General features: G+C 40.8%; 2 protein-coding genes and 3 long non-coding RNA genes across 9 annotated transcripts in view; 2 read left to right on the top strand and 3 right to left on the bottom strand.

Annotated features, from left to right (window-relative positions):
* LOC137851768 (uncharacterized) overlaps positions 1–13,253 on the top strand; it is an 18,765-nt gene extending 5,512 nt beyond the window's left edge. The window contains exons 2-3 of the long non-coding RNA XR_011093448.1: positions 2,419–2,479; positions 10,697–13,253. This is a non-coding gene — a long non-coding RNA (uncharacterized lncRNA). The remainder of the gene's footprint in view (positions 1–2,418; positions 2,480–10,696) is intronic.
* Positions 13,254–41,500: 28,247 nt separating this feature from the next.
* On the bottom strand, positions 41,501–91,044 carry LOC137850767 (uncharacterized). Of its 4 annotated transcripts, XR_011092799.1 has the most exons (5): positions 90,353–91,044; positions 72,398–72,521; positions 49,311–49,547; positions 42,345–42,423; positions 41,501–41,744 (listed from the first exon to the last, which is right to left on the bottom strand). It is a non-coding gene; the product is annotated as an uncharacterized lncRNA (long non-coding RNA). The 4 variants fall into 4 exon arrangements; XR_011092798.1 differs by lacking the exons at positions 41,501–41,744; positions 42,345–42,423 and adding an exon at positions 45,657–46,390 and having other exon boundaries at positions 49,166–49,547; positions 90,353–90,891; XR_011092797.1 differs by lacking the exons at positions 41,501–41,744; positions 42,345–42,423 and adding an exon at positions 45,657–46,390 and having other exon boundaries at positions 90,353–90,889.
* A 1,108-nt stretch (positions 91,045–92,152) lies between these two features.
* On the top strand, positions 92,153–97,067 carry C2H18orf21 (chromosome 2 C18orf21 homolog). 2 transcript variants are annotated; one of them, XM_068671123.1, is made up of 5 exons: positions 92,153–92,371; positions 92,610–92,632; positions 92,874–93,073; positions 96,194–96,402; positions 96,821–97,067. In XM_068671123.1, exons 1-5 carry the CDS (start codon positions 92,175–92,177, stop codon positions 96,972–96,974), a joined length of 783 nt encoding a protein of 260 aa, XP_068527224.1. In that variant the 5' UTR covers positions 92,153–92,174; the 3' UTR covers positions 96,975–97,067. The 2 variants fall into 2 exon arrangements, with proteins under 2 accessions (XP_068527224.1, XP_068527225.1); XM_068671124.1 differs by having other exon boundaries at positions 92,267–92,480.
* LOC137850766 (uncharacterized) lies at positions 96,248–96,914 on the bottom strand. Its single transcript, XR_011092795.1, has 2 exons — positions 96,790–96,914; positions 96,248–96,507 (listed from the first exon to the last, which is right to left on the bottom strand). It is a non-coding gene; the product is annotated as an uncharacterized lncRNA (long non-coding RNA).
* A 3,209-nt stretch (positions 97,068–100,276) lies between the features above and the next one.
* Positions 100,277–141,949, bottom strand: RPRD1A (regulation of nuclear pre-mRNA domain containing 1A). Its single transcript, XM_068671122.1, has 7 exons — positions 141,671–141,949; positions 130,852–130,981; positions 130,037–130,143; positions 129,860–129,954; positions 128,744–128,870; positions 128,470–128,645; positions 100,277–104,942 (listed from the first exon to the last, which is right to left on the bottom strand). The coding sequence occupies exons 1-7, from the start codon at positions 141,819–141,821 to the stop codon at positions 104,793–104,795; spliced, it is 936 nt and encodes a 311-aa protein (XP_068527223.1). The 5' UTR covers positions 141,822–141,949; the 3' UTR covers positions 100,277–104,792.
* Between the last annotated feature and the right edge of the window lie 2,230 nt (positions 141,950–144,179).

Below are 144,179 nucleotides of genomic sequence, written 5' to 3'. Positions count from 1 at the left end.
CAGTACAAGAGGACAGAGTGCCCCAGGACTTGTCTAGCAGGTGGTTGTGTTTTTCATTAAACAGTCCAATATCAGGTTGGAGAATAAAACAATCCTCTAGACCCTACTGGCCTTATAGACTTGGCCGGGGTGCATTTTTGATAGAATAGGTGCAAATGAGGAGGTTTATTTGATCTGCCCAGAAACATGGTGTATCTTACAGAGGGAGGGAGACAGGAGGTGTGGGCTGGGGGAAGCAAACAGGATGCATCAGCTGGAAGACCTGGTCCTCCAGATATAATTGTGGTTCTTCTGGCTTTACGTGTGTGGGTGACGAGGTACAGATGTGGGTGAAATTCCAAGGGAACAAACCATGGTTCCCATAGTAGTTCAGCCTCTCAGCGCTTACTCTGTAGTGTTTTGACATCAGCTCACCTTCAATGATGCGGTATTGGCAGCGATCCTCAGGGGAGCATCTGGTTGCCTTGGTAGGTAAATGAGTAGCAGCTGGGAAAAAATGGAGTTCACATGGGGACAGCAACACTGAAGGGCTTTCTGAGCTATTGATTTTCACATGTGCTCAAGGGAGCACAATAGGGAAGAGATTTGGGGTCAGCTCAGGTTACCCAGAATTTTCAGTAATTTGCCATCCAGCCCAATTGCTAGATTGATTGAACCTGGTTAACACTGCTTAATAACCTGAGCAAACAATCTTTGAAGCCAATTATTACGTCTTTGAAGAAAACAGCTCCAAAGCCTTGGGAAAGGGATTTGTGTTTAGTATGGCTACACAAAGGATTTTGCATGAATTGGACAGCAATTGCCAGCGTGGTGCTGGGATGCTCTCAGGTGTTTTTCCTCCTTGATGCCTATGGGTCAAAGGTCCTCTCAAAACACTCAACATGGAGGCGAGGGGGGGACAAGTTGGTCCTTCATGCACCAGCCTCCAAGAAACATCTGCACCCAAGGCCATTTCAAAACCTGTCTCTTCCTCTCTTTGCATAACTCTCCCTGCTGCTCGCTCAGCTCTGATCATTAGGATTTGATCGCTTCAGGAAAGATGAATGCATTGACGTGCTTGCTTTTTTTTTTCTTTTTTTCTTTTGGCATCCTGTTGTTCATGAATCATTGTTCTGTCACACAATAACTATAATTATTAATTTTCTGGACCTTCAGCTGATTGTCTTGGTAGAAGAGAAAAAAAAAACAACAGCAGAAAAAGGATGGTGGTGGGGTGTCAAAATCAGACTTATCTAGGAAACAGAAATAACCTCATGCTATCAGAATTGGTTCCTTTGGGTCAGAGCCCATATGCAAACTCACAAGCACACTTTGCTTCTTCTATTCTGTGGTGCCCAGAGTAGTGTGTCTGGTTTTCGATTGGCCAAAGTAGATGAAGGACGGCAGGAGGTTATTTTTAATCTGCTAATGTGTTATGGGAGACTGTTGCTGCAATGGAGCATAGAAGGTGCGGGAAGGTAGAGGAAAAATGTAAAATAAGTTTGTTTGAACTAAAAGAACACATTGTGACAATTTCAAAACTCTTGGTACCAGACCGTTGCCACAGTGAAAAAGAATCATGTAAAATTTTTTTCCCCTTTATTTAATTCCCTAAGAAGTCATGTTCCTACATAGATCACTGGAGTCTGGGCTTGACTGAGCCTGTGGTAAGGGGATAAGGAGATCCTCATTACTGGGCCTTTCCAGAGAGCTCTTGGCTAGTTACATAGCCCAGCACAACAAGGAGTGTTACCAGGAGCTCTGGATTTTGCACCATTCCTCAGGTTGGCTGGCCCTGGGAGATGGTGTGACCTGACCAGAGGGGCAATCAGAGGACATCCCCTTTCCTGGACAGCCGTCAGGTCCCTGCTATTTCACTCCTTCCCCTTCAAAGTATCAGTTTCTTCCTGCTTCTCATGCCTACTATGTCTTTTTCTCCTTTTTTTTCGTAACTTTACATAAGAGCATCCTTAGCAATTCCAGACAGGTCCAGCTGTGGTTAATTTGTCATGGAGAAAATAATATCAAACAGCGCAGAGCTGGGGAAACAAACAACCCAGTGCAAAGCCTGCCCCTAATTGATTGATGAAAGGAAAATTAGGGCTGCCTCGAGAAACAATTTCCATAGCAATGGGAATTGGAGGAAGCTGTGTTGCAAAGCATACATGACCCACCACGTCTGTTTGGCCTCCGAATTGCGGGGCACACCAGTGTGGGACACTGTGTGGGCTGGGGCTGGGGTAGAGCCCAGTGCTGCATTGTGGGATGGAGGTAAGCTTCCTCCCCACCCCCAAAAAGCAGGAGGTGATGCTGTGTTTTGTGGTCTTTTCTCTTCCCTTCACATGGCTTTTCTTTTAGGTACGAAACAAGATCACGCGTCAGCCTAAGCAATGATCACTATCACTTCAAACAAGTTGAGCTTCTTTTATTTTTTTCCAGAACAAAATCATCCAGGAGACTTCCAAGGAAGAGTTCCTCCCCTTCAGAAAAACCTCTGCAGGTACTGTGGGTAATAGGGGCATGCTGGCAATTATTAAGACCACGTTCTCCCTTTTTGATGTATAAGGCTCTTAGTTTCAAAAGTGACTAATGATACAGGGTGCATTTAAAATTTTATTTGCTTGATTGGAGATGCCTTAAGGAAGACTTGCTTCTGGCAAAGGAAGCTCACTGCAGCAGTCTCAGGGTGGGAGACCACAGTCTCCCAAGTTGCTAGCTGTTTTTGACAGCCTCATGCATGCATGTGAGTGTATGGCAGATTTGTGTGTGCCTTTCGTTTTCTTCTTAGGCAGGCCATAGAAAAAAAAAAAAAACAAAATCAAGTTTCTGGCAGATAAATCATGAACAAATGTTACTCTTAATTTGGTGCAGTGCAAAATTAGCAGTTTACAGTTTTTAATAACCCTTAGAGAAAAAAAAAAAAAAGCTCAATGAGAAAAAAAACAACAACACATGACCATCAACATCAACAACAAAAAAAGCTCATTCTGGACTTGAAGCTTGAAAAGGCAGAAAGGCATCCATTTTCATAGCTATCAGTTGGGTGCACCTTCCCCATGCTGCACAGTCACCATGGCTTAATTATCTCTCTGTGATGGCTCAGTGCTGACGGGGAATTCGGCACCCAGACAGGAGGCCCTTCTCTCGTAGCACATGGCTCTGTGGCTGCCTTCATTTCTGTGTTTTAAACTGATAGCCCTTTTCAAAGCTAGAACATGCATTACGGCTTTTGGCGGTGTTTTGATCACCAGCAATGAACAAGACTGCCTCAGAAGAAAGGCAAGGCAAGACTGACGTGATTTTCTCCACGCCACTTTTTTTCTGACTTACTTTTTTTAACAGCCGTTCCTGAAATAAGTGGAAAGAGCGGTCCCTAAGCAGCCTGTCTCATAACTAGTGGCCTCTTCATTATTTTCACTGGTTTATTTTACCAGCGGCCTGGAGAACATATAGAAGTTGCCTTAAGGGTAAGAGAAATACAGTCATGCTGTGTAAAACACCGTTTGACCTGGAGATGAATTTGTCTCAAAGCAGCATGACATATTTTTATTTACCTGAACTTTTGGAAATAAATTTTAGAGCGCCACTTTTTGGGGAAGGCAAAAGTTGGGAGGCCCCAAGGAGCATACATATTTCAGGAATTTGGAAAAAGTTAAAGAGCTAACGTATTAGAGATATCGTAAGGGATAAAAATAACCTGGAGGGAAAAGCAAGGTATGGAGAATGGTGCTGAGCATGAAGCTGGCCATTCCACTGCTTTGCCAAGCAGTGGGATTTATTTATTTTTTTCTGTTTTCTTTCCTTTTCTTTTCTTTCTCTTTCTCTCTCTCTCTCTCTCTCTCTCTTTTTTTTCTTTTTTCTTCTTTTTTTTTTTTTTTTTTCTAAATAGGCTTTCAGGGGGAGTTGGGCGCTTTCTATTGAAAAGCTATTGAAGTGTTGCTATGTTTGGAGCATTTTCTGATATTCAGCTTTCTACCATAGAAATTAGAATTTGCCAGGGAGGGAAAACATCCTCTGTTGTTCTTGCTGCTGTTGACAGGTTTTAGTTGGAAATCTCTCCTTCCCTACCTTCACTGGGGAATGAAAAGCTTGCACTTGACACAGAACTAGAGCAAAAGACAAACAAGGAGAATGACAAAATTAGACAGGTCAAAGTATCCTGATTTGTTTATTATCTTCTTGTTGGTGCTTCCTCTTCTTAGCTTCCTGTCACTCTCTTTTTTTTTTTTTTTTTTTTTCCTGTTTGTCAGGACTCTTCTTTCAGACTATCAGCTTTTTGTCCGGGGATTGCTATTGAGTTTTCACACAGGTTAGCATGTTGTGGGCTTGACTGGCAGAGGGTTAAGGGTTACAGCACGTGCCAGTCACTGCAGCCAGCCAGCCAGGAGGCAAGGTCATCCTGGTAACCCCTGTGGTAGGCAGCAGGGGAGCACAAGCAAGAAGGATGAAGTATTTGATGGAAATGACTGAGTGAAGCCCTTGACGGGAATGTCTGGAATACAAACAGCTTCACACTCAGTGCTCCTACTGCCTCAGTGCTGTCAGGGCATTCGTGTAGGCCCTGGCAAGCCTTGTTGCCAAAGGCTGGTAGTTTTGCCGTGTGCCAGCTTACACTTTTATGTGCCACCAACCCCAAGGCAAGACTATGTATCTGCGAGATAAATTTGTGCTGTCCTCCTCAGATTATCCTGAGGACATGCTTTAAGGCCTTGCTTGGTCGGGATCGGCAAGGCCCCGGTGCCCGTGCACACGTGCATACTGTGAAGGCAGCGTGCTCGGATGGATGGGGCGTTGTTTCTGGGGAAAAGTCAGGACAGATCTGGTAATGGTAAAGGTAAGGGCAGATCTGACATGACAGTGTCAGAGAGACAGGGACTGATGCCACCAGGGTGACATTTTAAATATACTCTTAGATGGTTTATTTGCAAAGAATGAGCATAATGGTGCTCCCAGAGATGAAGAACTCCACCTGCTCTAGAGATGTAGCTATAGCAACCTCCACAAGATTACATTGCTAATCCGCAGGTGTTGAAGAGGCATAGATAGATGCTGTTGAGTAATTTGGCTCCAAATAGATACTTTGATCTGCATAACAGCTTGCATTCATGTCCCAAATATGGATCATTTCCAATTCCACAGTTCTTCCTTATAAAAGCAACGCTCCCGATCTTTATGTTTTAAAACTTGCCTATGCTATCTAATAAGCCAGACAGCTCCATTACTTTTGGGTGGCGAAGGAGTGAGGGGGAGAAGGAAACCATTTCGTTGCCCAAAATCCCCCAAATATTTCTTGCTTGTTTTATCTGAGTGAATTCCCCTATGGGAACAAAACCAAACAAAAGAAAATAGGTGTTCTAATTTCCTGTACACATGGTGTACTGATGAATCACTTGCATCTTCACAGTAAAGATGGTCTATTCCACTGCAGACTCTGCTGACAGTCTCTGAACATATACCAAACCAGATCGTGCTTCATTAGCAGCCACAACACTGTTAAAGGCATCAAGCTAACGTCTGTCCCGCTTTACTCTCCACGAGAAGTCATTGAACTTGGTGGGGATGCCTGGGATGGAAGACAAGGCAGAATATGGCTCATCATCAAACAGCTCCAAAGGAACCCAGACCTTTGATAAGCAAAATCTGCAGAGCACTGATTCAATGAAAGGAAGGAATTCAATAGCTCCAAGAGAAAAATGACCCTTCATTGTGTTCCTGCTAATCTGCTGGAGCACTCCTTTAGGAGGGGAGTTTAGTCACGCACTCATCGTTTCATAAAAGCTGGTTAAGGACATTTGATGAAGCCTCTAAAGTCTGTATTGCTTGCCTCTTTCCTTCTCTCTTCTTTATCCTTTATTTCTTTGCCAACTGAACATCCCACAGCCTCGTTGTTTCCCTCATTTCTTGAAGCATCCTATCCTGCTTTTTTTTTTCCTGCTCCTGCTTCATTTATTTCTTTGCAGGCTGCTTCATTATCACTTTATTTATTTACCTGAATTATTCTGCTGTATTAAACACCAACATGTCAAAAATCAGAAGCTTGCCTTTCACATGAACAGCATGCAAGTGACAGTGCAGTTGTACACAGCATGATCACCTGCTGTTTTTCCCATGGGACCCTGCCTTGCCCCTTTGCTCAGGATGCAGCCTTTCCAGCAGCTTTACCTCACTGCCAAAACCAGAAGTTCCTCCTCCTGCCCCTCAGCTTTGAACATATTGCTCCTGGTTGCTCCCTATTGATGATACTCCCCATCTTAGTGACCAGTCTGAAAGAAAAAGTCCCTTATCAATAAGGTTGCTTTAATTATGCCCTTAACTTTTAGTTCTTTATTACTTAGATCTTCTCTCAATTTATCCATTACTTTTCCTGAGTTTGGTATCAAGTAAACTGGACTCTATTTACTTGCATGGTGTCATTTGCCTTGGAATTTTTACACAATGTTGACATTGACCTTTGAGGATTTCCCCACTATTTTATGATTTATTAAAAATTTACATATACAGCCTAAAAGTATGCCACACCAACTCTTCCATAGCTCTTGGGGGACACATCTGTGGACCTTATGATTTCAAAAATGCTTAAATCTGGTACAAGTTGTTCAATATCTTCCTTAATTTTTAATGTGTCCAAAAATATATTATTCCAAACAGAGAACAGAAATAATTGTTGAACCATTTTGCCTCTTTCTTCATTGCTATTAATGACTTGGCTATCTCCAGATAGTAATGAGAGTGTGACACTGATGTTTTTTCTGCTATTACTAATAAGTTTTCAAGAAACCCTTCTTCTAAAACATAGCCTGACCAGCCATGGGTTTTCTTTTGATGTCTTTAGTATCTTTTTATCAATTTTCTACACCTCATAAGCTCTTATTTATATGGATTTTTATTACCTCCTTCTTTTCCCCATATGTTGCATATTGCTTTTTAATTTGTTATTCCTGCCTTCATTCTTCCACTGAAAAAGAATGTGCTTTTCACCAATATAACTCAGCTACTTCACTGTGAAGTAATGGCTTTTTGGCCATTTTATATGTGCTTCTTCCTCATATATTTTCCCTCATTTACATTTCTCTGTTTGCTTCTGCCATTACATTCCTTTCCACTTTGTAACTTTTCTCAGTTTGGGAGACCACTGTTTTTAAGTACCAAGTGTGTGTGGTACTTTGCAATGGCAAGCATCCCCAGGCAGCCTGTGCTTTCTGTATCAGCAGTTTTCCTTGCCAAACAGCCCACAGCCTATGGAGGACACCAGTCTGCACCTGGATGGGGGCAGCAAAGTATCTGAAGGACACCAGTTTGGCTTCCATAGGACAATTACATCAGATTTCTCCCCATCAGTGGTTATTTTCAGGTCCTCCTGCTTGCTACCCAATCTCCTCATATTGGTCTATTGGTCATACTGGTCACACTGGTTCTTTGTGCTGGTGCTCCATGAGGTGGGAGAGGGTTTCTGGCCAAGCGAGCCCCCGGACCACCTACCCTGTAGGACCCGAGGCCTCACAGAGGGGAAGAAGCTGGCTCAGAGGGCAGGACAGGCAGAGCCAAAATAAAAAATCATTCTTCATCTTTTGCCTCAACTGCAAACCCTACCCTTCCTCCCAAATTGCTTTTGAGCTGTATTGTTCCCTGACGTGCAAGAGTGTTGTTAGTGAGCCCAAATAGCCTCTCAGTTATCTAGTTGAGTGGGAAATATCACGTATTGCTGAAGGGAAATCTTAACTCTCTCTCTGTATGTGAACGCTAGCCCATAGCAGAAATAGCTCCAGATAGAAAAAAATACTATTTTGGGAATCAAAATCAGCACTTTTTCATGTTTAGGTACGTTGTTTTTCACCTTGCTTAGCACTTCAAGTGCAAGGTCATGTGGCAAATCATTACACCAGCAATGTGCATCCCTGTTTGAAGAACTCCATCACGAATTGATTTGAAAAAGATCTGGGTAGCGCCTATTTCTTTTTCTTGACAACAGCTCCATTATTCACAATCTATTTATGCAAAATCTTTTGCTGAGAGATATTTTCATTTTAATTGCAGGCAGCAGCCATTTTGAGGAAAAAGTCGATATTCTTAAAGTGGGAATAATCTTTTAAAATGATAATGCAAAACTGTAGCAACCCCACTCCCATGGATTTGTATCAGGGAAATATTATATAGAAGAGACCACCTGAGACCACCTAGGCAAAGCTTCCTTGAAGCTGGATCAGCATCAATACTAGGTCAGGCCAGCCTGTATGCTCACACACACAAACCCCTCATACAAAAATTTCTGTCTATCTTTCCCTGTGTGTATGCACATACACCAAATTACAACTTTTATTAGCCTTCACTATTTTTAGTAGATTTTAAAACCTTACGCAGGTGCTGTATCTTAGAAATACAGCTTTTAACACCAGCTGGTTTCACTCTCCTAAGTGTTTTATCTGGAAGATTAGATTACACACCCTGGGGAAGAAAGCGACTTAAATACATTGTACAGCAGGTAAAGTGCTTTGGGCTCTGCATTGTGTCATTAAGACCCATACGAGAAAGCAGCAAGACTTATCTTAATCTTGCTGATCGCCTCAATTAACACGGTCCCCACAGTGTCCTCTTTGATATCTAATCCCCATGGTTTCTTGTTCTATGTATTCTGCGTTTATAATATTCTTTATCAGATCATTGCTAGGGGTACGAAAATACGTATTAAGTAAGTGAGGATGTGGCAGTTATTGAGAGGAGTCACGTGCCTAATTAACATGGAAATTAGGCAATGGACTATTAAGTCTTTCATGCAAGGAAAAGAAATGTACTAGATAAGGGTGCTAAAAATAAAAAAAAAAAAAAAAAATAGAAATGGAAAGGAAAAAGTGCCCAGGAAAGGAGTCTAATTATAAGCAGAATTCAAAAGCAATGCCATTCAAAACAACCTGTCTACTCCTGGCAAACACTTTCATCATTCGGAAATAACTTTCCGTACACAGCGACATAAGCAAGCAGTGAAAAAGAGGGGGAACGTCCTCCCACAGCTCACGCATGCAAGAAGTAGTGACATTATCTCTGTACTCATAGGACTTTCCTTATTCATGAGGGTAGCCTCAACTCCCAGAGCAGCCCAAGTGTACTCCTCAGTTGCACGAGGACAAATAAGAACAAAGATTGAAATCCAGGGATCCTGATGAAATGATGATCTTTATCTTTCCAGCCAATTCCACAAATACTGCCTAGCATAAAGACTGATGTGGTTAAAAAATAGAATATAATTCCCAGGGAGAGAATATCAGAGATTTTGGGAGGCTGACAGCCTTCAGCTGGCTATGAGCAGTACTAGCAGAAGCAATCCCCCATCCAAAATTGCTTTCTGCTCTCTGATATGCCATCTGATGCTCCGGATGGCCTTTGACAAGTGTCCCAGAGCCAGGCTGCTGCGGCAAGGAAGAGTGAGCATCACAGGCGAGAGCAGCAGCCAGCAGCACTCTTACTCCCCAGCACACACCCTGCCACAAAACGTCATCTTGGGGATCGCATCCCTGCCAGTACAGATTTTCTCTTCTCTTAAGGCTCATGATGAGAGCTGACAACTTGGTGACTGCTTCATTTTAGGGTTTTCCTCCTTCCTTTCATTACTGTTTCTACCACCCCAACCCACCTCCAACACGCAAGGTATGGGGCCTCGTTTTAGAGAAGAACGGCGGAGGGTGAAATGCTCTTTTCAAATGCTGCATGGTTTATCATGAGTCCTTAAATGTTTTGTCTGGATCAGTTTTTTAACTCAGTTGAGTGCTTGCAACTTACTGGGTAACTGCCATGAAGCAGAGCAGCAGAGGCTGTGATAGTGAATGACTGCTGCAAAGAGTTTTTCCTCTCCTCTATCCTCTGCCAAAATCCTAAGTGACGTACACCTGTTTCTGAGCAGGGAAACCCACTCTGTCTTTTATATTGCCTTTCCTGACTGACTCCCTGACTATATATTACAGTAACATGCCAGAGCAACACAAATATATATGTATATATATATATTCCTGGAAGAAGAGCATCTTCTATTAGTGAAGATGCAAACGTATATATGAATATCCCATCCTTACTACTCACAATGCAAACAGCTCCTCATTTGCATTGCCGTGGTTTAAATGTAGATGGTCTAAGATAAGTCATTGTCAGATGTCCGTAAATATTGATGAGCACTCTGGGACCCTGTGTGTAACCATCTGTTTCCTCGCTGTCACCACCTGAGAGCTATGTATTAGCAGAGATGTCGATCGAGTTTCTAGGAGGTAAACACATGCCTTTGCTTAGCAAATGACAGCAAAAGAAAAGAAAGTTAGGGAGGAAAATTTCCAGCTGAATAATGAATCAAGCTAGGCTGGAGGCTGGTGAGCCTTCGTTAGGAGTCTGACACATCGGCAGCTTTCCACCCTCACATTCCCTGTGCCCTATAGTAGCCCCATCTCTGCACAGTGCCTGCCTGTTGGTGCCCAAAACACCACCCATGGAGTCTCTTCTTGGACTGGGGTCAGCAGCAGCCCCCTGGCTTGGGGACAGTGCTGCTGCTCCTCTCCCGCAGACCAAGGGGGAGAAAGTGCCAGCAAACAGGATGAGGGAAGGTGAATCTGGGCCACCCCACTACCTCCAGAGGCCATCAGCAGGTCTAGCGAGCTATATTCATCTTGTCAAGACCTTGTCACTTCTTTTTTTCCTTATTTTTTCCCCCCTAATGGGCGTTTCAACACTCCTGTTTTAGATGCCTCAGTGAAGTGCCTCAAGTCACAAGGAAGGGAGCTAGAACATCAATCTGCATCTGTTGTCTCCTGCAGAGTTGTCATCAGTCATCTTGTCTGAACCAACAGGTAAGGGACAGCATGATCCAAAGGGCAGCCCCAGAACTAGGGGTCAGGTGAGGTTGTCCCAGACAAGGTCACCTCCCTGAGCCTCAGTTCTAACTCTAAAATGAGAAAAACACTTATTGCTCCAATTTATTTTCTGTTTTAGAGGAAAAATACTCTGTAAGTGCTATGGTTTATTATTCTAATGTGACTGTAAAATCATGATGTCTTTATTGCAAAATGATCTTTAAAACATGAAGCATTAGGATGGTGACTGAAATCATTAGTATCAAATTGTTCTGCTTTTGCCCTGTCACATTGATACTTCAAAGCAAAATTGTCTCGTGGGCGTTTATAAGATTTCGTAAGGATAGCTTGTCTTTTCAAACCTTCTTCAGGGGAGGAGGGAAGAAGCCCCCAGACGTTTTCTTAATGAATGAGGACCAGGGGGCTCTGCCTGTTTAATTCTTCTGATTTCTTTTAATATTTAAATTCCAAACCTGCTAACAATCAACGTGATGAAAATGAGCCTCTGCTTGTTTTGGAAATGGTGCGGGCAGACATCCCCGCTCCCCAGCCCCACCTGAGCTGTGAGCTGTGAGCACTGTTGTGCTCACTGAGATGCTGTCTGGTGGAGACCACGGTGCCCCATCCCTCCCTCTGCCCACAGAAGGAAAGTGGAGGTCTCCCTGTAGTCCCAAAGCTCCCTGGGACCACTGAGAAGAAATGCAGGTAAATTTAATGAAGAGGAGCATTCAGGTAGAAGACAGACAGGAACCTATACCAAGCCTTCTTCTGGTGCTGGAGAACCCAGCCAGAAGACACAGCCCCATAACAAACCTCATTCCATCACCTCAGGAAGGAGTTGGTAGTGACTGGACTGGGGAAGATGCTCCAGGTTTGTGCAGATGGCCTGCCACAGGGTCATGCGCTTGTACAACTCTGCTCACAGCTGCTTCAGGTAGTTCTTGGGAAAATGCTATGCCAAGGCCCTTATATCAAATTTATAATAAAACCCAGGTATAGGAGAGCAGAGACAAACATCCCCACCTTTACCTGTCCCTCAGGTTTCCATGAGTTCATTGCTGGCCCTGCAATCAGATCTCAGAAGTCTGCACTGATGATATCAGGTTTTTAAGAACTTTCTGTGTGGTTTGGGGAAAGTTTCTTTTTATTATACTGTGTTACATGGGTCTGAGAGACACAGGAACACTTGTGTGTTTATGTATACAACGTCACAAGTAAAGGCCAACAAAGGAAAAACCAATAGCGTGGCTCTGATGCTGCTATTGAGTATGACTACTATCTAGTTTTATGGCAAACCAGTTCATTAGCATTTAAATCGATTCTTAAATATTTTCGCTGAAATTCAGAGCAATATAAGCCTTAAATCCAGGACTGGTAATGTTGTGATTTTTATGTCTAATTTTAGATTTAATTTTTGCTCTAATAGATTGAGATTATATGGCCACGCAATTTCCGAGAGCTGCTTTAAAATGCACAGATTTGTGTTTTGCCTTTAATGAGTAAAGAAAAAAAATAAAAAGGAAGTAGGCATTACCACATACCCATATGCAAAATTGACAGAAAATCTTCAAATTCCTGAACATAAACTCCTCACACATTCCAGCTTACAAATTAAAAGCCTAGAGAGAAGATGTATCTTTTAAGCTGTGTACAGGACTTAAAATATCAATCAAAAGGACCTTGACAATCCTGTAAATTGAACGCCATAGACTTCAGTCTGTGCATACCTATATTGTTCCAAACTTGGCATAAAATACAAGCGAAATGAGTCAGGTGGCCTCCATCCAGCCTCTGTCCGCATATGATGGGGTTCAGTGGTCACCATGATCTCTTTCTGACAGCACCTGCTCCACCAGTGCCTGTGGGTGGAGGGGAGCAGTGGTGGGGGCTTGCAGGGAACAAATCACACTCTCAGTATGTTGACATTTATAGACTGTAGACATAAAAAATGCCCCTTGCCTATCTCTGCCGTATACTTCAGACCATTATTTTCTCTGCTAAATTTGACCAGCTACCCCTTAAAGCATTAAAAAAAAAAAAAAAAAAAAAAAAAAAAAAGTTCATACTGCTTTCACACTGCTACAAAAAGGCAAAACTCACCACAAGCCAAATTTCTTTGGCTTTTCAGTCTTTTCAGTGACCTTTGTGAGTGGGAGCATATTTTCATTCCATTTATTTGATTCTGTTAGTTAATCTCACCCCATGGATTGTAAAGTCCTTGTGAGTTTTGTGGTTTCAAGAGGGTTTTTTTTGTTGTTGTTGTTGTTTTGTTTGTTTGTTTGTTTGTTTCAGCTGTGGTTTATATAGCTGAGTAATCTGGTGCTGCTTACTTCAGTCACAACTGGAACTGGAAATCCTTCAGAGACTGACAAGTTAACAAATGGACACTAGCAATATTCTGTTGCTCATCTGCCTGATGTTGTATTTTAATTAGATTGAGCAAGACAAAAAGGCTGCTTCTTCAGGTATAAGCTACTACAAGACCCTAGGGGGGAAAAAAAAAAAAAAAGAGAGAGAGAAAAAAAAAAAAAAAGAAAAAAAAAATAAACTGTTTAAGGGAACGGAGTGTTTATGCTATTAGTCACAGAAGGCTGACTTCTCTCCGTCCTGCCCTGTTGACAAATCTTGCTAACATTGTAAAAGAATCACCCCTTCGCTCTGATGTGGGAACTGTTTTAGATGATGAATTGCCACAACGCTGACAATTGCACATCTTCTGCATTGCATTACAAATGAAAAAAAGTTGTTTGAGAACATCCTTGTTGAGTATCAGCCCATGAAGACATTGAACTTTGGTGTGGGAAAGGCTTGTTCAAGGTCTGTGCATTTCTTATCCATTTAACAAGCAGTGCCATAGGGAATCTGGAGGTAGAGAGAAATTACTGTCACTGGATTTTATTTTATTAAACTAAATTTTCGATATGAAGAGTGTGACCGCAATTTCTCTTTAGCAATAAAAGCTTGATTATGAACTGAATGTCACCAGTTCAGCGAAGTGCGTTCAACTAAGTGCTAAATTCACTTCTTTGCAGGAATATATTTCTGCTCATTAAAACATTAGGCCACTTACACGGGGTTTTGTACTGTATCAAAGGGAACAGCGAGTAACCTAGGGATTCACATTTCCTCTTCCACACTTCTTTTACAAGACTCACTATACTTTTAAAAATCACAGTTCAAAAACTCAGAAAGTTGTCTGAAGAGACAAGGTTAAATCAAAAGCTTACAAGTAAATCCTCTTGATGCAATTTGATTTCAAGGTTACATCCAGATGTCCCAGATCATTCCAATCAATCCATTAGTCTGAACCTTTGAAAAAGAGTTGATCCCAATTGCACCATGAACTCTGCATCTTTGACCTTCCTATATTGTTTGTTATTAAATGTCTTCATGACCCTAGCCCAAACCTCAGTACAGCCAACACAGGATCCTCACCATCAACTTCAGAGGACTTTGGACTGAATCCTGTCACGTTGCAACAACAATCCCCTCTTCCTTCAGCCCTCTCTTTCCTCACAAGCTATCAAATGAGTGATGGGTTGTTCTGGCTCCAGAGAGCACAAATTGACTTCTATTTTGTGCTCACAATTCTACCTTTCCTCCCAAAATGTCTTCCCATAATACCATCCTTATTCTCACTATCTGTCCTCTCGGTGACTACAAGACTGGTGAAACTTGTTTGTGCTTCGTGTTTTGTGAATTTATTTATTTATTTATTTATTTAATATGGGTGCCATCTGAATAAAGTAAAAACAAAACCTGCAAATGCAGAACCGTGCATAACTCTAACACCGCACTTCTAGGTGATGCTGACTGGTGCATGGGCCAAGAGGATTTCTCCTTCCTTAGTTTTAACCAGGTTGAATTGGGCCCTTTGCTTTAAATGTCTTTGGCACATGGTTCTCAAATATGAGCAACTGAATTCTTTTTGTGTTAATGTTTCCCTCATCCAGAAATGTCTGACACTACCTGAAAGATGCTTCCTTTGCTCACAGCCCTAGGTAGAGGGCTGGGAAACAACTATATACATGGAAGGAAAACTTGCCAAAGTTCCTTGTACATCCCAAACTAAGACAAAGCAGATCTCTTGTTGAATGTAGCGAGAGGATTAGGCCATAAAAGGACTGTGACTATCTACTTAAATGATCTGGATAATATCTCTTTATCTTAGCGACTACATCCTTTTATATCTTACACAGATGGTGTCCCAAATGCATAAACCTTTTCTCCTGATAGCACATTAGGTATGCTCTTGAGGTACAACATCAGTAATGACTTTCTTTCAATGTAATTATATTTTAATTACACATTTAAGGCCAAATTCTTTTCTGGTCTACCCCAACTTACACTCTTTGAAACCTTATTAATTTTAATTAAGCAGTAGTTGGTGCAAAATTTCTAGCTGTTGAATTTTGCATTAAAATTTTTAAATCCATTTAAACATGGATTTAATTTCCACAAGCACTTCAATTAGCAATGTGCTCTTTCATTTAGTCTTTCAGGGCAATAACATGAAATTTCTGGAACATAAAGTCCTTTCCAACAGATGGTACTAGTTCAGAACCCACCTCTAAATGCTTCCCAGTTTCCATTGGTAAAGGAGAGTTGTTTGCTGCAGACCCTGACAGAACTTCCCTCTTGTTAACATCAGTAGCAGTAGCACTCCATCAAGGATGGCCAAATTTGCTTGTAAGCATTTTTACCTAACTATTTCTGTATGTTCCGTTCCTGAGACAGGATGGCCAAGAGCATGGTCTGCATGGGAAGCCTTCGGAGGTGGCATCAGGAAGCACTTGTTCTGAAGTCTCCACGTGAGCACAGATTTGGCGTAAGGAAGAAGTGTGGTAATGGGTATAAAAGACAGCAAGAAAAAATGGAGGTAAAAGTTTTTTAGACACTTTATGTCTAAACATTGAACTGGCTGAACAAGAAGGACAAGAAGTGACCTGATTATTTTCACAATAATACTTGGAATGACTGAACTGTTGAGAAAGTTATTTGAAGACTTGACCTGGACAGAATAAGACTGTAAAGGGACACTGTAATTGTGCTCAAAACATAAAGAAAAGTAAGGGGTAATAGAGCCTTATGCTTCAGATGTAAGATCTCTGACATGATGCGTATCTTAGGAGACATTACAGAGCCCCTAATTGCAAACAGTGCTGCTTGTGGGTCTCGAGATACAAATCTATTCCTGGATAAATTAGCCAGTGCCATGAAAAAGTTGCTGTCCAGCTCTCACAGGCAGCATCAACATGTGGGGCCCAGCAGCTCCCCAGCATCTGCCTGCAGGGCATTTGCAACCCAGGAGGGAGGGAGGCTGCTGTAAGCTACTGCAGGCAAAATGCACTTCAGGAGGTGCCAGTCCTGCCTCCCAGAGTTTCTCTTAAATAGCCAACCAGCAGTTGCAGCAAAGACCTGCCAACACTTATCCAACACACGCTGAACACGCAAAAGACAGTCTTGCCAGAGCAGAGCCACGGAGCATATCCTTAGGCCAAGCTTGAGTGCCCGTAGTGAACTGTCAGACTGGGAAAGCGGCAAGCTGTTTTCCAAAAAAAAAGCCTGGGCAGGTCTGTTTGTTTGCTTTTAACAACAAGATGGTGCACAGGCACAGCATCTCACTACCCCAGCTCGGCAGAGACAGCTTTCTAGCTTCACAGAGCCACGGGTGCAAAAGGAGCAAAGATGCAGTTTCGGTCTGGGGCAGACCAGTGAGGATGACTGGAGGCTGAATAATGGAATGAAAAGTCTGTCTGACAGACACCCCTGGGAGAGGAGTTAAAGGGAGCTGGGTCTGAGTAAGACAGAAGACAGATTACAGCTGTGTTAGACCCGATGTATTGTGTGAAACACTATGCACAAATGCTTAGCAGACAATAGCTTTAGCAGCTTGACTGCAAGTGAAGGGCTACGTTTGTGAGTGCTAGTTGTGCACAAAGTCTCTTGACTCAAAGGTGAAAAACAGATTATGTGCATGTCTGTCTGATCCTTCTAAAACCTCTCCCATTTCAACCCAAATGCAAAGAGGACACGACGCTCCTGAGCCCTGCAGGAGCAGGGTGGCCTCTCACCAGAACCTGCACCAGCCTCACAGGAACCCTCAGTACCAAAATCGCTGGGATGTTCATTTATTGGGATGCCACTCCCAAGCCCCAGAGGAGAAGGCCACAAAGAGATTCATCTGGGAAGGGCTTGAACAGATGGGAGCCACTTCTCTGTGAAACCTCACAACTAAGATTATATAGCACTTACTTATAACACTGGGTCACCACAGCCTTGAAAAATCTCTGCTCTTCCTCAGGAGGAGGTAGTCAGATGCAGCCCAACTAGGAAAGAACAGCATTTATGCTATGGATGCTGCTAGCACACCAGAAATAAAATTGAAAGATTTACCGGCATGAAACAACTGAGTTGCTGGTGACTCAGGGGAGAACGGGAGGTCAAAACAGCAAAGTAAGTCCCAGAGGCTGTATTTTGTTAGTGCTTGTTTCATGTCAGTGCTTGCTGTTTGGGTATTGGAGATGCAAGGCCAGGTAGCCCCAGGATGCTGCGGTATGAGATGTCTGGAGCTGCTCCTTTGGGACTGCAGAGGACCATATTATGCGTGTATCAACCAACAATGCTTACAGCCAGCCTCTGTGGGCTCTGCGTGGCAGCTGGACAGTGCGGCTACAGGTGCCTGCAGTGACTCTGAAAACAGCTTTTCTAGATATGGAGCTTTTTCTAGATACAGAGCATTTTTTTTACAAGCAGCTGAGTGCCTTTTGGTTATTGCTCAGCATCTGGTACATGACATAGCTGGTGCTACCGACAGTCTGGAGGAGAAAGAGGTGGTAAGGAGCTGTGCTGTGCGCGGAGCTGAGCTCACCTTCTTCTTCTGCCAAGTTTTGGCAGACAGACAAATTTTTAAAGGTGATGCTTGCCTCTAAGTGCAACGTGTAACTCATATTGCTGCAGTCTATCCATCTTGTGTGCTAGGCCTACAGGGACAAGGGATCACCATTTCATGTGTGTGGTGGCTTTACATTGCTGGGCAGCTGAACTCAGCCACAAGTGTTCTCTCACTCCCCCTCCTTAGAAAACGAGGGGAGAAGAAAGTATGCTGGAAAGAAATAAAAAAATAATAACTCACAGGTTGAGATAAGGATAATTTAATTAAAGGGAAAAGGAAGAGGGAAAAAAAAAAAAAAAAAAAAAAGAGAGAGAAAAGAAAAGGCTGCTTGGAAGCACACATAGAGAGAGAAAAGAAATTACTCTCTACTTGCCATCAAGGAGAGATGTTCATCCACATCCTGGGAAGCAGGGCCTCAATGTGCATAGAAGATGTTTGGGAGGACAGACGTCTTCATAAGGAAAGCCCCCTCTCTCCTTCCTCTTTCCCACTTTTACTGATAAGTGTGACATCACATAGTATGGGATATCCCTTAGGTTTGTTTAGGTCAGCTGCCCTGTTGATGTCCCTTTCCCATCACTTGCCCACTCCCAGCCTGCTGGCTCTTGGGGGGTTGTAGGGAGTCCTGGTGCGGTGCCAGTATTGTGCAGCAAGAGACACAGCTCTGGTGTGATACCAGTGCTGCTCTAGCTACAAGTGCAGAGCACAGCACTGTGTGGGCTGCTGCAGGGAAAGGTAACGCCATCCCATCCAGACCCAGTATAATGTGACTGAGAATTAGTGAGGAAATTTGTTTTTGTATTAAGGAAAGTGTGGCTTGAGTTAAAATATTCCAAGCTATTATACAGTTTTGTAGAAGCTTGAAGCTATCTATTCCTCACCTGCTTAAATGATACTTAATGATATATTCCTGCATAATTGAAAATGCACAAACAGAGAGAGAGACAGAGAGAGAGAGTTAATTGGAAGCAGTTTTCCAATATGTGCAAGTCACTTGAGCTTGGCCCCGTTTCGAGCCATTTAGGCACTTCGGAAAATTTGTTCTGGTTATTAAGCATGGGCAGCTGCAAGGCTGGTCAATACGCCGTGCTGCAGCCGGCTTCCCAGGTGGCCTCCAGCCCCCACCTCCTTCCACCACACATACAAGCATGATGAGCTACGAAGGCCTGATGCCATCCCCCAAAAGCTGATGTTGTAAGAAACAGCACGAGACCAGAGAAGCACGATCAGCAGCTCCCTCCTCCTCCTCTGTGCAGCCGTCCGAGGCCTAGACACCCTGTGCCAGGCTCGCCTGCCAACTCTCAGTGGGTTTCCTCTCCCCCTGGCCTCCCCCAGTTTTCCCTGAGAGTGGCACAGGTGATCAATGCTCTCTGATGGTCACGTCACAACGAGGAGGGAGGGAATCGATACAAATTTTGGTTCTGGCTGCTCCAGTCCCTGGCTGCTCCCCGCAGGCCCTGTTGCTAATGACCACAAATGAGGGATGGGGCAGTGATTTGCTGAGCTCAGTACCTGTCAGAAAGGCCCTGTACCACAGAAATTTCTAAATAATGTTTGTTCTTCACCTCTTAAAGACACAGAGTGCAGCTGAGGCTCCTGTCCTGTTATCATGACTTTTTCTGGGCATCCAGTGAATGCAGCAGACACTAAAGTAAATGTTAAGAGAAAAACTCAAAATCAAAGCCCACAAAAGAAACCAGAAGGACAAATAAACATGAAAAGTACATTTCAGATTTTTTTATTATTATTATCATTGTACATGCATACATTAGTTCAGGGATATACAGAAATTGCAATATTACTTAATCCTTCTACAACTCTACCTTAGTGTCTCCTTTTGCAAAATAAAATTGTCAGTAGAGGAAGCATGGTCTGAAAGAACGGAGAATTGTGATATAAAGATGGTCAGTATTATTGGCATTTTTTCTTTTGTATTTTAATTTGACAGAATTAGCTAAACATATTTCCTAAAAGAGTGAACCCAGATTGGATTCAGTTGAGTTACCGAGTGAAAGAATGAATTATTTTCTTAATTTCCCCCAGGAAAGAAAGGTCTCTTCATTACTCGCACATGGCAACAGACTCAAGCGGTGTGAAGAAATCTCAAGTTACTCAGCAGTGAAGCTATTGTGGAGTAAGTGGGAGGCGATCATTAAAAACCCTCACCTGAGCAGTGAGGGAGAAAATTCCTTCCTGATACATGTGGGTGACGTGGTGGTGGGAACACCCTGCCCACAGGTGTGGGTCTTCTTGGCAGATATTCCTCGGGAGAAGTCTGCTCATTGTTTGCCAACATAGCTGTCGACTTACATCTTTATTTTCACAGAAACATGAAAAATTTGTCGATTCATTGATTTTCAAGCTAGAATTAAACATTATAATCAAGTTGTACATCAGACTTGCGACAGACTTTCAAGTTCTTTCCTCAACCTTATATTTTCTAGCTGAATCGAAGTGTTTTCTGAAAAGAAAGATAATCAAGCTTTGATTTAGAGACATAACATGTTAGAAGACTGTCAGATGGAATCTGACTCTTGGTCTGAATCATCTTGTGTTTTTCATCCTGTGGTGCTTTGGTCACACCTCGGCATCTGCAGACTACCTCTAATGCAAGCATGAAATGTGACTGAAGAAACAAAGTTCTTGGTCTCTACATCGCAACTGACCTATGTAAAATGTCCTTGCAGCCACTGAAGGAAGTTGAAAGATGTCAAAAAAAAAATTTTAAGTTACTTACCTAGTATCTAAATGTGCCAGCTCGACCCCTCAATGAAACATGCAAGCAGTTCCATAATCTGTAATTATAAAGTAATATGACAGAAAGAGATATCATTCATATACCAACCTTTTTTAAAGCTTGTTTATGCCCTGAAGTGCAAGTTTATTTCATTTATTCTTTTAAAACAACTTTTATTCCATCTTGTAACTCCAGATGGATTGTTGGCTAACTATCTTGGATGACTGGCCAGTTTTCTATACCACAGCACAGTATTTGACATCCCTTTCTTCAGTATTAATTATCCTTCAATAAACTACTCATTCCAGCTTATAGACCTGCATAATGTGAAAACACTACCTAAGCAGTTTGTACCACGGATATTTGAATGTGATGGCTGTCATGAAAACAAAAACAAAACAAACAAATATACAGAAGAAAGAAAAAAAGCACAGAATGCCAAGCCCAGTAAAGTTGCTATTTGTCAAAAGAAAATAAAAATTGCCCAATACTCATACTGACATCCCAGCCTTATCTGGATAGTCAAGGATGGGACTTGTTGTGGTTAAATCTGTATCCTCAGAAATGGGAAGAAGAAGCTGAGCCACGAGACAGTTTTACACCTGCCTCGGTGGGACTGGTGTCAGCTGTCTGTTGAGATCTCAGCATCTTCCCTACATTGTCTGAAATCTTATCTGTTTTGGTTTTGAGCCTTGTACATTTCACTGGTGGGCACTTGAGACATCCTCTTCCTCATGCCTTTAGTCCTGATGGTATTAATGGGCATGCAGATGAGGGAAGCAGTAAACCTTGGGGAAAAAATAGATTTAGAAAACAAAATAAATAAAATAAAAAGAAGGAAGGAAGGAAAGGAGAAAGAAAAGAAGTGAAATAAATTTTGAAATAAGAAGTATTTTTCCTGTGATGAGGAATAACAACTGTTCCAAAATCAAGAGGCGTTTTTTAGTGATTAGCTGCAGTCAATCTTAACAATGCTTTAGGGTTGGTAATGCATCAAACACAATATCCTCTTCTCCACGGAGGACTAAAATGTGGAGTTTCTGAGTGGAAGAACAAAAGTGTTACAAATGAGATATTTGCAATTGTTTCTCCGCAGCAGCTATCCACACTATACAATATTTCCACCTAAAACTGAATTCTGCCTTTAATAAATGGAAGAAAACTACAATGTGAGAAAGAAATCATATCTACAAACTAGTTGTAAATCAGAAGTTCGTTAGGGGAGCATGCAACGAAGCCTGTGGAAGGTAATTTTACTACAAACTAGTTTTCACAGGAATGAAGTAAAGCTTTCAAAAGCATGATTGCTCTAAGTAAGCCAAATTATCTAGTCTACCTGATACTAAGTCTTCCATTGAGATTACAAAGCACTTAAATTTCTACCCACTTTGTACAGAAATCCCTGAGGAAGTTTCAATCCATTTACAAGTGCTGCTGTGAAAGGGGAAGAAAAGATGCCAGAAGTTTTCAACACTGCCTCCAGCACAGCTAGAGTTAAATGCTTTTTATAGTATTGCTGCTATATCATAAAGCTCTTTGTTCAGAAATTTACCACTGAGTCATGCAAAAAATCCACTCTGGACTGAAACTTGGTCTACAAGAGTTCAGCCAAGAAACAATATTTCCTGGCACTTTGTCCCTTTCCTTTTTCTAGCACTGAAATTGAAAAAGAAGCTAAGAGCTCTACGGTTTCCAAGTGCGAATGTGCTCCTATTACTCAGAAAATGACTTTAATTTTAAAATGAAATGGTGTGGGCTTACAACCTTGAATGTTGATCATGTTTTAAGTGCCAGGCATGCAGCACAGTGCTGGATTTTACAGCAGGCACGGACTGTGCTGAGGTCTCTCAGAGGCATGCAAGCTCCCCTGGGCCATCTCCATTTCTGTAGCAGTCCAAAATCCAGCTCTTGCTCAGGCAAAATTCCCACTGGCACCCACATCAGTATGTTGCAGCAAGGGTCATTAGAGAAAGGCATTGTTCAACAGTGCTGGGGCTGCTTTTTCCATCTTTGTCCCCTAGGAAGTAAGACCCACTTTTTGCAGGTGGAGCCACTTGCTTTGTAGTGGCACAAAACCACTCAGCTTATTCCTCTCACACCCCAGCAGCAGCAGTTAGCAGCATGGCCGTGGTTTTGCCAAAATAACCCACACCAGATTTCACCAGCAACAGGAGATTCCTATAGCAGCACTCCTAGGGGTTGTTGAAAGGGTTATAGCTTGGGGTGGGTGAAAGCTAGCACAGCTTCAGCCAAAACCATGACGTGCCATGAGCTACCCACAAGCCATCCTGAGCAAAACCGGAGGAGCAAGACAACAGAGAAGTTGACAGAAAACATACCATGGTGATACAGTGGGCACAAGTCTGTATTATTGTGTCTGGCTGTGTCATCTAGTTGCATCTTGCCGCCTGCCTTTTATTAGGCATATTGGGACAGGTTGCCCAGGGTGGTGGTGGCATCACTGTCCCTGGGGGTATTCAAGGAAAGGTTGGACATGGTGCTTGGGGACATGGTTTAGTGGGTGACATTGGTGGTAGGGGGATGGTTGGACCAGATAGTCTCGGAGGACTCTTCCAACCTTAATGATTCTGTGATGATTCTATAAATATTCAACAAAAGCAAAATTGGCTATACAAATGATGAACAATGGACCAACAGAAAATGTGACGTAAGTAAGAGTCTCCCTGTGACCTCCCTTTGGAGAAGTTGGGACTGATCTGGGATAGGATTTTGCTGACTGGCTGATGCAAACAAAAGCATGGCCTGAATACAGACCTGGAGCTTCAGGAAAAGGCTGTGCTAATAATGGAGAGCAGCCAGTGTGCTGTAAATCGCGGTGTTAAAAGTAGGGACTCACAGAGCTAAAGGGACAAATACCCACAGATAATGGCATCCACTGCCTCTTGCAGAAGTAGGGTTGCATTCAGAGAGAGATTTCCAGCACTGCCTCCTGCATTTACTCCAGCACACTATATTTTGGTGTGGTTGCTCCTGTAGCAGAGCTACTCTCTAACAACTGTCATCACTTAGAAGAAGCAAGCCTCTTGGGAGTTTAAGGCAGTTTTTATTTAGACCCACGCTTTGTTATGATACCAAGTTTAGCCTCAGCCATACTGCATACTCGAATTCAGCGCCTGCGGCTGCTCACACATTACAAGCCGGGTTTCTTTGGTTTTACTGCATTTCACAGCATTGCTGCCCCTTCAGATTTCCACTCCTGTTAGCCTGAGCTTTAACCATAACTCGGGAGTGCAGAGTGAGAGAGAGTGCTCACAAAGATGGCACACAGTGTGCACAGAGGGGGACAAGAAATATCGTGTAGTTGTCAGTATATAGAAAAGGAACATGGTCTTGGAGCAGTGATGTTTGGGATGGAAAGTGGGAGATCAATTTTACTTCTCTGATGTTCGGTATCTTCTTGGTGAAGTTTTAAAAGTTATTTCTGGCTTCCACAATGATATTCATTACCTTAAGTCCTCTTTCTGAAGTGAAGACTTTATATCAGAATAATCTCCTAAATGGTGTTATGGTTTAAATTACAACACACACATGTACCAACTTATACTGTCCAAAGATTTCTGTATGGTTCGCTATAATTCCAGTTTTCAATCACAGCAACACTTAAATCACGGAAAGGAAAGGAAAGGAAAGGAAAGGAAAGGAAAGGAAAGGAAAGGAAAGGAAAGGAAAGGAAAGGAAAGGAAAGGAAAGGAAAGGAAAGGAAAGGAAAGGAAAGAAGGAAAGGAAAGGAAAGGAAAGGAAAGGAAAGGAAAGGAAAGGAAAGGAAAGGAAAGGAAAGGGAAAAAGGAAGGAAGGAAAAGGAAAGAAGGAAGGCAGGAAGGAAAGAGAGAGAGAGAAAGAAAGAGAGAGAGAGCGAAAGAGAGAAAGAGAGACAAAAAGAGAGAAAGAGAAAAAGAGAGAAAGAAAGAAAGAGAAAGAGAGAGAGAAAGAGAGAGAGAAAGAAAGAGAAAGAAAGAAAGAAAGAAAGAAAGAAAGAAAGAAAGAAAGAAAGAAAGAAAGAAAGAAAGAAAGAAAGAAAGAAAGAAAGAAAGGAAGAAAGAAGAAGAAGAAAGAAAGAAAGAAAGAAAGAAAGAAAGAAGAAAGAAAGAAAGAAAGAAAGAAAGAAAGAAAGAAAGAAAGAAAGAAAGAAAAAGGAAAGAGAAGAGAAGAAAAACTCATCCAACTTTTATGTACAACACCCTGAGTTGTCCTGTTTGTTCATCTTGTATTCAGCTGGAGTTTAGAACACAGACCTTTGAATCTGCCTTCTCAGAAACGCTGACAACTCAGAACACTGTAGGTTCTATGTTATTATTCCAAAATATCAACTTGCATGCTCCAGAATTGTTTAAAAAATACTGATTTGATAGTACTCCCCCACATTTAGCAACTGCCATCTTTTAATGTGAATTTTAATATGCTGAGTGGGACAATGGTTGTGTTTCAGAGCTGCAAAGAACAATCTTTTTCCTCTTAAATTCCAGGAACAGTTTCTTTCTGCTGCTTTAGCTGTTTCACGTAGCAAATAATCTTTGCAACAGGTGTATTTGACTCATCATGCAGATTTGTGTTCTTTGTAAGTAGAAAATAAGAGCAGACAGTTTTCCCTGTGTGTCAGTGCTGTTATTCCAGTCAAGGCTGATACAAATATTTATTTCAGATAAAAGCACAAATCGACCTGCATAAGAAATCCTTCTACTACTGATAAGCACAAGTTTTGGGGTGCCATTCTGGTGTGATGCAGTCACTGTGCAAAGAAGCCTTTGCTCAAGTCCAGTGCAACAAATCCTATGTGGAGGCTTCCCCATGGCACAGACCTTCATAAGGGCAGGTGTCACCCTCTTTTACCTCTGCTGCAGCAAAGGAGGAAGATGATAGCTTGTCTGGAGCAAAGCAGACACATCCTGTTATCACACCTTTTGGCGACAGTCAGTTCAGGTCTGTGAATCTCTTCCAGCAGGTTAGAGCAAGACAGGAACTGGTTCTAAATCAGACCACCAGGACAAATCTGCTGTAACATGTCTGGAAGGCTGCAAAACTGACCTTAAGCCTCTCCTTCACAAGGACAAATGAGTGTGTGTGAATGCACCCAGGCGGACACACACACCACTCACACAAGGACACATCCTTCAGGCCTTGTAGAAGGTGAGCCAGCACTTGGTTTTTGGCTGGTGAGGCTTGGTTGGAGACAAAGGGGTCAAAGATCTTACGACTGAAATGACAACCAGGAATGATATTAAAGCTGGAAAAGCTGTTTGCCTGAGTGCTCCCAGAATGCTAGTTTCTCTAGCATAGCTATGAGCAACACACCAAGCTCCGAACAGCTTCTTTTTTTAAGTTTGGATCTAAGGCAGGGGTGACACTACAACGAGTGGAGAGCTGGCAACAACAAGCTCACATTCATTTAAAGAAGAATGAGCATGCTAAACTTAAAGGTTTGCAGTATAAAGTCTTTGCAATCTCATCCCTTTCCCCCAGGCAGCCCAAGGAACTTGGTAACAATGGGATTCTTTGCTCTGTAGGGACAAAGAAACAGCACAACTGTTAAGATAATATTTTCTGTTATTTTCTAATTTTTCTAATAACATAATAATAAATACAACTCTGTTCTAAAATTTATGAAATAACTGGATTTTTTTTTCTTTTTACTAGTCTGAAGTGTTGCAGTTGCTCCTGCGTAATCATGTAACCAGCTATGGGGTAGCACATGGAGGCCCCATCATGGAGGTCACAGCACCCCTATGCAGTAATGTCTCTATTGCACCTTTAAGAAAAGTCACTTACTGTTCGTATCCCCTGGCACCTTATTGTTTCATATATTCACAGAGATTTAATGTCCCTGGGATCATATTCTGTGGGGATTATTTGGGTGGTTAAGTTCTCTGAAGGCTTCGCGGATCTTCCCAAGTTCCATTGCAGTCTCTGGTGAACACAGTTCAGCATGTCCCAGCTCGTCTCTGGAAATAAAGGAAAGATCTTCTGGTTACATTCAGACATTTAGTTTTCTTATGCACCAGATACTTCCCTGCTGTCTATACAGCTCGGTTCTCCAGCCTACAGCTCTGGGTTTCCCTGCTGTCTTGGTCGTGTGCAGAAAGTACAATCCAATTACTTCTTCCATGTGGAGAAGATGCAGAGAGTCAGCAGTGATAGATAGATCCCTGCAGGGCAGAAAGACCTGGCTTCTGCAAAATAATGAACCCTGTGGCCAAAAAAAAAAAAAAAAAAAAGCTTGAAAAAACACAGCTTCAGAACTGAAGAGCCCACAGCCCTGAGTGAGCTGAAGTTGAAAGTTCACGTAGTTTTGAATCATTGCTTCAGGCTTTCTTCAGATTCAAAGGGATCTCAGTTTACACATTGGCTGTACATTTAATCTTGCTTTAGCAGCTGCAATCAAGTCAAAAGTTTTTACTGTTTGGGAGGTTTTTTGAGTGGAAGCTGATACTTTGTGTGGGGAAAGAGGTCTTTCTTCAGTTCCACAGAACTGAAATAATCAATACCCTGGTGCTCAGATGCACTGCAGGCCAAAACTTCTTTCCTAGTCCTGGACCACTGTTCTAGATATTCTTCACAGATGTGTGAGCACGGACATTTCTGAAGCAAGCAGTGGCATTATCAATCACAGCTGCCCCTGAGTGAGTGATCTGATTTCCAGAGTGATGAAATTCACGCTGCTGGTGTTCTTTCACCTCTGAACATCAGGCAGCGTGCTCACAGCCTCCTCTGGATGAAGGCATTTGGCATTAGCCGCTATGGTGATAATTGTCTCCTCTTCTGTTTTCATGCTATAAGCATGGATGCAAAAACCTGAACACCATTATCCTTTGCAATAAGATGCAGTGAATATCCACTTATCACTGCTACACCATAATCACATTGCTAATAAACACAGATAATTGACTCTCTTTGATGTCATTCCATTCATTATTATGTACTTCTTTGCCTATTGTGGAAATCATCATAATATGGGGATCGTTTTAACAGAAAAACTGCCATCGGTATACGTATGACATTGTAGATCTTGCAAAACAGTCCTCCATGAGCACATCTTTGAAAGATTTTCCCACCTCCCAAAAAACAGCTTTGCCAGTTACTGGTCTGTGGAATGCAAACAATTGGCAAAAGCCATTTTAAACCATGGAGGGGAGCTTTGTGGGCTGCAGAGCATGTGAGTGCAGTTTTGAAAAGCCTCTGCCCTCTTTTGATTGTCTGGTTCCTAACAATGGGTGAGTTTATTAGCTTTTCCACCCAAAAGGCATAAGCATCTGTTTCCATCTGAAATGGAAAAACTGAGCTGTTTCCAAAACTGCTTACCTTTCTGTCAAAAGTCATTGGCAGTAGGTCAGCAGCATCAAACCCTAGTGTTTGTGGAAGGAACACCCTGCCACACGTATCCTTTCCCAGACGAGCAAGATTGCATAAACCTAATTTATTTAGGAATTCAGGCTCAAAAAATATTCATTTTTTGTCCTCTTTATAGTATACATTTCATTCAGTTCTGCTTCAATCACTCTTTACCAGCCTTCCTTGCTCTTGTGAGGCTGGAGCAGTCGTAAATACAGCAGCTCCCTTTGAGTGCTAATGCTGGATGCTGTCCATGACTGCTGAGCTGCAATATGCAAGCCAGTGATACCACAAAGTGAGAGTTTATATTCCTTCCTTATTGCATATATTTGGTGTGTAAATCCACAGACCAGAAAAAATTCAGAGGGGAGTGAGTGGTCATAGGGAAAATAATCCTCATATAAAGTTGTGGCAGACACCTCTTTCAGCCTAGGACTCATCCTGTTGGGTAGTTTCACACCAGGGTGAATGAAACCTTCAGCTGCTGGTATTTTTTTCTTGTGTTTGAGTTAAGGGGAGGGAGGGTCACTGACACTGCTTATGCATTATTCATTTAGCAATGGCTCCAGGGAGCAGCTTAATGTCATGAGATTTTCACTTACATGAATTGCAATAGACTCTTTTCTTCTTCAAGCCTGCCTGCACTGGGGAAATTTTGTAAGTTGTTTCACCACTGGCATAGCTTAAACTGTTTGGGGGCTGCAACAAAGACCTGGTTATAGGCAGCCTGAGGTAAGCAATCTATTTTTACTGACGTGGTTTCAGTCTCTGTATCTAAATACATGTACCAAAAACTGAATTATTAAGACCAGATAATCCAGAAATATTTCGGCTTTGTTGAGATACCAGTCTCCCTTGGACTGAAAATACTTGTATTCCACAAATTGCTCATTCCTTCTTGAAAGTACTGGCTTTCATTGGGGGACTTGAGTTTTTCTTGTTTTGTTTTCCTAGCCTTCTTTAAACTGGGCATTTTAAGTCAATATATCACTAACAAGCCCAGATGAGATTTTTCCATGGAGCTTTTACTGACAGAATCAAAATTACTTGAAGTATTGCATTTTGAGGCAGTGATATGTGTGCAGTCAAAAAGAGGCAGGTTCCGATCTGGCTGGGTGAAATACTTCCATTTAAATCCCATCACTTGCAAGGCTCTGTGCAACAAACTCAAGTACTAATAAAGCTGAGGGGCTGGAAAGGAAAGTTTGGACTTTCTGGGTTTAATAGGAAGGATGTCAATAAAATAGCAGCTGAAAATGTGGAATAGAAAATCTTGATTGATCTCCAAGAGACAGAGATGGTAGATCATTTGCTGAAGAAAGGAGGAGGAGGAGGTGCTACACAGGAGGGAATTATTCATGTCTGCACTCAAGACTTCCCAGTCCAGAGGTGAGCAGTATCAGAGATGAGAAGTGTCTGAATATCATTGGATGTTGTGGATTTGATACAATGGACACAAGAAACATTTTCTGAAGGCTAAGGAGATTTGCTGAATTTCATCTGGAGTTAGGTGCATGTGCTTCACCCCTTTAGACAGTATCTAAAAAGAGTAGAAGGACGGTGGATGTTAAAGCACCAGCCCAAGTTGTTACCATATCCATCCTTGCTGACTTCAGCCCTGTGAGTGCTGTTCTCACTCCTTCCACCAGTGAAGAGCAAGAAACTGTACTCCAATGCTCTCATCAGTAACACAGCTGTCTTCTAGAATGAAATAAAAGTGAAGGCCACAAGCATTTGCAGTTCCCCTGTTGCAGTTCTTGCTCACGTTCACCAGGCTTCACCAGGTTCACCACATTTTTGGAGGAGCTGTTACCGAAAATGATTTTAACCAGGCTGATGCCCCTACACCATGGCACAAACATCAGATCCCTGCTGACCCTATGCTAATTTTTTGTCTCAGTGGGGTGCAGAGGACTCTGTGGAGCAGCCAGGCCTAACTCTTGCCAGCCCCAGGACACGGAAGCCATGCCAAGAGCTGTTGCAGGGCCTCTGCACCTTGAGGGGGCTGACCAAGTGGTGGAGAACCAGCTAACCGTCCCCTTCTGGTGGTCTACCCTAAGGAGTGCTTCTCATTGGGTCTGGGGGGTGTTTAGGATGGGATTTGGGACAGACTGTCCCAGAACTAGGGTACTAGGTAGCAGAGAGTGGCCACAGTCAGTTGGAGGTGGAGCACACTGGACCTTTCCATCTTGCCAGAATTTGTTTTTGTCCAAACAGTTTTGTACTTGCAGAGACCAGAGGGTGTTATGTACCTCCTTTTCTTGCCCCCAGAAAGATAAAAATCTCACATAAAAACTGGGTTAAGATGTTTTTGGCTGTATAATCAGCAAAAAGTGTGCTGAATGATGAGACAACCAAGCCCTTATGCGTACTGAGCAGTGATTGTAATGAGGTCCTTGGTGCTAAACTCTCCAGACTGTCTTCTGTCTAACAAACTCTCATCTTTGCATCTACAAAACATTTAACTAAACTCTGGGCTTTATACATTTGCTTCAGTTTATTCTTATTCTAGGTGACACAGCATGGTGGACAACTACCTTGCTAGCTATCCCGATAGATTTCTGTTGGCTCTCCAGGTTGCCACATCTACCATGGTGCGGTCAAATGGCTTCTTTTCAGAACTGGAAGGTGAAACACACCTCCTGTGTCCCCCTCAGCTGGACTGGGGGCTGGGGGCTGGAAGGAAAGCAGTGACCACAGTGGTAAGTGCAGCAGACACCCATGCTCCTTGTACAACCTTTGCTCAGGTTTGGGAGAGCAAGTTCAGCTCTCCCATGCACTCAAGTCAGCCCATAGGCAGCACAGTATGGGTCGTGAGCTGTGTCATAAAACTTCATTCAAGCTTCCTCAAGCCTAGGCAGGTGTGTAGGGCTTTGATTTTATTAATTATTTTATTATTATTATTTTTATTATTATTTAATCAGAAGCCCACAGCTTGCTGATTTACCAGCACAAAGTTTGCTGACTCCAAGCCTTCAGTGTTGTCTCTTCTTCCAAAGTGACACGGCCTGGTTATGGGGTACCCATATGGCAAGCTAAGGAGAAAACCCTCAAGAGAGGGTGTGCTGGAGCTGGACGATTCTTTTCCAACACCGCAGTGAACAAGGAAGTGTACGTCTTGTGTACCACCCACCTCTAATATGGATTGTGGGTTTCCCCCACCTGCATGCTAAGCATTACATTCTTGCAGCACACAGAAGTACACAAGTGTGAAACCTTTTTGAGGCTGTATTGGAAGGTGTCTTGTCAGTGTCTTCCCCTCCTGGCTGCAGAGAAGCGTCATGTATAATCACAGGTCAACCAGCATCTCAACCAGCATCTGGGCTGAGCTGCGGTGCATCACAGCTACCCCACCCTCCTCTGGCTTGGTGTGTCCTAGATGGTGCTACAACTCAGTGTCACTCATACAGGTACAGCAGCATATCAATGTTGGAAAAAAAAAAAAAAAAAGGAAAAAAAAAAAAAAAAAGCACATACACCACATGCACCACAAACAGGAATACCTAGTTGTACATATAACATCAGCTATGGACCACCGAAGATCAAAGAGCAAGATTCCTTCCCTACAAATGCAAAGTTAATACCTTGTCTCCCATTTATTAGCTATGCTTAATTTGCATTGTTTTTCATTTGGCTGTGAAAACACTGCCATAAGCATGAACACAATCTCCATTGAAATATCTGTATTTGGTTTCGTTCTTCCCCTTCCCCGTCCAATGAGAGTTTCAGTGGCAGATACATTTCTGATGGACATTGACTATGCGTGTGAGATCTGTTATAAATATAATTTAGTTTATAGCTGGATGTTGCCTTAATGGTTTACATGCTAACTGGAGAAAGCTAATGTACAGATTTGGCTTTATTTAGCAAATTTAAACTTGAGTTTTACTGAGCAGTTAGTAGACAAAATGTTGCATTGTGAGTTTGTTTTTTTTCCCTTTCCCTATAATATTTTACTTTGATTAAAGCTCTTCTGAGGTAAAATTGCACATCTCACGCAAAAAGCAATTTACCTCTGCTCTTATTGAAGTTAACCGTACTTATTTGTCCTAGCATAATGTATTTTTCTAGCTGCATTCTAACTGCAGTGCTTTATCATATGAGCCAAGTTAGATTTAATCAAATTTAGTTTGTGTTGTGAATTTTAAGACATTCGTTCAATTAGTCGGAATAAAAGCAGAGCATTTGGAAGAAAGATTAAAGTTGAAAAATGCTGGTGTTGAGCTCAGCATTCGGTGCTCCTTCTGCACCTTTCTCACCCTGAAACATTTCTCAGGCTCGGAAGGCTCCCTTATTTTGTATTTCTTTCTCTCTTTATGTTTCTCCAACTGCTAGTGAAGCTCATGGGATGGGGAAGGCGTCATTTTATCAGGATGCAGCATCCAGGTAGATGGAAGACCTCCTGCAATTTTTTCTGGTCACTGATGGGATCAAATTCAAGCTTGGGCTTTTAAAAAAAACTAAGAGTTCTTTATGAAACCCCAGTGCTTCCCAGTTATCTTCTCAGCACCCTTCGACTGCTTTCCCTGGCTGTTTCCTATTACTCTCCTGCTTGCCACCTGGTGGCAAGGTTGTCACCACTGCCTATCTCACTAACAGGAGCAAAGAGCTCACCTGTATTTGCATTTTGGACCGGGGTGTGCAGCACAGGGAGGCCAATGCAACAGCTGAGGGACACCTTGAAGGTCTGAGGGGCACAGAGAAGGTTGGTCAGCCCCTAACATGTAACCCTGCCTCGCAAGACTCTGCTCCCACCTGGAGAGAGCAGACGAAGGAAGGGATTCAAGCAGAGTGTGTGCTTTTCCTTTGGTCTGCTCGCATAACCAGCCTGTCAGGAGACATCACCGAGGGGCTCAGCAAGATCCAAAGCTCTTTTAAATATTTCCATGAATAATAAAGATATGTTTACCCATATTAACATGATTAGTTATAAAATCCCATATTAGCATGGTTAGTTATAAAATGTATAAAAGGCCAGTTTTAAGTACAACCCCCACCCTGCTGCTTCTGTAGATGTCTTAAGATTGGGAAGAAACATCTCCTGCTGCTATTTACTGCTTCTTCAGCTGTCATCAGGATCGGAAACACCCCTCCAAAGTGGCTTTACACAGAAGATGCTGCCCAAAGAAGAGAGCAGGCTGGGCAGGCTGCTGTCACATCCACTCAGGAGCACAGTAAGACCCTGCAGCTTTGCACCAAAAGGCCTTTAGGCACAAAACTCTCTCTTCTCCCTACACATTTAGCTTCTCTCTTAGCTTTTAAATAAGCATTATTTAAATAATGGGGTCTTGGGGTCTTGCTTCCCCCAAGATAATATTTTCAGAGTTGTCACTAAAGGACATGCGTTTCTTTCCAACAAGTAAGCTATTTTCTTCTGTCACTCTTTCTATTTCTTCCCCTAAAATGGCTTATTTGCACATACGGCAGGTCTTTTTAGCGTGTTGGGCTGTTTCTACTGCCTTTTCCTCTGTGCTGAATGTAATATCCATCAATTGTTATTAGCATATTACCTTTGTTAAGAAAAATTGTGGTGCTCATTGTTACTATGTCTTATGGCTGTAGTTTTCATCATCAGAGAACTCTTGATTAACTTTGCTTAAGTTCAGCAGCCTGAGTGATTTGAAAAGGCCACTGTGAAATAATAGAGAGAAATAAAAATGTCTTCGTGCAGCCATGCTCCACTCCCTCAACTGAAAAAATGTGGTGTTTTTACATTTTGAGACAGTTTCTCAGACAGCCAGACAAGGTGACATTAAACAAATCACACTAATTACAACACAATTTATGTAGAGAGATTTTACTGGCCTGCTAATACTTGGCAGGAGCTGCCAATTACAAATGTTTTAAAAAGGAACATTTCCAGTGTTAACTTTCTTGTTTCTTAGGGAAATGGAAAGCTTGAGCCTGTTGAGCTCCCATATTTGTGCCAAGGGAAGCAGAAGCCAGTACAAATATGGAAGGAGGAGTTAAGAGACCAGAGTTCAGGTCCTGGATTTTGGACAGACTTGCACACACTGCACCCTATGCCCCAAAAAAATCAGCAAGAGCTTGTGTGTTTTCTGGAGGCTTTGCATCTCTGTGGCCTCTGTTATACAAAACCATGCATCCTGCTGTGAGTGATGTTCCAAAAGGTGCATATAAGACCTTGCTATTCTGTTTTGGGGCACCCACTCCTCACTCACGTCACTGCTTAGTGCAGTTTAGATGCTGTGGTTTAGATCTAGCAGTCTATAAGGGGTAAAGCTTCTAGGAGGAATCAAACCTCATGGCCTCACCAGCCCTAGAAACTCCTGGGAACTGAAGACAACCAGCACCTCACCTTGGCATTAAACCTGAGGATCAGCAGGGGCTCTCCTTCAGTGAAGGCACAACGAGCTCATTTCTGCTTTACAGCTGCACCTGATGGCATGCCTGAAGGTTGCTTGCTTGTGCACAGGCACGTTTTCACACCTGACTCGTGGTTAGCCCAGTGCCACCAGCTGATGCTGCCCGCGGTTACGCGGGATTTCAGTAGGAATGGCAACACACGGCAGGGGAGAGAAACGGCCATAAGAGTTATTTCAGGCAGATGCTGTTGAGGGCTGCTGGTAAGAACAGTAAATCATCAAAAGTAAATATATATATCTTCGGAAAAATAAAAAGCATCTGCACCTGAAGAGCGTTTGGTAATTGATCAGCGGTTCCATAGGCAGGAGAAGAGCTTTGTGGACAGACAGTTTTGCATAAAGCAGTTGTTGTTTACACCTGAAGCTGGTGTATGAATAAAGCCATCACTCTTTCCTGCCAATCCTCCTTTGCTCTGAGCCAAGAAAGCCTGTGGAGCTGCATGACGGCATTCCTTGCAATTGTTCCTTGCAGGTGTAGCTTTTATATGCATTTGTCAGCAGTTGTCCAGGTCAACTCACACACTGTGCCACACTTAATCCAACAAAGCAACGTGTTAAGAAAAACAAGGAGGGGATTATTCAGAAAAGGGAACTTTGGCTTAGTCCCTAACCTGCCTTAGGCAGAAAAGAGAGAGCACGGAGTTAATTGTCTGCTTTGAATTGCCCTCTAGAGGAGGTTAGCTTTTCCACCAACTTCAGCCTTGGCGGCCACAAGTAAGCTCTTGCTTTGGGAGACCCACCTGGCTGTGACTGTTGTCTTCATCTGCATTACTTCATCTCTCTCATTAAGCACCACCCAAGGATAAAAGTGTTTTTATTAGACATGTGTTTCCCTGAGCAAAGCCAACTCTTGGCTCCTTAATCAGCAAGATCATAGAATCATAGAATCATAGAATATCCTGAGTTGGAAGGGACCCTTAAGGATCATCAAGTCCAACTCTTGACACCGCACAGGTCTACCCAAAAGTTCAAACCATATGACTAAGTGCACAGTCCAATCTCTTCTTAAATTCAGTCAGGCTCGGTGCAGTGACCACTTCCCTGGGGAGCCTGTTCCAGTGTGCAACCACTCTCTCTGTGAAGAACTTCCTCCTGATGTCAAGCCTAAACTTCCCCTGCTTCAGCTTAACCCCGTTCCCGCGGGTCCTGTCGCTGGTGTTAATGGAGAAAAGGTCTCCTGCCTCTCGACACCCCCTTACAAGGAAGTTGTAGACTGCGATGAGGTCTCCCCTCAGCCTCCTCTTCTCCAGGCTGAACAGGCCCAGTGCCCTCAGCCGTTCCTCGTACGTCTTCCCCTCCAGGCCTTTCACCATCTTCGTAGCCCTCCTCCAGACACTCTCCAACAGTTTCATGTCCTTTTTATACTGTGGTGCCCAGAACTGCACACAGTACTCGAGGTGAGGCCGCACCAGCGCAGAGTAGAGTGGGACAATCACCTCCCTTGACCTACTAGCGATGCCGTCCTTGATGCACCCCAGGACACGGTAGGCCCTCCTGGCTGCCAGGGCACACTGATGGCTCATATTCAGATGGCTGAGAGTTCATCTCCCAAGAAATTTTGGAAGTCACAACCCCCTGGTACCTCTTGCCCCAGTGCCAGACCTGTCCCACCTGGTCTGTGCTTAACTTGAGACAGCAAGGACTGGGTGTTCACGTTGTCCTCTGCAATCCTGAAAGCCACCAGGAGCATGGGGTGAGAAAGTGATGCTCTGGTGGAGGGGACACAAGGAGGGGACTGAGGGACTGAAGCCCTGCAGCTGCTGCTGCTGGCTTGGTGCTGGCAGGGGCTGGAAGGAGCACAGGGAGGTGGTGAGGAGAGAGGAAAGCCTGAGAGAGGGCAGGGAAAGGGGAGCCAGGTCTGGAATAACTCAAGGAGGAAGGAGATGGAGAAGCATTAAATTAAAAAAAAAAAAGAAAAGAAAAAGAAAAGTGATCGTGGTAGGAAGCCCTGAGCATCATTATACTGTGTTGCATAATTGTAATGCGCTGTTGTCATCGCTACGCCTCAAAAAATCACACATTAAATCTCAGAAAAGCTCAAACTTAGCTTAAATATCTAGAGACTGCTTTAAAAACAATAACTTTGACCCTTTTTCTTTTCACTTCTCATTGTGGAAGGAGGACTCCAATCACATCTTCAGGCTTTTTTTTCTAGAAATTAACATTTGAGAAAACTGTTCTCAACAAACTGTGTGACTCAGAGAACTGGGGCTTTGGGGAAAACACCAGACATCACAACCCTTACCACAAAATGGCAAGCACTAGCTAGTGGGGGATTAGGCTTTCTCTGGAGCTGCCTCTTTAGGTTCCCGGTAGCCTGCTGTTTGCAGAGGTAGCTTTGATTTTGCAGCAGAGAACCAAAGCAGGAAACACAGAAGATGTATTACCTCCCAGACACTTGCTTTTTTGAGATTGCTTCTGATGTTGTCATTTAACTTTCTCTAAAAGCAGGACTAGATGTTTTTTCTTTGTGCAACATGCATGGATACGTCCTATGCAGGCATTCACAGCCATCTGTATATTTGACAGAGGTGGTGAGAAACTCTTCCAGTCCCAGCTAAAGTGGCTTCCAGAGACAGTCTCTGAGCTAAGTGCAGGTCTTGCTTCTTCTGCAGATTCACCTGTCCTTCACAGCCTGGACACACACATGGCACCTCAGCCCTCTCTTTGCATTAACTGGGTGGGTTGATACAGCCCAAAACCTCACCACAGAGCCATGAGCCATCTGTGAAGCACCACGAGGTGCAATGTTGTCCCACAGGCGTACCTCATTTGTGTAGCACTCAGAAACTCCTGACAAACAGCCAAAATCTCCAAATTCTGCCAGGACAAAGTTTCCAGATGGAAAAAAAATAGTATAGCTCTAGAGAAACGTGGGCTGTATCCAAAGCCAAAAACGTTCAGCTTCGCAGTCAAACACCAAGGGCTAGCTGGCTCAAGTCCTCAGATTTGTAAAGGCAAACCCCAGGCCTCTGTGCCCCTCCAGGCAGTGTGAAAGCTAATCTGGGCATTTGCAGAAAATCCTGATAAAATCAAGCTCATCTTAATGTTTTCTCCAAAAGGATTTTGATGTGTTTGAAAGTTTATCTCATCTCTTGAAATCACCTGTGGCTTCCTTTTAAAGTCTGCAGCCATCACACCTACAATAGATCTCCCTAAGGAGCTGCAGCTTCTTGAAATTAAATTAGAATAGGAAGTGGCTATATCAAATAAATAAACACACAGAATAAAACAGGCAGGGTGGCTTGGAAATACAACAGCAGTCCCCCTAGAAAAACACCTTTCCTCCAGTGTGGAATACATTAAATAACACTTTTTAATGCTTTTTTTTTTTTTTTCATCCCCAGAGAGAAAAAGCAATTTATCTAGATATCTCACATGCCTAAGATGAACCCCAGTGTTTGTAGTGTCATCTGCGTCACAGCAAATATTTCTACCACAGATAGGGGTGGTAGATAGATAGACAGATAGATTAGTTCTTTCCAAGGACTCTTCCTCCTAATGGAAGTGACCCCCAAAAAGTAAAGAATGGCTTAATTTCATTTCCTTGCTTAAATGTTTTCCTTCCCCTGAAATATATCTTATAATCATGATGAATATGAGCTAGAAGAAATAATCTTTAAATTCCTAAAGATATGTGCAAATCAATTAGTCTTATGCCAGAGCCTTGCCTTTATATATGGCTTTCCTTTAAAGATAAACTTTACATTTCCATTTTTAATAATTGCCTTTCTTTTTCTTTCTTTCTTTCTTTTTTTCTTTCTTTCTTTCTTTCTTTCTTTCTTTCTTTCTTTCTTTCTTTCTTTCTTTCTTTCTTTCTTTCTTTCTTTCTTTCTTTCTTTCTTTTCTCTCTCTCTCTCTCTTTCTCTCTTTCTCTCTTTCTCTCTTTCTCTCTCCAAGAAGTCTTCATACTTCCTTGGAATTCTATTTATTCTTAGGGGGTAAACCAACATTTTTTGTTAACTATGTTCAACTAACGCTTAGACTATTGCTTAATCTAGAGGTTTAAATAGCTAAAACCCCACTGCATGTATAGCAACTCCTCATCACGCCAGGTGCCACTGTCTATAACTTTGCTGACTCTTTTCACCTTTTCACCCCGGGAAGAAAGAGGACAATACTCAGAGGCTCTGCTATATGATAATGAAAAATTTTCCATCAGACAAAGTTAACAGAGACTCAGAGGGATCCCTGTGAGTTGAAATCCTCTGCTCGGGAGTAATCTTGGCCTTGTGCTGGAGGTAGGGCTCCTTGGAGGCATCCTCCATGACCTGGGGCTCCTGGACCCTCTGCCCAGTGCCACCAGGTGACACCCTCATTCTTCTGTCTTCTCCCACCCAGACTGGTGTTCAGCACCTCCTGAGAACTTTCTGCTGACCAGTTTTCCTCTGTATGTCAATGCGGGATTTCTCTCTTCTTCTGCAGAGCTTACTGCCTGTGCCAGCTTTGGTTTCCCACTGCGTGGCAACTTCTACTTGTCCATGGACACGTGGATGGCATGAGGAGCCAGTCAGCAAGTCCTGTCTCTTTTCAGCTGCTTCCCAGAGAAGGAAACATTAGTATGTCAGATTGCCAGACAACACACCATGGACTTCTCCCACATATTGCTCCTTTTCTTCTTTTTTTCACGCCCAGAGGTAAAGAGGTGAGTGACAGATTTCCAGTGGGGGGAAAACTGATGCTGAGCAGTGCTATTGCAGCTTCTCTGCCTTTTACACTTGAGCAGGAAGGGGTCCTGAAGCAAGGCACTGAAGCCAACAGCTTATCCACAAAGCCCCCAGCTAATTAGTCATAAAAAAAAAAAAAAATTGCAAACTGTCAAGAGAAGAAAGTCGGGGTTTAAAAGGATTTATCTTTATAGTTCTAAATGGCTACAGTTCAATCACAAAGCAAAAAAATACAGGATAATTTACAAAGGGTCAATTTGATAAAAGGAGGGAAAAAGATACCTGAGTTTCATTTAACTCACCAGGGAGGAAGTCGTGTTCGGTGTGCTGGCTGCACATGCATGTAGCTGGATAATTGCTAGGTTAGGAACTGAAATAGCGGTATGTGGGCATGATCCGATGGAGCAAGCAGATACATGGGGAAAAAATAAAAAAAAGGCTCGGCCTTGGGCAATGTGTCATTGCATAGAGAGTAGATCAACTATTCATTTCTGAAATTTACACTTTGTAGGGCATAAATATGAAGGGAGGATCAGCTTGCTCCAACAGTAATGAACATACCCTCTGATGGATGCTGCGTGTGGCTCCATCTAACTAATACAGCCCCCAAAATGCTATTGGAGCCCTACAGAAGTTGTGTGCTCTCACATTGCATATTTTTTTAGAAAGTAGCTCAATTAGTCTGAGGGTTAGCTGAAGTAAAGCTCACCTCCTTATCTCCTCGCCTTTCATATCACAGCAGGTACTACAGAGCCAGCCCCTAGGCCTCACAGTGTGCCTCTCAGCCAGGTAAATATTTACTAATCACGTTTTGCAAAGGGCTGGGACAAAGGCAGAACAGTTCAAAGTTTTGAAAGACTGGCTGTGAGGGAGTTGTGGAGAGACACAAAGAGAAATCTGGGACATTGGAAAGAAACTCACAGCAACTGGGCACCTTGAGAGCCAGGTAAAGAAAAAAGATGTAGAAGAAGACGTAGAAGATGCACAGCTGCCAAAACAACTGGCTGGCATCTGCAAAGCCCCAGACGGTGTGCAGTGTGCTCATCCAGGAGCAGGACAGTATGTGTGCATGTTGGAGACTGGGGAAGCTTGTTTTCACATGATGGAGAAGGAAGTTTTCCCTGCTGTCCTACAGTCACACGTACTGCAGCAGAAGAAGCCTGAAGGAACAGGTCAAGCTCACCAAGGGAGACAACAACCGGTCTGAAAAATGTTTTCAAGACAACCTGCCTTGAATCAATGTCCCAGTTGCAGTTTTCCTGCCTGTCTTTGCACTCCCAAGTTATAATTCCCTACCACCAAGTCTTCTTTTCTTATAAAAGAGCAAAATGAATGTAGTGTTTATTGCTCACAAAGCACAATGCCATAATCAGGTTAAGAAAACAATTGACTGAATGTTGACGTGTGTTATTAAATGAAACTCGGTTCTGAAAGGCTTCATTTGCTCATTGGGGACGCTTGTCTTGTTTACAATGTCACTTCTGCTACAAGTGTTTTTAAGGACAGATGCTTCTGAGAATTAGACGAGCCTGATGGTCTTGTGAAATTGCCATGCAAATTTACCAGGCGGGTTCAAAGTCGGCTGCCTCACCTATCAGTACTAATAAAAAGAACATGTATTTGCTTTGTTTGAAGAAGGGGAGGGAGAAGAAAAAAAAAGAGAGAGAGAGAGAGAGAGAGAGAAAATAGAGGATACATATGAAAAGAGGAAGGAGGAAGAGTGAACGCACATAGAATTAGAGCAGCAGTTGGTAGGGGTGAGAAGAACTATACATACATCAGTAGCACGTTGTCCTAAATTAGCTCTCCACCAGTTCTGTACCCACCTTGAAAACAAGCTCCTTCATGCTACTTAATTAATCTGTAGTATGAAGTTTCAAAGAGAAATTCATTTCCCAATAACAATATTTTCATTGTTCTATTCTTGGAATTGTCAAAAATGTGCCACTCTAGCCTCAACCAATCATATTCATCCTTTTTGGTCTAGTCTCGGGGCTTCCTTATCATTTTTTATACATATGTTTATGAATCAAAGTGGTTGCTTTAAAGGCTGATTTTTCTGGTAAGTTGTTATTTTGAAGGTAACATCCTCAGCAGTTGATTGGGGATCTTCTCTAGGTTTCCATTCCCCTACTAGAACAGCATCCAAGTTTTAAGGCCATATTTTGCCTACCATGAAGTTCATATCATTCTCATTTTAAACAAGCAAAAAAAAAAAAATTAATGAAATCTGTTGTAGCTCTGATCTCCCCAAACTCCTCTAGAGGAACAGCTACGCACACTCCAACCAAGGAGATCAGCAATGATACTGCCACGGAACCAAGAGTGTCTCTCGCTGTCTAATCAGGAGTCTTGGGCACACATGGATTTACCACTTTAAGAAGGCTCCCAAATCTTAACCATTTTTGAAGGACCTCATAATTTCAATATCTTTTGGTTTTCTGTGCTCAAATTAAGACGTGTGCAATGGGCAGCCTAGTACAGCTAGCACAGCTCTGCACAGTGTGCTGACTGTTTTTCTGAACCTTGAGAACTTGGCATGTGAAGTCACACAACAGAGGACAATGATGTCCCCTTTAAAAACGGAAGGACACTTTTTATTGGCAAACTACCAGCAGCAAGAGATTAAGCTAACAATGTAAATAATGGAGGCATGATAAATGTACTTTTTTCCCCCCTACTCAATCCCTTTATTGTGTTTTGTGGTATAAAAACAATAAGCTGCTGTTCTCCTCTAAGTTCCTCATATTTAGTAGACTCAAAGTCCCCTTGAGGTTTGAGAGGTTGAATCTGCAGTAAAAAGCCACGTGAGTTTATGCAGAACTCTCCTGGTTTACTGAGATACTCAGGAGGAGCACGCAGGCTGATGTGCCACCAAAGTGGAGTTGAGAAGTAGATGCTGAGACTGTCCTGTAAAGCAAAGGGAAAGAGAGGGGTAGAGTTGGAGACACAATGTTGAAAGAAGTGTAAATAGATTTTTTTTTTTTTGCCAAGCAGTGTCTGGGAACTTAGCTGTGGGACTGGCTAGCCCAGAAATTGTTTGAGACAGTTCACAACTTAGAAAAAGCACTCCAAGTTAAGAGTTACACATACTTTAAAGAGCCCATAGATTAGCCAAAAATCCAGTCTGAGAAGTTTATTCGCAGGACAAGACAGGGAGCAACACTGAGGTTGGAGCTACAGAATACAGCTGGGAAAAAAAAAGCAAGCCACCAAGAGGAAAAATAGACCTTGAGCCCTGTGTTGGTGGAGATACTGGGTGCTGTAAGCAGTCAGTGGGATTGACGCTGGAGCTGCTCAACACCTTTAGAAAAGGCAGCAGATAACGAGAAGCAACATTAAGAACAAATCAAGGGAAGGGAAATTTACTGCTGTCTCTACTTAGAGATTGTGGATTGAAAATGTAGAGAAAGATGGTGAAAACATTAAAAGAGGCCAAGCAAACAATTTCACTAGCACTGGCAGAGTGTTTTTAAATCACATCCTTTTATAATCTACTATATGCATTACCATAACATGGCATTGCATTATTCGGGCACGTAAACAATTGTTGAGTTCCCAACTTCTGCCACTGGAAAAAGACGATGACCTGGGGGAAAGAATTTCTGTAGTAAATACCTCAGCATGAATAATAAGATGAGGTTATTTAAGTGACAGCTTCTTGAAAAATTAGCCTAACTTCCTAATAACTGTACTACACAGCTTAAAGAAATCTAATTTTATCTCTGCCTCCCACACAGTAAATCTCCCTATCGCATTCTTTCCTTGCTTCACTGCTATTTCTTTGCTTAATAATCAGCTACTTAAAAGATTGGGGATAATGTTAATAATGGGCAAATTAGATACACAGAAAAGAAGTGTTTTCTGTGCTTTCAGAGGTACCCAGCATGACAGTCATTAAACTAAAACCTGGGCTTGAAGAGGGAGCAGCAACCTGGGCAGGCTGCAGAGGAACAGGGCAAGGACTCCGGCTAAGTCAGCATCAAGCAGACAATGTTAGTCAGTTTAGCAATGATAAAAAATAAAATAAAAAACAAACAACAGGAACTCCTCTCCCCTTCAGCATTTTTCTCCCATAAACTAATTAAGCTATAATATTATGAGCACTTCCTTTCAGCCTAGGCTTCGCTTTTAGCATGACTGTGGGCAGGCTGGGCAAAGCTGGGTTATTGCTTAGATGTAAAAAATAAAAAAAAATAAAGAAAAAAAAAAAAAGGCACTACATTTTGCCTCAGTCTCCTTTATTATTTTGTTTCCAGCTCTACACAAAGCCACTCACATGCCCAGTGGCTCAATCTCACTTCCAATTAAGTCAATGATAAAACTCACATTGACTTAAACGGGAGCAGGTTTGCATCCCAAAGGCTAACAGTCAAGGCTTTTAACAGTGAGACTAATAATAGGGAAACTAGAAGGAGTTAGAAAATGTCTTCTTCTCTTTTCTTAGGCACAGTAATTCAAAGTGAATAGAGTAGGCATGTTCAGTTTGAAATTATTTTCAGGGAGGAAAAATACGTAGCGAGTCTATTTATAACGCAGTGATTCAGCTCTTCTTATAATTTGTGTGGATGGATCTGCAGCAGAGGAGGCAGCACGTAGCAGGAGTTACTGACTACCCCCTCTAAATAGTTTGCAAGCCCTTTCTTAGCCCTTACTATAGTCAGCCCTTACTATATAAGCTAGCCTGTGCAGCAGCGTACACATGGCTGGGTGCTAAAGTGTTTTGCCTGATTAACTTGCTTGTATTGGAGCCCACCGATGAAGAAAGAGCAGAAAAGCCAGCAAGCGCCTTGCAGTTCTTCAGCGTTGGGTTCCTGCTACGGGTAGGGTCCATGCAAGGCCGAGGAAGGAAGACATTTTTATTTTTTATCTTTTTTGACAAAATCAAGCAAAAAGGAGGGATTAGGAACAGCGATGTCCACATTCATGCTGCACAGCAGAAAATGTCCCGATGGCTGCAGGCACACAGCCACACGGGAACCCTGCCTCCTCCTGCCTGGCGGGCACCCAGGCAGCACAACGGGACTCGTTCTGGGGAGGCTGACACCATGGAAAGTCGGGAGCCTCCTGCCAGCTGGATTTGACGCTCCTTCAGGATGCCTGTGCGAGTCATAGCTGCCACGCTGCACCACGTGTGGGAATAGGGAAGCCTGCCCTGTCACGGCGTTGGGAGCATTTCCCATCTGTTCTGGGTGCTGCTTGTTCGTCATCAGATGGGTGCACACCACCTATATTTGTGCCTTTTCCTTCTCCTTGCTTCTTCCCTGCTAGTAGGGTGGAAGGAAATGCCTTTGCCTTTTCCAGTGTTTATTACCAAGCTCCAGCTGAGAACGCTGAATTGCAGCGCTGCCTGAACAACCTGCTGTGAAACTTCTGCTGTGCCTCAGCAGAAGTTGCTCAGGATGAACACGAGGGCAACAGGCATCTATAGCACCAGCTCCCAGATCCCTCAGGCCACAATCTGGAGGATACACAGGCACACAACCACACTTGCACTGGTTTTCTCTCCTTTTCTGCACCATTCTCCTTTCCATTTTTTATTTATTTATTTTTTTGAATGTTATGGCTTCAGAAGCCAAAACAGCCTCACCCACTTTCTCTAATTACAGCCCAGATCGTGGTTTCTTGTTCCTGAGTCAGATGTTGAGGACCAATGGCATTTGAAACAATTATAAAGTTGATCCCAAAATAGTACCTTGGTACAAGAAGCACAACCCGCAAAGCCTCCCGGAGAAGGAGGTAGTGCAGATGTGAGGGCTGAGGGTCTGCCCCCTGCCCCTCTCAGAGCACTAAGGTCTGTCTTGAACATCTCTGCTCCCTCCCATGCAATGGATGTCCAAGTCCCAGCACGTTCCCTTCCTGCTGAAGCCACGCTGTGTGACCACCAGACCTTCTCTGGCACTGTATGTTCAAGATCTCTTCCCTGGCACTGTGATGGCACGGAAAAGATGCACCTTTGGCATCGCATGGGAGGTCCCACCTCATCTGTGGAGAGCAGAAGCAGGGGAGAAGCACTTGAACAGCTGCAGCAGTGCCTTTAAATACTGTACACACTTTTGGGAAATGCCCTCCTGCAGCCAGCTACCCCTACAGGCCAGCACAAAGAGGAAAGGGCTGCCCTCCACCCTCCCTGATGCCACAGACTCTGGTGTGTCTCGTCCTGCAGCTCCCAGGGCGACTGTGGGCAGATTCTGGGTCGGGGTGACAGAAAAGCTCCCCAAGACCTTGCCTTGCTGCTGTCCTCTGTCTGCAGGGAAGACGCCAGCAGGCTGGATGCCAGCAGGCTGGCCTTGCTTGCCCAAATGTGCCGGGTGACCGGCACCCATGTTCCTGGTTCCTCTCCGACTTGGCTTGCTTTACAAAGGCGCTTTCTTTGTCTGGCTACTGGAAGTTCACCCGGGGCTCTTAATGGATGCTTCCCCTGCGCCGTGACTACTGATAAACATTCTTCATTAAAGTATAAAATTAATCTCTGCTGAATATATGGGATGCAGCCCAAAGCCCAGCTCAATCTCCATTAACTGCATTGTTCTCGCAGCTGAGGGAAATAAGATTTATTTTAGTCAGTAAAGTGAACAAACACCACCTGTGATCCTCTCAGGAAGATGACCTGAGCTAGGAGGTGACATTTTTACTGCTCCTTTCTGACTATAACCAGGCCTAATGGTGCATGGCTTATTATGCTTCCAGCAAAGCCATCTTTTTCAGTCGAAAATGAGCTTTTTGTCAATTAAATTCTCAGTGAAAATAAAGACATGTACAACATGCGTATAATAATTCAATTTAAAAAACACACCGCAAGAAAGGGGCTTTTAAGAATGGTGCTGTAAATGAAAGATAAGAGTTTTAATTTTATTTCTATTTCTATTTTGGCTTGAATAAATTGCCAGTCTTGTTAGCATTTCCTACACAGTGATCACAGGATGAATCAGCCCGCAAACACGACCAGCCCCTTTGCTTTCCAAGCGGCTCACTGGCTGAAGGAACTTATCCACTGCCACTGCTGTATGGATCAACGGGGTAAGTCACTTCTTCATACTGTCAGCTTGGAGCTCTGACAATCAATGCGTTCCCTGTTTGAGGAGGGATGGAGAAACTCTCTCAGTGAACTGTGTGTGACTTTCAAAGCATAAACAGAGCTTAAATGAGGACAAGGATACTTCTTCATTACATTGCTGTTTCAAGGTTAATGCAACTCCTGGGAAGTTCAGAGCCCATAACAATGCAGGCTTTCTCCATACATGTTGTAAATCAGGTTTCTTCCAGCAAAGTTAGACAGTGTGTGCCAAGCAGACATTGCCTACCCAGTTTGTCCTTGAAGATGTGCTGTGCTTGGTTTCCTGCACATGACACAGCAGCGTTAAAAATACATCCAGGAGTGATGTGCTTGCATTCTGCTCTGTGATCTCTTCTGGCACTGTCTTAGGGTCCAGGACTTAATAGAATTCAACAACTTGAGTTTTCAGGCATGCTTGGGACAAACTTTTAGATTCAGCATCCCACATGGACTCTCCTCCTCTGTCACCATCTGGAAGCACTAGGTGGAATCACAGCCCCTACAGGGAGAGATACCAGGATCATGTTGACTGATGCTGATTTGTGCAAGAAGACAGAGCAGGTGGGAATCCCATGCTCTGGTTCAGGATTCACATGACATATACGCATGGCACATGAAAGGGCAGGAGAGAGAAAAGAGGTTTTTAATGGAATGCCATAGATCTGTTCAGGACTAAGTTTCATGTCATTATTTGAGGCAAAACTTATGAAGCAGGTAAATTATAGACAGTAAGACTAATGCTGTGGTGATCATTACTGCCAGAGGCACCTAACTCCTCTACATCCCCTTGAAAATCTGCTGCATGCTGCACTGGTGGAGCGGAGTAAAGGCTCTGACTAGCAGAGGCAGGAAAATCTCCCTCCATTTTCATGCTTCATCTATGGTTTCCATAGCACGTTTGGCAACATCTCAAGCCTTCCTCAGCCCTATACCTATTATCAGTTACGTTACGTTACAGTGCTGCATTTTAATTGCTGTGTTTTCTGAGACAGAGATGAATCTAAATATATCTCAAGCGCCAGCAGTGATATTTAGCACAGCTACTGTAATTAAGTATTCAGCCATCACCAACAAATAAACTTCTCACTTGAGCAAATGGGTTCTCTGAAAAACACCTGAATGTTTGACAAAATTCCATTTTCTATTATTTTAATATCATTTGGAGGCCTAGGCTTTCTTGATTGGTGGGGTGTGCACCTAAACTGCCAAGAAATTGCCCATTTTTGATCACAGCTCTTTTTCCTTTTATGAATGCAGACACTGACAGCTCTAACAAAGATACTCAGCTAGGAGCCTTTTTCTCCTTTAAGGAAAATGAAATACTGCTGGGTTAAAACCACTAATTACAGTTTATAATAACAATACTTCCTGGAAAAAAAAATTAAACTATACTTAACTGTTTTTTTTTTTTTTTCTCTTTTAAACTAAAGATTTGGCTACAGTCTGATGGCTAACAACTTCCAAAAATCTTCTTCACTGGTAGAATTTAGCTGGTAGATAGATTCCAGAGCAAAAAAAAAAAAATACCCCTATCCCATGGTATCAACATATCTTACTGTCAAACTATTTGCTTTGTGTTCCTAGTGCATACATACTTCATGTATGCAACAGGAAGCAAAGAATTTCAATGCATATCACTAATACCTCTCCCCCTTCCCCCAAAGTACATCGTTGAGTGTGAGTAGTTTAGAAACTCTTGGAACTTTTGCTGTATGGGATACTATAAAAAGGGAAAAATCCCTTAGTAAACTGCCCGGACTGAAGTAAGCTGGTGTAGCTCTATGAAGCCAGTGGAACTGTAGGGATTTGTACCCAGACCTCCACATCTCGGTACAAGTACACATATCCCTGCTTTTTCTTGAAGCATTCTCTCCTCCAAGCTCTTCCACTGGGACCGGGATGCCTTTCTCACTCCCCTATTCCTCAGAAAACATTTGAACATTATATGTATTTGAGAATAGGGGAATAGTGGGAGGCTGAGCTTCTCTCACAAGAGTTTTCAAATATCAGCTTTCATGCTCCTGGGATTGCAAGAGATGTGTGGGGTAGGGAAGGTGACAACTGGGTTTTTCAACCCAGTGGGGCAGTGGTGGCACTGGATCATCTGTCTCCCAGGTGTTATTTTGCAAATTCTTTCCACTGACTTGCACAAAAGATCACACTGAATACTGTGAATGGCATTGAAAACTAAGCCAGCAGCACTGAACCAGAAGGACGCTTGCTGAATGAAAGCTCGCTCGCTCTCATTTAAATGATAGCTACACAAACTGTGCAGGAAACACTGAGCCTGATCAGAGAAGTGAAGGTGAGAATATTTATTTACCTTTCTTATAACTGCTTTTTTGTTTGGCCCATGGGAAATAGCAATCTAAAACTGACTACAAAACCACATTATTTATCAGGTAAGGGAATCTTCAAAAACAATCACTCTTGTGATGAAATCCAAGGACCAGCTTCTGCTGTTCTTAATCCCTCGAGAAGAGCTTTGTTTTGTGTGTATTGCCACTGAAATCAATGAATACAGAATGGGGCAGAGTCTGAATGTCCATAGACAGTCTGGAAACATAATCTAAATTTTTCAGACCTTATCCCAAAACTCAACCATGTTTGTTGTCGCATGTTGTTGCAAAGACATGTCAACACGTCTTTGTTGCTTCCTACAAGATGTAGAAAATGGCAGGACTGGAACTAGAGCATTTGTAATCTCCCATGTTATTTTAACAACCCCAAATACAAATTCAAAGTCACCTTCTGGGTATTTCAGCGGCATAAGCATTTTTAAATGCAGCTATTTAAAACGTCATATCCTAGCATATCCAGTCTAATGAAGTATTAAAAAGGAAGATTTCAGTTGAGTAAACATTAATAATTGATTAGATGGAACATACTGGCATGCAATATTTTGAACAAGCAGCAAAGCTAAGCCAAACCACAGAAAACACGTTGCAGCACCTCCTCAAGCTGAGGCTCACACTGAAGGCAGATCTTGAAGAAGGGGAAAAGTTGGCCCAATGAGAAAAAAAAAAAAAAGAAAATCAGTGCTAAGAACAGGCATGTTCTCTGCTCAAAGTATGTGAGGTCACTTAATTCTCTTCTTCCTGAGAGCTCATGTCCGCAACTGCTGAAGTACAGAAACCAAAGCGCTGAGTTTCAAACAGGCAGTTCATGAAAATACTTGCAAACCATCTACAGGTTAATTCAGTAATGCTAGTCAAATTCACAGAAACAAAAAGACCAATGCCAGTGGCATTGTAAGCACAGTAACTTTTACTACCTGATTCAAATCTCTCAATCAGCATGCAAGAACTGGCAGAAATCTGACGTCCCTGGATCTAGGAGCAAGCTCCAAAGGCTAATGCCAAGGATCACATTCCTGAGTCTGCTTCTCTCAGACGTTCAGTGAAGTCCCATGCCCGTACCTGTCTCTCACTCTCTTTTCATCTCTTTCATGTTGGTTTCTTCTACTTGTCTCAGACTCGGTTGAAAAGATGTGCCCCTCTGGCTGCAACACAAGACACGAGGGTTCAGAAAAGCTCCCATGTCCTGTGTTGTAGCCGGAGGTCTCACAATAGTTTAGAGCAAACCCTCTGGAGTGCAGGCTCCTTTCGCAGACAGAGCTCTTTTCCTGCACTTCTGAATTCAACCTATGTGTCAATCTGTGAAAGAGAAGCAGAGAAGAATGGAAATCAGGTGCTTGTGGACAGCGAGCAGATAACACTGTGTGCGGCTGCTAGTGTCAACACTGCAAATGGAAAAAAACACCCAAGTAGCCGCCAACCTGGGGCAGAAGGGTCAAATTCAGACCTGGAGTTAATAGTTGCCATGTAGTTGACCTCCATAAAGCCACATCAGCTCACAGTAGGGTGAATGAGCCTGACTGCCTTCCCAGCGAGATCTCCAAAACTTGGAGGATCAGAGCCTTGGCAACTTTGCCAGCGCCTATGCTTTCAATGACAAATAAAGCTAAGCAAATAATTAGCTCCTAATCATGTCTAAACAAATTCTGCCTTTTGTTTCTTGTTTGCAAATTGCCCTTACAGGGATCACAACATTTCTAAATTTGTTATGCACAGTTGTTTATGAATGCCTTTATAATTAATAATTCCAGGTTTGCAGATCACTTGTACGGAGTTGTGAATATCTGCAAATCACACTGTGTTTCTTAATTATATAAACCATGTAAGACTCATTCCTGATGACGTTAGTTGCCTAATTAGCTAACTGACACTGTGGATATGCAGCTCAAGAAATTACTTCTGGTAAATGTTCAAACTATTACATTCAAAATCAGCATTGGGGAGAATAGTTTCTGCTAATAAAGCTTCATACAATCCCTTGAATTGGTTCAAAAAAAAAAGAAATTTGCCTATGTATCTAAGCGGATACTCACAGGACAGCACGAGGTTTTTTTTTGTTTTGTTTTGTTTTTGTTATGTTTGTTTTGCTTGTTTTTTAACTGCTTGCTCATCTCAAATCATAAATTAATGCTAACGAAAATATTCAGAGCTGTTGTTGAATTTCTTATGAGCACAGTATTTACTTGCTTGTCTTCTTTTCCTTGTGGACTTACAATTCATTCCCAGCTGAAATGCTTTGAGAGGCAGAGCTTGAAAAGATTTTTTTTATAAATGTCAGCCCAGTACAGTACATTGCTGGGTATTACAATAAAGATCAGCAATTTGGAGTCAGGTATACAAGACAAGATTATTGCTATCTCTGTTCAAAATATCTTTGGCAGATTTATTGTTTTTTTGTCCCTGACTCTTTACATATGACTTTTATGTTGTCACTGCTTCCTTTGGTACTTTTGCTTCTCCAAACAAACTCGAAGAAGCAGGAGATGAAATGAAGAGTACTTAGCTGCTATTTTTATGAAGGTGACCCACTGCATGCCTGTTCAGGCACTCTGATGATAAGTACTCACATTAATAGAATTTAGTAAATTACATAAGCTGTTAGCTCTAAAATGTCAAACTTCTGTTCAAAAGATTTTTATTATTTTTTTTAAACTTTCCTATCTACTTCAAATAAAACCCACAGCTATCAGCTTTGTTCATTTACAGACTTATCGCGCATGGAATAAAGTACAGTTCAACCCGTCACGGATCAGATTAGGCAAAGGACAAAGCTATGAATTAAAAGAGCTTTCCACATGAGGGCATCAAAAAGAATGTATGTTTGACAATAACATGGCTCTTAAGGTTGTCCAATGACTAACGCAACAAGTTTTCAGCCATTAGTCTGCAACTTGAAGAACGCCCCCCTCCCTTTTTTGTATGTATGTATGTATGTATTCTGAGAGTTTTGCAATGAATGATACAATTTATCTAGAAATTAGTTATTTCCAGCCACCTGCCATTCTTATCTCAGCTGCATAGTAGAACAAAAAAAAAATATCATTTTTACATTCAGTGTGAAAAAAAAAGAAATTCATGCCAAACTCCATCTGTCTAACCAATTCCCTAAGCTGTACCTATATAGGCACTAAAAGGAAATCAAAACACGGAGTACTAGAAACTTGGGACTCAGAATTAATCTGCTTTTTACAGAAAAATTATGTTCAGATGAAGCTAAAAGATTCACTCCATCCCTATTACAGCAAGGAAATTCAAGGCTAGAGCTGAAATTGCATCCTTAAAGATTTGCTGATGCCCTGTGGAAAAAGCATAAAATTGTTTGGGTTAGAGAAGATTCTGCTTAATTAGTCTATATTTCCTTCTTTTGTGTCTCCTCATTTTTGCTCACTGAAGGTATTTCCAAGACAAGTTACTCTGAGTTCACAAGCCTCTCCGGAACAGGGTGGTTGTCTGCTCTGTGAGGCGTCTCACATAGAGTGCAGGATGCTCTATCCAACACATCCTTTCACTCATTTTATACTATCAACGGGGGCAAGTCAATTTATGGATAAATGGAAAACCTGCTCATTCCTAAGGATTAATTTCCCTGGTTTGACAGGACAATCATCTTTCACTCCATGGCTATAAACTCTGAGTCTTGATGAATACTGATGGGATGAAGAGCAAGAGAGAGGTTTGCAAATCACCTCTTGCATGGCATTTCACTTCCCTCTACCCAGAGGAGTGGGAAGCTGGTGTGGCTAGCTACCGTGAACATTCACTCAAGTTTGGCTTCTCTGCTGAGCTGGTCTGCATAATCCACAATGAGCCATTCAAGAACAATTAGTGGAGATATCATCAGCCAGGCTGTCATTATTTCTGTGGTCTGTGTAAGGAGCAAGAACAGATATAGCTGCTCAAATGGCTACAGAGGTATCTTACTGTCCTTGCCCCGGGGGTGAGGAGCTGGCAGTGCAGATCCCACAAACATGTCAGACCCACCTTTAGATTGGAGGCTTGAAAGGAGCTCTGCCTTCCACCACCAAAGCCACCCTTAACATTTGGTGGTATGGCCGGACTCAAGATGGGAAAGGGTTTATTTTCCAGTTTCAGAAACACATCACAGGGATGCTGAAGCCACCACATGTGAATTTGAACTTCAGCCAGGGTGATTTGTCTTCATCTTCAAGCCATTAAATGTAAACTAGCACTTCCCTTTGGATTTTTGTACTGGCTCCTCTACCCATTACCATTACTAGTTAAGGGAGACGTTTTTTGCCACTCTTGGAATCAATTTTCTGTCCCAGCCCCCATTATTTGTTGCATTTTTTGGACTTGTGACAAATACCCTTTTGTTCTTCTAATTAAATTTCACATCTGTTCCACACCAGTTCATCTTACTCTTGGGAGAGGACAGTCTCACTGGAACACGCTAAAATTTCAATCATTTTGTAGAAAAATAAATGTGAGTACACACAACAATTTACCTAACCACTGTGAATTAATTTGGTGTTTAAGGTGACACTGTACTAATTACATATTAGCACATTAATGGTGCTGCAGGCTCTAATCTTTTCCCTTTGAATGAACAGTGCAAACTGCCAGCAAAGTCCTCAAGAACTGTTTTGAAATGCAAGAAAGCAATAATCAATTCTCTTGTTGCTGCTACTTCAATATAAAGTGAAGAATTGTCTAACTTTATTTTTAAGACCATCAATCTCTGTTTATTATTAGCAAAGCACTTTTGACAAACTCTGCCCTTGCATGAACACAAGCCCTTGTTGTACTCAATAGGTACGTATCACCTCAGGCACAGTTTGGCCCTTGGTGACCCTAAGCTCTCCATGAGACCAATCATTTTCTAATCTGTATTCACTATGGGATTTCCCTCATTCCAGGCTCCAAGGCCTTACAACTGTGCAACATGGGACAAGCCCTCTGCAGAACATGTGGCAGCTCTGCTTTCACATAGTCTTGCACAACCATTTATCAATGGTGACTGCTAAACTTTAACTAGAACAATTTGAGAGAGCAAAAGGCAAGGAATTTACTTTTAAACATGAAAAGCTTTGTAGGGTATTTTCTGAATTAAAGACTGCAATTTAAAACAATTCTGTAAATTGAAAATCTATATCTGATGTGGCTGAAGGGGGGACTTCTAGACCTAACCATCTTAAATATAGATTTTAAATCAATATGAGTAGTTTTGGAGCATTACTGTTCAAGGATTTTGTGCCACTGCTGTTAAAGCATTATTAATTCATGTTCTTATCTTTCTCATTTCATAAAGTGTAAGGGTTTTTTTGGCACAAGTCTGTTAATGTAGGAACTATAATCCATCTTTTTCTATTTCGCCTTGGTATTGTCTCCCAGATCAAAGTTAGATTATAACACAGAGTAAATTTAATAAATTATTTTGAATGATTTTACAGGGGAAAAAAATAAAAAAAAAAAAATACAGGTTAAAGCCAGAGGTACATCACATATCACACAATTTATCAGGAAGCAGTCAAGTCTGTTTGAGATAATCTGCTAAAACTCTACAATAAAAAGTTTGTTTAATTTCTAAAGATGGCAGATGTCATAAAAAAAGAGGCTGATGCAAAAATAAAGCCTCTAGAGTCTGGCAGTTCTGTTCAGATGTCAATAAAAGATAATGTAACCTGTCAAATTTGCAAGCGTGTTTTATCCAACCATCGCATTTTACCTTCACCACTCAAGCATTACCTTTGAGGAAACATCCGCATCTGCCTGATTATCCTAAAGTAATTCTGATGAAGAGAGCAGGTTGCAAATTAAAAGCATCTTTCTCTTCCCAGTTTTCTCTCCCTCCCCCCCACCTTCACTTTTTAATCCTTCATTTTCTACAGTTCAGCTAATTTTTTCTTGAAAGGTTAAGGAGCTAGCAATTATTTCGATGGCTCTCGCAGCTTTAGGGTAAGTGTCTCATCTGGCCTTTATTTTAAGCAGCTTCCCTTCAGGCTTCGTATTCGACGCATCTTGCTCAACACAGAGGTTACTCTAGAGCTGTGGTCCAAGGATAAGATGGGAGATATGTCTTGTTCCTACTGGAGCATACAATCCGTGGCATGGAAATGCCCTGTCACTGCCATGGATGGGTTGCTGTGCTTCACACTCTGTTAAGCTGGTGTTGTACCACCAGACACAATACTAAAGGCTACTGCTGTTTTCTATGCTGATTTAGATGTATTTCCTTCTGGTAAAATATTTTTTTTCTGTATCCATTATGATTTTTCCAAATATTTTATTTTGTGTCTATGAAGTTAGCCTTCACATTTTTTACCATCAATTCATACATCGTGACTTTGCAAATTTGTGCAGGTTGCTTGACTATTTTCTTTGTGTATGTTGAGTTCTGGAAACAGGCCCAAAAAATGCCCACAGTCTCAACAAATCAAGTGTTTATTTTGAGGCTTCTACTGACAGCCATCACCACTGAACTGAGAACGTTTGCATCACATCCCCATGATATCTCTCATTGTTGTTATGCTTGATGGCTTCAATCATTCTGGCCACTGTGTTTCTGGAGAATCTGTCCAAATCCTATGTCAGCCTATAAAGAAAGTCTGAAAGTCAAAAGATCAGTTGCTTGCACTCCATCTGCACAGCAAACGTGCACAAAATGCATGAATCAATCAAGACCATAGCTATTGCAGGAGCCCAGAAGAGTGGAGCGTTGGGTCAAGAGGAAAATTTTTGTGCTAGTGATTCTCCAGCAATAGTAAGTAAAAGATCTGTCCCCATGCAAGAAATCCCTCGTTATGCTGTGAGGGGGCTGCAATTCATTACCATGTGGCTTAGACAGCACAGAGAGAGCTCGTCTCCACAGACAAACCAAAACTGTGCCAGGCATTAACTCCTCAACAAAAAGCACCTCTTTCTGAAGGGAGAAGGAAGGGGGGAAGCTGGCCTGGCACTTTAACTACTCCTCACCACCCAAGAAATCCCACCAAGCCTCCACGTGTGCCTCAGGACCGGCACAGTGTGGGAGCAGAGCCACTGAGACATGCTCTGGCCAGGCCCCTCCCGTGGACACAACTCCTGCTCCTGTGGCCTCAGGATGCACAAGGACGCTGCTGTTGTCATTATGACAGGCTGCAATTTTTTTTTTTTGGCGTCTCTTATTCAGCTGTGATTCGAGCTGTCCTTCTCCTACAGAAATACAGTACCGGCACCCGCTTGCTGCTCGTAGACACTTAACACCTTCCTTCTGATGCCTCGCGGGCACCGGCTTTCAAAGCAGAGTTAGGTAGTTGGTTATTAAAACTGACCTAATTAATGAAATGAAATAATGCTGAGGGAAGGCATGCGGCTGGCTATACCCCTGGACCAACATAAAAATTTCCTCTAGTGATCCTGTTTGCTGATACAGTGACCCTCAGACAGATGTCTCCAAGGGCTGGGGACGTGCTGCTGCACAGTGCTTCCTTGAGAGCTAGGCAGCTATTGCAGGCATCCTATGTCTGCCAGTGCTTATGGCTTATCTTCTGTTATGTACAAAACGTGGGGCAGAATCCGCAATGAAAACAAGATTTTAAAACTGTGTCTGAGTGGGCATCTGCTGATGTCTGCAGGTTTTGAGCTGGTGTCCATGGGGCACCAGGAGGCAGGGCTGGATGAAGGCCGCACCACGACACGAACCAGGCCTCAGAGGTGTTGGCCACGTGCAGCTCCTCCCAGCCCACCTCGGGACCAGGAGCACGAATAAAGCCCGTAAACTCACCTCCCCAGAAACTGATTTCCATATCCACTCTTAAGCTCCTGTCAGTGCTGCCTGTGGTATGTAATTGAAACATGCTGAATAATGGAGCCGATGATGGATTTATAGATGCTCTAAATTTGCTGCTCTGTAGGTGGTTTTGTCCACTACTACTTCGCCCCAGTACAAAGCATTAACTATTGCTTCCAGAATTAAATACTGTATATGAAAAAATTGTTCCCACAGCACAACTGACAGAAATTTGAAATGATATAATAATAATCTACAGTCCATTTGCTGTCTAATGTATGTGTGGGATTCAATAGCTCTTTGAGATACATTCCCTTCTTGCTAAATTACTCCAACTTCAAACTGAATTAAAGCAGTGAGCTGCCACTACACCACTGAACTTTGATAGCTGGATCCATTCCAGAACTTGGGACTGCAGTCTCTTTCCTTGAGGAAATTCACAAAGAAGGGGAAAGGACAAGATTAAATACATATATATATGTTCCACTCTCCAAGCTCTGTTTCATTCACCAGCCTGGAAAGTGTGTTTAGGAGCGTGAAAGGAATATCAGCTGGAAATGTCCTGTCAAGGAGGGAGTCTGCTGTCTATGTGTTCCCAGTCCCTTTTTCCGCTGAAGGAGCATAGCTAAGTCCCAGGCTGTGGCTATGCGTGTTTACCCAGGTACTGACTGATACATTTAGGAACAACACCCCCGCTGATAATTTTTGCTTACACAATGACTTGCCAGCAATGTTATGGCAAACCCCTGTGGGTTCCTGCTACCAAATTTAGCGCAGCAGCAGCTTCTAATGCCACTAGCTCTTATCCCTCTATTTTCCACCAGCGCTAGCAATGCTGAAGTGTGTGGGAACATACCAAATTATGGAACATACAAAAATACTGTCATTTTTTACCCCATGCACGTATTGCATCCAGAATCCTACCTGCAGGACACATTAGTTCTAGCCTAGTTGCTGCTTAGGCATGCTAGGCTGTAACTGTGCCTGTACTAATTCATGCACACAGGTGTAACCATTTACTAGAGCACCTACAGCTGACTATAGTACCTGTATCTGAACAGGTCCCACTGTACCATGTTGGAGAAGGGGCAAAGTTAGTAACAAACTGTTTGCACTGGATGTGTCTATTACCTATTTGTTCAGCACAAGTGTTCTGATTAATTACATTTGCTTGGTAGTGAAGGACAAAGGCAGATACAGCACAGTGAAACTGGCTGACAGAACCATCCTGCTCTCTCCTCCATGTCTTTCAATATTTTTAATTCAGTGAAATTTTGATGCAAATTCCTTCTGACTCCAAAAGAGCACAAGTATATCCTTCCGGTTCTTAAGAACATAAAAGACTGCAACCACTCTGTCCATCCAGACATTCAGCCATCTCAGAGAACAAAAGCATTCACATAAGGAAGGCATAACATACAAGGGTTGGGTTTATGTTTTTTTTTTTTTTTTAATTCCTTTTTTTTAAAAAAAAAAAAAAGTTCAAACTGTTGAAGTGTGGTATTTGAGAACTTCATACACTTCCATAACTATTCTTGCAGCTAACTGCAAAAGAAGAACAGTCATGCAGAAATAATAAATAAGTAGTCCAAGCTGACACAGACCATGGGTACAGCATCTAGTAAGGGCATCCTCAAAGCTTAAATATTCTCAAAACTAAACACGACCACAGTGCAGGGGGTGAGGCTGATAGTACATTCGCTGGAACAGCTGGGAAATGCCCTCCAGAACATGTGTCCTCACAAGACCAGCACATTATGCATGGCTTCCACAGCCTGCTCATGCCCATTGTCCACTGCCTGCCTCTAATGCAGCCACACGGAAGGAGGTAAGAAAGAGGCAAAGGACATCAGTCTTGCATCCACTTTGGAAACAACCCTTTCAGAGTGATGTAGATAGATCAAAGACACTCACCTGTATCTCTTGAATATTGTTTATTGTTTTTCTTATTTTCCTAAGGCTAAAGTTGCTTTTGGGCAGCATCAGGGACATCATGTTTTCAATACAAAGAATGAAATGAACAGATAACAAAACACAAGGTTCCCACAGATAGCTGCGGGAGTGAAGATGGAAAAAAAGACAAAGGAAAACAAAGAAATTGAGACTCTATAGATTCCTTACAGGAATCATTCGGCAGTGTAGTCTTTAGTTGCTACCAGTGTTGTTAGTTCATCTGCAATGTGTCAGTAAAGAACAATAGCAACCACAAAAAATCTTTTGGTTGGATTTTGTATTTAGGTTAATTAAAATGGCTTAGATTAATCAGTGTCATGCATTTGCGCAGACTAGATATGTTATCTGCATAAAGTGTCTCTGAGTAAATCTAGACTACAACATGTGATCCTATAGTAAATCAAGTGAATTGGCTGAAAATTAATTAAAAGACTGTAAATGGTGGTCAGAGCAGTCTAAAAATGCTTGGTTCAGCACAGGCCAAGCCCTAGATCAGAGTCTGTCCAGCAGTGGCACTTACAGTTGGGCTGGATGCCAAAGGACAGCAGGGATGTTTCTGGCGGGGTGTGATACAAACTTGGAGCACTGTCTGTTTTCTGCCTTCAATCAGACAACAGGACAGAGAGGGACAAGGTCTACAGCTCTGCACGTATGAGAGAAAGCATGGGAGAGTAACTGCTGCTTTCCAACGAGACGTTCGTAGTATGCTGGGGCTGTCCTTATGTGAAATGTAGCACACTTCATGGCCAGCATAGCCTGCAGATTGTGGGTGCTTATGATACAGCAGGAAAAAGTGATGCTGGGAGCTGGCCCTTGTCAGGGAGCTGGCAATGAGCCATACACCCCCAGTTTTTGCCAGCACTCTGGTGTAGCAGGGCTAAGAGCCGACAGGCACCAAGGCCCCTTTGGCTTCAACGGGAGAATCTGTGCTTAAATATTCGTTGAGAGTTTGGATATAAAATGGTATTACTGAAGTCATCTGTCCACCCAGGGAAGTCTTCATCTCTGCCCTGGGAAATACTGATTATAGAGCTGGGAGAAGATGGAGGTCTGGGAAATTTGTAAAGCAATGTATTTGTATAAACAAACAAACAAAAATTACAATAAAGGGAATGCTGGTATTAGGTAAATGAGGACTTGTACTTCTCCTTAAGAGACAATAGTCAGGTAAAATTAGTCCCTGCAGCTGTCCTAGTATTCAGACAGATAAATTACCTTTGTAATCCCACATAAAAGAATGCAGATAAAGGCGAAATTACCTATTAAATAAAAACCTTCTCTGGGGTTCAAATGTTCAAAAATTCTTCCTCCTGTAAATACTGGTTTCCTCGCTCAAACCTCAGTGAAAAAGAAAAGCAATCTTCATCCTTCAAAATTATGCTCATTTACAAAACATATACAGAACCATGCTATACAACAAATCTCCTTGTCTTGTTATAAGCAGGGAGGCATCAAAACCCATAATAACAGCATTTATAAGAGAAAGATCAATATAGTACCTGGTATTTCAAAGGCAGAAAATGATTCTATTAAATTTCTACTGGTAGAAAATGCACTGGACAAAATACCTAAAACCCACAGCTGTATCTCTCATACTGTTTCATTGAAGAAATCACAGGGAAAACATCACAAAATTCTTTATAAAAGATGCACTGGGGTCTGCTTCACCCTCTTCTGGTTGAAAAGACTACTGTTCAAGACAACACTGTGTTTCAAGATGTCACTGACCTCTAACTCACACTTATCAGAGCACTTCAGTTGTCAGTGAGATGTGGGGGTAAGGCTCGAGTTACTTTTTTGTCCTGGATGCTGCTGTTTTAATACTCCGTGTGTGTGTAAGTAATTTAGTTGTGCTACAGGGAAAACAATAAAAAGGGTAACAGATAGATAAACACAGTGATTCTGATTCCCATTTTAGATACATAAAAGAACACCATAAGTAGTAGCCACAGTGGGCTAGACCAAAGACCTTTCCACTCCAGTAGAGCAGGGAGGCCTTTGTCTCACTCTGCTTTTACAGAATTGACATTGATAGATCTCTGAACACAGTTTTTGCTCCTAGGACTGTTGACAATCTTTTGTTCTGGTGCCTCAATAATCATAAAAAATAAAACAACGACGACAAAGCACAGCCAAAAGTGGATGCTTTTGGAACAGTAAGAACAAGACAACTGTATGTGAAGCTCCTTGCTTTCTTGCTTCTCTATTTATCTTCATCTATCTGCCTTTAATGATTTCAGCTCAAGATCTTTCTCACCTGAATGTGGGTTTTATGTATGTAGTAATGCTTAGCAGATTATTTTCATGAGCTTCAGTCAGCCCTTCTAAATTCTTTATATCTACCATGCCCTTTGGCAAGGAGTTTCACATGTCATCTACCTATTGTGGGAAGACCAGAATGAGGCAAAGTTAACCCAGTGAGAAGTTACAGCGCCAGCCCACTGGCTATCAGCTTTGTCACACATGCAGCTGGTAACTCATAAATGGAGCTACGGAATAAAATGGTTTTGCAGCACAGTGGTAAGGCAGATGTTGATGGATATTTGCAGAGTGTAGTCCCCCAGCGTGAAGGACATCAGAGGAGAAAACTTCAGAGTGTCTGTTTGCAAACCTTGGAGTCTGCAGAAGAGGGCATGCAGGCTGGACCAACCTATGGGGTTGCCAATGGGGAGATGGTACCCATCTCTGCTCCAAACCTTTCAAGGAATGGCTGATTGTGCAAATACAGCACTAAAGAAGGAGCAGCATGGAGACAGGCTGTATTTCAAATGCAAGAAAATACAGAGAGATACTGCTGGGCCAGGAAAAAGGCTGGGAAGTTGTACATTTGTTCTTTATCCTTCATATAAGCCATTACCCACCCTGTTCCTTCATTTCTGCAAGAGCTGGAATGACTGTGTTTTCAGCGAGGAGGCTAAACCAAAGCAGCAGCTCCATTTTTTCCCCTGGAAGCCTGTGGGAAGGCCCATTTTGCTGCTAAAGCTCTGACCCTTTTAGCAGTCAAACTCAAATCCAGCTATCCATGGCACCTGTAAATAGCCTTGTCTTAGAGTAGAGCTCAGTGCTGGAGCCAATGACATGAAATGGGGCAAGAAACTGGAATTTTACATATACCTCAGATAAAACATAGCAACTGGTATGTAGCCTTAGAAATTTGTACATCGGTAGTAATTAATACCAGTCATTAACCTGGGAGCCCCAAGGTCTTTATGGCATCTGAAGGCCCCCAGTGGATGCTAATAACGCCACACTTTTATACAAGGAACAGAGCAGTTATGGATAAAAGCAGTAGGATAGATGTGACAACCAGCAATTTTAACTTATCACCTTGTAGCTTTATTTCTGAAAGCTTTTACTTCCCACTGATTGCAGGCTTCCAATTTTGTGTTGTCATGAAATAAATTACAAAATTTATCTTCCTTTTTTATTGGTATGGTGCTTCATAGACAAAGTGCCTAAAAAGCTTTTTTTTTTTTTTTTCTTTTTTTTTTTTTAACAGAATGAGTTAAGTATTGCTGCCATGGTGATTATAAGAAGGAATCAGCACCCAACAGCAGTCTAGAAATCCAGACACATTCAAAATTGTGAGTAGCCAGAGTACTTGATTTGAATCCTTTCTAACAGAAGGCTTTTACTATGTGTATGGAGGGCATGGGGGTGGGAGGCCAGAACAGAGAGGTCATTTTGAAAAGCAGATCTTTAACCTTTTCCTGAAAACTAAAGGACTGTCTGACTTAAGATTTGTCTGAAGGAGATCTGCAGGAGATTACTCCTAGCAGGGAGGTGAGCCTCTTCCTCTCCGCATACATGTGAAGGAGAAGACATTGTCGTCCATGAGGTGTGTATAAGGGTTGCACCACCGTGCTGATCATTTAAAAGCTGTCCAATTTGACCAGGACTTTCCCTGTTTAACACTAATGGATCCTTCACTCTTGCATATACCTAGTACTAACAGATTTTATTAACATCCACCACCATTTTTATTGCCCATTTGATTTTTCTTCTAAATAAGTCCACAAGACCAAGAGGTCTGGTTTGCTAACAATGCACATTCTTAATCCTAACCATCATAAAAAGGCAGCAATGGGTGCAAAGACAAAACTTACAAAAGCAATTGTGAAGCTAGTAAAAACGCTTTCAGAATTTTTAGTTGCCTCCCATGTATCACCCCCAACAAGAGTACATAGATGCTGTGGGACTGAAAACTAAAAGCACAAAGCCATTAAAAAATGCCACGCTCAAAACCTGCCACTTATAGAGAGCAGATATAAAACTGGCACTAGCCTGTTAAGCACCTGCCTAAAAGGTGAAGTCTTTACATCATAAAAAGGCTGCGAGATCAAAGATGGACAGTTTCTGCCACAAACACCCTCCCTAGCTGGCTTGAGAAGGCAGCCCAGGGACTGACAGCTGAACTGACTTCTTCCAAGGAGCTGGCACATGGAGATGTAGGTGTTCCGTTCCCTACAATGCAGGGCATTAAAGATCAGTCACATCTTAGTTAGTGACATTAATTTAAACTGTTTCAGATCCATGTGCTATAAGTTATAATATATTATTTATAACACTTAAATCACCTAAAGTTCAGGAACCCCAAAGCACATATTAATTAATGTCTATTTTAATTAGCTGCGGATCAGACAGAGGGAGAAGACAAAACTGTGCAACATTATTAGCGCTACTTCCCAGCTCTGTAATTAAATCCAGAACACACAGTGTAATACACTTAAGGACTTAAAGCAGTGGAAGGTTGGTCATCACCATGGCAGCCTCCCACTCCCATAACTTCCTTTTTCCTTAACATCATTCCTTTTTCCTCCATGTGTCTTCCTGCGAATGGCAGTTTTCATAAGGGGAAAGATCTCTGCTCCTCATGAGCCACACTCAGCTCTGTTCTTGCAGTAACAGTGTTATCTTCAGTAGAGTTATCCTATACTCTATTGTACCTGAAAGAATGTGTTATTATTCTGAGGAGAAATCTTTTTTGCAGGTATCTTCACATATTATTTTTTTTCTCTCTTTCTGGCCACTGTGGATCTGTCTGCAGACATAGAAATGCCTGCTTTGCTGCCTTCAAGCATTGTCTCAGAACCCCTGAAGATACTTAACTTTAAATTTAACAGCTGCTGGATTCTGGAAGGAAAAGAAATGGATTCCTCTTATTTCTGGCTCTTCACAATAGATTAACAACAAGGAAGCTGAGGGGATAAGCCGGTGTGCAAATGTCATGCAGCAAGTAAAAGGAAAAGAGTGCAGCACTCAGCAGTGCCAATTTCTAGTGCCTCTTGTCTGCTGAATGACCACGTCAGGAAACTCCAATCCTTGCCATTCAAGCATCTTCTTCTAATTTTATACATTAAAGGCAAACAAACCCCAATAAACGGAGGTGTTGATCCTAAGGCCCTGGAAGTCATTAGCAGTTTTCTTGTTGATTTCATGGTGTTTAGGACAAGACCTTAGGAGCTTAATAATGATATTAGAAAAAAAAAAAAAAAAAAAGCTTAAGTTTATAGAGGTTCTACCATATAGCATTAGTTTTCAGTATTTTTTTGCTTGTAGCTCCTTAAAATTTACTCACGATAGAGTTGATTTTCTTAGCAAAGTTCTACAGATGCCTTAGGGGCAGCACTCTGACTCTCAGAGAGGTATTGGCTACACACTGGAAAAATCTGCTAAGGGGAAAGAAGGGACATTCCTATTAAGGTGAACAAAAAACAACAATGACGACAAAACAACAAACAATCAAAAAAGCTTATCTGTATCTAAATAAGGGAATGTTCTGTTTATTTTTTCTTTCTTATTCCATGCTAATTAACAAATTCTTTTAACACTAAAATGCAATAAATTTCCCTCAGTTTCACTTTCCCTACACCATTCCATAAAATTTCTCCAAATAAATAATGAAGTTGAATGGTTAAGCTTGCAGAAATTGTTGCTACATCAATGCCTGAGCCAACAAAAGCATTTTTCATGCACCTGCAGAAAAGAGAAGGAATTGAATAGCTTTTAAGAAATGTGCTACATTTTAATATCTCCTGGTGACATGCAGAAGTATATCCACAATACTGAACGGAGTGGAGGTGGGAGAATAGGTGGAGAGGGCTCCACTGATGCCACCATCTCAGCACAGAGCACTCAGTAATACCAAGAAATTTTGTACATTCATGCTTCTTTGTAATGAATTTACTGATGTTAGAACAAACACTGGTGCATCGCTCCTGAAAGAACTGCAGGCTGATACATTTTGCATCAAAACCTAAATCCTCATTTTTAATATCTAAAAAATAAATAAAATGTAAAATGTTAATGTTCAGTGTCTTCTACCCTTAAATGTAATAATTCACTTTATTTTTACTGATTTGCATTTTACATTATCTCGTTTTACTAAATTATACTTCATTTTGTAGTTTTAGCTCATTTTAAAATGTTTTACTAATTAGTCTTAAAACTGATAAATTTTGTTATTACAACAGCACATTTAGTGGATTACAATGTTTCCTTCCACTACTCAGCATCAAGTGACTGTAGAAACATTAATGTATGATTAAATTAGACCAAGGCAGCAAGTGAGTTAAGACTGTTGTAACCTTCCTCAAAGTTTTAGAGGAGCTTATTAACCTTGCTCTGTAAAGGATCTGTAGTCTTATAATGGAGCCATTATGTGGTACTGTTATGACACTTTCTCCCCAAGATCCCAATGCCTTGCAAGTAATTGACTTTTTATGCCCTATTATTCTCACTGGCCATTTTCAGGTTGCCTCTTCACAATTCCGATTTTTGTACTCAAACCTTTAAAGTTTGAGTATCTAAGCTTCCCTTATGTTTTCTGTATTTATTAGAAGGATCAGGAAGAAAATGGGAAAACAAAAGTCAAGAGTATCATTACCCTTATTCACATCTGTGAATGACTCTACTCTGTAACTAACTCGTTGAAATCACAGTGTAAGATACAGGTGTTAGCTTGCCACAATTTAGATTCCTATGAATGTAACCAGTATAATTATGAACCCTTGGAGATTGTGAGGAGATTTGCTGAAAACAACAAAATGAACCAAAATTTTAAGAGAACTGTTTACAAAGAAAAAAAAACACAGGTACGTTATTGCTTCAGTAGCTAAATCCCAGCCTGAGGACTCGGCTTGAGAAAAAAGCTTCTCTCAGAACCCCTTGAATTTGGGCAGATGCAAAACTGGACTGGATCCTGGGGACATCTTTCAGTAGAGCATGACAGTTTCCAGTTTGCTGAGTATAACTGCTACAGCCAAACTTCACTGAAAACCCATGCCATTTTTCACCAGCTTTGCTTTCTCATTAATGCATTTCCATGCTTGAATTCTGAAAGCTAGTGAAGATTTTAAAGAGAAAACAGAAAATGAAGAGGTTCAGTCCCCTCTGCAGATCACTTGCAGAAATTAGTGGGTGCCTAACTAGAATCTTTGAAGTCAAAGAATGATAAGGGAATGGACACAGGGACTGACACTGCAAACTGACTTTCCAGAGAAAGCTGACTGACATTATAGAAATGAAGAAGAAAATACTTTCATTATTTTCCCTCCCTGTCCCTAAATTCTCTCCTCTTTTTAACCTTCAAGGAGCTAACATCTTTTTAGCCATGAACCCAAGTGCCTTGGGGTACCTAAATTTCAATAAAATAAGCATCAGCTGTTCTTAGAGATCCGTCTTTTAAAATGTAATAATTAACTATTAAATATTTAATCATTTAATATACTTCCTATATGTATGCATGCTAAACTGCAAAATGCCAGGCCTACTTCTCTGGATCCATGCATTCAGGTGGCAGAGGCAGAAGTGGAAACCAGATGGTACAAAGCAGATGGGTATTCTGCTGCTGAAATGATGTCCCTGGAGCTGTAAAGGTAGTGCAGTCCAACTTCTGAAAACTGTACCTCAGGCAAGATGACTAACTAGAGTAATCACAAAATCAGCAACAGAAAGGAAAAAAAAATAACTTCCTGCAATAAATTGAGAAAGAGATACAAAGGTAGAGACCAACTAGGGGTTTGATTTCTGTAACACCTTGTGGTAATGAGCAGTGATCAAGATTACAGTAGAGAGGGACTCACTCTGAAAGCTGGCCTGCTTCTTCAAAAATAGCAGATGATCTAATAAAAGATAATCTCTCTCCTAAAACCTTGCCTCTCTTAGATTTTTAATCCATTCTCGAGAGAAAAACTACTGCCACTTCATTTTTCATTCAGAGGTTTTAAATAGCTTTACAGAGAAGTTTACAGATGTCACTGGGATTCTTGATGGAAAAAGTGTGATGGCCTGTATTGTCAGAAAGACACATATTTCTTGATGCTTCGATGCTTCAGCAAAAATCCTGACTTGAATAATGATGTGTTATTAGATAGCACATGGGGACAGTTAGGTGCCTCAGAGTGTGATGTGGAAAACCAGCCTCCTGAGGCTGGCCACGTGGCAGTGCTGGAGATGGAGGTGCACCTTTTCTCCCCCTATTCCCCAGGATAGCTATTAGACTGAGCTGCAGCTGACATTTCTCTTCTCTTGCAATTCATAGTTATTAATGCTTTCCTGAAGTTGGACACTTTAGCCATTCTTTGCTAACAAAATAGATTTAAGATCATCTCCAATATACTTGGAGCTCTCGCTTGGGATCTGGACTCCCAGGTTCAAATTCCTCAAATGTCTGAAGGTATTTGGCACCTTGTCCTCTACTCTTAGGTACAGTTCATTCATTCACCTTTCTTTCTCTCTCTCTCTTCAATCCAATGGAAGTTTAATCACTTCATGGAAATGGGAAGAGCTACAACTGAAGGATGGAAATCCCAAGCTTTATGTCCCATTACCCCTTCTCAAAGCTTACTCCATAGCCTGGTGTTTAAGTTGCTCCCAAGAGAGACAGAAAATGCAAGTTCATACCTACTCAGGCAGAAGTGGTATTTGAAATGGGATCTCCCTGCTGCATGAACGCCATTAGGCCAAACAGAGGGTGTCAACACCACGCTCAAAGAATGTCTATGACATTGTGTCCTGCAGGTAACACATGCATTTCTAAGCATGAAATCATGACACACCTGAAGTGCAGAACCTGATGAACTCTTCAGTGATGTCAAGGCTGGAAACATTCTGGGCTTGTAGAGGACCAAGACTTAAAGTATACATGGAACTCCTTAACATTAGAAACTTAGACTACACCTGGTGTTCATTTAGAGACAAGTTGTTCTGCACATATGTGATTGCAAAGACATATATTTTCTTATCCTGGAAATATATACCTTTGTGCCTACAGCATGTCCAAGCACCATCAGCTTCAGAATCTAGAACATAGAGCAGCAGGCTGTAACAGAAGAGAAATCTAAGCAACATTAATTTGGGCTTTGTAAATTAACAAGTAAGCTGCTCAATAAGATCTTGGATGCTACAGATACATGAAGAACCTGGTGATGGCATGAACATGTGCTAGGAGATAGTAAATGAGGATAAAGCTCTGCATAACTACAGTCATACTTTCCAAGCTGTCTCACCTGAAATTTTATTTTTTCACATGGCAACTTCACATGTATATGTTACCTGTGCAGCTCAGCAGCTGAATTTGTCTGAATTCATTCCCATTCAGCAGCAGGCACGAACCCTGTGGACACCATAATTTTTTCCATGAATTTTGCACAAATCCGTCTCTATAGGTAATTTTTACACTCATACAAAAGGAGTCTTTTAACATCCTATGCTAGCCTGCTACTGAAATCTCGTGGGTGTATGAGATGGACACATTTTATGACCCCTTGACTAATTATTGTGTCATTGCTATCCTTTGTGCTTTCTACATTTGCTGACCCCAGACTATGCTTACATACATCTCTTCACATGATTTTCAGACCAAATATGACTTTCCTCTCATACCCATTTTCATCTAACTCTGATCGGTCCCTGTTTTGAAATTCTGAGCTGGTTTTCATAAAAATCTTATCTACAATCAAAGTTCTGATTCTCTTTAATGCTCTGGGATATGGCCTTATCTCATGCTATTATTAAAAATGGAAAGCTCTTTTATACAGGTATATTTTTGACCTCTGCTCTTCTCTGTTTGGAAGAAAATCTGCAGCAGCATGGCCAAGAATAGAAGTGGCATTGCTCAGCTCCCAATTCTATACTTTAACCACTAGACGATGCTTCCTGTGAGCATATAAAATTTCATTTAAATGCAAAACTCACTATGCTTGCTTCTGCTTATGATGTGTTTAAATATTATTTTTTGCATCCTGCCTGTCCTTGACCGCCCTTGACCGCCCTTGTCCTCCTGGACTTACCAGATTTTCAAGGTCCCTTACAAAAGTAAAGGAAGTTTTATGGTGCTACTTGCCATTTAGCCTGTACGTGAAAGGTTCCCATCAAACATGTTCAGGTCATTTTGATCAAGAATAGCATCTGACTAATAAGCTCCAAATTTTCATAGCCTTTTAGGACATAGATTTTCCTTGAGTTGGTAAAAAGCCACAGTGAGCTAAGAAACAGCTTCATTTAAAGATAGTCAAAACTGACATTTCTGTTCTGCAGAAAATCTTGACCCTTCAGAGTTTGATTATGCTCTAAATCAGAAAGAATGCTATTACTTCAGAATTTCCCATTAAACAAATGTCTTGAAGAAAATAGATTCAGGAATCTAAAACAAAAGCATTTTGATAATGACAAGTCAATTTATTTTTATATGATTGAATGGTTTTAGTTTGATGTAGTAAGAAGCTTTACATCAATTGTATCTCGATGTTATTGAAACCACTTCAGATTACATTTCATGTCAGCATAATAATATAGTTACCATTAATATATAATGTAAAAGTCAGGACGAAATAAAGAACTGGCATTACTAAAACAGAAGATCTTTACAAAACTGAAATAATTATTTCTGACAGTTCTCCATGGATATCTGTATCACATCTGTTATGAAAGCTTGAAATATTAACTACCCTTCATTCATTGGTAAAAACAAAACAAAACAAACAAAACAAAACAAAACAAACAAACAAAACACAACAACCTCTTTCCCCTTCCACAAACTGTTCCACTGAAAAGTGAGTGAAAACTGAAGTGAGTGGGAGTTTTTGCTTTGACATCAATGGAGTCAGGATTATATCCACTGATTTCAGAACAGCTCGTGTGCTTGAACACATGCAAACATAAGACCTGGATTCATCCAGAACCTTAACAACAAAAACTTCAAGGAAAATAACCTCATCTCAGTCTCAGGTGAAAGTATAGAGCAAAACTCTCAAACACACTACATTGACTCTCAAACAAGTAAAAGCAATTTCTAGCCAGATTCTGACACAATTTTCCATGAATTTACATCATTTGGAAGAAGAGCAAAAATAGATTATTTCAAAATAAGTGTGACCAGTCCACCAATTTTAAAGTATCTTCAATCACGGGAAAAAAATAAAAAGTGACACACTATTTTTCCATACACTTAAAAAAAAAATCATTACTGTTATCTGCATACTTATAAATAAAGTATTGATTTCTGACACTAAGAAGAGATTGTTCTCAACAGTTAATATAATAAAACTAAGCCACCTGGTCACGTAAACAAAGGAGAGTCCACCAAATGTGGGCAGATGTGCCTTAGGCACCATCTATTATGCACACATCTGCCCACAGGGCAGAATGCTATCGTCTAGCATTATCAAGACACTCCATGTATTTCTCAGGAAACAAGTACGAACACTGCCAACAAATCGTGGTGCTAAATATGTTTCTCTGTCAGCAAGGCATTGCCTTCTACCTTGGTTATGCCCAGGAGAGAACATTTTTTATTCTGTGAGTTGGAAAAAAAAAAAAAGAAAAAGTATATTTCCTTCTCCCCTTCTGTCCTATCCCTTCAGCATGTGATTTATTGCAGATTGGAAAAGTCCTACAGTGCCTTTTTGTCATGGAACAGGAAGGGCTTCGTTGGCCACATATGGGCTTCTTTGCCCATCTACACTGCCCCCCATTTGTGTGATGGTGCCTTGGAGGCTAAAATTCTCTTGGATGTCCACTAGCTTGGGTATGAGCATGTAGCTAAAGATCTTTATATCATCTAGGGCTAATATAGTCTGAAATGCCATCCACACTGCTGTAAATGATAAAAGACTAACAACCATCACCATCTATCTCCAAAATCAACAACCACACAAAGTAAAAGGCATCTTACTTTTAAACAGTAGAGAAGTGTGTTTAAGAACAAGTAGGAAATAACTTTTCAAGCACAAATCATGCAACAGAAATGACTGCAAAATGGCATTGAAATTTTCACAATGATCACTTAGAAGCTGCTTTGTTTTCTTTAAATGAATGTTTATTTTTGGTACACAGACTTGGCAATTTTGTTATCAGCAGGTGGAATGTACTCTCTAATCTCAACTTTATGTGTGTATTAGCCAGATCTTTGCAACTGCTTTTATCCAAACAGATCACTGTATTTCATGCTGTAGTATAACCTTGCTTAGTCTCTGAAATAAATTTATAAAAGGTGTGGAATACTCTGGGGATTACTAATGCAACAGGGAGTTTTTTGTTTGTTTGTTGTTTTGTTTTTATCTTGATGTCATTACTTGAAAATAACTTGAATTTGTTATTTTAAGTAACCTGGGGTACCAAGTGGAATTAGAGCATTACTTTCTGGGTACAGAAATATAGTAGGAGACAAAGCCTTGTCACAAAGCAGGTTATTGAAACAGACAGGGCATGTGAGAGAAGCTCTGTCAACCCTGTTATGTCTGGCCCAAGAGTGACTCGCTCATGTTCACGGCACAAATATATAACAAAAATGTAAAATGAGCATGTATCTCTGAGTATTGATGGGACCAGTCTCCAAACATCGCTGTGGAAGGATCTGCACTGACTCTACTGGCTTCACTTTTGAACTTTGGCTGTCAGATATGAGACAAAACAGAGATGAGGAACAAGTAGGCATCTGCTGAAATGTTATTTTAAGGACCAACTGTCCATGCTGACAGATGTGTTACTCCGCTGAAGATCTCTAATCCCCATTCAAGTATTGCTGGATATTGTTGGTGAATTTGCTGCACATTTAAATACATAAAGCAAGATTAACCACCTAACTTTATGAATGTTATACAGATTTTAGCGTATGTTTGTTAATTATCTCTATGGGCAGCAAAAGCAAATAAGGCATTTAACACTGGTGAAAGTTAATGGCCTGAAATAATGTGTGAAAATTTCACTGGAAACTCATAGAGAATGATCAGAAGTCATCATTCATTACCATGTATGTAAAACTAGCGTAACTGCAAGGATGATTCCAGGCCAGATAAGGTTCCATAAACATACAACATCTGTCGGCTCTTGTTGGTTTTTATTAAGCCAGAACCAAAGAGTTAAACACATCATTCTGCACCCCATTTTCTTTTCCCTTTATCTTTCTCCTTTTTCTTCTTTTTTTTTTTTTTTTTCTTTTTCCAAATCTCCCTGGAGGTCTCCCAAGGTCTGAACCTCCTGCTGCATTTAATCACTTTTGGTGTCTTTCCTTCTTCTTTGCAGCAATTTTGCCTGAGCACTCCTGGGACTGCTGTTGCTTTACAGATTCATCAATGACTTGCTGCTTACTCTACATTATCGCACAAGTGCTGAGGCAAACAGTTCTTTGCCAGGATCAAATGATGTTCTATATTCGCCTGCAGTTTAAAATCTTGTTAATGTTGACACTTCTGATGAAAACGCCGCAGTGAAGCCAGAATGAGTGAAACCTACAGGCTTTGGTGACTGCCAAATAGATGGGTCCTCAGGACATAAAGTTTTTTCCATGTCCTCTACGTGCCCAGGGGGCATCATCAATGTAGGCAACACCTTTCCTAGAAACAGTGTCAAACAGAACACCTGACACACAGTGGGTGTTGTTGCTGATGGGGTGACTAATTGCTACTGCTAAACTGGTGTGTCTGAGAAAGAACTTTGTTCTAAAGTTAATTAACTTTAATGGAAAGTCTCCAAATTACTTCAGTGAACTTTGGATCAAGCTCAATAAGAGCTAATTAGGTCTCTATTCCAAAACCTAGTGGTTGGAATTATCTATGGATTTTTGTTTGCTTTTGATATTGGATGAGGAGCTCTTTTTTGAGTGATTAAAAGAGACTGACTTGAATTTGAAAGACCAAAGGTGCAAATACAGATGTGAATATTAAAAAAAATATTTTTAGATCATAAGATGAAATTTTACACACCGCAAATGGGGATCCCCACTTCAGAGGAATGAAGAAAATACAAACTACAGTTAGTGACAATCATAATTGAGTTTTGTGCTATTTACTATACTCCACAGCCTTACCAAATCTTTCATATGTTTAACATGCTGATGACTGGGTTTACTGACTTGAGCTTCCAGGTCTGTCAGCAAAATCTAGGACTGGAGATGGACCTTCCAGAATTCACCTCACTCTTTGTAAAACACCTGACACAGAAGGTCACACATCTAAGAAAAACTTACCACAGTGGAGAAGCTGCTTGAAAAAAGGTGATGATACAGGCTCCTTATGTGGGAGTGGTATCACAGCAAATGGCTGAGTCTTGGCACTTCCTAAGATTTATTTATTCTGGCAGCAGATCATCACCTGAAAATCAGATTAAGAAATGCTCAAAATCTTTAAGTCCCAAATTATATCAGGGTGAATTATATGATGTCATTTATCTGATGATTTTCCTCCTATTTTTTCTTCCTTATAAATCGTCCCAAGTAGACCATGATTTTTTTTCCTTGGACTTTCTCCATTACTCAAAACAAATTGCCAAATCATTTCTACATATAATTCTTGGTCAGTAGACTATTTCTTTTTTTAAATGATGGCTTCCTGAAAATTGCAGGAAATTCTTAAAGTTCAAAGTATAATAAATATAATGCACTCAAATCATATAATACACTGGAACCATATATTTCCAACATACAAGACAGGAAATAGATATGTCATTCTTCTCTATGAATTGGTCAGATCATAAAACAGTTTAACTTGGACCACAGCCTTCAAAAAAAAGAAAAAAAAAAAAGACCAAAAGACCTAAAATCTGCCCTTGGGCACTAGGGTCCAATTCTCTCTGACACCAATAAAATACTAAGTCGTATTCTGGCAGAACTTGGCTCTGCACCTTTGCTCCTGAGCTCTGACAAGCTACTTATATGTGGACAGTCTGTCTTGGAGCTATAACAGGAAGGGGATGAGAGGAAAGACATGGCTCACACCATACACTTTGTATGCTCACAGTGCATACAAAGGCAGAGAGAAAAAAGTTCTTGCTGTGGACAAGGACTATTCCTTCTTTTCTCCATGACAAGGACTACTGCTCCTGAAATACAGGGGCAGAAGGGAGGATGGTAACTCCCCTCTCTTTCATCCCTGCTCTCCCCATCCTCACCAAAAGCCTGAGGGGTTCACATGAATGAACTCAGATGATTCCTGGCACTGTGGTTTTCGATGGGCCCATGCCACATACTGTCACACGCAGCAATACGAGGTGGGAAAAGGAAGGAGAGAGGAGGGATGGGCTCTTGTGAAAACATCTGTCCTCCCAAACAACAGCTACGCATATCGAGGCCCTGCTTCAAGGACGTGGTAAACATCACTTGTTGGTGGGAAGTAGAGAGTAATTTCTTTCCTCTGCACAGACTCAACTTGTTTTTTTGTTTGTTTGTTTGTTTTTTCCTTTTCTCTTTTCCCTTTAGTTAAATTATTTATTAATAATTTTCCCTTAGTAATTATTTTTCCCTTAATTAAATTATCCTTATCTCAACCCATGAGTTGTTTTTTTTCCTTTTCTTCTTCCCCCCCTCTTCTGAGGAGGGGGAGTGAGAGAGTGGCTGTGGTGGAGCTCAGCTGCCCAGCAAGGCAAAACCACCACAGCTGGCTTGTAGTTAACAGTCCCTCACAGGGCTATAAGTTAACTGCAGAGCTGTGGTTTCCCCTGAACAAATCTAAATGCAAAGAGCAGTGACACTGCTGAGTTGAGCTAAAGCCAATGAAGACGCAGGTGAACAGCCTTTCCGAAAATCAGGCTCTCGATGTCTTGCAGTTACATGAAAGAAGAGTTGCTCAGATTTCTAATTAATACACAGATCATATAGAAGCTGAGATGCATTAAATACCTGTGCCAGCCCACACTAAAGGCTTGGTTATGATGTATAAGTATCTTTGTCATGTGTGTTAAAAATAACAACAAGAGAACTGGCATTAATTTATGGCCAGTCAGTCAGAATGATTGGAATAATGTGGAAATTTTTAACAAGCTGCCGTCCAACAGTTTTGACATGTTTTAAAACAAGCCATCCTATCAGCCCTGTAGAGGCTTAGGCTTCTAAGCTTAATGACTCTCCAAAGAGGAGGAGGCATAAAGATTTTGCAGTTCAGCAGACGTGTGCACAGACCTCTGCAGCCAGTTAGGAAATGACAAGAAAATTTTTAATGGAGAAGCTTTATTTTTATATTATTTTACGCCAATGAAGTGAAGACAGAGCATTGATTAAGCGATCCAAGCTGAGAATATTCTATCCAAATTGGAGAGCTTTCAGACAGGCAGCTGGTTTCAAGGCTTTGAAATACAACTTCTGCTTGTTGTTTGATGCTTAAAGATACCTATCCTGGAAGCACAGGCAGTAATTGATGTCAGGCTGACACTGTAGTTCACAGATGGATTTCAGTTGTACGGGCCATGCCACACGCACAACTCTGGTGTAAAAAATGCTCTTCGTCTCAAATGCTACCAACTGAAAGGATTAATAGATCCATCAACATATCCATTCTCCATACGAATACGGTATGGGTTAAGCATACCAATAGCCCCAGTTCAGTCTCATCACACCACTGCCCCTCTCTTTCTCTTATCAGATGAAGCCAATTGTATACAACCTTTGGATCAAGCCATTCACATGCATCACTAGGTTTTACACAGCTGAAATTACAAGCTAATTTTACTGAAGTCACCATATTTATTCAAAAGTAAATGAGATCTAGGTGTCTAGAGCTAATTAAAAATATTTGTGATTTTCTTTTTCTTTGCAGAGAAGAATTCAACTTTCCAGGGGAGCTTTAAATACAAGCATTTGGCCCTCACTGATATTAAAGTTTGAGTGACTCATATTCTCATTCCCTTGTGTAGCTACATTATTAGACTGTATTTTCCTCAATTCATCAGAGAAGAGGCTATGTCCATGGGCATAAAGCTGAGATAGTGGCACGTCATGGGAGATTAGGTCCAGGCAGGAAAGCAGGCTCCTGAATAGGACAGGAGCAAGAAGCATCTAAATTGTACTATTCAGAAGGTATTATGGAGCCCTTTTGAAATTAAAAATAGTATGATTTCATGGTTGAATATTTGGTTTTGGAAGGTATTTTTGTTTCTTATTAAAAGAAACCTGCCAAAAGAACATGTTTTTCACTATAAATCCCCTAATGCACCAATAGAAAACTGCTGCAATGAAAAATTTTCACCTTAATCAGGTCACTTTGTTTGGATAGACTGCTGAGTAAATATCCGTGCCACATTATTTGTACTGTAGTTTTTTCTCCACAGTGAAGAAAAATCAACACAGGCATATAAGCCAAGTCAAAAATATTCATTATTTGGAACAAATAAGCATTGAAATAAATTATATGTTTTTTCAACTAGTGATCTGTACATTTTACATTTCTGAAAATTAAACCAGTTATTTTTCGTTCTCTGGATTTTTAATCAATACACATCTCTAACAGGCTGCTAACAGAGGGTGTGTACTTGATGTGGTAGAATTGTTTTGCTGAAAAGCTCAACACAGGAGTACAAGGAAGGAGACGGGAAGTGATTGTACCCTTGTAGGTGGCCCTGCTGAAACCTCACCTCAAGTATTGTGTTCAGTTTTGGGCCTCTCACGACAAGAAGGATATTGAGTTGCTCAAGTGTGTGCAGAAATGAGCAATGAGGCTGGCCACAGGACTAGAAAACAAGAATTATGAGGAGCTACCAAGGGAACTGGGATTGATTAGTCTGGAGAAAAGGAGGCTGAAGGGAGACTCCATCGCTCTCTACAACTATCTGAAAGGAGCTTGCGGCAAGGAGGGTGTCAGTCTCTCTTCTAAGGTAACAAGTGATAGGACTCAGGTTGTGCTAGGGGAGGTTTAGACTGGAATTTAGGAAGAATTTCTTTACACAGAGGGTGGTCAAGCATTGGAATGGTCTGCCCAGGGAAGCGGTGGAGTACCCATGCCTGGAGGTATTTAATGGGCGTGTGGATGTGGCACAAAGGGATGTGGCTTAGTGACAGTCAGTAGGTCGTGTTGGTGGTTGGACTTGGTGATCTTGAATGTGTTTTCCATCATAGATGATTCTTTGATTCTATGATTTCCAGTGGTAAAATTATTTGGATTTTTTTTTTCTGTTGAGGGGAATTACTGAGGACAAGATTTGTTGTGAGTAGCCACAACACCAGTGCCAGTGGGAGCCCCATTGTAACACTTTTTACAACACAGAGCTGGTACCTGACAATTATGTAGGTACTTGTAGCCTAAATACCATCTTGACCAAAATTTCTTAGAAATTCCTTAAATGCTACATTTATGTGAATTACTTCTATCAGATTTGTTACTGTTCTTCTGGTAAACGCAATATGTAAATCTTTTTACAGTGCGACTGGTAGTTTTTCTGCCAGAGAGAGAAGTAACAGCATTGTTTGTACAGGAGATGACACTCTTCAAAACTCTGTTTCCATTTCTTTCCTATGACCCAGGATGCTGTTTTCCTGTGAAGCTGACACACTGTTATGTATTGAATCACATATAGATTCCTCACTAATTTTTCCTGAATCTTACTGATACACACAGAAGTGGCATTGCAGATAAATTTTATTGGTCAAACTTACATTCACCGAGATGCTGATTGATGAAGCAAATGGGTATATTTATATAAGGCAGAGATTTAGAGGTTTGCTCTTTTATTATTATTATTATCCTGACAGCAAAAAATGACACTGTTCCAAGCAGCTGTGCCCATTAGATTTTTTGTATTCTTTTTTCATTAACTCATGACTTTTAAATGTATTTCATAATTTATTTGTAGTGGAAAGAAGGATTTATAAATAGAAACCACAGGAGAGTCATAATTCAGGTCACATTTCTGGAGCTCACCAGCTAATCTGAAAATCTAAATGCACTGAGACTTCTTAATATCTACTCAAAATGGTGTGCAACATTACTTATGAATAGACTCAATCTAATAAAGGGAAGCTTTTTATACAGCAAAAAATATTTTCTGCATTGTCATCTACTTCTTTGTTCACTTTATACCTATTGTTCAAAATTTGTAAATTAACAGCCAAATCAGGTTTTTACCCATCTGCTGCCTTCTCTCGGTAACTGATTAGTAGATAATATATACTCCTCGACTGGATTGGCTAAAAAGTGCAATGTATCATCGGTAAAGAACATACCATGCTTTCTCCTTCTACCAACTACTTTGTCATGCGGTGACAGATTATTAAAGTAAGTGAAACAGCAGGGGAAAAAATGAATATTTGTCTCTTTTCATTCCCGGAATTATGCTGAAATTTCCTACTCCTACTAATGACTGTAGTAGATGAAACTTAGAAAAAACTTTCTGCAATTAAGAGAGAGACGGAGAAGTCAAGGAGACTGGGTGAGCTACTGGTCGTACCCTAGCTAGACTCCAGCTTATTTCTCACGTTTCACAGTGACTGTAAAAATGTTGCTTCCTTTGGCCCTGAATGCATTTTACATATTTTAACTGCAAGGTCTCTGGGGCAGAGATTGAACATGCCTTTCCAGTGTTCATGCAACACTGCTATGACATATCTTGAGACCTGACAAAACTCCAAGTAATTAATAGTTATCAATGTCTTTCCACTGGCACCCAGTGCCAAGACAAGAAGCAATAGGTGCAGCTGGAGCACAAGAGGCTCTGTATGAACACGAGGCAGCACTCCTGTGCTGTGTGGGTGACTGAGCACTGGCACAGGTTGCCCAGGGGGGTTGTGGAGCCTCCCCCCTTGGGGATTTCCAAAAGCCGTATGGATGCGGTCCTGGGCACCCTGCTCTGCGTGTCCCTGCTGGAGCAGGGGGTTGGACCAGACAGCCCTGAGAGGGCCCTGACAACCTCTGCCATTCTGTGAGTCTGTGATCTTCCTCCATATAACAGTTTATTTTCGTTAAAGACCATTTTCCTGAGCACTGAGTACAGTACTTGTACATTTGCAAATCACCAGGGTGACAAAAGAAAATCTAACAATATGGTTAAAAGACGGAAATAAACCCGAGTCAAGTGGCAAAAAGGTTATTAGTGAAATACTAGACACCTAGATGAGTCCCTGCATCCTTCAGTGGAACCATTTCCAAGCAGTCTCACCTTTCAAAATATTCTGCTCTTCTATTAATACTGCATGTGGATCTCTTAAACAGCTTTTACAGTTCAGCTAAAAAAGTCATCACTGTGAGAAAATACTGCACCTGGTGAAAGTACTTCAAGGAACGTACAACATGATCTGTAACACTTTTCTCACACAAATAACCTTCATAGTTTTGATTATGGCATTAGTAGGATTATTTATGTCAGAGAGAAGCAAGGTTGGCATAGGAACTTAGGAATCACACTGACATAGCAAAACATTGTAAGATGGCAATAAAAAGGCCATTTAAGTTCCCTCGTTATGTCTATTCTGTAGTACAGAAAAGGGTCAGTAAATTGAACAAGCAGCTTTTATGAAGGTGCAACCAGCAGGACCTTTTAGAGATTCCAGGCCTAACTTGAACGAATAACCACGTCGAAAAGAAGGTACTGGAAATAAGCAGAGTCCACGAAGAACACCAAAAGTACCGGCCACAAACTAAGAGCACCTGAGAGGTCAGGAAGTACAAAGATAAAGTTTGAACTGTCAAGAACCCAACTGAGTTAGGTCTGGCAAAGGATATGAAACAAATACTGAGAATTGCTCCTCAGCAACACAGATTGGAAAGACAAGGAATATGCTGTGCCACTGTGGAGCAGAAATTAAAGACAAGGTAAGGAAAGGAATTGAATAAGCGTTTTGCCGTAGTTTTCAATAGGAAGGATCAAGTTGTGTTTAAAGACAAAAATAGGGTGAACAAGGAGTATGTGGGTGTGCAAATAGAAACTACCACAGATAACATGAAAACTTAACTCAAAAACTAAAACACATCAAGTTTGAAGTCTGGCTAATTGCTGTCTACAGGTTCTAAAAAATTCTGACACGTAGTACTGATCCACTGGCAAGTGTTTTTAATTGCACCATCAAGTTGGGATTGAAGCTAAAAAAAATGGAAATAAAATGTCTTTACATTAAAGAAGAACTCATGAGAAAAATAAGGCAAGGCGGCAGTTGGGAAATGACAAACTATTTCATTTGACCTCATTAGTATGAAAGGCCTTAAAACACATTTTGAGGGAAACAATACATAAAGACACAGAGATAAATGAAAAAGGGGATAAAATGCAACAGAAACTCACCAAAGGGACACCACAGAAACTAGCCATGTTGTTTTCTTCAATGAAGTAAATGATTTTCTAAATATAGGCAGTGTAATAGATCTCATCCTTCAGAACTTTAGGAATGCATTTGACACAGTGTTATATAGATTATTAAGGAATTTGAGGACTAAGGAAGAGACTGACTTGGTGGTTAAGAAACAGCAAAAGGAGGAGAAAATACAGGTAAGTGATATTAAAAAGGTTTTTATAGAGTCCATTAAGCAAGGGTCTAGCAGTGAGGGTCTTCGGGATTCATTCTGGGGCTTCTCTGATGCCCTTTCACAGCTCTTGATCATCATGATCCAGGTACTCTTGTACCGGGCTACTCTTCTGTTGTCAATGCAGACAAGCAGTGAAACTACACAAACAGAGCTGCTTGAAGATGAGAGCCATACAAAGGGGGTAATCAGCAAGGTCACGTGCAGAAGGTTCAAAGGTAAGTGAGGAGATAACAGGGCAGAGCCAAATGAGGACTGCAGTTGGCAACGAGATTAAATTTGTAACAGTGATGCTTCAGAGAAAAAGGCAAGTGGGCCTCTACGACATGAGCAGGGAGATTTCCACAAGTCCTAGGAGATATCAGTGGTAGTGTCCAAAGCATGGTCATACCACGCCTGGAGTCCACTCTTCTTAGTGGTGTCCAGTGCCAGGATGAGAGGCAATGGGCACAGACTAAAACACGGGAAGTCCCATCTGAACACCAGGCAGCACTTCTGTACTGTGAGGGTGACAGAGCACTCACACAGGTTGCATGGGGAGGTTGTGGAGTCTCCTTCCCTGGAGATCTTCAAAACCCACCTGGACACAATCCTGGGTAAATGTGCTCTAGGGGACCCTGCTCGAGCAGGGAGGTTGGACTTGATGCTCTCCAGAGGTTCTTTCCAACCTCAGCTATTCAGTGTGATTCTGAGCTCCTCCATCCAAGCATGCTAACAGAGCTAAGCCGTTTAGTCTTGCAATACAAGAACTAAGGGTATAATTTCTGCCTAGGCATGCCTTGAGGAGGAGGCCTCTGGGTGGGATAAGTGCTGTTTAATTTAAAGAGCAGCAATAGAATGGGAGAGAAAAAGAAAAAGAAAAAGAAAAAGAAAAAGAAAAAGAAAAAGAAAAAGAAAAAGAAAAAGAAAAAGAAAAAGAAAAAGAAAAAGAAAAAGAAAAAAGAAAAAGAAAAAAGAAAAAGAAAAAAGAAAAAGAGAGAGGGAAAAAACAAACAAACAAACAAACAAAAACAGTATTCACACCACAAATTCATTTAGGCTGTAAAGAAGGGACCTAGCAATAAGGCTGTGACTTTCTCCAGCACCCTCCAAGCTAGAAAAGTCAGGGCAAAATTACAGCCTTCAAGTTGGACCTTGATATACAGTTGGAAGTCTCACATTATATGACACCCTTTACAGCCGTCCAGAGGCATTGCTTATGTGCACAGGTCACAGAACATCCCTCAGCTCTTCCAAGCATAGCGTGGTGGTGATATTTTTTACCGCCTTGAGATGCTGCTGGTGTCATTCTGGGGGACACATCCAACAACATTTACTATTCCATTTTTCACGTACTGGCTTCATTACAAAATCCATGTAAAACTAATTACACAGATAAAGGCTTTTGCGATAATGCAGGCTACTTGTAAGAGCAAATAAATAAACTGAAGAATGTAGGGCCCAAGATTATTTGAACAGCTAGAGCTCACACGAATTTAATCAACAGGAGTTTTAATTAAGAAAAATTAAGCCTTTTGCGAAATAATCCAGGGAAATCTGTGGAATTGTTTTAAAATTGTTACTAGATGCTTGAACAGAGTTTGTCAGATGGTCTTTCTGTGCTCTAAAGCTGAGATATTTAACAGAAATAGTACGTTGCCATATTTTCAGCTCTTGCAGAGAGATGTAACCCTCCTGAAGTCGGTAAAGATTTGGCACTTGGTAACAGCTGAGAGAATCTAGCCCCAAAATTCCTGTTTGCAGATGATGACTTTGCTGTATTATTCACTTTGTCTTGGCACAGTCAATCAACAGAGGAAGTGCAGCGGAAATAACAAAGCCTTTTTTTCTGTTTGCTGATAACATTTTTAGCACATTTAAGGAGAAATCTGAAGAACCACAGTAATTGCAGCACCTCAGAAAATACATTGAGCACACAGAAAAGGACAGAGAAGACATCAGTACTTGCAAAATACAAAACAAAACCCTGGAAAATGTGTCCAAAAGGGGAATGTGAGCACTTAACCCTTAAAATGTTTCTTAACAAAGTATTCAAAAGGACATAGTACCTATTTGAACCTATTTTAACACAAATTACCGGTTTTACATCAGAGATTAATCAGCGTTCTGTATCCAAAATAATAGGTTCATGGGATCAGGCAGGACAACAGCATTTTACCAAATAGAATACCTTTGTATCCATCCTCACATTACCAGAGAGGCAACAACCTCCTAATTAGTGCATCTCCAACTTTAACCTTTAGTCTTGACTGCAGTCTCTTAGATTAGTGGTGATATTCAGCCTCCTCAAAACTTCTTCCTTCAGAAATTGACTATTTCCATGGTAACAGCTGCCACTTCCATTCCACAAGCATCAAGAAAATGTGATTTCCTTCATATCACTGGGCAAGGCTGGGTGTGCAACTTTGGCCTTTGTCAATGCCCTTTTCAGACAAAACTGTTTATTCCAGAAGAGGAAACAGGTGCAAGCACAATTCAGGACGTAGTTGTTGGCTGATCCATGACGCAAGATTGGCAACAGTTTGAAAGGGAGCTGTCGGATGACCCACCTGCAGTGTCAGTATGTTTTGCAGCTGCAAGAGGGAAGGACAAGCACATTCAACAGCAACCACCAGACTTAAATCAATATTTTCTAGTTTGGGCTTATTTTTCTTCCTTTCCTTTTTTCTTGTTTCTTTGGTGGCTCCACAAACAGCACAAGACATCAGCTTAATATCCCCACAAGAATAGTTGAGAAACACTTAAAGTAAATCAAGACTTCTCATTCAAAGAGCACTGAACTTAAGCCAAAAAGAGCATCAGTTCACTGCTGAGAAGCTGACACAGCTTTAATGATCAGTGCCTTCATCTGCAACACTCACACGAGTTTATAACCAAAGCCATAATCTCAGCTGAAGTCAATTCCCAAAGTAGCATCAGCTTCAGTGGGACCAGCAAACATTCACAACAAAGGCACTTTGTCTCCTGCTAGTACTGTGGTTTTTTTTCTGAGAGTCTGTCAAATTGGAGACCTTTTCCAGAAAACCCATCTGTTCCATGTGAACTCACTTGGACACCCGTATATTCTTTGAAACTAAAGGTTTCCAAGTCAACCTGTCAGGATGAGAATGGATCAAGTGAGATTCACATCCACTTCTCCAGCAATCCACAGAAATAATGGACTTTTACCTTAACTAAAATTGGAAAATGATGTCAGAAAAGAGAGTCACCATTTTCCAAAGCTGGTATTACATGTTCTGTTTCTTAAATTGGTTTTTAAAAAATATTTTTAATTTCTTAATTTATTTTTTTTTCACTCTTTTAAAGGGCTGGCAGACAGCAAAGAGACTGGAAAATTGAATACAACTTCAGCAGCTTTTTATTTTGCTTAATTCCTTATTGACCTTTTCAGCACTAGACTTGGTTGTTGCTTTCCTTTCCTCATGTGCATTTAATTTCAGGTGTACAAATGCCTGTTGTTAACTGGGCAACTGGAAAACTTGAACTCAGCTTGAATGTGGGCCTACTGTCTTGAACTGAAACTGCTAAGTGTCTGAGGACAGAAAAGTGAATAATGAATGGCTGAGCTTGTGCAAACTACAAACACTCTTTCTCTGTTCATTCCAGCAGATTTAAGTTTGATTAGAAATAGACTCACATCTGATTGTCATATCTGAATGTTTATTGTGCTTCTACATCTTCAGATTTTGTTGCTGGCAGCTGGTATCCAACCTAATACCAACGGTAAAAGCACAGCTTCTCCCTCTGTAGCTAAAAAGGAAAATGCCACTAGTTAGAGATAAATAACAGGCTGTAAACACACTACAGACACTAGGCCAGCATATTTACATGAGTAACCCAGAACCTGGATGCCATTCAGATTCAACACCTAATTCTGTAGCTGGCTCATAATCCATAAAGGGCCAAATTGAAACCATCAGTTCTGGTCTCACACTGGGAGACTGGAAGATTTGGAGATTGGAAAGACTGGATTTGAGTTTGAGCTCAGCATCCTATGTTCATGTTTATTTTCACTTCAGCTCACGCAAAGAAAAAAAAAAAAAGAAAAAAAAAGTGATTAAACCAGAATTGTTCATCCAGGAAAGATTGCAAAGGCTTGCCAAGTTCCAGACAATAGCCCATGGAAAAAACAAGTGCATAGATCTGCTGGCAGGAGGAGATGCCTCTATCCAGGCTCAACTTGCGTGTGTGTTCCTAGGGTGGTTGTCAAAAATGGAGCTCCCTTGGGAAGGGAAGGATGAGGGAACTGATTGAACCGTACCTGTGAATGTCATTGAATATCCCCAGGTCTAATGCAAATAAACTCCAAAGGAACTACAGCAGAATAATGGAAAAGAAGAAGTGACTGGCAAGAAGAATCACCAGCATGGCTGGCAACAACACAGCAGGAAAAGCTTTTTGAAGGGAAACTCCGGCACTGTAGCTGTTTGTCATCTCAAAAGCAGCGATCTGCTGATCCCGATCCCACAGCTCAGTATTGCAATCATACTGCAGGCACCAGAACTGCTGAGGTATTCCTCTGAAACGTTAACAGGATTGTCCTATTGGTGCCATTACTAGACTTTTTGTTGTTGGTGGTGGCGGTATTGGTATGATGGTCGATTTGAATGGTGCTGCTTTGTCTTCGTACTGCTCGTTGTCTCCAGCCCTCAGCAAGCAGCGCACCACAGGCCCTTCCTGCCCCGTGCCAGGGAGACATAAACAGCACAGCCTCTCCGCCTCACTGTCTGAGGTTTGAGCTTTTCTGCACGCTTTTACTATATATTCGTGGAACTCAGCCCACACCAATTGGTGAGCTAATTGCTGACAGAGCAGATGGTAAGATGGGCCTGAAAAAATATTTGGTTGTTTTTTTATCATGTGAGGGAAATATAGGAGAGAAAGGATGTGTGCGTGTGGTTTTTTTCCACTTCCTGAGGGCTGCAACAAAAGTTAAAAGTAGTTTCTATGATCAATGGAGTTTGAGGAACAATTATCCAGCTCCAGTGAGTGCATACCTCACATCGGGCTCTGCTTTCCTCCTCGGTGGCTCTGTCTGTCTCCTGGGCATGTCATGTGCTGGGCGTTCACAGACTGCCAGCTCAATCTGCTCCAGGCACCAGCGTTCAGAGAGAAGCACTGTGAAGCAATTCAAGATGCCAAAAGCAGGAGCAAACTCATAAGGTAGTCCCAATAAAGATGTGATGTTTGTTTTTATATTTGATGCAGTTATCTTGGAGGGATGCAAGCGCAGTAATGCCCTCTGCGGAAGAATTGCCCTCAGTGCAAACTTTCCAGTGGCAGCCACCATAAATATTCAAACAGAGCCATAAATAAATAGCACGGCACGATAAAAAGCAGCAACAGTGGCCTGCGTGAGGATCGGACCTGCGAATGTGACGCTCCAGAAGAGATGCTCCACAGCAGCTACTCGGGCAGAGGGCTTCACATTTGGAGAAGGAGGCAGAAGAGCTGGCCAGCTGGCCTGCCAGCAGTCAGCACGCTTAGCTGCTGGCCAGCACTTCCAGCGTTGCACTTTATACCCCTCGCTTCACAAAGGTCACGCGAGCAAACTGGTGGGGCTTGATAGATCCAAGATGCGCTTGGCTCTCATTCCAGGGCTCTTTCTCCGACCCTAATAACGATGACAACGGAACAAACACCACAATAGCTACACAGAAAGGGCGATGCTACGCAACTGTGCAACACTTGACATATGGAAGGAATTTGCAGCCGTTCAGAGTGCTCACATTTTCATGGGAGAGCTGCAGATATCGACAGTAGAAAGAAAAACATAAAGCAGGAGCAAGAAGCCTATATCCTGACATGCTAATGAGTATTGAGAGGAAAGTAAACTGCAGTGTTAGCTATGCTGAGCATTTTCAAAAGTTGTGTTTATTTTCATGTTTCCTTTCAAAAATAGTTCTTTAATGGATATGCTGCACGGGGTATGCTGCCTGTGGCACTGGTAGTGTGTCCATCACTGTGGTACCTGGGCACTCCAATAAATGAATGATTAACCAGCAGAGCAAATGAAGCAAGCAGAGAGCCACCAGGCACTGTGACAAGCTCTTTATGGACCTGCCGCTATATCTCTGCCCGGACCTTTACCCCTTCGGGCTTTTCACCGTCCTATCTTTCCCCCACGTTCCCGTGATAAGCAGCTCTGTTCTCCAAACAGTGCTAAGGGATGCAGAGATCTCAGAGCAGCTCAGGAGGAAGGGTGGGACTAATATAACAAATATTTACATCGGGAAAACGTTTCCTAAGGACACACTAAGGGAAAAAATGTTTTCTTTTGCACTAAGCCCATAATGAATCAACAAAATTTGTTATGCCTACCATGCCATCAGCATGGCCACTTTAAAATGGCTTTTCCAAAGAGGGAAAACAAATCTTTCCCTCGCTGAGGGCCAAAATGACCTTTTGGGAGAGTGATGCAGGCCATATGTGAGCACTGCTGTTAACACTGTCTAATAATAATGAAAAGATCATATAAAAACATGTGGCTATGAGCCTTCTGAAAAAAAAAATAAAATAAAATCTGGAGGTTGCATCAGCCCCTCCTCATGCTTCAAATAAGCAGCGAGTGAATGACAATTTTGATGTTGGCTTTTGTTTACCAGATGTGCGTGCAACTGCTTTGAGCTTTGTCTGACTCGGGATGCTGAGGCAGGGACCTCTGGGGCATTAGGCAAAATGATGCCATTGAATCATCTACCCCTTGCTGTTCTGCTTTCTGTGTAAACTCTCCGAGGAGCACAGCCTTGCACACAGGCCACCTTCGGAAAGGCCAGCTCCCTTCGGCACTGGAGGACTTTGCAGCTACAGTACAGACCTCACCGAAGATGTTTTCTGTTTTCTGTGACCAGTCAGGACAGTAATTCTGCAGTCTGATTAAATTACTCTCATGTGGAGCTTTTCCTCCTTACTACAGCTGCTTCAGGCTCATGACTCATAGGATCATCCAGGTTGGAAAAGACCTCTAAAATCAAGTCCAGCCGTCACCCTAGCACTGCCAAGTCCACCCAGAAACCGTGCCCCTGAGCACCCTCCCCATTCCAGTTTTTCCTTCAAAACAGGAACAAGTTTTGGTGGCAATGCCACATTAATAGCAGTGAAGACTTGTGAGCTCTTTTCCCGATGCGGATAAAATATGCTGTGCTACCACTGTGCCTCAGCAACAGTTTTGAAGGAAATGAGGAGCGCTGCACCACCCACCCACGTTCAGCTGTGAAACTCTGGGTTTAAGTTCGCTCCGAGCAGCAGCCTGATTCTCTCTGTTACCTCCCTTGTGTCTAAATTATACCCATCATTGTCACCTCTAAAGAGTCAGATTTGCTGCGTATTTACCGGCTTTATGATCGGAGCTGGAGGAAGATATGTTTGTCTAGATTTTGTAAATGGTTCTGAAGATCTGTCTCAGCTAGGACATGAATCAAAGATATCAGCTGGGCAAACAGTTTAATTTTGAATGAATTCAGCCAAAACGAATTACCGACAAACTGATAGAAATCTTTCAAGTTCAGATTATTTCACATATTTAGCAGTAAATATTCCATCCCTTCCTGCCATCTGACTCACCGAGAATAAAACCGGAAGAATCAGCACTGGAGGCAGCTTCTCAGATACACAACCAACTTTGGATACTATAAATAGGTGTGAGAAGCCACTTTTCTATTGCAGCAGGGAGTACAGCCTTCAAACTGTTTATCCCTCAGCTGACTACATTTCTGCATAATAGCAATTCTGTTAAGCAGCCTAAACAGGAGAGCTTTCTGACAAAACCCACAAACACCCAGGCCGGCAACTGCAAATAACTATCCCATGGCACAGTTAGCAATGGGAAGCACCTGGGTTTGTTCTCTTTGCTCCATACTTAGGGAAACGATTTAATTTTTTTTTACTATTTTTTTTTTCTCCCAGATAATATGTAGTCAGGAAGAATCAAAAAGAACAGCACGAGTGTTGAAAATGACAGGTTGAGGATGGAAACCTCTGGTCTTCAGATCCAGCCAGCCTCCTGCTCAAACCTGTGCCACCTCAGGGCAGGTCGCTCGGAATTAGAAGGACAAGAAAAGAGTTCAAAGCAAAAAGAAATTAAAAAATGAAGACTCCCCTAGTTTCCCTTCTGCATTAGAAAGAGAAAAAAAGAAAAAAAAAAAAAAGAAAGAAAGGCACTTTTTTCCTGAAACATACAGCTCTTCTGTGCTGTTCATAAGTAAATATGACCGATATGGAACAAGTGTACAGCTGCCCCCTTTGGTTGACCTAGTTCCCTATCTGCCTTGATGCAGGTAGCACTTAGCCCAGTGTGTGGCGAACTCCAGCTCAGTTGCCAGCACTGCTCTGCCACACTCGGGGCCAGAAAAGGCCAGGAATGCTGCATGTTCTGCTCCAGTGACAGAGAAAATGCTCCACATCGTTCACGGGCAGCCCCCTCCGAGTTAATGAAGGATGGGAGCCCAGGGCTGCTGAAGAGGGTACAGCCAGCTCTCAGCTGGGAAAGCAAGGCCTCTGGGGCAGGGGCTGGACTGTACAGCAAAGAACAGGGTGGGGGAATCTTATGAGATCTGAGTGAAACCCAGATGACTCATCAGAAAGTAAAATGTTCCTATTTTGGCAAAAGGCTGAAATAGCAGCTCCGGGTTGTGCTGCATGCAGCACAGCAATAGATGACCCCGAGTGCCTGGGACAAACTCCTGTGCACGGTGATGTTCCTGACAGTAGGGACCATTTCACATCCCATTAACCAAACAGGTTTACATGACAATTAGCACATTAACTAGCAGCACCTTTTTTTGCAAGGGGAACTTGGGCTTGAGATTTCAACATTTTTAGACAACTGTTTTGTGAGTGAAGATGAAGAAATAATTTCTTATGACTCAAGGTAGCAAGGACTTATGTCCAGAACAGGCACAGGAGCATCTTTGTCAGCATCCTGAAGGACACTACATCCAGACCTTTGGCATCCACGGACTTTCCCATAACTTATATACAAGGGATATATAGCAAGGTGCCAGTTCTGCCACTCCACAGGCTGACCATAAAGAAGCCAAAAGTACCAAAGTCACACAAAAAGCAGTCAGTCCCATTTCTCAGCCACTGACCCGCGTGGTTCCCCACTACAAGAGCCCCTTTGATCAGATGTGTTGTGATAGCAGCCAAGGGAAAACTCCTCAGCAAACAACAGCAAGCAGTCACATTAATTTCACTGAAAGTAGGTACCAGCTATAAGAGAATGTTTATGGTCCCAGAGCTTCACATTTTAGATCAAGAACTAATCACTCCCACCAGAGACAGCTTTAAAGAGGTGTTAGTACGTAAGTGAGGATTTCCTCAAACTGCAGTTACCGTGCTCTCTGGGGTTTTTGTTTAAGACCATCTGTTAAGATTTCTGTTACCTTGTTGGGGGATATGCAGGTACACAAGAAAACCTAGAGCACTGGATTAAAAAAAGAATGAAGAAAGAAAAAATTGGAGACTGGAACTGGAACTTGTAGGTTTCAAGATCAGGGGGATTCTGACATTCATCGAGTCCTTTCCCTGTCAGATGGATGTTGCCAACCCATGGAAAATAGTGACAAGCTCTATATATGTTATCTTTCACCTCCCTCAGGCACATGCTGCAAGGAAGCTGTGTCCTAAACAATGAATAAACAAACAATCATCACAGTAATCTTCTACACGTTTTGGCACACAAAGCACTGACAAATCACTGTGCCATTTCGTTACCTATCACACCACTTACAAAATAAATCCTGGCTCATGAAGAACAGTAGATAGCATTTCCTTTGATTAGCTTTTTGAAGCTGATAGTAATTTTTAGAATATGATTTATCCCTCTTATTTATCAGCCTGGCTTGTTTCAGATGGGTACTGTCTGACTGACCTCTAGATACCCTTGCACTTGCTCTGTGATATCCCCAGAATGTCAATGTTCAGTTCTTCATCTTTCATTTCCCAAATGTTTCTTATTGGTCACTTCTGGTATCAGTGGCAGCTGAAGTGGAAGTTTATCCTCTGATAATCTCTACTGCTTTAATGGCTCCTAGCATCCTGAGGATATTTTCCAAGTGTTATGGTGACACCAGCTGAGATCTTGGCAATAGAAAAGTGTTTCGTATGCTTATTTCCTAACTTAGTCTCTCTCTATCTCTCTTTTTTTTTTCCCTGCTTTTCAAACCCTGTCAGCCCGTTTATTTCTGTAGCTTAACTCTTTCTGCTGTTGTTAGAGTCATTGTTATCAGTTCTCAGTATCTTTCTGATAATAATGCCTTTGGAAAACCTGAGGGGGTTCTCACCATGCATCTGAAATCTCTTAGTAAATTTCTCCAAATCTCCAAGTCACATTTTTCCAAAAGCTTAGAAAAAATCCCCTCTGAAAGGAACAACAGTAGCCTCATATTCTTTACACATTTCCCTGTAAACTAGAGTCCCAAACACCACGAAATGATGAGCATGTTTCAAACAGTGCTAATATAAAATATTGCACATAAAACAATCACCAGTTTCAGCTCGTCTCCAAAATAACGTATACTTAGAAGTGCTTATCCCTGTAGCATCACTAGCTGTTTTTTTCCCAAGATAAAATTAGTCGTGCACCAGCATGCCTGAAAAAAAAGCAAAATTCCCTCATAATTTCAATCACTCCGTTTCCTCCTGACTTTGATACAGCTGACTGAACAGCTATGATCTCACTCGGAAGAGAAGCTGAGTTTGCTCACCTCGGTCACCTGCAGGATCTTTGAAATGCCTCCTCTTCTGCTCCTTGCAAAGAGTGCTCCCCTGCATCTCCCCGTCCATCCCGGAGTGCGCCGAGCGTGCAGTCATCAGTAAGTTCTGGCCAAGTTATCCTATGTAACTCTGAAGAAAAAACGAGAGACTCGGAGAGATGCTACAGAAGGTCTCCTTTCCTCTCTCTGAAAATGTTGTTTTCCCGGCGGTCTGTCACAGTCAGGTCTTCAGTAGTAAACTGAACAACCTATCCTCCTGGCTCTTCTTTTCTTCTTTTTCTTTCCTTTTTTTTTTTTTTTTTTTTTTTTTTTTTTTTTTTTTTGTAAACACATAATCAGTGCTTCAAACCCTGTAGGTATCACAAACCGTATTTCTCTATTGCCCTCTGCTGACTGCTAGCTACCACCACCTTCTGGGACGGTCTGCAAGCAGCAGCTCCGCGCTACGCTCTTCCCACCGCCCTCCCTCGAATCAATAATGATGCACGATGCCCAAAAGTCGACACAAATCATCCTGGTTTTCCCTCCGTTACAAAACACCAGGCAAGATTTACAGCTTGTTGGTCAGCCGTGGTAACTACAAAACACCGAATACGAGCAGAAGCAGGAAGCAGTTAGTAACTTGGGTCTGCTAATGTGCTTTGTGTGAGCAGAAACCAGGAAAAAGCAGAGACAAATGTATTCTGCTTTGAAATGCAGGTGGATTTATCCCCCGTGATGCCACAAATACGGCAGCAGGGAGCTGAGCATCAGCTGATTTTAAGGGTCTAGTCCTGGCAGCACTGGATGTGCAGAAATCCAGGCTTTTGGTGGGATCTCTGCAGAACAAGACCCCGAGAGAGCCCGAAATTGCAGGCCAAGGCTTGGTGGTCATTTTCCCCTCTGCTTCCAGAGTTTTATTTGTGTAGCACCACACCTAGCATGCGGAGCAGTTTGTGTCTCGTGAGGCATGTAGTGGGACACAAAACGCTATACCTGAAAGGCACTGGGAGGTGCTGTTTGCACTGCTTTTACGATAGGATCTATCATACAAAGAGAAACCAGTGGAAAAAGTGAACTAGTGGAAAAAGGGGAACGGCCGAGCCTAGCTGCAGGAGCTGAAGAATAAAATTTATGTGTGCTTCAGTGAGACTGAAAGAGACTGAGGGGGGGAAAAAAGAGCCCATTGAAAAATGTATTCTAATACCAAAATAAAGCCAGCAGAAGCTCTAATTGTAGCCATTACGAACATTTTATTAACGCCTTCAGAGTTACTGACTGTACCATCAAGGTCTCCTGTTAAAGAAAGCCCAGCAATGCAATTCTTGTCCACTTCTAAAGCCCTCGGCTCCTCTGTGTTAGAAAATAAGAAATAATTATATTTATTCACATTCCTTAATAGAATATTGAAGCCTGCTCAGATGAATACCTCTCCTAAATGAACACCATTACCAACAGATCAAAGCAGATGAACGCCTACCAAATGAATGGGGCCGGGGGAATTAATAAAACACACATCAAACGATGAAAAGCCGAGCTGTTTGTATTTATTTTTTTATTATTTTTGATAGGAGCACATTTGTGGAATGACGAGGCCAAGTAATGCCGTTGCTACAATCTGGACGGACGCGTCGCAGGGGCGCTTCTGAACATTAAGTGGGGCTGCTGGTTGAAATCTTCCAGGTGGCAGAAATATATATATATATATATGTGTGTGTGTGTATATATATATATATGTATATTTCTCTTCAGGTAAAGTTCCCTTTCCCTCAGGGAAACTCTGAGGCGCCAAGGGGCGGGCGGCTGCCCCCGCCGCCTCCCCTCAGCGGCCCCAATGGCGGCCGCTGCCCCAACGGCTCCCCGGGCGGCTGCCGCCCAGCGGGACCGGCACCTCGGCGGCATCCCGGGGCCGCCCCGCCGCCGTCCTCCCGGGGCTGATCGCCGGGAGAGAGGCAGCGGGTCCCGTCAGAGCCCGGAACCATGGCGCTGGGCGCGGGGAGCCACCCCCTGCACACAGAGACAGACACAGAGGCAGGCGCAGCCCTTCCGGCAGGGCGGCCATGGGGGTGCACGGGCGCTTCTTGGAGGCGGCGGCCAGGGAGATGGCAGCCGCCTGCCCGGGACAGGCGCGGTTCCTGCTGTGAGCGGCGACACGGGGGGGACGAGGGGAGAGGGGATGAGGGGACAGGGGAAAAAAAAGGGGCGGAATCGGGCTAGGGGCTTCTCCCCACGGTGACTTAGTGCCCCTCTGTTTTCTCTCCCCCTGCAGGTGGACGCTGGGCAGGCGCCGAGGCGAGTGAGGGGTTGTGGCAGCACCTGAACCACGCGAGGCAAAACATTGCTAATGCTTTATAGAGCCGTGCTTTATAACGCTTATCTACGGATCGTGATTACCTAAGTCTTGCTCTTTTGCCTATAGATCGTGATTATTTCACTTGTTTTACTCTTTTGCCTATAGGTCATGATTACTGAAGTTTTACTCTTTTGCCCATAGGCCATGATTAGTGAAGTTTTACTCTCTGTTAACCTGTAGATGATGAATTCGGGAAGGAGAGGATATGTCCTCACTGCTTCCAGTTCCTGCTGCCCGATAGCCGCCGGGTGCGTCTCAGGCCGAAGATGAAGGTGACACCGCAGATAGAGAAGATCCTTAAGCGAGAGGCAAAGAGTTACAAGCTCAACATGAGGCAGACAAAGCTTTTGAAAAAGTACAGGGACTCCAAAAGTGTTCTGGTAAGGGTGTTCACTTTGGACTGCCAAATATTAGATGTTTCCCTGAAGCCTTTCAGTGCCATAAAAAGAAAAAAATAAATAATGAAATCTTTCTTTTAGAAGTGGAGCTCACTCCTGCATATTTCTTTTTTTCATGAGCATATAGTTCTTTTTTCCTTTTGGTACAGCTTTTACTTACATTTACAATCAAAAGTTTTAGAAACTTCTGCAATAAAGAGATGAAGAGTGCAATTTCAAGAACAGATATCTTATATTTTTGCCTCTCTCCCACCTTCCTCCCCCTCTCCACCCCCGCCAATAAAAAACCCTCACGTCAGAGGAAACAACTCGGCTCTTACTGTGATCTGTTTAGCACCAATCTGGGTAAACTGTGCAGATGTCTGAGATCTTGCTGAAAATTAAGTCATTTCTTCCTGCCAGGAAGCTCCAGCATTTCCACTGTCAACTACTGTATCATTTGCATAACTTTGTCAAACTGGCAGGAGTGGCAGATTTTTGCCTGCTTTTTATTTTTTTTTCTTTCCCTGTTCATGTGAATGTGGCAAAACTGGGACCAGGCAACTCTATTAGACGTAAAGCTTTAATACAGTGTAGATCCTAAGAATCCATTACAATTTGTAGGAATCCATTGCTAAGAATCCCCCAAAATATACCTAAGAAGAAAAACATTCCATTGACTGAAGTCAGGCAGTTTTTGCCAGTGTGCATAGCTTCATGTTTACTGCCTTTGTTTCAGCTTTGAAGAAGGGCTTGAGTGACTGATGGATTGTCTTTTTTTTTTTTTTTTTAAGTTTTACTAGCCTTCTAAAAAAGTTTTTGCTCAATGCACAAGTTTGTCTTCGTTTACCTCAGCAGACCATCATGACTTTACAATAGATTATTGTTACCTTCTGAACATGCTGAATTTTTTATGTTTGACTGAGTATTAGTGTTTATAGGAGGTCTTTCAAAACTAAACCACTTCTGAAATTTAATCAAGCTAACGTTGCTCTATAGGCTTTAGTTCTTTTGTCCTAGAGTTACTGAAGAATATAAGATTTAATGCTGTGAAGAACAATAGCATGTGTTTAATCTAGTGTTGCAAAGGCATGCACTACTATGAAAACAGGTTCTGTAAATGGATGTCTTTAAAGTGCCCAGCAGTTCCCAGTACTCTTGTCATTTTCTCAGATCAGAGCCTGCACGTTTGGGGAGTAAAATTTGCTCAACCAAAAATTATTAAGGAGTCAATGACACAAACTGAGGAAATGCCATAGATGTTATCAAACCTCAAGGCAAAAAAAAAAAAGACATTCCCGGTAGGCATCCATGTTATTACTCTTTCCAAATTCTGGATCATAAATGACCAGCAAAAAAGAGCAAGGTAAAGGCTATCTGGGAAGATGGATGCTTTGCTTTATTTTTCTGCTGTAGGATCACAAACATTTAGCATGCATTGAGAACTGTCTCTTTTGACGATTGGTGAACAGTGTCCTGGAGAATTATGATGGGCTCTTAGTTTTGTAGCTAGAGAGATTCTTAGGATGTGTTGTGCATTTATATGAGTCGTTTAAGATTCAGTTTTAAACAGGGCCAGTTTAAACTCTGGATAATACTCTAATCTTGGGATGTAGTTACAGTTTGCTGCACTTGTGTTCTGCTCAGTTCTGTTTGCATTTGTGCTGTGGATTACGATTTAAATATTTCTGGTATTAAGTATTTAAAATACTGTCAGGAACTGTCAGCTTTCAAAATTAGCAATGTAGATCCCTGTAAGCTAATAACTGAGCTTTGTGAAAATGAGAATTCAAGTGTGGTTGAGAATTAAACTAAGCAACAGCAATATGACAGGTTGTGCCTGTGATGCCTTTCTGGAGTTAAGTGTGTATGCTGTCCAGGGAGTGAAAACCAGCAGTGCACTGCTATGTTTACTCCACTGATTCCTGCACTGTAAAGCGTTGGCCTCCGTTTATATTCCGTGGAGTGCTAAACAGTCATGTGGTGCTGTGTTTTTTCCCCATCTGATTTTCAGAAGAGCTAAAAATACATCAATACCTAGGCTGTGTCAGTTAATGATCTCTCTCTCTTTTAGTTTGTTAGTCTGACAAAATAATGTCTAGACATAGTCAAAACACCTGAAAACACTTCATTTAAGCATTTTTAAATTGAATTCTTTCTAAGCACTCTGAATTTAGGTAAATTTATGCACTTTGAAATGAATGATGTGCTATAGATGTTTTCAAAACCCCTCGGACTTCTTTGTGACATCCTTTTGAGTATGTTTTTAACCAGAAACATCACGTAACTGTGTTTTTCAGTCGGTGTAATTGTGTGCCTCAAAACTTGTCTGACTGTATTATTCCCGTGTGTCTTAATAAGAGTAGTTGCCATGGTAGTAAGGGATATTAGGAGTATCTGACAGTCTCTGTGCCTCTCCCATGTTACCTGTTGTGCTGCACCTCTGTAACGTACTGTGCTGCTGGAGGTTCCCTGCAGACCAGAAGTAAATAGACAGGTAGAAAATAGAACTTCCTCTGTATTGTAGTAAATATTTTAGTGCCATTAACAAGACCCTTCTTTGTTCGCCAAGACTTGCTGTTACTAGTTAGGGATGGGTGTTTCTTGAGAGTTTGGCAATTTTTATATTTATCTCAAGACTCTGAAAATTTGTAGTATAACTTCACTGGGGTTTGTGTACGCTTTATGAGTTTTGATCACTTTGTGTGTCACATTTTTTAGCAAAATATGAATACCACTACTAAATATTGACACATACCATACATCCAGTTCAGGTGCTGTTTCACCTTCTGGTTTTGACAGGGTTGTTTTCTGTATTTCAGTGAACTATATTAAGGCAGGGTTGAGGGTCTCCTGAAATCAGTTGCTAGGACTGGAGTCATTTCTAGATAAATCCATGGGACGTGTTTGGCTTAAGAAGCTTGAAATGCTTGCTCTAGGTGTAAAGTAAATACTGCTTTTTGAAACCTCTGTGTTTCTCTTAGGTAAATATTTAACTGATATTAATAAAGAGTTTGGATAATTCTTAGGATAGAATGGTTTAGATAATTCTTACAATAGCTTTAAAAAATCAAAGGGGAAGGACTGATAGAGTGGTTAATAATTTCTTTATTCTCTCCGTAGCTGATTACTTGCACCTCATGCAACAAAACAACAAGACATTTTGGTAAAAGCAGGTATTTTCTGGCTACCAACACACAAAATTCTGGCACTCCAACTGTTAAATCTAGCCTCAGGACACCAGATGTGAAAACTCAGTCTGCAAAAAAAATGACACCTGTAAGCTGCAGTAGGCTGGGATCCAAAGGGAACACTCCCTCATCTCTTCCCAGGTATCTGTTTCTCTCCTATTTAAAGAGGCACTGGTCTGAGTAGAGCATAATGGATCTTGTTGGGAAGGGGAGGCATGCTGATTGCAGATCAGTCATTTAGTAAACCTGTAATTGATAACAAAATGTTTTTCCTTAGTGGACTGGTTAAGGAGATCCATTTTGACTTCCTAACCTTTAAAAGATGTCAGTGAAATGTGACCATGTGCCAAGAATGCACAATAATGTTTTTGCCATTAATGTGAAATATATAGCTTAAAATTTGCATTAAAAAATTCTACTTCCAACTGCTCACCTGTATATGAAAACACACTGTGTACATTTGAAATTTTTGCTTAAACTACGTGTGTCCACTTTTATAGTCAGTTGATATTAATTATGATTTCTCACCTTTAAGATATTTGAGTCTTTTGTTTTTCAGAACGCATGCATCCGGACAGGTGACAACGAGTTCCGGTTCCAAGACCCCCCGAAACTCCAAGTTTCACTTTTCTAAGCTAAAACGGATGCTCAACCTAGAAGAAAAAGAGAAAAGCCAGAAGGCAGATTTGAAAACCTTCTTGACTTTACTTTAATTATTCACTGTTTCAAAGTAATAATGATTAGAGCAGTAAGCACTGTTCTGATTTTGGTAAATAAACACAACTGGTGATTTTGTTAAAACTCAAGCTAACAGCGTGTACCTCGTGTAAGAGTAGACCACGTATTTAAGAATCTAGCTCCCTATGAAGACTGATTGTACACAGGAGGGAAATGAGGAAATAGACTAATGTGCTTGGGAATCTGGAATGTGTTTTGCAGTCACTGGTGGCCCAAGAATTAAGTTAGGATCTGTCCTTTGTGGAAGCTGGTAATACTGGATACATCAGGTGGTCCAGTAGGACCAACAGATAAGTTGGCAGACCAGGACTGGGGGTGGGAATAGAGCTGAGTGTGGTTTCCTCCACTTAATCCCACTATTTCTAAGACAATGCATAATGACAGAATTTAGAAGATCTCAAAGATCTCAGCCCGGTTTCCCCAGTTTAAAACAAAGATGCTTTCACCAGCACTGTTTGCAGGTACAATATTTTCAAGGGTCTAATGTACTGTCCAGGAGTGTCACTGTCTTTTGATATGTGTGGTAATCTAAGTGTATTACACAGCCTTTACGAAGGCTCCGGAATAACTTAACCTTGTAGACAGCACTCGCATACAAAGAAAGATAAAACAGTTTATCACCAGATTAAGTATCTTCATTTTCTAATGAATGTTCCCTGTGGTTTGGACTGATCCCAGGATAACACAGAGCGTTTTAAGGCTGCAGTGTGCTGTGGGTGCTCTCAATACCTACTCACAGATCCGCACTAGATCACTGTCAGTGCCCCGGTTTGTTACTGCCATGAGAGTTTCAGGGCCATAAAGAACGCAGGCTATTTCCTTTCTAATTGCTCTGGTGCTATCGAAATGGGTCACTTTTGTCTCTTTCAGAAATAGCTAAAGAGACACTGTCTGAGCTGTCTTTCAGCTTTGTCAGGCACCAGCCTCCAGAATTCCCTCCTTCCTGAACTTTGGTCTGGAAAGCTGTGCTTGCACTGCACAGTAGTCAACTTGTTGCAGACAAAACACTTTGGTGCGAGTTAGATTGTGAAAGTTAAAGCGGTCTCTAGTGTCAGATTTTGCGTGTTCAGTTTGCACAGAGGGGAGATAGGACAGCAGAAAGTTGCTGTTCAGGGCTGGGTTTATGTTCTGCGTGCAGTCTGCAGTGAAAGTTCTGCAAAGCATGCGTATGGTTTCCCCTCTGAAAAGAGAATCTACCAGTAAAAAACATTTAAATTCTTGGTCTTAAAGATCTGTTTTCCCTTTTTAAACATTTTTTTTTCCCCTCTTGATAAATAGCACATTCAGTTTGTTTTAATAAGCATGTTCAGCTTCAGTGAGCACCATTTAGGAAACAGGACCAGCAAGCTGACAGACTTAAAAACAATTGGAGGCAGGAGAGAATAGTTTGTTGCAATGTCTGGCAAATGTGTTAAAGGCCAGCATGTAACCTTTTTATATTTCCTATACACTTACACGATAGGTTTCAAAGGTTCACCAGTTGGTTTCTTACATGCAGGTACGATCTAATTAACTGTCATTCTTGGATCGAAATGTGAACCTTGGAGTTAGTTAAACCATTGTGGTGTAGAACTTTGTATTAAGCCATCTGTTACAATGTTTATGATCTAGTCCTGCCTAAAAATACTGCCATCTTGGTGATGGAGAACTTGTATTACAAAAATGTATTTGTAAAACACATTTTAGAATAATTTTTTATATTTAAAGCGTGCGCATTAGGTAATCTCCTGTTCTGCTTCCTGTGAGGCTCATGCAAAAACACCATGGGTATCTATAGGCTAGTGCAAGGTGCACCAATGTCAATGTTTTAGGTCAAATCAGGAGTATGGTTTTGAAGCTCATCTCCCTAACTGCCCCTTTTCACTGTGCTTTTTATGCAACACTGAATGGTCTCAGAGTATGTCAATGACATTTCTTTGGGATAAAATAACAGATTATGGGTAAAAGCAGGTAAGACATGCTCTGGGGGCACAACTGATGTGGTCCAGCCACTAATGGGTGATATGTCCATAAACCCATGAGTTAATCTGAAGTTCACATGCCCCAAAAAGGGTCTTGTGGATGGCAGGCACTGAGCTTCAGGTATTTTGCATGCCAGATGTAACTCTGTTGCAATATGGTATTTGTTAATGCTCCAGACCACATCTTCTGTGTAGACTGACAGCAGGAGTTGTCAGAAAAGTTCAGATGCATTCTTAGAAAGAATCACTGTTGCGAGATATTCAATTTACATTACCATGGGGAAAAGTAAGTATGTGCCGTTCCTTGGTTTACAAATACACTTCCAAATGCCAGGCAGAAGTTAGCTTTGATAGTTTTTATCATCTGAAGTGCTTTTATGTTATTCTTAAGCCTCTAAGAATGTGTGTATATAATATATATATATATTTCTGTGTCCGGACTACATGCATATGCGTGTGTATGTGTACACAAACACATCAGTTGTGTATATATACATACATAGACACATACACATAATCTGATGCATGCTTTGGAGTATATTACGTCCCTGTACAAGGCTTTGCTGGCTGCAAGAGACTGTCACTGAGCCCCCCTGCCAAACACCTGCCGTGCAGCGTTACTCGTTTACGTGTGAAGAGCTAGAACATCTCTCTGTCAAGAGGAAAAGGCACTGATACCAGTGAGGCCAGAATTTTACCAAGACTTTGTAAAGCAAACCCAAGAAGTTTCACTATTAGGCACGCACCTCTGGGTACAAGTATTTAATTATGGATTGAGAGTTAGTATTTCCCAGCTCATATAATTCTACTCAAGCAATTATACTGCATTATCTTTGATACTAATAGGATGATAGCACCATGCTGAAAATGTTACAAAAAATTAGATTAATATAACCACCTCAGTGAAAGCTTATTTATTTTGAAACCATTTTGAGACATTTTCACATTTTTGTATATTGGGAACCTTGGACTGGAACAGTACAAACGGTACCTCAAACCCAACCCTTCCTCCCTCCCAAAGTGACAAAAAGCTTGGCCAAACCTGATGGTATATCAGCAATATTTCTTTTTTAAAAAATTGCAGCTTTAGAGATATGACCCCAGACTTCTTAATGCACTGCTTCCTCATTGAAAAATTTCAGTTTATTGTACAAAATACAAATACAGAGAGTAACAAACTTCAAAATTAGTATTGATCATTTCCTCAGCATCGCTCTGTGATTTTGGTTTCCTCTTAGGTATAGGGAGCAGCTTACATTAAGACCAATGCACAAAATGAGATCGAATATGCAAGCAATAAACAGTGATTTCACGGATGTTTTTACAACAATGTTTTATTCTATTAAATATGAAAGAGCATACATACAGGTGTTATTTTAAGGACATAAATTACACAAGGATTACACAATCCGTCAGAAGAGCACAATAATGAAACATCTTTACATTTCAAACTTTTCTTGTTAGCTTTTAACAAATGAGTCTATTTCTGTTGCAAACAAGTAACAAGAGTGCTATTGAACTTTTGCAAATTCCCACAAAAACATCATGCTTAGTAGGATACTTTAAATGTTGTAAAGATGAAATCAGAATTAGGTTTCTAAATAACACGATGGAAGAGATTTACTACTTAATCAAGATAAATGACACACTGAAATAGGAGCTGAGACAAAATTGGTCATTCATTAAAATGAAAAAAAAAATAAAAATCCACTCCAGACAGTACATTTGAATCTGCTTTCTTTACTTGCAGGAATACTCAGTGTGATTATATGCATGAGCAATAAGCAGAACTGGCCCTAAATATTTATCAATGTAACAGTCACACTTTAGATGTACTGGTTTCTTATTTCACTAACCTTTCCACAGCAGAAAAGCCAGGAATCAGTTTGTTCACGTTTCAAAACCCAGCTCTTGTGTAGAGGGCCAATCAAGCCTACGTGTGATCTCCATGTTCATCTGTGCAGGGGACTACCACATCCCAAGTATGTATTTTGGGTAATCACTAAATTACCAGACTGAGCTGCCACTGGCTCGGGAGAGGAATATTAGCCTGTCGAAAATACTAAAACAATGTCTTTTTAAACTTCAGGAAAAGAGGAATGTAATTTTATTATAATGAAAGCTCTCAGTTTGACATTCAGAAGACTACTCAGATAAAATACATATTAAGCATGTAGTCTGGGTTGTGTTCCTAGGGATTAGCTGAGGTGCTTCAATGTATTACTACAAACATTACCTGAGTGAGACAGACAAACTAACGTTACTGCAGTGTATGCTTTAATTTTCAAAAAGAGCAATGAAACAGAATTTCTAAGAACAACTATTTTTGTAACTAAGGGCTCCACGTTTATTTTTGAAACTGGAGAAGTGGGGTAATGTTCTGGGTAGTTTTCAAAACAGTTTGCAAAAATACAGCTTGATCCTGCAGCCCCCAGAGTATACAAGCAGTCCCAGTGACCTCCAAGGTAAGCATTCTCATATGGCAAAGAGCTGCAGGATTGTCTTTGCTTTTTTTTTTTTTTTTTTCCCCAAAGAATGCTCAATAAAAGTGCAATATAGTGAAGCGAATAATCTGATTATTATACTTATTATTATTTGCTGCAAAATGTTCAGATGCTATTTATGCATTTTGTAAGGTGGGCATTCCGGTTTGGGTACAGTCAGACCATGTTAGAAGAGATGGGCAGGGTACACGCACACATTTCCCCAGTGTTGCAACACCCCAAAGCAGTCCTGTTGTATCACCCCAGCTACAGGTAATCACTGTGCTGCTCACAGTTTCGCACTGTGATTTCTGTTTTGACAAGCGTTGACATTTGTTTTGCTTCTCATTTCCACTCAGACATTTTCTCCCCCTTTTAGCTCCCAGGCACTCACTCTTTCCCCACCCAGACTCTTTTCTTCCTGAGATGTCAGACGTATATGCAATAAGCTTTGGAACCTGAGAATTTGGAGGTATCTTTTGACACTACAGGGCTGCATTTGTATCGTACCATGTTATCTCTTGCTATACTACTACAGCTACAATATAAATCTTCTAACTAGTTGATATATGATGCCTTTCCCATAGAAAAAAAAACAAAGTACTGTTTAGCCACTAATATATAACACTTGCTGTAAGAGTGACGTTTCCCTTCAGCAAGTCCTCTTTTCCAAACGAATTTTGAGAGACAATTTCCAAAAACCCAGCTATGAAATACTCCTTGAAGTAAACAATTATCACAATAAAGAAAAAATACATCCAGAAAACAGCACTCTCTCAAAATTAAAACTTATATACACCAAGAAAACGTTGAGATTTTTCCTCATTCTTTCATCAGCTCTACATTATCTGTAGATAAGCAACATTATGACAAAGATAATGGTATGAATAGGAAAAACGAGCCTAGTGAAGTAAGTGTTGTGTCTTTTTTAATTCTCTTGAGAGATCAAGGAAATTCAGCACTCAGCTTTATTTTTTATAATTGTTCTTAATTATGGTAGCAAAAAGCTATTTAAGCTTAATACATTCCCTACAGCTTTGAGTATCCATGACTTAGATCCTTCAATGGACTCTAAGCAAGCCATGCCACTGCACTTAGAATCACCTCTGGGTAACAAATTCAGAAATCCCTGAATGAGATTCAACAATAAATGCACTATTATTCCTTCCTGGTTTATGATTTGTTTTATAGTTCTTAATGGATTGCTCTGTTGTAACTAATTTGATGCTATTCTTTAGCAAAGCTGAACTTTAGCTGCAGCAGTAATGTACACACATGTATTTCTAAATTTATGAGCTGAGTTTTAACAGATTAGAACAGAAATATTTAATATGTAAACTGCATCTGGATGTTCATTTTCTTAGCATAAATGCAAGAAGAAAAGATGGCAATAAGTGTTATTTATTTTTATATATTAGATCTGAACTAAAGAAACACTCCTCTGAATTAATTATAGTTACAAATTTTAGACAGTCAGTGAGCTCAGGTAAGATATTTTCAGCATTTCTACCTGACAGTCAGAATTTTTGATGACGTTAATATTCTACTTTGCCTACTATGGAATGCTAGGTCAAAGCTTGTACTTATTTTCCTCTACTTAACCGAGGTCTAATTCATGTCTTCTGTGAGAAAAGCTAATTGGACTGGGGTGCTTACATGTAAGTGTGACTATTTTAAAGAGACAGAGTTTTCTTCACATAGAATACAGCAAGTATTCTAGGGATTGCCCCTATAGAGGTCAAACACAAGTGACAAATTACTACCTAGCTTCAACAATTTCACTCCAGGATTATTCTGAATGATTGCAGTTTTTGAAAACAAGTATAGATTATTTTTTAAAGTTTGCTTTCATGTGAAAAGGAGTGTTAGACCCGTAACCTCTGAACTTAAATGACACAAAACAATGTCTGACAAGTGCAAACCCATGAACAAAGTGTTATCATTAAATACTCAGATGATCCATCCAACTCAAAACACTTGCTGACTAGGTTTTTAAGGTTATCTAAATGCCAAAGGGTACAGGTAGACATTTTTAAATCACTCCTCAACAACTGAGTGCCTAATTTCAATTGACCGAAAAGCCTCAGCTTTCTGGCAATCCTTTAGGTGCCTGTCTATATCTTTAGGTTTTTAAGTGAAATTAAAAGCTGGTGCATAGTATAGAAACAAGGAATTTTCACGGGTTTGGCTACCTTGAAACAAATATCACCTTCATGCCATGCAAAGGGTTGTTAAAAAAAAAAAAAAAAGAACACTCAGCAATAAATTTCCATGGTTTAACTTATACACAGTCCTGAACTGTCTCCTCCTTTCCTCATGAGAAAAGACCATCAAGATCTAGAAATGTTTGCTGGAGCTAGGGGGCTGGAAGCCTATACTGGCCTCTGGGGTTTCTCAGTGGAGGGGGGTGGCTTGGCCCAAAGCTTCTATACTGTTTGCAACCTGGCTGAACCATGCTACTGCATGTATAGATTGTGTATAGGGTTGTCGGATTTAGTAATGGACATTTAACAATTGGGATCATTCAGAGAATGACCTTTCAATTTAATTAAAGCTGTAAAATGGCTTTGCATTTCTGGGATTAACCTTTTTAGATGGAGATGGATGTTCCAGAAACGGATTAGAGTACAAATGAATGGTCCCTCAATTTAGAAACTAAGCAGCTGTAACAAGAAAAGTTCCAATTCTGAAGCCTAATTAAAATGGTCAATTGTATAGTTTCTTACACTGACTTTTAAATTACACTAACATATTGCAACATTTTGAGTCATTCAAAGATGTACTCTCTGTAACATGATTTATGTTTTCCAATACAAAACTGTTTTCTAACATTTACTTCAAAATAAACCACCTGACTTGCTTTGAGATTGGGTATTTTAAATGTAATGGACAGTAGGATTACTTTTAACTTCGCATTAAATAGTCTTAACTTTCTTGCAGACATAAACTTCTGATTTCCATGTTTCACTCCCTCACTAGCAACTGAAATGTCTCAAGTTAGAAGTATGCTTCAATTACATGTTGATCTACATTAAATATAGGGTACATAGGAAAAATCTTAGCATGTTTTTTACAGCGCACCCAACCAAAATCTGTACAAAAGATAATTACCCATTCTTTAATGTATTAGATGCAGACGACACTTTTTATAAATGTACCCTTATGTTCACTCGCCAATAAAATAGTAAACAAATCAACTTTTTAAACCATTTTTTTTTTTATAAATTATTAGAGTATTTTACTGACACTCTCCAACAATATACAAAAATAATACTACAAGAGTACCAATCAGTCTGACCTACCCCTCATTTCACAGAAAAGTAGAGGTTATGGAAGGGCATTCTTCTAATCAATCATCACTGTAGATGTCTCCTGCAAACGGCAGGTGTACGTGGCTGCCCGTGACGTTGGGAAGTCGAGAGAGATCAGGCAGGTTCTGGATGCGTGACCTGAGTTCTTTCCGTACTTGGGACACTCTGGCGAGCTTGCGTTTGTATTCCTGTAAGGGAGAAGGATTCATCATGAAATAAATACCATCCCCTTTTTTACTGCACTTAACACATGTCCTAACAAATGGTCAGCTGCATATGTCCTACCAAGCTGACCATTCGCAGGTATTTGGTATTAAACCCAATATTAGTGCAGAAAACACAACAAAATAAACAAAAAACCTCCAACCAACCAATATAAAAATACTAAAATCTCATTCCAGCAGTTAATTCTTGAGTGGTGTTTGAATCAGCTGAATCCTGGCCAAATACATTCTCTGTCCACGAAGAAGTGTGAAGCAGCAAATCGGCACCCCTTCATAGGTTCGAAGTGTGATGCTAGGTAAACGTGCACATTACCAGCTACATTTTCTCAAGACTTTACTCCAAAACCAGAAATGTGCCTTAAATGAGATTATCAGTTGCTTGGCTCCATTAAGCTTCCCTTTTGCTGATAATAAATCATTTCCATAGTAACATCACATTTCTCACATCCAGCGTTTTCCATACAAATTTCAGCTGGGACTTGTTGCCTAGTGAATATCAGCTCGATCAATATTACTGACAGTGTGTTTCCTTTTCTCACGAAGGCGCATGCTCTCGGAAATTTGGTCTCCCATATACCAACATTGCCTTTTTCCCCTGGCCAACACCTTTACGGCACAACGCACACTCACAGGCAGTCAAAACTTAGCCCTTGTACCTTGTTAGAAATGGAGATCACTGAAAAAATCGGGTCAAGGTTTTAGTATTACTACAAGACTAGAGTATATCAAAAATTATATAGGGCTTTAGAATTCACTAAAAGCTACAGAGTGTAATTTTTATACAATTTTGGCAATTGTAGAGATTGCATTTCCATGACATTTCTCCCCCGTGGGTATGGAGATTCACTTCCTCCAGAGCACCATAATTTCACTGCCCCTCTCAAAACCATTCTAGAAATCACTGAAGATGATCAGTTTTCATGACTGATGAGCATGTCTGAAAGGGTTTTAAAAACATAGGGATTGAGCAGTTTTGAGGTATTTCAAAGCTGATTTTTTTTATTACTATTTTTTTTAGAGTTTAATTCCATGTAAAATCCTTCTGAAAAGGTCAGTTCTGAAAGGGTTTGCTTATATATTTTGAAGGCTGCTGATACAGTCCTGTCATTACCTAAGTAGTCCTTGACTGCTGGAAGGCAGACATCAGGAATTCAAGAGAAACAATATTTATATGTACAGCCTTTATTCTTTTATCATAATACTGTGCACATGTATATACATCCTTTTTGCCCAACTTACATGCTGGGGGTGTGACTCAGCAATTAAAACAGAAGACTGGGAATGGGGATATCTAGGCTTTGCTTCTGGTATTTTTGCTCCATTGGAAATGCTGGATGCTGTGCAACTGAGCAACCATTTACCCACACCGCTGACGCTCCTAACTACAGAAATCCTGCTGGAGAACTTCAATTTCACTTTCATTATGTTGATTTTAACATACACTTCAAATTACCCCTGTGTAAACAAGGCTAGATTCAAGCTATTTACTTCAGACAGACAAGGACAAGCAGAAGCATGTTGTTTTCTCCTGCCACAGGGAGCATAATTTGCATTGCTGGCTGCCTATGGAGAACCTCACTCCTGGGATATGTGGGCAACTTGACGTACAGAATTAAATTCACTTTAATTCCTTCAGTGGCCTAAGATAAGACTACTTTCAAGCAATAATTTTTGGCACTACCAGTCATAAGAGCAGGTTTATGAGATGATTAGAACAACTTATTTTGCTAATTAGAATCCCACTGATTACTACAGTTTTCATTACTTGCCAGCGTCAAATGTAATATTTTGTGAAACTAATGCTAAAATCTACAGATTCCACATCTAGATCAACAGCATTTCTCTATCAAGTAAGTGCCAGGCAAAAAAAGCCAAATAATTTTTGATTGATCAGATACCACAATCATCATGAATAGTAAAAACGTGGGAAGCCCAAACAGGCTGTGCCCTGCATATTATATTTTCCCTTTCAACTGAAATAGGTTGAAACAGATTTTGATAGAGAGTTTCTACAATTATCTTACAGATGGGCTACAGCTAAAACCACTTGGAACTTAATGAGTACGCCTTCCCTTTTCAACATTAAGATGACTTTGATCTCTCATCTGATCACTAACACTATGGCAAGCATCAAAATACTAATGCATAGCAAAGGGAGAGAAAAAAAGGCTTGATTGCAAAGCAAGAATAGAAGATACACAGAAAACACAAATATTTAATCTGCATTCATCAGCCAAAGAAAAAAAGGTGAGGTGGAAAGCAACACTCTCATTACACAAAGGAAAAAAAATATAAAGAAAAAGATAAAAAGGCTTTTCAAATGTTCAGGGCATGAGTATACAGAGGCATCTGTGGCTGGTAAGATCGGATTTAGAACTGAGATCCCTGACTTTCCAGGCCAGTTCCAACCTTTCAGGCTCAGGTGCCGATGCGGGTGCTGTGTCTCAGAGCAAAGGCTTCTCACTGGCTGTCTGAACAGCACAGGCATTGCTAGCAGTCTTCAAAGGCTCAGACGAAGGCAAGCAGCTTGTGATATCGACATCTTAAAAGTTCAGACACACAGAATTTATTTATAGGCTCCTCCTTATTAAAATATAACGCCTCATCCAGCCTGGGTATTTATTTGTGCATGGAAGACTGGCAGCTAGAACTAGAGGAGCCAGGCAAGCCTCTCTATCGATCCAGAAAATGTAATAGCTGGGCTAAATTTTGTGCTGTCTTTAAAAACCTGCCATGGCTCACATCCTTCACCCACATGATTAAGGACTCGTGCTATTTGTCAGTACTAAGGTTGAATGAAATCCCAGAACAGCTTAGCATTTAAAGCACTAAACAGAGTCTGAATACATTTATGTGCATCACACACACACACACACACACACACAAAAAAAAAAAATTAAAAAATCGAGGACAGTCATGACAAGCTTAGGGAAGGAGTGACTTGGATAACCTTCCATAATAATTTTGCCCTCTTTACTTTAAATGAGTTTTCTATTTTCTACAACTTAGCAACACGTCAGAAGCTATCAGTTTGTCATTAGGCCTTACCACAACTGGCGTAAATGGCCCTACAAACTAGCCAGTGACTGCTTTGTTCATTTCTTGCTCTATGCATTGCCTCAGGCATTGCTTATTGCATGCTATTTAAACTCTGCTCTGTACACAGATCGACCAATATCCTTACAGGTTTGCTAATGGCATACTTCACCATTCGTAAACATAACTGATTCTTCAGGAAACTTCTTTGGGCAGGAAATGAGAAATCAAAATCAAATGCATCCTCCAATTTTGAATATTGGATTTTTCCCAGTGCTGAAAATTACCAAGAACGTAACACTTCAAATCACATTTTTAAAATTAACTTAAAATATCGTAGACTCCTCAGCTTGTGTGCTAATGAAGCAACAGGAAACAATGAACTCAATTTTGAAACCCACAAACTAAATTTGTGACCATCTCGGGATTTAAATGACTTTGTCATAGATGGTACCATTAACTGGTACCACTGCAGATCTTCAAACTGTGCATTTCTGATTGCAGCAGTAGTAAATGGGAACAAAGTACTTTACCAGAACATTTCCCATCTGAAGGGTGAGTGACAGAAATGCAAAATCCTTCACAGTGGGTCCCAATCTAGTCATCTTTGTCCAGCTCCTTCCAACCTAAACTCGGGTCTCAAACCTCACTCACCCTAGTCTCGACCCTCAGTCTCCAACTCTATTCCTCACATACTGTTCCCAGAACCAATGTATTTGTCCAGCAAGGCTGTTTGGTGCCTCTCACCCCACTGTCATGCCTGTATTCTCACCCAATACACTCACAATTGTTTTTTGCCTAACTGTTCTGATTTCCTTCCTTTCTGGCTCCATGTCTGAATTCCTCCCTCTAATCCCGGTCTACAATTACTACTTTGTCTATAGGTTTATCTGCTCCTGGTTCCAGTTCCACCTATTTCTCCCCCGTCCTTTTTACTCAGCCTGTCCCTGTTCTCTGCCTACACGGTATCTCTATTTCTCTCACCTCATACCACCTTTTGCTCCCATTCTCTTTGTCCAAATAAATTTCAGTTCCTCCCATTTCAATCCTACATGAGGTTGCATTTTTCTGACCCGTCACTCCCTTACTTCTCAGCCAGCTGATCTCTTTTCCTCCCATGGCCAGGCCCTGTCCCCTACTCCATTCCTTACTGTAGCATTTAGTCCTAGACTCCTTCCTATCATCTGTGGCCTCTGGTACCACGTTTACAGACACTTGTCCAAGTTCTGCACACTCAAACCCATTGGCTTCACCTCCACATTACTGAGACTCACGGGAACCAAGGACAACCCACCCACAGAAGTGTTCAGCTCTCACACCAGGCACTTGGCCCATGGTCAGCTCATGCAACAGCCATCTATAGCTGCAATCACAGAAGTCTTCTTTAGCCCAAGCTGGAAAAGAAACTCTGGCAGAAAAGCTCTTCATGGAAGTCAGTGATGTCTAAGAAGCCTCTGATGTGCATATTAAAAGACTTTTTTTTTTTTTCTTCCCCTAAAGGCTTGTAATTTCATTAAATTCAGGTTGATTTCCATTAGTATAACAAAATCCATGCCCCTGACAGAAAGAATAGCTTCCCCACACCACAATGCTTTGAGAAATAACATTAATGTCATCTCAAAGAAAAGGTTTAAAGTTCTTGTTGTTGTTGTTTTTAACATTGTTTTATTACATAAACTTTATTCTTGAAGATTAATTGTGTTGGAAAAAAGTTGGTCAAAACAGGGACATGTAGGCTTAATTACAGGCTGTATCACCAGGCTTACTTAGTTTATATTTACCTTCACTCTATCAGAAAAGGTCCAAAGTAGCATATATTAATTAATAAAATAAATTACTATTTAAAGATACTGATTTAATTAGAGAATCTGTTACAGGACAGTAATTTAACTGAAAGCATTTGAGGATGACAGATATGAGTAGCAGTTCCTCACAATGCCTACTTGAAGTTAAATTTGGTCTTGGTGTTTTATCATCCAATACGAAACTTTTATCTCTCTGAAAACTTAGACATTATAATAAACTTGAAAGTACCTACTTCCAAGAGATGCTTAAATTACACTAAATTCTTACGTTTCAAATGTTGGCTAATAGCATGAAGTTCTGAAGAATTTCTGATGACAAGGAATCAGGCAATTCTGTAAAATTTTACACAACTGAGCTCAAATATTCAAGCAGATACTCTACAGATTAAGACACACATGGGTTAAAATAGAATAGTTTTGAAAATAAAAATGAAATGGCCTCAGGCTTCAAGATAGCTTCTTAAAGTTTCACCTACTCAAAAACAAATCTGAAAGAAATCCAAATTAAAGGATATCAGGGTTCCACTTCAAATTGATTTTTTGTTGACAATTTTTTGTGGTCTATTGGAAAAAACATGTCCTTCACAATATATTTAGGAACAGCTTTGTAAAGTCCTCAGGCTCAAGTATTTACTGCACCAAGCAGCTGAACTGTACAAATTGCGTATCACACGCATTCCTCTTTTCATGTAACCATTATGTGCAGGTCATTACAAAGGTCTCAGTTTCAAATTCCACATGTGCAATTCATCTTTCTAAAGCCAATGCTGTGGGTGTCCAACTGCAAAAACGGGGACTTTGATGTTCATTATTTAATGGAGACAAATGGACATCTGAGCGTATGAAATTTCTGTGAAGCCAAAACTACAAGTAACTGGTTTTGATACAAAAAGTAAATCTGAAAACAAAAGCAGCAGTTCACCTTACTAAGTAGGGGTTTTATCTGTAGCTGGCCAAGAGACAAATGTTTCAGGTCCTTATCTCTTCTTTTGTCAGAGGCATATATATAAAGTAGAAGTAGCGAGACCTAGGTTTATTGCAGCAATGCTAAGTAATAGTAGCAGTCTAATCTAAGCAGCAGCAAATTTAAAGCAAGGTAATATACACAGTTTTTGCAACTGCACTATAAAGCCACTAAATATTAACCTGTGAGCATGGCAAAAAAAATAAAATAGAATAAAAAATCAATGAGAAGTATGTGAATTAGAAGCATTCTGCTGACCTGAGATTGGGTATTCACTGTATTTCAAGTGGAATAAACATCAGTAATATAGATGGAGGACCTCGACTTTCTGCTACAATTGAACCAAATACTGTTGGCCTACCAGTGCGGGACTATCTGTACAAAACTGATCTTAGGACATCTTGAACAAGCTCTTCAAACTATTTTTTGTTTCGACTTCCTTCTTAGTTTCCCATTTTATAAACTACTTCTATCAAACCTGAAGAAACTGCTGTGAAGGACAGCCACCATACAACTCCAGGAAAGTCTTACCTGAAGAGCATATGGCTATTTCTTAACAGATTTTAAAGAGTGCTTCTCAAAATAAGCCAAGAAATGCTAGGGGGTCATCCAATGTGTGTATACTAGTAAATCTGATCAGCCAGACATCTTATTATGTGTGTCAATTCATCGCACAATTTCATTAAGTAGGCTGATACATCCATTTTATAGACGTGGGTTCTAAAGATTTAGTGGCAGCTGAACGATGAGCGCTCAGGAGTCTGATTTACTTTAATGGCAGTTGAAAGAGCTCAGCATTGCTTGAGAAATGAAACTGTAGTTTACGTGACTAATAATGGTATGTGTAAAACAGACTGCACAGTAATTTTGTTTTTCTCTCCTTTCATGAGTGTGAAAAAGATGCTTCAAATGCACAGCTCAGTGATGGGTATTGTGAGTGTGTGAAAGGTAGGACTGGGTGGAATAGAAATACTACACAGCAGCAGTAGGTATTCTTCTTGAAACTGCCCCTCTAATGTCCTTTGGGAACATGCAATGCAAATTTTACTACATATGAGGCAAAAATGCAACTGCAATTCACTGTCAACAAGAAAGGAGAAAAATCTTTCCTAACAACAGGTATAAAATTCCATCATAAAAAACAAACAAAAAAAACCTAACAAACAAACAATGGTGCTTTAGTATTAAATTAATGAGAAAGTTGTGTGTAAGGGAACTAAAATCAGTTGAGAGCGTGGAGGAGCTGCAAGAAAAAAAAAAAAAAAAAAAGAAAAACAAACTGCAAAAAGACAATTCCAGGCAGCAAATTTGGCATACCCACCCATTATTTTATTTTTTTTTTTTACATTTTTTCCTCAACTCCGAATTGCTCATGTAACTAGTTGTATTTTATAACTAAAAGGACACAAAAAGAGATCGCCAGGGTAAAAAATAAATAAATAAATAAAATAAAGAAACAGAAGAAAAAGTAACATCAGAAAGTAGGACAAAGAAGAAATAAAGAACATTTTTCTAAAAAGACATTTACAGTGTTTTTCCTGAAGTTTTCTTTCCCATTATGAACTATTTTCCTTCCAAAAGCCTACAGCTAGCAATAACCCCACTAATGCACATCTTTCTGTGATCCACTGATGAAAGAAAACATGTATCAAAGGTTAGCAGTCATTTCTATCTAAAATGCGTTAGCTCTTTAAAGCATCTTTCATCCATTCAAGCCACCTGTACTTTGTTAAAAAGGTCTTTAAAATGATTGTCCTTGTTTATGTAAAAGCTCAAGTCACCTGTGGGTTTTCTGTTTGTTTGTTTGTGTTGTAGGTCTGGATTTCTATCCAGTCATGGGTAAATGACCTTTGAAGATCAGGTCATTAGGATAAATCCGTTAAATGTTGTTAAAATAACTAAATAATTAATCACTAAGGTGTCTCTACAAAAATCGGAGTAATTCAATAGACATGTTGCAGAGGTAAACTGCAAGTAATGGAAAAGATTCTTTAATTCTTCCCATTCGCATCCCGTTTTTTAATAAATGTGTCATTTTGGAATGAAGGGAATGACAGGGAAGAGTCATTGCAAAGTTTCAAGTTTCAGATCTTTCTGTTAAAGATTCCAAGGACTGAGATTTCCGAATATGCAGTAGACTCTGGTACTATTTTTCATTGGTTCCCTTACTGCATTGCCTAAACTAATTCTTTTGATTTTCACGGTGTTGAAAAAAATTGAATTATACAAAGTAGTAAATGGCTTAAATTCCTTGTTTTGCCGTGTGTTTCTTGCATATCAGTATGCAAGTCACGTAGTACACTACCTAGTATCCTGTTTTCTTTTTTTTTATGGCAGACATTCCAAATTTCTTATTCATACAAAATCCACTCTCAGAAACTTGATGCTATTTTAAATTTCTATCAAAGGCTCTAGAACAACTCCGTCTCTACTTTCATTTCTACAAACTCAAAAAATTACAATCCCCTAAACTGTCCCTTAGGAAAGTAGAAAAGAGGTTTTTTGCTTTGTTTTGTTTTTGTTTTTTAATCAGATTTGAGGTCCACACTACAAAATAAATAATTACATTTGCCTCATTCCTCTGCTGAGGAAAGCTTCAAATTCCCTGAGGAGAAAACAAGAACTGAAATAGCAACGTAGGCTTGACTCTTGCTGAATAAGGGTTACCCTTCAATTTTTGGCAAGTTGAAGACAAATATACAAGTCATCTAGGACTATTTAAGAATTTTAAAAATACTTATTCATCTCTTCTCTACTTATTCAGTCCCTAAGACCCCACATCCTTATGTCTCACAATGTGTCATATGTCTCACAAACATTGAGTTCGAAATAAAAAGACAAAAATAAACTAAGCTTAGGATCCGATGACTGGGTCTTCTAGGACTTTCATCAAGGGGAAGAAAACCAGCAAGTCTAAATTTCAGGCAAGAGTTAACAGGGTTGGCTTCTGTGCCAGCATGCTGCCTTGGGAAGCTCTATGGCACAGCCAAACCAACCTGCCAGTGCATGTTTTAAGATTTGTGGTCTGCTGGACATGACCAGTTTATGACTAACGTATACATGGGTATGTGGTACGTGTTTCTGACCTGCTCTGAGGTAAGGGGCTTGAGTGTCAGGCATGGGTATGTCACTTTGCTTTCACTCTGCAGTGCAACTCTCACACAAAGGGCCCTGTGTAAAAGGGGAAACATGCTAATGAAGAGCTCTAAATCCAACGTACGGTTATGGTAAATGATTTAACCATGATCTATGATAAAACAAAGACTTGCACCAAATCTTGAGATGCAGGTTTCAAGAGCAACTGTAGAAGTCACTACGTAATCAAAAAATATACATATATATATTTTTTTGGAAGGCCTCACCTTGTAAAGCAAAAGGTGATCTCTCTACTCGCACCTTGCAAGGCCACCTGAGTGGAAAACCAAGTTATCCAGGCACAGCAAGCTGAAGGGGCTGTGCAGGCTGGATGAGGCCCTCAGTCACACCGGGGAGCTCTGGCACATTCTTGGTATTGCAAAGACACGCTGAAATAAAAAAGCCCCTTCACAACAGCCTTTAAAACCTACGTTGAAAGTTGCAACAGCACAGGGCCTACTTCATAACACTTCCAACAAACTGAACCATGGAGGAGAAAGTTTGTCAGCAATATGGCAAAAGCTGTGTGACGTAGCCTAAAATTCTGCTGGGTACTTGATTACTGGAAGAAAAAGTATTGTTGAACACATACGTGCCTTGAAAAAGCCGGCAACACAGTTTAGCAGATGATTCTGTATGCAACAGCTTGGGAGAAATCTTTGCTGCTGCTGCACATTTTGCACGCGGAGGTGGTACCTCCCATGGACAAGGTTTTAATGCAAGTTCAGACCTCGCATAGCTGTCAGATGAGTACAGCACAGCTCCCACCCACGGCTGGACTGTGAGCCTGCCCGCTGTCCCTCACTGCAGCTCATCTTCGCCTTTACATTTGTACTGATTGCTGTTTTTATTGGAGCTCTAATTGCATTTGGTTTTTTTAAGCAACTTTCTCCTACTGATACACAGGCACTTGCTCACATCAGAAGATACACTTGCTCTAAACCTTAAGTCACATAATTATGTTTTCTAAAAGTAATAATAAAAAGACGTATTTAAATGCTAAGCATTTACCACTTATATCTAATGAAGCAAATTTGGAGCTTGTGCTCAGCATTTTAAAACTAAAGATAGCTAAAACCTAGATCACATATCTCAACCTTTATTACTTTTGCTTTTTAAGAGCAGCTACTGTAAATACTTACAGACAACTCCAAAATTGAAGTTCAAGTCATCAAGATTGTTTTACAGCCCAGACATAGAAATACCCTCATCGCCCTAAGAATTAATCTTTACTGTTGAACAGAAGAGTAAAGTTACAATCTACAGCTGCTATCATGCAGCACAGTTTCCCTGAGCATTTTGCATGAAAAGCACATTACTCCTCAGCTGACTACAGTGGCTGTTATCCAGCACGGCTTCAAGGATTTGGGGCTAGGATATTTGCCAAGTTGTAGAAGTGTAAGCAGAGAACAGAGGACAGAAATGGAATAAATGAGATGCTCCCAGTCAGCACAGCAACAGGAAGCTTCTTCACCTCGAACCTTAAGATTTGGGGAAAAAAAATAAACAAACAAACAAAAAAAAAGCATTTGTTTTGTTTTGCATATATATAAAAACTACTTGGCTTGAAAGCAGTTGCATGATCCTGCAGAGTCCAATCCTATTAGCACTGATTAGCCTGATATTAGAGAAGGATTCTTCTATGTCTCAAGAATTAGCATTAAGCATAACAAATCTACTGGACTGCGGGCTTGTGAATAAAGGAAGATCTCTGTGTTCCACAAAAATCACTTGGATACTTCTTGGGATGTGGCAGAAGACACTAGTCAGCCAGGAGGATAAAATATATATAGGTGCTGCTTTCTTTCTGGAAATGCTGAGAACAAGGGGTCCAAAATTGTAGAAGAAAGAGCCTGTTCCATTTTCAATAGCACAGGAATGACTTTCTCTTACAGCCATTGCAGGAAGAAAAAAACATTAACAGTCCATATAAATCATAGATGAGTCAGAAAACAAAAGGAGCAGTGATTTAAAGATTACTTTCTGGAGGGTAGCCTGGCCACACCAAATGTCTTGCTGCAATCCATATTTTGAGACAGCACAATGGCACGGTAAGAAATCCAGAAGACAGCATATTCTTGAGAGGAACACGTCTGAAAAGGATGTGGATGAGCACTGGAAGAAACTGCAGTAGGATGCAGCTAGCTTCTCAGATGGTGGAGCACGGCCAGTTTGCGCAGGTTCCCCTGCAACAAACCAGTGTGCACAGTGACTGTGCTTTGGGTTTGTACCTGCAACAGCATTTTGTGCTTTATTCTACAATCTTTCAGCCCGCGGGTAGAAAGGCTTTGAGATAACATGTCTTAGCAAGATCACCTGGTTTCTTCCACAGACATTATAAATAAGGCCTTGTCACTCCTGCATCTTCAGATAATGCCATAGCTAAGCTCAGGAACTGTGTTGTGATTGAGAGAGCAAATTAATGGGTATGTACATAGACAGAATTTAATTCTCTCCGCAGAGGTCATACCCACTACCTTTCTATGCCAAATGATGGGTTTCTCTACTGGAAACAGCACTCATTTCACCACATGGCCTGTGACAGCAAGCACAAGAAATACCTGGCTTTCAAGACTGTATGCTAAACTGCTTTGTTAAGCAGGCAGTGTATGCAATGCTGATGAGAGTGGCACGATATTCATACCTAAGCTGTTTAAAACCAAAAGCTGCTTAAGTTATCACTGGTTTAAAAATAAAAATAAATAAAATAAATAAATAAATAAATGCCGCTGCCACCACCAGCCCCAACAAGAAAGTGTTCCTAGGACAGAAGGCAGAAAATGGGGAAAGAAGAAAACTTTTTACTGGCTGTCATGCAGTTGTTAGATTTGTTAGTATGGAATCATAAATGAGTGAAAGACTGAAAAGATATGGCTGGAAGCTACTCATCAACTATCAGTTTAACTAAAACCCTGTTGTTGTTGCTTTTTTTTTTTCCTGGATGTTAAATGATTATCAGAATCTGGTAGGCAAAGCAACCCTGCAGGAAGTTAAGTACAACGATAGCCCAGCTTGCTTATCTATCAAATGTACTGACCTTAGGGATGAACCACCACTTTCTGACCATGGTTCACTACGGCTGACAGACATTAATTATCTCCGTAAGATATCAGCAGCTTTAAATGGGAGATTTTACATTTCTAGAACACCTCCAGAATTTAACCACGTTTCATCTTGATGCTGCAGTCTCTTAGGCAACAAACAGCACCCGATTCAGCTTCACTATTGTCTTGATATGTAGGATGGCAACCAAAAACAAGGTGGAGAGGGGGGTGTAAGAGGAGATTCTCTAAGAATGCAACATTCCCAGCATTTCCTTACTGGCCACAGCACGAGGAAAAAGCAGAATAAGTGATAGAAAAAAAATAACACAATGGGACAAATTACAAATAGTGAATTAGGATATGATGCAGCAAACAACTGAATTCCTATCTTCTGGCCTCGCAGAATCATTCCTCCTGCTCCAGCAGTCACTAGCAACCTAGATATAATTTACATTAAAACGTTGTGTTTGAAACATTACAAAGCATAAATCTTGCAGCCGTTCTGCTGTCCATTACGTCTTCTGCTGTCCTCGTAATCAGAAGAGCTTACGTTTACTCAGATCAGGACAGCTCAAAGGCTCATTTTAAAGAAGCTGCAATTAGCTCAACACTGCACACAGAATTAAGGAACTCATTTACAGGCAGAACTCTTGAATCCCCAAATCCATTAGACTTCTACCTCCTTTGCTGTCTCATGCTCTCTATAAGTATTTGGGCTGGAATAAAATGAACCTTACTGAATAGTATTGACTTCAGAGAAACAACGGGTGAAATAAAAAAATGTTATTAGGAGTGGAAAGGGATAGTAAGTGCCTAACATTTGAGGAACTAGAGCAAAGGAAGCATCTACTTGACCCTTAAGACTGTAGTTAGATGTAAATCTTGTTTCTCCAACCATCTTTCTTCTCCAACCTTCTTCATTTTGTTCTACTGCTATTTTTGACATGCTGTTAATGTGTTATTTTCAGAAGTGACTTCAAAATAGAAGTATTTTGAATGGTGAACTCAAAGCTCAAACACTTCCTACCAAACTTTCAGCTCTGCATCTTTGAAAGCTGAACACCCCTTTGCCATGTAATAACTGACGAAGCAGCCACTGCACATTTCCCACATTCAGACTCTGTGTGCAGCAAAGCTTTCAACCACTGCATGTGCTGTTTGCAAAACTAGGTCTCCCCATGCAGTTTGCAGGGCCTTGAAGATAGAGCTGAATACAAGCTTTTATTTATATATGTAAATAAAAATAAAAGAAAAAAAAAAAAAAAGAGGAAACATTCGAATTGCAGCAGATCAAAGGCTTAATTTTCCAATGATTTCTATTAGTTATCAGTTGTCTACATCTAAATCGAGGACTCAAGGACTACCTTCAAAACTTCAGGACTTGTGCTAATGATACTGATTAATATTCCAGCCCTCCAACGTGCATCTACTGCAACTTCTAAGATTTCTTTTAAAAGTATGCGCATTCTTCTGCTTTCTTTGTTTTCCCCTCACCCCCACTTAAAAATGAGATTAAAAACGCTGTGGCAAGCATGCCCAACTACGTAGAGAGAACTGATGATCACTTTTGCACCAAGAAACTACTCTGAATCTGGAACCAGATAATGTTTCTAAACAGTCATTTATATTTCAGAGTACTTATTATGACTGCTATCAAAAATGTAATTTTCTGTCTAAAAAGTCACATTACCTTCTTCTTCTGCCTATGCACCTCAAAAATACCCTTCTCACTGGCCTAAGAAGTGCTTTTCTTTTTGTTTGTTGTTCGTGTTGGTTTTTGTTTGTGTGTACAAGTGCAAAACCCAAGTCATTAAAATCTCCTTTGTAACACTTAGACATTCAAACGTCCCCTGGATGTTCCCATTTAAATATGTACTATCCCACTTCACATAACAAAGCTTTTCTTCATTTAGAAAAAGCTACAACTTATTTTCCTTCATTTTCTTGATAGACCAATGGAATGGATTTGATAGCTGCTTGAAAGTTTCTCCAAGTTGATTCGAATACATGATGTATTTCTAAAGTACCATAGCACTGAGAGCACGCTGTGAGGTCAACTTCACATACAATGAAAATTAATCAGAAAGGTGTTTTTGTGAAAATACACTAAAATAAAGACTAAACTAAACAGAAACAACAACAACAACAAGATTTCAGCTAATACTGAAAACAGGCATGAGAAAGCAGCTCCAACCACCAGCTCTTCAGCCTAATGCTGTCAGAGGAATACTGCTTCCATCCTATTGCATGTGAACACTTTCGCCCTCAATTGAACTATCTTTCAAGATGATACTGCACAGTGGTAAAAGGATGTTTAGTGACTGGTGATGTTTTTTGATTCCTATAAACAAACAGGTAACCCTCCTAATCCCATGCAAGTTAGCTCAGCTCTCCATCCCACCGTTACTCCCAGCCAGTGTGCCCCATCCAACCCTCCTCAACCCAACCTCTTGATGTCTTCTACATCCCATAAGGATTGTTTTGGCAAAGAGCATCAGAAACTATGGCTGGTTCTAAGCTACACACAATGCCTGGAAAGGAAACTAAGAGAGAAATGCTACTGAGATAGTCCTTTGGGCCTCTCTACTACTCACAAAACTGAATTTGCCAAACATAAGGAACTAAACTATTTTTGTTTCCCTGTCAAATGAAAGAAGAATTGATGGACTGTCCGCATGACTGCTCTGGTCTAGTCTCCTGAGAAATCAACACTTACAAGCCTACTATAATAACAGTACACACTTCCTTTGTCCACCATGTACTGCCAACACCAGCTGGAATGCACTAGAAAAATGCTTTGTACTCTCTAACCAAGTCAACTTCATGTACTTTTTATCTGGGAAATACTTCTTCATACTATATAACAGAAAAAAACCTCAAGACAATGTACAGAATTTGTATGTCATCCTGCATTATTTCCCTGCATTCAGTTTCGCCTTATTACACCATTAGCCCACAGCATTCCAGATTCTGACAGTGGAAAAGCTTGAACAACTCAGAAGTAGACTAATTCAGCTTTCTTTTAGCAAAACTGAAAGACATCTCAACTGTTTTAGCAGAAGTAAACGCACTCTGGCCTTTCTTTTGGTTGAAAATTAAATTTTAAGGCAAGCATAAGGACCACTTTATGCCCTTACCAGGTGATGGGGAGCGCTCCTATGAAAAAAGGCTCCAATATCTCCCTTTACACAGCAGCCAGGCTGTGAAACTAACTTAGCCAGAGTTCTTGTGAAATATATTGCTTTCTCATTACTGCTGAAATGGCCTTGCTTGTTCATTACATCCGCTAGATACATACAGCTTCAAGAGACAAGTAATGAGTAGAGTAGGAGTTTTACTCTATTCAAGAGTAATGAGTGTTGGTGTTTTTACATGGTCCTCAACCACATTTCAATTCATAGCCTCCAAGTTGTTCTCCCCACTCTCCCTCCTGTATTGTACACTCCTCTTGATCAGGGAACTCATAGAATCATTTAGGTTGAAAAAGACCTCTTAGATCATCAATTCCAACCATACAAACAAAGGTACGGAGAAAATAATTCACCTTCTAAGACAACACATTTTGAAGTAAGATGCTAGGAAAAAATGCTTGTATGGACAAACATATATGATAAAAATCTCAGCTTCCAATTGCAATCAAGGCAAAAATGAACATTTGTTCCAGGTAGATGCAGCAACACTGAAAGCCCTGGGGTTCTCTTCCTCCCTAGGCCATCTCCTCCAGCACTGATTCAGAATACATGTCGTGTGCATTTCCAGTAAGAAGGTAAGACTTCCAGATGGACTTTTCTAGAGGATAAAAAGACTATCATTCTTGGAATTTGATTTTCAAAATCAGGTCGGTCTTAAACTCCAGTTGCTACCAACAAGCTGAAAAGAGAGATTCTTCAAAACTATTTCATCTGCATGCTTCAACAGAAAGATAACAGCAGATTTTAAGTCGGATTTTTCAGCAAGAGCCCAGCTAGGGGAACCATCATATGCCCTAACAGTTCTCATCTTCACAGCTTCATGAACTGACCCACTTCATCAGCACTATTCTTTGAACTCTCCTTAAGCACCAGGAGATTATTTTATTACACGCATGGGTTTTACTTAAGCAAAATGTCTCGGGGGTAACAGTGACTTAGACATTGGTGTAAATGCGATGGTTTTTATTTATAAAAATCGCTTTGAATCCTACTAAACAGTATTTCTGCCCTCTACGTTGAACTCTAGCTGAAAGAATACAGAAGGTACTAACTTCCATAATCTGCTACTAAAGGAATTAGCAGAGGAATTTGTTCCTAAACAAAAGCCCTCTGGAGAGCTACTGGTCTAAGAAGATGACCCCAGTACCATTATGTCTTAAACTACCTGTTAGGTTTTTTAGTTAGTGATGGCAAAGTTGAAGGTGTCATTCAGAAAAATGAGTAGCTATTTGAAAAGCACATACAGACCATAAAAGATGTATGAAATGGTCACAAGAAACCTTGTGACTAGTTCAGTAGTTTAGTCATGAATTTGAACCAGGAAAAAAAAAGTTTTGGTACCCGATTAAAACAGGTCAACCATGAGTTCAAAATAATTTGACATCAGAACTATTAAAATTAAATGTGATCCTTATCTGTCATACAAGATTCAAATGAGCTCTTTGAAATTTTTATTTTTGGTGAGAGTTTGCACATAACTGATGGACTGAGTGACAGCCTAATTTCAATTGATGCCCTGCATTTAAAAAAAAAAACACAGGGAAACTATATTGTCCATTGACACAACATAATGAAGTATTCTAGAACAAGAACACAAACAGTTCCCATTACGCAGACACGGAGATGTGCCCAATAACATGAGGTAATTCCCTATTTCATTATAGGCTTTGAAAATATTTGCTATTTGCCATCTCTGGCTCTCACAGGAAAATAATCCATTTGCTTCTGTGTGTATGTGAAGACACAAATATTACCACCCTGCCCAAGATCTAAAGTGGATGCAAGTTTTCTTTAAAATGCCATCTCAAGCACAGACTGTAGACTGTTTCCTTGCTGGGCACAATTCTTCAAAGAGTTACTAGCCCCGTCCACAAACGTGAGTGCTGTTAAGCTCTGCATCAGATTTTAGGCGAAACACTTTTTGTACCTAACACCACACTGCTTTTAAGTGGAAACATCTCAAGTTTGGATCTAAGATGGAACAAAATCTGCTTTATGTTGTCTCAGCAAGGCTGACAGAAAGGAAGCTGATGTTCTAGCCATTTATCTTCTTCCTTCTGTCAGAGATACCTAGTAGCACTTCTCATCAGCCCTTACAGCCAAGCAGATCATTATCAGAAGTGCAGTGAAACATGAGGTCACAGTCAAGAGTAACTCGAGTACAGTGCTTCCTTTTCAACTGCAGCATATAGACACTTGAGGACAGGGGCAGGGAGGGGAGGGGTGTGCAAGCAGGGTTTCTAGTTCTGTTCACTTCGTATTTACAATAAAGAAAAAAAAATGGCTCCTAAAAAAGTTTCAGCCCTATTGAGAAAAACATCTGAAAAAATCTAGTTTAAACAGTATTATTGTAGGAAATTAAAACTTGTAGTTAAGACTACACGTTTTCTACAAGAACTACATGGCTAGCACTGACAGAAATATGCGCTACAGTTTCAATCTTTGTATGTTTTTGTTTTGTTTTCTTCCAGCAAATAAGTAGCTAGTTAACACAAAACATCTGCTGAAGAAAGCACCCAGAATTGTCCAGTCTCCAGCTGTCCTTCAGCACTGAAGGAGAAGTTCTAGCTGGAACACACTGCACTGATTATTCCATTTTCACTTTCCCATCCTCTCAGGTGTTTATTTGTACAAAAAAATGAATCCATTACATACCTGCAAAATTGTTCTTCTGAAGATGACAAATAGATCCATTCTTTTGGTTAACAGGATCAAGGTTTTGGCTTACAACAGCCAGGAACATTGTCTAAAGGACTTGTTATAAACAGCAAGTCCTACCTAGATATGACCATTATCTTCCCCCTGTATGTTTATAGTGTGGAATTCAAGAAGCACCTCAGAGTATAAGTACCTGTACTTGTTTTTCTGTTGGTGGTGGTTGGTTTTTGTTTGTTTTAAATGAAGTGTAAGCTAAAGAGTGAAGTTCTAGAAAACCACCCTAACAATCAAAAGATTATTCTTATTTTACAAGGATGAGCAAAGTACAACCTACAACCTGTCGAATCTGTTAAAAAAAAAAAAAGCCAAGGATTTATACTCAAAATTACTGGTAATTCAATTTAAAAAGTAGAAGTCTTCAAATGTCTGTTGTGCTGAGTGACAGAACTCTGAAGCCTAACACTTTCGGCTACAAATCGACAAACTATGCATCATGGTATCTCAGACTCCAGTCGTTGGTTAATATAAAAACATTTTTTATTGGTCAAGCACAGAGAGGTTATAAGGTGGTTATGAGAAATGGAGCTAAGAAATATTACTCTCATAAAACAGGCACAGCACAGAAGAACAAAATTCACTGATGGCTTGACTTTGCTGCATTTGACATCAGAGTTGCAGTCCTCCACTCTAGTCCAGCAAATTACTTCTACAAAAGTTAACCTTTACAACTGGATGTCCTGCCATTTCTTCGTATAGAAAGGAAACATACGAACAGCTACATTTGAAAAACAGATTATCAATCTGTGAACATGCTAAGCAAGCCTAATTGTAGCACAGATAAGAGATCATTTCCCTCCTGTTCTTTAACTTCTAATCTATTAAACCTTAAAAAGAGATGAGTACAGCTGTGATGGCTGATTTCTGCCCAATCGCCTTCAGATAGATAATGCGAACTCACTGATCTTGATATTTTATCTTTTTTGATCACTGAACATTAGTGATTATAAATTCAGTAAAGGACTTGCACTGTGCAGCTCAAGAGGAATAGAGCCTCAAGACATTTACACCACATGACAGATCTCAAGTGGTCAGTACGAGGAAGGGCTTTGAACAGGTCTACACCAATCTCCAAGCACAGGGGTCTGTTTCTGAGTCCTATTTCATTTTGTACAGGGTATGGTAACTACAATGAAGTGAATCCATTCACCAGAGATTCGTAGCCTACAATCCTCTCTTGATGGATAACAGTAACATACATTTCTCAAAGAAAAACAGTGAAGATGACTTGACATTGGCCCACAAGAGTCCTAGTGAAGCGTCTCCTCGTTTTTTTCCTTATAGAGATCCAAATTCATGCTCTCCTCAGCCCATGAGTATCTGAATTGACCACCTCTTTCTGGAGAAGTCATACTACCCTGAACTGAAAGCATTCTCGGTCCAGATTCAATTCCCTCAACTTTAATCCTGAATAGAAATAAATGTGATGATTCACAACGTCAAAAGAGACCACAGGATAGAACAACTATTTGGTATCCCTACTTAGAGAGACTTCCATTGCCAAGATAGTATCAGAGGACCTGAAATCCCCAGAACAGTCCCAATCCAGTATGGATAAGCCTTCTTGAAAACATCCTGCTATTTCCCAGCTAACCATTTTGTAATCATTGCACTACTAACAACAGTTACAGTACAGCTTGGTTCCAATTCAGGATTAACCTGTGTTTCTGCCACGCATAGGGATTTGCAGATCTCCTACAATGCTGCACAGCAAACTCCATCCTAAAACAAAAAGCAGCGTAGGATTCATACTACAAGTTAATCTTCCTCAACTTCGAGCAAAACACAGCAAAAGACTTCAGCTGTTCAGCTGCAAAGTTACAAATTAATTCCAATTACTTCAAGTGGACTTAAGAAGTTAATGACTGAATCTACCACCCTAAGTTCACGTGGCACTGCATGAAACAAGCTGGCAAAAATGTAGCAGGTGAGTATAAGGAGTCTAAAGAAAAAACTGCAATGAAAGCACTACACTACCTGTGACGCCTTTACTGTTAGCCAAGGCCATGGTGAAAACAGACTGTAGCATCAGTCCAGTCTTGCACTAAGAAACAAAACCTGAACATCAAAGGCCTGTTATAATATACCACTACCACCCCTGACTTCTTTAAGGTATTTGAAACCATTAAGCTGGAACTGAACAAAGCAAAGAGCCTTCAACTCTAGGGCTGCAGGCTGGGATGAGAAACTGCTTGCTGTTTACCCGTAAAATTCAACAACAGAATTAAAACTTTTAGGAAGACAAGTTAAGTTATATTGAGCCATAAAGCTCAACCATTAAATAAAAGTGCATTGAACATATTCTATTCTCTCAACATGCTAAGAAACCACAATTATAACCAGATGTGAGAGTGCAGGGATGTGAATATTGTTTATATAGCTGTATAAAATAAGGAATGCAAGAAAACATCAAACATCTTAATTAAATGCAAGCTGCTGAAACACAGCAGGCCTCCTAGCATAGCATTTCCTCCATAAAAACTCAGATTTTGTGAGAATAATATTGCCAAATTTAAGGTGGTAAGTAGTTATAAACCTTATGTAAGAAATTGAGTCACCCAGCATATGCGAAGTGTAGCAACGCTATGTTTTTTCTAACAAACAAAGTTGAGAGCAGGCTGTCTTGAAGCATTTTTCTAGAAAAAGGTAGTATTACCTCCTGCCCACGCTTGTAAGTCATGTAAGATTCCACACTACCAAAGCCTTTATTTGAAATTTAGTAAGAGCCTACAATAAGACTGTGAAGTAGCAAAAGCAAAGCAATAGTAAATCAAGTACTTCTCTTGTTTATGTCATCCCTGTATTTTTAAGGTCATGTTCATTCTAGAAAACCTACAGCACGGTCTTTATCACACAGACATAAGGGCACCTTGATTTGTGTATAGCTAGTTCTCTGTTCCTGCACAACATAAATATCTCTTCCCCAGCCTTCAGTGAGACCGACAGATTAACCAACAAAAACTAAAGAATGGGCAAAGGGGCAGGACAGGGGTGCAACAAGGAGGCAGAGAGAAAGGAATGAATCGAAGTAGAAAACAGAAAATATTAATCCTCGAGGTTCTGGAAAAAATATGTTCCTACAAAATCTTTCTGCAAAAGTGTCTGTTTTCTCTAAGATAGAAATACACCTAGCTATAAATCCCAGATAAGTTTCCAGATAAAACTGTAGTACGCTGAATCTCAAATATTTATACTTCTTTAAAACTTACAAACGTGAAGGGAAAATGCCCTTTAGGGCAATCCTAAATTTGAGGGGGTTCCTGAAGGGGCATAAGAGCAATTATAAAATATACCTCCTCGGTTACCTGCATAGATTTACCTCAATAAAGTTCTTTACTGCACTTGTGAAGGACAACTTCTATATCCACCACCCATCATTTCTGATGTTCATATAAGCCCAGTAACTACAGTGTAAGTTAAAAAGCTGAAGTCTGACAAAGTCTCGTTTTCACAGTTCTTTGCTTTTGGTTATGGCAACTTCAATGCAAGTGACACCCAGACTCCTGCATTTGGATCTTGGAATGATTTAACCAAAAGGACTTGTAAATTTTAAGAACAACCACGTGAAAGTTTTACGTTTGAAGAAAAAGGAATGGCACTGGATAAACGCTCATCCATCTCAGGCATAAATTCAGTAATGTTTGTGAGAAGATAGATGACAATAGCAGAGGTTTAGTATGAGTAGTTACAGGATTCCTCCCCTTCAGTTTTCAAAAACAACAGACAATACAAGATTTTGATTCTTAAATTTATTTTTAGCAGGATGTGTGTACTAATGGATGGTGACATCATTAGGAGATAGGTCCATGTCCACCACCTGCAACAGAAGCTAGACAGATGTTAAAGAAAACATAATTTAAGAGTTAAAAACGACACTACTTACCCAGAGCAGAGTTATGAAAGTCACCTACTAAGCAGTACGGTTAGCTTCTGGTGTAGACATAATAGCTCATATTATTTATCTGTTGCCAAAATTTCCTTGTCAAGGTTCAATGCTAATGCATATGTTACCTTGATTTTGGTGGGAATCATTAAGTTCTGTTTAGAAATAACTATTATAGCAACAACTATTAAAAAAAAAAAAGTACTAATGCAAAGATTGGTTATTCCAAGTTACTCACCTGTAAACTTTCCTCACAAGAAAAGAGACCTGCAAATTTAGGTCTAAAGCTCCAGTCTAGAGTTTAAAGACACCAAGAATTCTCTGGAAATTCAAATCCTATTAAACCAGATCAACAGTAGGTAACATCTCTCGGTTTCACTAAAAATGCAATCATTTAAGGTTTCCTGTTCTTTCAGGTTCCTTTGTGCAGTTGGATCAGTTGCTAGTGCGATCAACGCTACCATGAGTGCCATCTATCTTATGTGAAGTTGGTTGATATTCTTCCCCCTTGGGTGAGGATAAATACAGTGAAGTTAGCAGGAAAAAGCTTCATCAATTCCTTTTCTGTGAGGCATAGAGCAAAGGAAGTCAGGAAACAAGAGCAGCCTAGAAATAATATAACTTCAGATGCATAATGAACAGCATTTTCCCAACCCAGGACACAGGACCTGACTGAACTCAAGTTATGAGGTTACAAAAGCATAAAGAAACCGAAGTGAAAAAAGTTTTCATGATAAGCCTGTACGACATGAAACCTGAAAAGCAATTAATTCGTGAACATAAAGATTATGCACATATGCTGCAGTTACAGGGCACTGCAAATGTACAGCTATTTTACCCCTTGCAAAACAAGGCAGCTTCAATTTTATTGCTCTATTACCCAAGTCAGGGCTTGAATCTATGTCTCATAGTTTAGAGAAGGGATTTGGGAAGCAATGGATGTGAAATTATAGAACTGTTTAAGAAAGGCAGAATGTTCACCAGGGGTTTTGGCAGTATTACTCAATAGGAAAACAAAACAAGTGACTGGTAATAGTGAGGAATGGGGTAACTCAGTAGATCACCCACTCACAGTGAGCTGTTCACTCTGCTTCCCTCTTTTACTAACAATTTGTCCTATCCTACTGGTCCCAGTGCTAAAAACGCTGGTAATCAGTTGTATTAGAGGCTATAGAACCTAAAGTTATGTTTTACTAAGATTAATGGATACCCAAGTCAGGTTAAAAAGTTATGTAGAAGCCAGTAATTAAATTCTTATCCTTTATGTGACTTCACAAACCTTTGACTACCAGAAAGATCAAGCCCTTTCACACAAAGCATATTATACCACGTAATACATAGTTAAGACTTGCAACAATAAATAAAAAGAACAAGAAAAAGTTAATTCTGCATGGAGTAAAGTTTGTACCATTAAGGGTAAGATTTTCTACCTGCACAAGTAATATTAAGCCTTTACATACTGCACAGACCAAACATCCTAAAACACAAAAAGACGAACACTGAAGTGATTGAAGTGGTAATATTACCTAAAGTTGAGCTGGTTTAATAGATTTAGAATCCTAGAACCAAATAAGTCTCATTAATAACATGCTGGAAACAAAGACCTAACTGGCAATTAAATATTTACCTTTGGAGAAAAAAAAGCTGTTTAGGCAAACTGAAAACATTTGCAAGATCAAGCTAGAGTAAAGAATGGACTAAAACAAAACATTACGCACTTCCAGCTTATGTTCTTTCTCTGCAAGGAATTCTTTTTGACATCGCAGGAAGTCTGACAACATTCGAGTTAGCTGTTTTCTATCATCTATTTCAGCTGCCAACCTGCCATTGTAATCCGCCAGCAACATACATGCATCATCTACCATTTTGGAAAGTTGCTCTCCAGATTCCTTATCTAAAAAGCAAGCAGAGAGAAAGAGGTAAAGCATGATTTCATTCTATGTTGTTGAGTTTGCATAACAGCATTTCATTTACTAGATCCCCAACCCTCACCTGTTATCCTGTCTAATAGGGACACATCTTGGACCTCTAGAGGCAAAGAGGCTATTCTCTGATGAACTGCTGCATCCCCAGAGGCAGCATTTTCTAGTTCTTGTAACGCTCTAATGAGATCTGTGGTCTGAAAAAAGCATGGAAGATCAAGAACTAGTTTAAGTAAACAAATTCTAGTAAAAAAAACAGTGTATCACAAGCTTATGGAATCAATCTGATGGCATTTTTAAAAACATTTATGGCATCAGCATCATATTGACATTCTATCCCCTCTCAGACAAAAAAAGATACAGGTTCTCAGAAGAATGTTTCAGTGTTCCTAGTTTTACAGACCACTTTCCTAAAATAGACTTTTCACTGAAATTCTTTGAAATTCTACTTATCTTTGTTCCCACCCTGGAAACCAAACGACAACATAAAATGAGAACCAATCAGAACTAATGCTAAAATCCTAGCACAGGCAAAGCAAGATATAGTACATACATTCTGCTTTAGTGTCAAACTGACTGAAGTTACAGTATGCTCAATGTCTGAACTCCAACTTGTAGCCTGAAATACTTCAAAGAAAAGTTTGACAAGGGCTGAAGATGAATAATGTCTACAACTCTTTGGTGGATTACACCTCACAAACGGGTAGTGAATGACAGGATAGTTTTCTAACTACTGCTCAGAAACTGTAACTAGAAAGTGTTGCAATGCCAACAGATCCTTTGTAGTCAAGAAAAAAAAAAAATCAATGTAATGTTAAACTACCTTTTCATAGAAGAATGAAGATTCCCAGCATGAGATATCTTAAGGAAATAAACTTATGTAGCCAATAAGATTCATCTTACCTTGGTATGAGAAGGTTGTAGGGACAGGTAAAAAAAGCACAGCAGTCTCTCCTTACAAAGCTAATACAGGTCATAAAATATAACTGAGCACAGTACTGGGGTAATCTTGCATCCTACTGGGGCAAAGTTCAGTCACTTGGACTAAAGAAAGGGGTCTAGTCACCCTTGCTCATAAAAAGTAACTAATTAAAAAGAAAAGCAGAGACCCACTAAAAAACAAGAGCAGCTTAATAATTTGTATCAAAACATTTGTAAATACAGAGTTCTATAGATGTTATTTTACCTGTGGAGGGTCAGTGGGAGAACTTCGAGGTGAACAGTTATTTTCATCAACTTTTATCTGTTCATATGTACGCTTCCTCACCTTTCTGTCTCCATCTAAATGAAAACAAACTCAAATGTTATTTCTCTGACTCCTCAAACAAGAGGCTGAGTTTTCATACACACACAAAATACTTACACAATGCTTGCCTAAGTTGTTCTAACACATCGTTTTCATAAACAGACCTTTCTTCCCAGATAGACAGCACTCGGCCAAGGTGCTTTTTACAACTTTCATCAGACTCACTGTTACAAGGAAAAAAGCAGAAATCAGCACCAAGTAAAAATACAGCACAATCAGACTACTACAGCATGACTATCTTTCACTGAAGGATGTCGGCATACTTTATCAACATCAAAGTAAGTTTAATAACCTCAGAAAATAACAAAACTACATTTTACAGAGAAGAGACCAGTTCAAGATGTCTTCACAAGCACAACTAAGTAAAAAGTCAGCGCCCAATCCCTCGTTTCTATTTGTTTGCTCAATCCATACTAGGTCTGTACCCTTTTTATATAAACACTGTAAATAGTTTTGCATTGCTTTATCAGCTCTAAAGCTTTATACGAAAACAATTCTGCATCAAGACCTGAGCGTCTTTGTCATACAACAAGAGGGATGTCTGCTGGGGAAAAACAAATCATGAATACTAGTAACAAGACATACCAAACTGCTGTAGCATATAAATGCAGACTGAGAAGTAAGACCTAATTTAAGGCAGAGCTAACACTTGAAGGCAAAAATGATTGAATACAGATGAATTTACAGCGTAACTTCATCTAATAGCATTAAGACTCTCCAAGATCAAATGAACACTAAATAAATTAACATGACTTCAGACACAGAATTAGCACACAAGGACTAGCCAGTCCAGAAGGGATGAGCTAAAGGCTGCTCTAAATCCCCCTCAAATCGAGTGTGATGAAGGACACTGCATGTAACAGTTACTGTACCTTGAAACATGCTTAAAAGCCTCCACTATTACTGGAGCAAAGTCTTTTGTAAATTCTGGTCCTTTCCTTTTGCTGTTCTGTATGACATCATTGGCCAAGTACAGGAATGTCAGCTTCCTATTTGGTTTTGCTAATAAAAAAGAACAAACCAGAATAATTAGAAATGTAAGTTCTTCTAACTAACACCGTTTTCCATATCTACTGTAAATGCAAAAGACGAATTAAGTATGTTTTTCTTATTTTCATTACCACTTATATTTTGCTTTAATTTTGTATTTAAAGCTGCGCAGTGGCTTTTCCCTCTCTTGTGCTGTAACTCTTTGCTCAGATTCTTTCTCCTTCATAAGCCGACACAAGTTCCCTCTAGCCCCATCTTTGAAAGCAATTATATAAAAACATGATATCCAAGTGTTCTTCATACTTTCAGGTGTTTTTCTGAGCCTGATGTGACTGACTTATTTGGAAACCTTCATGGATTTGTTCCAAGTATTTCAGCATCTCTTTGAGTCTACATAAGTTCCTTACTCCCACAAAATCCTCTAACAAGGAGCTTCACAGGTCTGCTATCATTCACATGAAGAACCTCGTTCTTTTGGTTTGAATTTCACTCTGACCTAACTCCTCAGATTTGAGCAAACCAAATGGCCAATTCCTAATCAACCTCTCCACACCAATTTGTTACACCCCTCATTGCCCAATCACTAAAATATTCATGTGCCTGCAGCTGGCATCTCACAAAACACATTTTCAAAAATCACTTTGTCTGCTGTAGTTCTCTTCTCCAAGCATCTTAAGCATTTTACCCCAATCCCATCAATTTGCAATATAATTAAAGTTTCCACCTTACAGGTTATTTTTGAAATTGTATCCCGCATTGCTACTCAGCAATTTTAAATTGCCATTCACACTTCATCTAGTCTTTATTAGTCTATGAATTTCAGAGCTGCAGCTCTTATTGTAACTCTTCTAATCTTGCGTTAATACCAGAAAAATCTTCAGTATCTGCAACAGCCACACAGCTTCAGTGTGTATGCTCTCACTTGAAAAAGAAGTTCCTCTTGAATGAAAAGACTTATTATTTTCTGTCCTCTTAGAGAAAGGAGTACCACGATAAATCCAGTCTAGGAATTTGTATTATTATCATCCTAAACTTGTACTCAGTTCCCCAAATGATTTCATTTTGTTCACTTCCACTCCCATCTCTTAAACATGCCAGAGGGTGACCCCCCTTTACACACACACACACTCAGTGTCGAGGTATTTCCACTCTAAAGTAGTGTTTCTGAATATGAATTTTGCGCTACAGAAGAAATCCTCTAAAGAACTTCTACTTTGAATACTGAATTCATCTTGGACAGACATACCCAAGAAGTTAAAACAAGTCTGAACAAAGTGAAAAACACCTGTATTAAAAGTAAAAATACACCCATCTTTCAGAAATGAGGAAAACTAACAAGTGGCAAAGAGAAACTAGTTTGGAAGTGCTAGACACAGGTCGATCTATTAAAGGTTTCCCCCAATCAGGCAAGTCACTACACATCAGCACCCAGCACATTAATTTATTTAGGTCAAAATCTCCTTAAAGTAAAATGTAGATTTTTATAGATGTATGCTACCTTATTTCTGTATTAAAAACTGATTGATAATATAGCAACACATCTCCTACCCATGCTTCAGGTAACTTAGTTCTAACACAGAAAGGTTTGAATTATTAAAGAACAGGAATCTGAAAAAACAGCTTGTCTTATGGCTGCACCAAAACGAACCAGACCAGGCCTCTCAGCAGACCTGACCCCGCTGTCCCCAGTTTCTCAAAGGAGCCCCAAATTAGGGCTCCAGTTCCAGTGAATGTGATGGATCTCAACTTTCATGCTTCCAGCAAGGAAACGAATCAACTGAGTCACAAAATCTGGAGACGTATGCAGTGCCACCAAGTCAGGTGATAGCAATTCCCACAAAGCCCAGATTTTGTCTGTTCACTACAATAAAGACATCAGCAAATAACATTTGGAAAAAGCATGCTAAAACTCAAAGTCACTTTTGACCTTGTTTCCACTAACATTACCTTTTCAGCCTCCTTCTGCTACTTAACAGTACTGAAGATGCATTTAATGAACAACAAAAAAAAATCCTTAAAGCACTTCAGTCATCTCTGGCTTTGGTAAGAAATTCAACTAACATACTGCCTTTATATTCATAAAAATATTGCAAGGTACATTTTAATTCTTCCTGCTTCAAGAATGCTCTGCACACAATACCAAAGTTAAATATCCTGCCTACCTTCAAGAACCGTTCCTTTCCATTTCACAAGTCTTCAGGAGTCACACACTGGCCTCCTACCATCCCACCTTACGCATAAGCCTCCAGAGCAACGTAACCTTTAGCAAATGAGGCTTGCAACTCTGAACTGACAAAGAACCCCGGTGTCCTACTGCTACTAGGACTGCAAGTTAACTACTGAACCTGAAATACAAAGCTCAATTCCAGACCTGTTCTGAAAAATTCTGTTTCAAGCATCTCTCTCCAGCAGCAGTGGCACTAACTTTCCAGCCCTAGGCTTTGATACACGTCAGAACACCAAGATGGATCACACGGCACTCAGACAAATTAAGCAAAAAGAAGTGTCCTCAGTGCTGGGCAAGGTTATTAGAAACACACCGTCAAAAGAAACTGAAAGCAAACTATGTCTGATCTTAGGCTAAAGGAGGATCTGAAAGGTGCAGGTACTGCCAGAGCGCTGTTAGAAGTAGCTAGCTGGTAGCGTCACCGGTACACTAACAGTGCAGGCTGCAAACACGAAATTGCTCAGTATCCCTGTTGGACTGACTCCGGTTTTCGAAAGCTCTGTGCAGTGCTCACACAACTTTTCTGCTTGTCTCAAATTTATCATTAATCTGCTTCCACAGTCGCCAAAGCAGCTCCCAGAAACATCAGATTCTGAAATGTTTTACCATGTCCACAGTGCTGGCTGGTCTAAGGGCCATAATAAGATTCCCCTTAAAGCATCCATAATGACGCTAACTGGGCTCAGCACCTGACAAACTGAAACTTAGTCTGTTCCACAAATGCATCTGACATTTCAATTGCACTGAATATTCTGCAGTAACTCATGGTATTTCACCTGCAGCTAGGACAATCAGGCATCTACCGTGCCTGACTTAGCATCCTCACTACCAAGTTGCAGCTTTTGGAAATCTATGACTCTTGCGAGCTCTCCTGGTTCTCTTCCAGTCCAACATAGATACCCTGAAATTGTGTGCTTGAGTTCACAGTACTTAGAAAACTCTAATGCCAAAGAGTCACCACCACTTTAGTGCAAGAAACTCTATCAGCCTGGGAAGGACTACTTGGTAATGCAGGAAGCTTGTTATTTCACCGAGGTTAACTCTGGCAAGCATAATCACCCAGGTTCTTCTTCTCCAAGTTACTTCCTGGCACCAGAAATTGAGCTCCCATGGAGGTTACCAGAAACAGGCCTTTTAGTGTCATGCAGTTGCACACCTCTTCCCCAGGAGTGATGGATGTTTCACACACACACAGAATGGCTGAGGTTGGCAGTGAGCTCTGGAGGCTGTCTGGTCCAACCCCCTGCTCAAGCGGGGCCTCCTAAAGCAGACTGCTTAGGACTGTGTCCAGAGAAGGAGACCCCACAGCCTCTCGGCAACCTGTGCCAGTGCTCAGTACAGAAGAGCTTCCTGATATTCAAAATGAACCCCCTGCGTTCCAGTTTGTGCCCACTGCATCTTGTCCTGACAGTGGGCACCACTGAGAGGAGCCTAGCCTGACTGTCTTCTTGGCAGCGTTTCACGAATGTATGCACACTGATACAGCTCTCCTCACAGGAGAGCTGTTCCAGTCCTGTGATCATCTTGGTGGCCCTCCATTGGGCTCTTTCCAGTGCCTCCATGAATATTTGCAAGAAACTTCAGAAAACATGCAGGCAACAAGGGATTTCATTTACATCCCGCTACAAGTGAATAGACCATTGACCCACCTGAAAAACGTCAAGTCAGGCTTTAAACATCTACAGGCCGGCTCTGCTGCATCAGCAGACATCAAATGCAGGTAATACTGAACACAAGGTTTTGTGAAAATGAGCGTCAATAGGTTAAAACCATGCATTGGTTACCAGCTCTAAACAGTTGTTTTTTGTTTTTTAAGTTAAGTTCCCTAATATGGATTTAGGTAAGAATTTGATTCAGTTTTCTTTTGGAATTACGTTAGTCTACGAAGAGCAGAGTATGAGCGTCAGCACTTCTCCCAAAACCCATGAGATACCTCCTGTGCCATAGCATGCTTCATACCTGTAAGTTACATGACATCTTTGTACAAACCTGGCAAGCTTTCAAGCTTTTCATTACAAGTCCCAGTGTTATCTAAGCAAAGCAGCACTGAAACCTGAGTGCAATATCACTGACCCTTCGCTCTAACCAAACATTTATGCAAGCTGATTAGGTGCATGATTTCTGGTGACATGACTACAAGTACATCTGTAAAAAGTAACTTGAGGCTACCATCCGAAGACAATTCAGAGATAAGATTTCCCATAAAAGTGCCATTGTACAATCCGAAAATTCATTAACCTTCTGTCATGGAAAAGTTAGGTCATGTATTCAACATCACACAATAACCTAATTCTCCTGTTGAATTTTACCAAGGTTTGAGAACTCCTGTGCTTCTTTATCAAAGAGGGCAAGGAGATTACCTACACAATATGTTCAAGGTTTGATGGTCCAGGCACCCTGACTTTGGGTTTGGAAGCTGTCAGTGGAAGGGAACACAGCATACATACACTTACATTAGGGATTCAACTAGCCAGGTTGGATTACACATCCAAATGTGCAAAAGCTTCTTACATTGGCAGCCTGTTGCTCACGAACACAGGTCATCTTATAAAGCACGTTACAAATATGATTTTCTAATTCAACAACCTGTATTCATCTTGAACATTTGCTTCTGGTTGATCTCTGAACCTTTTTGCAAAGGGAAGCTTCATTTGGACTCCCACAAGCAACACCATCTTAAGTACCTTATTTACCTCCTCAATATCACCTACTAACTAGTGAAAATCAGTACACTATGATCAGATTTTTTTTTTTTTTTAAATAAAAGAAAGCAAAAATCCATTTATTTTCTTAAGCCTACCACATTAACCAATGATACAATGCCACCATTACGTAAAGCAACCTTAAAACCATCAGTAGTGAAAGATTCCCTCTCTTGGAAGAAAAACTACACTACCTACTACTGAAAACTACCACTTTAAAACCTGTTTCCTGAAATACACTTCACATCTGCAGGGCAAAGTATTTCCATCACTTTCGTCTGTGGCCTGGCACCAAAGCAGCTGACTGAGCAATTCAGAACAAATTTCAAATGCAGTTTTGGTATCGCCAGGCCCTCTCAATCTGCCTACCAAGATCTTTTATCTTACAATTTTCTGTAGCGTCAAGCAAGTGCTACAACCACAAGGATCAGAAAAATGCACTGCATCAATGCCAACAGCTAGAACGAGTGAGGGCCCAAACGCTACAGACAAACAGAAAAACAAAAAATTACAAATAAGCAAAAATACTTGCTTCTTCTACCACTGAATGGCTTCAACTCATACCAAGAAAAGAGCTTTGAGCAGAATAAGCTGAACAGCAGGTTAAATGGCAGTCAAGTGCTAAAAATATATCCCGATGTACTGGCACAAGTGTACTCACATTATTGTAGTTGTCTCAAAGATGATATACACTGACTCTGCGAACCTGGGTAAGCTTTGCAGTGAAGACAAAGAATGGTGTGACACAGGTGGTGACAGAGGTGACAGCCAAAACAAGAAATCAGGTGTTTACATGGGGTTTCAGCACCAGTTTCTGAGACTGATTTATCCCTAAGATGCTATGTCAAGCTCTCAGGAAACAGGTACCTGAATGTGAAATTAAAGACACCACACGACAGGTCTATTAAGAAATCACTAGCATGTAAATTCCAAGTGATAACTGGACACGGAAAAGCTAACAGAGAGTGTTGACAGGTAAAAAGGAGAAATGAAGTTCAACTAACTAGAGCCTGAAATAAAAAGCACCATATTACTGTTCATAGAAATCAAACGCTTAATTTCCCCCACTTTAAACAGAACATATTTTTAACCCATCACAATGAGTATCAGATGGAGCCTCCTGCAAGGCTGATGCTTTGAATTATGGGATTGACGTTTTCATTAAAAAAAAAAAACACACACACAAAAATAAATACACCACAAGCCCAAAAATAAAACACCACAAAAATAGACAAAACAAAACCTGCAGGTGCAAAGAATCCTGAAATCCAGGAGCAACAGATGGATGCGAGAGAACATACCTAATTTGCAAATACAAAAAAAGTCAGTTTCCATCTCAGAAGAGACTCTTATTTGTTGTTTATAAGTGTGGTGTGGTTTTTTTTTGTTTGTTTTGTTTGTTTTTAGCAGCCACTCAGTTGCTGCAGGCTTAAAACAACTATAAAAATGCACTACCTTGTTAAGAAACTCCCTGCAAGACAATCTCTTTATGGACAAAACATGAAAAGGTTTTAACAGGCCCACCATTTGCATTTTGAGATTGACTCTAGTATTCACATTTTGGTTAATTAATTAGTACCGCTTAGAAGCCATAAGCTTACTGATTAGTTAAGTAATTAACTATGTTACTTCAACTGTTACATTTCATCTGATATACAGCTGAAGCAGGATCTTTTCCCTCAGTGGACACACCTTCCAAGCCTTTACAAAATTCTCCCTAGTCCCTAATCAAATAGTCTCCATAAAAATAATTAGATGATGTGGCAACATTATCACTCAAGTTAACTCACACCCATTACAGTGAAACAATCACGCAACTGCCAAGTACCAGAAAAAAATCTCCCACTTTTTCTAGAACAGAAATTCAAGCAAGACATAGCACAAATGCGGTACTGAAAGAGCATCCTCCTGACCAAAATATTTACTTCATAAATCAATTATGAAATTCAAAATAATGCAGACTCACGATCAGCATACATCAGTACTAACACAGGCAGTGGCCTAAGCTTGCAACACTGTCCTCAGTCTCCTTTGCGCCAGCACCCGCTTTCCATCAGGGAACTCATCTATTTAGAAACTAATTACTGGGTTTGTTAGATTTCCAGCACTTGCACTGCACACGAAACTGTCAGCAAAAAAGCAACAAATATTTAACCACCATCAGAGCAGAAAACAAGCTGTTCTCTTGTCACTGAAGACCTCTGCTAATCTGTCAAAACAGGAAAAATCTTTGTTATATCACTATAGTAGTAATTTAAGTTAAATGCATTCAGTGCATCTTTTATCATCATTCCACAACAAACAAAAGATCGATGAACTACAGGATCTATTCTCCATTAATCACAGCAACAGACAGTCAATACCTTGCAGAAATGAAAGCAAACAAACACAACTACATACAGCAAAACATGGAGTACCTGGGGTGACACCTGAGTGGTTTTGCACAGAGGTAGAGCTGGGAATACTTATTATCTCAGGCAAAGGCACTGAGCTTCACCACAGCAGTGCAGTTCCTAAGTAGATCTTTCATTAGCACATATTTGAGGTCAGTCATTAAACAGCATGCCCTTCTCTACACTCAGGCCCTGAAAGGAAATTTCTTCTATAATCTGTATTTTGATGATGATATCCCTTCCTTACCCTTTTTTTTTTTTGTGTGTGTGTGTGAAGATTACTAGGAGTCTCTCAGCAATCCAGAGCTCTCAATATTTTGGCAAAACAGTTGATTCTAGAATACATTACTCCTTTATTTATTTATTTTTTAAGAATGACCCTATGAATTATACTTGCCAGTATTTTAAAGAAGAACTTAATATAAAAGTTATAGCAGTATCAGGGAAGATGCATGTAATGCATACTCAGCAATCAGTTGCATCAACTGTCCCGTATGATACAACCAGAGCAACGCTGGAATTCAGTTACCCAAATCCAGTGTTCCCCAACTCCTCCGAGTTATGCCAAAGATGTGAAAGCTTTGCCCATACTCTGAGTTTACATCAAAGTACATGATTTTACCAAGAGAATCACTAAGTTCAGCTGTGTAAAACCTGTGCATGAAGGCATATACAACTGATGATCTGTAAAGATAAACACCCTAACACGGGACCTGAAGGCAAGCCATTATCCAGGTAGACAAACAGGGACTATGATTTTACACTGCCCAACATCTATGTTGCCTGTATCGTATGCACTTTAGGTACGCTACCTCTGTCTCTAATACAAGATGACATAAAGGCAATGACTATTTTAAAAGTGGAAGAATCAGAACCATACACTTGGGAACAAAAGAATTGTGATCCTAGCGCTTGTTTTCATCAATATCTAAAGCCATCTTAGAAAGTTCCTGCAATCTCATCTGAAACAAGAGAACTTTTACCAAAAATGAAAGCATCCAGAAATACTTAGTATCATGCTGTATTCTGTTCAACTCAGTCAACTAGGTCATGTTGCAGCAAAATCTTCCACTAGCCTGAAAGGAAGGTCCAGAGAAGGGAGTAACAAAAAAAGGTGATTGAACTAAAACTCCAGAAAGGCAACATACAGTTCCAGAACAACACTCAGTAGTAATAGCAGTGGACAAAACAAAAAATTTTTCTGTCCACATTCCCCAGAATAGGCAAGTCAAGAGCATTAAACTTACTCTACTTACGGCCTCACTGCCAACACTCTAATTCATGGTGTTACATGCAAGTCACTCAGCACAACATGCTGGTTTTCCTTCTCACCTTCCACATGCCGTCTGCTTAGCATACAAACGCAGTGACTTGAGACTCTCTTAAAATTCTGTGCTGCAATTTGCAAAGATTAGTACTGGGTACGTGTAAGCTAACATTTATGAAGCGTAGGTACTACTGTCAGAGGTGGAAAATTAAAATATATTTCACGTATCTTAGCCATGCAAGCTTCAGATGATGTGGTAGAGGAACATATGAAAAAAACACTTTAGGCATCCAGCCTAAAAGCACAAAAGCCCATCAGAACCTTGAAAGCAGCTAACTTTCTCCTACCAGAGCTGGATTATCACATGCTCTCCACACACACTCGAAGGCTGACTTCCAAAGAGGTCACCAGAAAAACTGTACCTTGAAGCAGCAAAAGCTGGAAGACAGTTCAACAAATGGAAGACAAAGACAATTACAGCAGCTATGCTTATCTGCAGCTCCTGAACTACATCCTCAGTTTTAAGTTTTTAAGCCTCTGAACAGGTGTAAAAGTGGAATCCAGACATTGAAAGCTGAGAAATGAACTCATGGGAATGCTTTTCTTTAAGATGATCATTATCACTGCCTCTTAATGACATCTCCAAACATTTAGCCCGTATTTTGAGCAATTCATTTCTCTGATTATTCAAATTACGCCAATACTAGTTCAGAAGTTCAGAACTGAGAGCTGATATTATAGATTATTATGAACTAGAATTGTGCGTGTTATCAATACAAGCAACCAAACCTCTAGCTGAGTGCCAATTAGTTTAAAACACCTTTCTGCTATCATTCAGAACCCCAGATGATCAAACTGTTTGTCTCGAACCCCCAGGAATACCAGAGGTTTAAATGGCAGACACATTCATTGCTCTCAGAACACTGGGAAGAAAAAAAACTTGCTAACAACCATATATTGAAAAAAGTTCATTTCATAAGACCAAATATGCTACCAAATATGTATTCCTTTTGAGGAATTCATCTGTAACAGATTTAAATAATTCTATTTATGGATTAATATATCCCTTAACATGACATTCCTTCTTCTAGAGAACGAAAAACATTTAACTTGGGCCTGTAAATAAAAAAAATCATTTTGTGCAAAAAGCTTATTCTAAATACAAATACAATAGTCAGTTGAAAATCTACAGGGCACATAGGAATCAATTTCCATATTACATACTCTAAAGTTCAGTATTGTTTCACACACAAGATTTTTATTTTAAGGGTGGTTCAGTTTGTTATGAACTTATGCACTCCAAACAAGAAGTAGTTATGATCCAGCCATACCCTTTGTATTCTACTACATGTCTTTCCTGCAGGTCAAACACTCCAGTTCTTTAAAACTAAAGTTGTGGTTTCTCTTTTGTATGCTCTGAAGTGACTCTGCTCCATTCTTCCTCTCCACCTGGAAATATATCTACTTTTCCCATTAAAGAACCGTATAGTAATGGGGATCCAAAGGGAGCTACTGGAAGCTCTGCTCTGGTGATATGTTCCAGAGCTAGGCGGAGTTCCAGCAGGTTATTTGCTTATACTTAAGTGTGTCAACTTATGATCAAGCTATTTTCCAGTCAAGTCAGATAAACCTTCACATGGCCATTTCTGCCTTTAAACCCCAGAACAGTGCTGTTAAAAGGAAAGTCACGTAAGAATCTAAGTACGCACGCTCAACATCAAATATTGAAGACAGGTGAAGGAACACGAGTCTTTACTATGCTGACTAATTGGTATTAGCGACTGGGTAAGAACTGTGGAAACACCATTTGGGATGTGTTGAATTGCTCATCCCCTGAAGCATGCCCACCCTCAGCAGCCTGCATAACTGGACAAAGCCAATGCCAGGCAGCAGCCACCAACACTACGGCTGGGGAGAGGCACTGCCTAAAAGCAGCTCTCTGAGGAACCTTTACCACCGTTATTAATATTAGAGACAAAAACCCCGTGCTCGCTGCCTCCCTCCCCTTTCCACAGCGAAGAGGGCCACGCCAGGCCCCCAGCCCCTCACCGAGGGCCCGGAGGGGAGCCGGTTAAAAAAAATAAACATAAAATAAAATCACGAGGAGCTCACCTTTGCGCAGCTCCCGCTCCCACACGCTGACGATGAGCGCCGAGTGCTTGCGGTGGTGGATGAGCCACAGGCTCAGCGTCTGCACGCTCTGCTGAGAGTTGCTCAGCTCCGACAGCTTCCGCTCCAGCGCCGCCTCCGAGAACGCCGACATGCCGGGAACCACTACCACCACCACCCTCACCCCTCACCCGGCACGGCCCCGCCGCTCCGCCCCGGCAGGGGAAGGGAGGGGAGGGGAGGGGAGGAGCCGCCTCAGCCCGGCCGAGCCCCGGCCCCAGCCCCGGCCCCGCGGCCCGGCGGCGCTGACAAAATGGCGGCGGCCCCACAGGCGCGCGGCGCCGCCCCCCTTCTCCTCCTGCCCTCACTTCCGGCCGCGCTGAGGCGGCGCCGTCATGGGGCGGGGGTGGGGTGTGGCGAGGGGAGAGTGGCGGGTAGAAAAGATTCTCTTTATAAATATCTTGCCTTGCTTCAAAGATTGTGTGTTCTACCGTCTTCGGTGATGTTTCAAGCTGAAGGGTGGAAGGCTGTTCAGTACCTGCTTCCATGGAAGATGTTCTATGCTGCAGAAAATATGTACAGTTTCTAGTGTTGATGTAGAATCATAGAATTATTAAGGTTGGAAAAGACCTCCAGCATCATCTGGTCCAACCATGCCCCTACTACCAGTGTCACCCACTAAGCCACGTCCCTAAGCACCATGTCCAACCTCTCCTTGAACACCCCCAGGGACAGTGACTCCACCACTTTCCTGGGTAACCCATTCCAATGACTAACCACACTTTCTGAGAAGAAATGTTTCCTCATTTCCAACCTAAACCTCTCCTGGTGCAACTTGAGGCCATTCCCTCCCTCTAGTCCTATTGCTAGTTACCTGCGAGAAGAAGCCAACTTCCAGCTCCCCACAGCTTCCCTCCAGGTAGCTGTAGATAGCAATAAGGTCTGCCCTGAGCCGTCTCCTCCTCTCCAGACTAAACACCCCCAGTTCCCCCAGCCACTCCTCACAGGACTTGTGCTCCAGGGCTTTCACCAGCTTTGTTGCCCTTCCCTGGACACACTCCAGGGCCTCAATGTCCTTCTTGTAGTGAGGGGCCCAAACCTCTTCAGTACTCAATAGTACTACAGTACTCAAGGTGCAGCTTCATGAGCATTTCTAACCTGTTTCTCACCTAATAATGCCTTATAACAATTCTTATTTAAAAAATTACAGAGTAACGTTTCCAGATAACACTGAAATGCACTTATGTGTGCTTAAAATGCTACAAGTCTAACTCACATATGCTGAACTATTGGGACATCCTGGCAATGGTTAAGTATCCACCCTTACAACAAGGTTGTAGTATTCCTATAAACTTTTACCCATCCAGTTTGTCCTCACCAAACAGCAGAAAGCTTATTTTAAAGCTAGTTACGAAACAATCTGTATTCTTAAAACTTTACGAAATGTTCTCCCTAATTCATTCTGACATTCGGATAAGATGGCACAGAGCATTATTTTCAGGCAATTTTCCTGATAGTGGTTCTTGATGAAATACTCCATTTCAAACAAAAAATATTGGTAGGAGCAAAAGGGGAGTGTTAAGATGTTTTCCCTTGAATTCTATTCCCCAAAATCATCTGTGGCATGGATGACATTTGAGAAAGTAGATGGGATTTTGCAGAAATGATCTTGACGGAAAAATTTAAGTGATAAGCTTTACAGGTCTCCAAGGAGATTCATATACTCTCAATTCACTGCATTTTGATCATCATGAATGGGAGAACTTATAATACATTGCTATTTTTGTTATGTACAGCAGAGGACACTCTGGTTAAGTAAAACTGGCCAGTGAAGTAGCATTAATACGGAGTTGACAGAGATGCACGCATTAGGAAAATGAAATATGAATGGTAATTTAGTACCTACCGTTCAAATACCTTTTTTGGGGGGAGGCATGTATTCTCCCCAAACATTCATGTTAATTCTGACATTAACATGGGAATCTTGTGGGTAACTATGAAAGAATCAGCATTTATCTCACCTACAAGACTGGATTAAAAACGATCTGGGAACAAACTAAAATTCAGAAGTTATATCCAGAAAGATAAGGAAAAAGAAGAGGAAAATAATAGAGCGTTTTAGTAGTAGTTGTAGCAATTTTTGTTACTGTTTACTCTTCCTCTTTCATTCCAGATTCTCTGAACATTTTGCAAACAGGAATAAATCCTCTCAGATAGGTATTTACTCTGTAAATTAATGTATTTAAATACCAAGGGATTGATTTATTATGTGTATAATATAGTCCACAATATATTATACAGCAAAACTGAGATTTTATTTCCCCCCATAAATCTTTGTAGAACATATTAAATTTGTTATAATAAATGTTTACATCAGTAATCTAATTTTAAAACTATGCTTTTCCAGTCAATGCGTGGAAATTTACCATGAGACTTACTCAAAGTAAAGTAAATCTCAAACAGGAAGTATTCACAATGGAGCACTGGTTTGTTGTGGAGCTTTGAAAATCTC

Source organism: Anas acuta, chromosome 2 (genome assembly GCF_963932015.1).
Source record: "Anas acuta chromosome 2, bAnaAcu1.1, whole genome shotgun sequence".
NCBI lineage: Eukaryota > Metazoa > Chordata > Aves > Anseriformes > Anatidae > Anas > Anas acuta.
Note: the sequence above shows the minus strand (reverse complement) of the source record. Positions and strands in the feature narration are given on the sequence as shown.

Excerpts from the sequence above, each read along its gene's own strand:
- C2H18orf21 (XM_068671123.1), top strand. The coding sequence starts at position 92,175 with ATGGCGGCCGCTGCCCCAACGGCTCCCCGGGCGGCTGCCGCCCAGCGG. Across the intron at positions 92,633-92,873 it reads GACGCTGGGCAGGCGCCGAG|ATGATGAATTCGGGAAGGAG; the intron begins GCGAGTGAGGGG and ends GTTAACCTGTAG. Across the intron at positions 93,074-96,193 it reads GGGACTCCAAAAGTGTTCTG|CTGATTACTTGCACCTCATG; the intron begins GTAAGGGTGTTC and ends TTCTCTCCGTAG.
- RPRD1A (XM_068671122.1), bottom strand. The coding sequence starts at position 141,821 with ATGTCGGCGTTCTCGGAGGCGGCGCTGGAGCGGAAGCTGTCGGAGCTG. Across the intron at positions 130,982-141,670 it reads GGAGCGGGAGCTGCGCAAAG|CAAAACCAAATAGGAAGCTG; the intron begins GTGAGCTCCTCG and ends CTTTTTTATTAG. Across the intron at positions 128,646-128,743 it reads CCTATTAGACAGGATAACAG|ATAAGGAATCTGGAGAGCAA; the intron begins GTGAGGGTTGGG and ends CTTGCTTTTTAG.